At 36.2% G+C, this 121,896-nt stretch overlaps 1 protein-coding gene across 6 annotated transcripts; it reads right to left on the bottom strand.

Moving 5' to 3' along the window:
- Window positions 1-246: 246 nt before the first annotated feature.
- EFR3A (EFR3 homolog A) lies at window positions 247-98,686 on the bottom strand. Of its 6 annotated transcripts, none has more exons than XM_012462030.3 (24): window positions 98,457-98,686; window positions 62,616-62,692; window positions 58,341-58,468; window positions 56,623-56,773; window positions 53,119-53,240; window positions 49,031-49,180; window positions 47,087-47,224; window positions 43,103-43,181; window positions 40,029-40,164; window positions 37,810-37,977; window positions 35,130-35,244; window positions 34,194-34,245; window positions 32,289-32,461; window positions 31,884-31,959; window positions 27,111-27,272; window positions 26,343-26,474; window positions 25,148-25,215; window positions 23,729-23,856; window positions 22,687-22,737; window positions 14,934-15,025; window positions 9,935-9,983; window positions 9,061-9,164; window positions 8,485-8,534; window positions 247-3,038 (listed from the first exon to the last, which is right to left on the bottom strand). In XM_012462030.3, exons 1-24 carry the CDS (start codon window positions 98,464-98,466, stop codon window positions 2,933-2,935), a joined length of 2,517 nt encoding a protein of 838 aa, XP_012317453.2. In that variant the 5' UTR covers window positions 98,467-98,686; the 3' UTR covers window positions 247-2,932. The 6 variants fall into 6 exon arrangements, with proteins under 6 accessions (XP_012317453.2, XP_021522557.2, XP_012317455.2 ...); XM_012462034.3 differs by lacking the exon at window positions 98,457-98,686 and adding an exon at window positions 63,019-63,283 and having other exon boundaries at window positions 2,331-3,038; window positions 62,547-62,692; XM_021666882.2 differs by lacking the exon at window positions 22,687-22,737 and having other exon boundaries at window positions 62,547-62,692.
- Window positions 98,687-121,896: the final 23,210 nt, after the last annotated feature.

Below are 121,896 nucleotides of genomic sequence, written 5' to 3'. Positions count from 1 at the left end.
TCCACTGTGTAGGGGAATGAATCCACTTGGCAAATTAATTTTTACTAAAGCTCTTCATTTTTTGTTTTTGAGATGGGGTTGTGCTTTGTCATCTAGACTGGAGTCTAGTGGCATGATCCTAGCTCACTGTAGCCTTGAACTACTGGGCTCAAAAGAAGCTCTTCATTTTTAATTTAAGCAAATATTGAATAAATTTAACTAAATGTAATAATAGCTATTATAAAAAATGAACTTATATACAAGTAATCTGATTTATGTTTTATTGCTTACATATGAATTGGACAGTGAATGTTTACATTTTAAAAAACTAACTTCATTACATTTAATACAGATATGAGCATTGAATAAGACAAAGTAGTTCCATTTTCAGACATTTTGGGTAGAGAGAAGTTAATTGCTGGTAAAGTGCAGTATTACTATTCTAAAAGATAATGAGTTCAGAAGTATTAAGGAAGTATGTGTGTGTGTGTGCGCATATGTATTCAGGTAAACTCCAATAACAACAAAACTGCATATAAGTGGTCACAGACAACACAAGTACGGGAAGAACATTTAAATGTTAACTGTTCAATGTCATGAAAAAAAGTGATATAAACAACTCTATACAGCAAAAAGAGAATGATTACCAATTTATTAAGAGTTTTATATATCTACAAAAATATAGCAATACAGTGAACTTCAACAAATCCTAAATGTTCAGTACCTGAACTGGCTACAACACCGTGTGCATACTCAGTTGCTGCAGAATCTCCTGCAGACATGGGAGAGTCAGCCAGTGAGAAGATCCATTTCTTGGGAATCCTTGTCAACAAGACCAGTTCAGAAATCCATATAGAAGCCTACTGTGATTTCAAAACAGTAACACAAACCCCAACAAAACCCAAATCAACAAAGACCAAGGTAAAGGTGTGATAAACATTAATTGTAACAGTTTTTCTTTACATGCAATACATGCATTTTAAAATCACTAAGAAACATGAAATTTTGTAGAGCAAAGTTTGTGTTTCACATGAGTGCAAATGAATATATATTTTATTTTTTATACTATTAAATTATATATATTTTCCATACAAAAGCACACAGTGTTAATCTATAAAATGACATCCAAGTGGATGATGATTGTTTTTGCATGTCCCCCTGCTTAGATTTTTTAAAATATATATTCAAAAATTAACATTCTTCTTTAAAAATATAGAAGGAAAAGGGAAATTAAAAAAAAACAACAACTTGGCTTTATGGATCGGTGAAGCGTTTTACCTGATCAAGAGGCAAAGTTCCAGTGACAACTGGGACAGGGCCCTTCAGTCCTCCAGTGGCAATGACGCCACCGTCATTCTGAAACAAGTCTTGTTGATCCACATTTAACAAGCAGCCCAGGATGCTTCAGTGTCATTTCAAAGGTCTCAATGACTAGACTGTTTTTCAAGATGTTCCACTTTTGTTTAAGTATTCAAAAATTTCCAAGTATGCTTGTCCTATTATCATTTCCCTACTTTTTCCTGTTCCTACTAAAGGTGCCCAAATAACCATAAACACAAACATCCCATTCTTCACTGCAATTTTTTAAACAAAAACAAAAGTCAAACTGTTTTCTAGGCTACAGTTTTTGGTATGTAGGCTGTTTTATGTAAAAAAAAAACAAAAAACAAAAAACAAAAAAAAAAGGAATCTGAAAAGATAGAACTATAAACAGGTGACTTTATAAAAATGTCCTAAGAGAATTTTATGAGTTACAAAGAAAGCTGTTCATTTTACCATGTGATAAAATTCACTAAGATGTACCTAATGTTATGGGGCTGTCAGTGTATGTGTAGAGTGCGCACCTGTGATCTTGGTAGCTGAAATCAAAAGTAGCTTAAATTGACGAACTTTAGCACACTTGATTGTTAAAACACAGGCAGCTTTTCAAATATAACTAACTAATTCTAAACAGATGCATACAAGTCAGTTCAAATCTTACAAATTAAAATTCCACCTGGAGAGCTTTTTGACTATGAGGATTTAAAACAATGCACAATATACAAATGTAAATAAATGTGCTCTTAATGGAAATCAAAATGTACAGACTCTTCACAGGTGAACCAGTAGCTGTTTTAAATGTCTTTTTTTCTGTACTAAATATATATCTCATTTAATTCATGGAGCCACAGCAAAATACTACAATTTCAAAGCATAGCCTGTAAACTAATACATCTTATGATGTAAAAATATTGCACAGTTTGGTACTCCAAGAGTAAGCTCTACAGTTCTCAAGCAGAATGGTCAAACTCTTGGCAGGAAACACAGTATTACAAGAACCAGACAATTTAAAGTATGGCGTTTTTAGGGTCATGTTCAAGGAATGCTATACAACAGATGTCCTATTACTGTGAACAAGATGAGGAATGCCTATCACATATTATTATAGTACATGAATAGCAGGTTGCCTATCCCAGCTTATCTAAATGCATGGGGACAAAAAGCCACCGAACAAAACGCAACCCCAGGACTAGGAATATATTTGAATGTATCTGCCTTTGCAGAAAACAACAAAATTTCTACACCTAAACAGTTGTGTAGACGTTTAAGAAATAAACAATTTATACAGTCTCAATCCTCTGAAGGCTTACTTTTTTAAAAAAACATTACCTTTGTGAAAAGTTTAAAATATACTACTTAACAGTGGAATACAGTGAAATCAAAGCATGTTCAACTTTAGAAGGCAACAGGAACCTCAAAGCAAATTAACATGGCATAAATCTATCTTCGAAAGTACTCAAAATTATATATAGCTCCAAAACTTCTAATACAGTATGCCAAGCATTTGGTTAAAGATAAGTGCCATCATTATTTTCATGAAGTATGTTAATACACATTAAGTAAACCCTGAAAGCTCAGCTTGGCCTTAATTTTTAGGCTTTACAAATCATATGTTGAGGTCTTCATGAGCCAATCAGTACACACACAGATCTGGAAACTTCATCTCATAGACTGGGACAGATTGGTATTGGGCATGCCCAGAAGTGATGGTCAGTGTTCCTGATGGACTGGGAGGAGGACTGTAAAAGAACAAAAAAACACCATCAGCAGATGTACTTACAAGCTGTTCATTTCACTGAGTATTCTATCTACTACCTGCAAATATCAAAGTCAGACTCCTTAATTGCAGAGATCAATGCCATTGTAGTTGCTGGCCAGCTACAAGGCTGTATGGGAAATAGACCACAGTAGTGTCAAACTGTTTTTAAGTCTAAGCATGCATTTTCCTTGGAAAACATGTATTTACAATTTTAAATGTGATTATACTCTATCTGTTCTTGTGAACTGCTTTGTTTCATTAGTAAAAAGTTATTTCGCGTATACAGATATTATCTTTTTAGATGATATTATGGTATTGCATTATATAGATATATCATACTTGATTTAATCCAGTGGACAAAGGCAGGTTCATTTCCATTTTTCATTATGATAATGTTCACAAGTCTATTCTTATACATACATAATTTTATTCTGACTGGTACCTTCTTGGTTTATAGTCTTACAAATAGAAATTCTGCATCAAAGTGTATTCAAAATTTTGACTTTGATACATATATATTGTCAGGATACCAGCAATTTACACTTCAGCACTTCATTGTACCTTTTACATAGTAATAATTATTAGATATAGTAAATATTTTTAAAAAATCTTTGCCAATCTGAGAGGCAGAAGGGAATTCATTCTTATTTTAATTTTTATGTTACTATTAATGGTAAGTATTTCATCCTGAAATCATCCCTCCAACCCCCACCCATGGAAAATGTAAACTGCCTATTTAAGCCCACTGCCTCTAATTCTACTCAGGTATTTTTTTCTTATCAGTTTGGGAAACTAACCTTTTGTCATATAATACAAATGCTTCCTCCAATTGATCATTTAATTCTCAACTTTTTTTTTTGCTGCCAAATGCTTAAAAACCTTACCCAAACAAGCAATTATTTTTTTATAACTTGGGAGTTTTTGAGTTATGCTAAGAAAAACTTTTCTCCCAAATCAAGATTAAAAAAAAAAAAAAACTCCTGTATTAATTCTAGTGTTTTTATGTATTCTTCTAAATAATGAGTTGTCTATCTTCGTAAAGGAAGCGAAGTGGAAATCTTCCCTGGACTCTCCTTCACTGGTCAATAGTATTTAGCAGTTGTCCAAACCAGATTAACTGAACAGTTAACTCTTTTCCTTGAAAATCTGAAACCTTACCTTTACCACAGGTACCTTCTATACTTGAATTTTCCTCTCTTCTACTTACCCATATACAGGTCCAATTTGATGTAAGTACCAAAGATCTGTCATATGTTTTCCTACTAAGCAAGGCAAATGCTCCCTTTTTTTTTCTACAGCATTTTCCTGATTGCTCTTGTATGTGGTTTCTTTCACATTGCCCTTAGCATCATTTGTTCAAACACAAAAAAAGTTGATCTTACTAAAATGATAGCTCAATCTACAGAAAACTGATACCTATATTAACTTCCTATTCAAGAATAAGATTAGGTTCCATTTATATAAATACTCTTAAGCATATTTCAGAAATGTATAGTTTCTTCATGTAAGTCTTACATAGTTCTTTGAATTTATTACTTCATGGTTAAGAAAGTTTTCATTTTAATTAATAAATGCACAGATACTAATTTCATACAATTATTTTTTAAACTGTGAGAGTAGGAATCCTTGACTTGTCCCCAGTTTTAGGTAAAAAGCATCAGACTTTAACCATTATATATAACATCAGCAATAGATTTTTTGTAATTACGCTTTATCAAGTTAGGTTCCTTTCTATTTCTAATTTTCTGATAATTTTTGTCTTAAATGAACATTGAGCTTTTTCAAATTCTTTTTTTTTTCCTGCAACTACCAGTGTGATCATGCAACTTTGCTCTCTTATTATGTTAATGTGGTGAATTTTGCTGACTGATCAATTTTCTCATGTAAAACTGATCTTGCTTTCCTCATAGTGACCTCATTTATTTAGGCCAGCCATATCATCAGTTTTATACATTTGCTAATATTTCGATAAAGATTTCTGTGACTATATTTATGAGGGGTATTTGTCTATAATTTTGGTTTTCTTAAAATATCATTGTCTTATTTTAGTACTGAGGCTATGCTGGCCTCATGAGTTAGAAAATGTTTCAACCTCCTTTGTTTCCTGAATATGTATGAAATCGGTATTATTTCTTACCTAAACATTTGATAAAAGCAAGCAATAAATTTAAATGCATTTTCTTGCAGGATGCTTTTAAATTGCAAATTTATTTCAACAGTTGTAGGGTTATTTGGATGTTTTACTACTTCTTGTGTCAATTTTAGTAAGTTGTGACTTTCAATGATTTTTGCCCATTTCATCTAAATTGTTAAATTTAGTTTTATAAAATTGTTTATAATATTCCTTTGTTATCTATAGAGATGATCCTTTTTTCATTTGTAATATTGGTAATCTGTGTTTTCTCTCTTTTTCTTCCTTAAGACTGTTACTAGAGGTTTACCAATTTTATCAACCATTTCAAAGAACAAACTTTTAGTTTTGTTAATATTTTCTACTGTTTGCCTCTTTTCTGTTTCACTGACTTCTGATATACTTAGTTTAGCTTCTGTTGCTCTTCTTTTTCTAATGTCTTACCGGAAGTTGTTAATTCACTGCTTTTAGATCTTACTTCTTTGCAAGCAAAAGCATCTAAAGATATAAAATTCCTTTTGAGCACTATTTCAGCTTAATCTTACAAAATTTGGTATGTGTTTTCAGTTTAAAATATTTTCTAATTCCTCCTGTCATTTCTTCTTTGACCTATGGGTATCTTTTAATTTCCAAATATTTGAAATTTTTCTAGATGTGTTAATGAATTATAATTTCTTTTGTGGCGAGAGAACATAGTCAACTTGGTGACTTAACATGTCAGTTTCCTGACATTTACTTGCACTTGTTATATAGTCCCACATTAGTCTATTTTGTGAATATTGTATATGCACTTCAAAAGAATCTACATTCTGTAGTTGCCTAGTATTGTGTTTTTGAAAGGTCACGTAAATTGATTGAGATGGTTCAAATCTTATATCCTTTCTGTATTTTTGTTTTCTTATGTTTTAGTACTCTTATGAGAGGAACATTAAAATTTGCAATTATAATGCAAAGAAACAGGAAACTAGGGTGAGAATAAGCAGCTGCCACACACATTTCTCTCCAAACTATATGTATCTTGTCCTTTAAACTCTTTGATGTTTGTGTGTGGGGCCGAGGAGGGGGTGAGGGAGTGTGGTGTTTTAAGGGCTTTTTCTGCTAATTCGAATAACTCGGTTATCTGTGAGGCTGCTTATTCTCACTGTATATTACTGCTTCCTTGCCTTTCTTGTGTTTTTAACCATACTCAGGTCAGAGTAAAAGGAAAGAACAGTGGGAGTGAAGCGTAATATTGTGTGTTTTGTTTCTCTTATGGGGAATACAAACTCTTTCCTCTGTCTGACGGTTAGGGTGAGACAAATTAACAAGAGGAAATGTATCAGACAGGACCTGAAAATTGTGAAGGCACATTTCTATAACGTCTGTTTACTTTCTCTATAAGCTATTCCAGGGCTACTATGTACTAAATAGGTGACCCAGTATAAGTTACCTAACTTCTATGTATCTCTGTTTATAAACATGTAAAATGAGAATCATCACTATCTGTTTGTTAGGATCTGTTGCAGATATTAAATAAAAAAATACATTTAGCACAGTGCTTGGAACAACATAGGTGTTTAATAAATGTTAATTAGTAGTAGTAACTGTTCAATGAATGCTATTAGTAGTAGTTGTGGTATCAATGAAAAAAATGAGTTATAATACTTATTCTAAAATAGTAATTCATATAGTTATGTTAGTTTGACTAAAAGTAACATGGTGATCACTAGCAACATTCCTTTTAAGAACATCAAGTTATGGGTTTGGATTTTGACTTTGCCACTCACTAGCTGTATGACCTTCAGCAAGTTATTTTACTTTTCTCTAAGCCTTGGTGTCTTCACCTGAAAAATGAAAAAAACAGTGTCTACCTACCTTTCAGGACTATCGTGAGGATTAGCAGAAATAACAGATATAAACCATGATCATAAGATCAAGTACACAGCAGATATTTAGTATCAAATGTTTGACATTTAGACATCAAAGAAGTAAATGCCCATACCCAGCAATTTTAACTGAATCCTAAGTCTAGCACAACAGTCCCTGACCTTTTTGGCACTGGGGACCAGTTTTGTGGAAGACAGTTTTTCCATGGGTGGGGGTCAGAGGGATGATTTCAGGATGAAACTTCCACCTCAGATCATCAGGCATTAGATTCCCATAAAGAGCATGCAACCTAGATCCCTTGCCTGAGCAGTTCACAACAGGGTTCCTGCTCCAATGAGAATCTAATGCCTGCTGATCCGACAAGAGGTGGAGCTCAGTGATGTTCGCCTGCCCACAGCTCAACTCCTGCTGTCAGGCCTGGCTCCTAACAGGCCATGGACCAGCACAGGTCTGTGGACTGAGGGTTGGGGACCTCTTGTCTAGCACATATTGAAAATTTTTGTCTGATTTTCTGTTCTTAAATTTTGTAAATGAGTGATTCTCAACTTAGAGAGGGTAGCAGGAATGGGGGGAAAGTGTCTAGAGTAAGACATATAATGACAAAAATGTGCCTTGCTTATGAAAGCAGAAAAAAGACTGAAATAAAAAAGCAAGTGGACTAGAGCATTTATCTTTCTCTAATATTAATATAATACAGGGTTGAAGCAAAACAGAATTAGTCAAGTTAAAAATATAGAAGATACAGCTAATACAGAAAAAATTTCCAGAAGCAATAGCTATCTCTACTGGCCACCTGTCACAAAGGTGGGTTTCCACACTGAAGTCAGTATAAGACTATGTGAAAATTCCTTCTTTAGATGGAACCTAGAGTTTGCCTCTCTTCCTTCAGGTGCTACATTTCTTATTAATGTACAGACAAAGAATAATCAAAGAGCATAATAATTCACAACAGAACTCAAATGAATATTATATAAAAAAGTTAAAGGAAAGTTCAATAATTGAAATGAGCCATGTGTATAGCTAGACTTATTACTGCCCTGAAAAGAACCATGAGGCTGACATATTAAAATGCATTGTTTTGCAGATCAAAATGATTCAATATAAGCATTTTCTTAATTAAACATAAGATTAGAATATGGGTCTTTCAAATTACCCAGATGTCCTTATAAGATCATCAGGAAGAAATGAATAATCTAAAAAAGAAGCTAGAAAAGCTAGAAGACAACTAGTCAAGAAAGGGTATCAGACTCTGCCTAATAAACAGAATGACTATTAAGCAAAGGATTACCTATATGATCTTATGTTAATCCTAAATAATAAGCATTACTTAAACATATTACCTTAAAATAATGAACCACAAATTCATAGGGGTCTGACAGGTTCTATTTGTGTGTGTGAGTTATTGCTATTGTGGTAACAAAACCCTTACCGTATGGTGAGTTCCAATATTTGAGCAAGTCTATCATGAAGCAAATTTGCCTGCAAAACAGAAAAAAATGTTAAGGATTATTTTCTAAGTATCTACATGTAATAACACCAATGTAATTTAAGAGACAAAGTGTAACTGTGACTATTAAGCTGATTAATTAAGTATACAATGCTTTAATGTTTTGATCTGTCTTATCTATTAGAATTTAATATAAGGGTTGTCTTTTGTCCCCTTTCGTAGTCTCACTGTTAAAAACAAATCAACAAACACACAAAACAAAATACCTGCAGCAAGATCACGGAAAACCACTGCAAAAAAGACTATCAAAGCAATAACAATCACTAACACTTAATTTGGGGAAATAGTTCTACCATTTACATCAGCTTACATCACACAAAGAAATTATTTAGGCCTCACAGATATGCCTTCAGAGTTTTCAGTCCTTGTCTGATATATTTTCCTGTGTTCTGCTGATTTGACTAAAAGCTTGGAACTTAAGTCAAATCAACAGAACCAAGTAAGAGTTGTGATAAAACCACAGTCCACCCACAATCCCTTCACCATTTGTTCACTTACTTTGGATTCACACTGTGCTGCTATTTCTTCAAAAGGTGCTTTCTGAAATTTCTCTATCACAAGACGCCTCTTTTCCTTTTCCTGTTCTTCCATTCCACTGGTATCTATATAAATGTTTATACTCATTAAAAGGAATACAGAATTTCACAGACCCAGTCAATGACCATTAAGAGCTAATGATATATAATCCAAAAATAAGGGCAATTTACAGGGCTATTTTTACAAGAAAAAAACCAAAAAGGCACAACATCAGTGAAATGTCTTGTTTAAGGCACACACATGAAAGAAACTCTAAGCATTAAAACTCTACAGTATAAGATTCTCTTTCATAGAATACCTTTGTCTCTCTGACCAAAACACAGCAAGGGAATGGGAGCTTCCTACAAGTCGAATTACTTCAAGGTCCTTCCTGAAGGACTCTTTTATATAACTATGCCCTTACACAGGTGACACACTAAATAAAATATGTGCTAAACTGAATCTTGGTATGGAGTGGAATAACTGAAGTACTAATGGGGTCCTTTGGAACTGTGTTGTTGTAGCCTTTTCCATTTATTTACCACAATATGAAAAGGGATTGTTTTGGTCTTATGATGATGTATGGTCTAGCCAAAGTTTGTGAGAAAGTAAATTAATAAATGTCTTTTTTTAATATCACTGCTATAATTGTGTCTATTCAAGAATATGACCGTGATGGGACAAGACAATTTTGAAGCCTAAAGAATGTAGTTTAAATGATACATTTATATAGAAATCAACAAGTTTTTTTGGTTTTGTTTTTGTAATGCCACCTCTGCTTACTCTGTCATTGAAAAAAGTACCAAATAAAGATAAGTTAAATATTGGCAGTACTAACAGGTACAAAATATCTCACCAATTGCTTTCTTCAATGCTTCAAAAGTGATTTCTTCAGTGTTACTAACCTAGAGAAAAGTGATTTTAAGTGAAATCCAGAGTTAAAAAGGGTCAGTATAAATCACACCTTTACCTAGTTACAAGTTATCTAAAAAGTTTTTCAGATTTGTTTTCTTTGTTGGGTTGGTCTGAGTTGTCATTATATGCCATAGTACCAAATAATCTCCACTTTTTCATTGGCTCTAACAATGGCCTAATGCAGTGGTTCTCCAAAATAAGTCTATAGATTAGCATTAGACTGGAATAATTAGCATACCCTAGACAACAAAACCACCCTTGAATTTACAGAACTCAGTCTCCAGTACTGTGATGTACAAGAAGATTTGAGTCCCACTAACTGAACACTGTGCTGTAAGTAAACAATGCTCTGAGATAATGAAGGCTGAGATTACACATAAATACATTTTTAGCCATGTGATAAAAAAAGAACTAAGTACTCTACAGCCTCTATAAATTTGGTACCACACACAGTTTACAAGTCAAAAGTAAAACTAAGATTTTAAATGATTTAAAAGTTAAGAACCACTACTTTGGGAAGTATTTCTCTAACGTCAACTACCAATTTATAATCTTTGAAACTATCCTTCTAACTTGCATCTTCCAAGTCTCTCTTGCTTTGAGATATGTAAAAAGGTATGAAATCAATTGCTTTATGACAAAAAGGTCAATAATACATTTTATGGCATCAGCACATTTTCAGGAGAAATAATATATCCAGTTCCTATAGTATGTCTGAATAAAAATTAAGAAATGATACATGAGTACTTGCCTGGAACTCTCGTTATCCCTAATTTTAGCTCATGAGCTTCTGTTGCTAAGTCTAAGAAGGCAGCAAGACTAACGATAGCAAAAGACTTCATCCTCTGCACCTTAGCTTCTCTTTAAATCAAAAGCTTTAGCTGGCTGGAAATCAAGCAGCAAGAGTTCCACTCCCTCAGTTTTGCTACTGAGGGTTCATATTTCTAGTTGAAGTCAGATTAAACTTGGGAATCTTCAGCTGTTTTGTTCTAGATATTTGGAGCAGACATAAGATTAGGCTCTAGCTGGTTGTACTTATAAGCATTCTAGTACTCAGTGAAAAAAAAAAAGAATTTGCTATTGTTCTTAGAATTGGCTAGGAGCTTCTGACTTTTGAGAAACAACTACAGTATAGGAAGAAGAACATTGGAGAAGTTGGAAGGCCATCATTCTTATTATGTATAATTTTTACTTACCACCTGTCAATCTCAGATAAGGGCTAAAGTACCTTACCCTACTAACTCTTCTCTTTTTCTCCCTTTGCCTTAATTCAGAAAATTATGATGCAGCTTCCTAGCATCAAGAACCCCCAAGTCATGCCATCAGTGTCGACTAATTTTTTTTAACATCTTCTTTCTTTAAATCCCTTTAAGTCATTTGTTGGTCCTATTCATTCTACTTTAGAGTAGAGTACTCTTGCCTTCCTGTCCATGTTTGTTACCTTTGGCCTGGCTACTCTAGATCCTCATTCCATCAAGTATGGACTATTACAAGGATCTTCTGACTGGCCTCTACATCTAGTCTCTTCTTTCCAATTTAATCTTGTCACACTTGAGAGATTCCTTTTATGAAAGCAAAACTCTAATAATGACACTATCTAAATTTCAGTGTTTACCTACTTCCTACCAAATTATATACAAAGCCGTCAGCCTGGTATATAGCTTTCTATAATTTTGCTTCAATTTTATCTCCCACTCTTCCCTTTTGTGAATCTTTTTTTTAACTGCTTTATGCTACCATTTAATGGTTGACATTTTATACATGACAGCTGGCAAATACAAGCTATGCACATTATTTGGTGATCTACCAAACTATAATCTGTTCCAACTCTAGAGGAAAAACCAGTTATGTTGGAGTTATGGAGAAGTGGTGCAAAGGCACCATTCTAAAAGAATTTCAACATTCCCTTTATATTTGTGACTTCTGCTTTATCTACGATCTATTACCTAGACTATATAATGCCTTTGAGCCTACATAAAATCTGCCATTCATCTTTTTCTAATTATAGTAGTTGCTATGTCATTTCCACTAATATCATAGTAATTTGATAGCACCTAGCACCACAGGGTGTGACTAATATTGACTAGATGCTAGCAATCACCCAAGTTTCTCCAGTTATATCTGGAGAAAAAGGCAGGAGTATATGTATATAAAACAAAGATCTGTTATTTGCTCTAGAATAAACAACAATCTTTTGCAGTCAACTGGTGACTTAATTTTGTATTAAAAATTTAACATATATTCAAAATTCAATATATATAACATCCTATTCATGCACTTAAATAACCAAGCACTAATGATAAGCTTACAGCTTTTTAGTGTGGTGATTTCAGGTTTTACTCATGTCCATTATGCATATATAAGGAAGCCAAAAATCATTCCTATAATGCTTTATTCTATTAGTCAAGCTGATAATTTTATCTCAGAGGCAGAGGTGCCTCTATTCTATTTTAGTCATTTATCTTCCTGAATATGTTAATTTAAATTAGGCATCATTATTAAAAATATGTGTATGTACACCTATATATATTTTATATATATATATACACGTGTGCGTGTGTGTAGTATGCAGATATATGCATTGGGAAGTATTCCTCTAAAGTCAACCACCAATTTATAATCTCTAAAAATACGCTTTATCTTGAGTCTCTCAAATCTCCCTCTAGCTTTGAGATATGTAAACGATATGAAATCAACTGCTTTGTGATAAAAACGTTAATAATACATTTTATGGCATCAGCACATTTTTAGAAGAAATAATGTATTATTTAGAAGAAATAATAATACACATCTTTTTATATATGGCAATTTTTAGAAAAAGTTCACCAAATGATTCTCAGTAGGCCGAGGTTGGAATTGTAATGTTAGAACTGGCACATTTCAAGTGGACCAGGTATTTCAATAGACTAGAGTAACAATTTGAGGTTATCTAGGGAAACAAAAGTTTGTTACGGTCTCCATCTAAACAACCTGACTCTCTCTTTTTTAAAAAAATAGTAAGTTTAAAAAGCAAAAGCAAATACATTTGAGGATAAACTAGGATTATACATATAAAACTATAAATAATTTTGATCAAATAAAAAAGTAATTTTTATGAGCAATTCTCTTATCTGATTTATTGTAAGAAAATATTTTGATATTTTGCTGCACCATTAACTGGTGAATATCCATCTGATGTGAATTTTTCCTGTCCATCACATGAAAGTAATTAATTAGTTTTAGCCTAGACGGTGGTATTATTCTGTCTTCTAGTATTTGAACAGACATCTCTAATATACATACAAAAGCAGACTCCACATGGTAAATGAGTCTGAAACCCAAATATGCTCAAGTAAACGTGATACTAAACTGTCTAACTTTTCAGATGCTTGATGTCAGGCATATTTGACTTAGGACTTACTGTAAATGAAAAACAACAGGATCTTTTAAAAGTTAATACAAATATTTACAGACTTTTAATGTAAAACTTATGTCAAGAATCTTTCCCCTGCATTGAGTCTTTATGCAAATGTTTTTTCAGTTGATTTTATCAAAATAGACTGACTCTTTCCAACAGTTTCAAGTGCTCTCTATATAGTTTTAAAAGAAATAAGAATAGTTAACAAAAGGAGAAAGGTGAAAATACCAGTCAATAAAACATATTGTATACTTTTAACAAAATTAAGTTTATAAACTAAGGCTTTGGATGAATTTCTTCCCCAGAAAGGTAATAACAGCAAATTCATAATCATTATAAGACAGAACTAGCAAGATACTCTTCTTACTAGTAAGGAGTGTATAAATTAAACAAATCTGAAGAGGTAAATTTAGGAAAGGTTGTTATCAAGCCTTAAATTGGTAAGGAACTTTAAACCAGCCTTAATGCGTTGAGTTTCTAAATGAACACTAAGTACTCCTTCAACTACTCTTGATGCTGGGCTGATAATTTCTTAATAAAACTGATAAATTCTACATAATGGGAAGCTGAATGGCATAGAAAACATAAGTCAGTTGGGTGTACGCTGGCCACCAAATAGTTTTAATACCTGAAGACAAATAAATCAATAGGAATTGGAAGTGGATAGCAGAGAGGCAGAGAAAGCGTAAATTCAGGCAACTTCGTTTCCCTTTCCCTATATGGATATTCTTTTAATTATTCATATTACATCAGTGAGAAATAATAAAATACCTAGGAAGGCAAACAACGGATAAACCACAAGGTGGAGTATGACTTGACATGCTGGCATTTTGGCATTTTTACTTGACTATGAAAAAATTCTCTGGTGATTTGTATAGAATAAGTCCTAGAGAATAATGGCTGCTTTTTCCCCTATAACTCAGGAAGGTACACTCTTGTGCTTTTTCAAACAGGAGGACAGCATTAAATCTATGATGTTTTAAATAAGCCACAGTCCATACAGAGAACATAGTTCACTGACACAGCTTAAGCTACATCCAATTCATTATATTTACTATCCAAAATGATTAAAACATTTTCCCTCAAAGATGAAGTTTTAAAACCTTTTAAAGTAGTGAGCATTTGGTTTCATGTGAGGATGTATAGTTCTGTTTTTGTAATTTGCATTTCCTAAACTTTTAAAAACAAGCAGGATCTAGAGGGCCCACTAATTTAATGACAGGCCTTCTATAAAGTTTCCTACAGAAAAAAAACCAAAACTTATACTTTACAGTTATTTTAATTACACTAAATTATAATGTGAAATCTGATAATATCATAACATATAATGTTAGGTTTATATATCTTTACAGACAGCTGAAATGAGTTCAGTAAAATAAATTACAAATAAATTCAAAGCTAAATCAGATTAATTTCTACTAATAATTTAGTTGAGGATAATTTAGAGTTGTATTTTCTCCTGTTTGAAAGTGTGGAAGGCAAAACATTCTTTTAAATATTGTTCACCAAGACAGTAATCTACCATAAACTTAAAGTAACTTACCACATCATCAGAAGGAACATTGTTGGATAAAATATCCACTTGAATGGATACGGTGTCCACAATGCTTTTTCTTCTAGAAAGTCGATCTTCATCTAAAATAAAATTGTTTTCCTCCCATTATTTGTTAGAATTGTTATGTTGGTTTTCATTTATAAACTCTACTTACTTCAGATTTCAAACACTGACAAAAATTTAAGACAGTCTGTCTTTTTTTGTTTCTTCTAAATACATAAAGCAGTGAGTTCTCAGACTTTTACATTTTGCGAAGCAGATTAAAAAGTAAAACTGAGGGGGTGAACTGAAATAAGGTTAACTGTTTTTTGTTTTTCAAAAAGGGGCATTTAGGACAGCAATATCAACAACCATTACTGAACAGTTTAATTTAAAACAGTAAGTCAATGTAATACCAAATGAAGGAAGTACCTAATCTAAACTGAAAACATTTAGCCTAACTGAAAACATAGTATTGCCCTTATATCTCTAATATTTTCATGAAACAGTGAAAGCTGTTAACTAACTCTGGTTCTAGGATGATAGTTTGGGAAGCAATGTCTAAAGGTGTTTACAGTGCATTACAATTTGTGGTGTGAAAGAATTTGCTGTTTCAATTAATGTCTCCTTCTCCAGCATTATCCATTCACTCATCTCCATCAGGTGTTGTTCTTTTGCTTTATAATTTGACCACTTCTCCAGAAAGATGCTCTCTTTACCTCAGTGCTCTAGCTAAGCTACTTTTCTGCCCCAACTCATTTGTATAGTCTGAACAAATTGCTTTGATTTTTCACTACTGACTATTCTGAAGTCCTGCAATTATAATCCCAACCCCAACCACTCTTCTGACAGTGCTTTTTAATAAAATTCCATGGTCTCTCAAATCACTAAGTTTAATAACTATTCCTGGCCCATTTCTGCTTAACCACTTCATGAAAATTTGAATTTGTTGATCAGAATGTCCTTCCATACATTCTTTTCTATTTCTGCTTTTCTACTTTAGCATTCAGTACTCAACAAATCTAGGAAGTGGTTAGAGACCACATTAGGTGTTAGGGACAGTTTGCTGAATAGATATTACACATCCCATGAAGCTTATAGTTTAACAGGAAAAATACAAAATTAAATTACACAAATTATAAAAGTGTGATGGAGAGTACAGGATGCTAGGAAGATATCAAATAATCGGGATTACAACTGAAAAAAGGAAGTCACTTTATATACTCCAATATATACAGCTGGAGGCTTATTCAACCCTTGGAAAGTTGAGTGACTAAGGTTAGCAATCAGATATTCTCAGTCTGCAGCATGGCGATGGTAATTCTCAAGAAGCTTCTAGAAGCTTCTAGTCTGATGTCCACCCATTTGAATGCTACACTGTCAATGATAATAGTTTCTCCTCTTCTACTTGCAAAATTTTCTGAGTGCTTTTTATTGTCAGTCTTTGATTCTGAAAAAACATAGCTCCCAATTTTTCCTCTACGATGCAGAAGAGAATTTAGGAAGGGTGACAATGATGCCAAGTTGGCTACTGTTTAACTCCCAGTCCTAAAAGAAATGTATTCACCTAGGTTACATCCCAGGACCTCTACTCTCTCAGAGAGTTCCCAGATACTATTAGGGTTACAGCTGGCAACTAGTAGGTGCTCTATAAATACCTGTGTGACTGAGCAGGATTCTGGCACCTCATTTTCTGAGTTCAACATTTCTAATTTCTTATTAATCAACTCTATTTGACATGTTCTAAATCCAATTCCACATCTCTAAATAAACCATCTTTATCTCCACATCGTCCTATTTATTTTCAAGAGTGCTGTCATTCAAAATCTTCATCTTTTTTAACCTAAACCCTTAGGATAGCTCTCATGTGAGTCTTTCTAGTATGTTTCTACCTTCTATACTACGAGTAGAGTTGTTTCTAAAATAGATAATTTTCAGTCCTAACTATAATTGTTAAACAAATGCAGCCCACCGCTTAATGCGGAGTTCCCAAGGTTTTCTACCTCACTGACATACTAAATTATAATGCATGCATGGTACACAGAGATAAACGGAAGCACCTGCTCATATTGCAGGTTCAGAGTGCCCCAGGGCCTGGCCAGCTACCTGAACAGCTAAGGAGAACAATATCCAGATGAACCTATAATGTTCCCCCAAAACATTAGGGAAGCTCAGGTCTAGAATTGGCCTAACAGCACAGAATTACTGCATCATCTGGCAACATTTCATCTTCTCTCTCTCCTTTTTTTATATTCCTGAGACAGTATTTCCTCTCTGTCATCCTGACTGGAGTACAGTGGTGTGATCACAGCTCACTGCAGCCTCAAGCTCCTGGGCTCAGGTGATTCTCCCACTTTAGCTTCCTGAGTACCAGGACTACAGGCAGGTGTGTCCACCATGCCTGGTTAACTTTTTTTTTAACTTTTAAGTTCAGAGGTACATGTGCAGGTTATATAGGTAAATTTGTGTCATGGGGGTTTGTCGTACAGATTATTTCATGACCCACATATTAAGTCTAGTATTCTTTAGTTGTTCTTCTGGATGCTCTCCTCTCTCCACCCGCTACCCTCCAACAGACCCCAGTGTCTTGCTCCCCTCTATGTGTCTGTGTGTTCTCATCATTTAGCTCCCACCTGCAAGTGAGAAAATGTGGTATTTGGTTTTCTGTTCCCGTGTTAGTGCAAATATACGCTCATCATTGCAGCACTACTCACAACAGCAAAGACATGGAATCTACCAGCTAGTTTTTTTGTTTTAATTTTTTGTAGAGACAGAGTATTTTCTTTTTTTCTTTTTCCCAAGCTGGTCTCGAACTCTTGGCTTCAAGCAATCCTCCTACCTCAGTCTCCCAAAGTGCTAGGATTACAGGTGTGAGCCACTGTGCCCAGCCTGTGCTCCATCTTTCTAATCCCATTCTGTATATACTGTGATTTTACTTTACTGAAGGGACAAAAATTGAAGAATTAAAAGCAATCAGTGAGAATCTGGTTTCTCTCTTACTTACTACTCCTCTACTCCAAGGTAGCCTTCCATAGTTGTAACTAATGCTGTTAGTCAGTATTATAGTTTGCCCCTTTCTGGAGATGTGAGAGGATTGCAATTACTGTCCTCTCTGTGGTTAGGAGGGGTTCTGTCACAAGTCTTGGCCAACAAAGTATGAGTAATGTGCCAGACAGTGGTAGCTCCATCAGCTTGCATTCCAGAATGTGGATGATAAACAGTTACGTACAGCAAGTCCAAGCTATAAATAAATCTTTACTGTTTCAAACCATTAAGAACTTGGGGTTGTTTGTTACTATAGCATAACCCAGTAGGGTTTCTTAACCTTGACACTATGGACATTTTTGGCCAGATAACTCTTGCTGTGAAGCTATCCCTTGTATTATAAGATGTTCAGCAGCATCCTTAGCTTCTATGCACTAGATGCCAATAGGCCTATCCCATCTCTCTCTACCCCAGTTGTGACAACTAAAAATGTCTCCAAGATTGCAAAATTCACCTTTAGTTGAGAACCAGTAACTCACTCCATCCTAATGACAGACCTTTCTACAATTTTACCTGTATGGCACCACCATGTTAACTAAGCTTTTTAAAAAAACACTAACTCCCCAAGCTATGCTCCCCAACAGCTTGTGAATTAAAAGCACATTCTAGGCTCTCTAATTAGATCTTACCAACAGTAACTTCAACCTTCCCTAATTAATCTAGTGTTCAGCTCAAAGATGCCTGTTTTCTAATCTCTGAGCATGCTGTGGGACATCTGCTTTCCAGAAACACATCATTACCTGTCCTTCTTTGCCATCTTCCTCTCTATAAAGTTTCTTATCTTTTAAGGCCTATTTGAACATCACATTGCTCCCTTAAAGTGTTAAATATCACTCCAATTATTTCTGCTTGTCCCTCTTTCTTCTGAGCTAAAAAATTACTACCAGTTATTAATGAACTTTCCTTCTATTACCCTCAGCCTTGTACTACTACAATTATGTACACTGATGTCTGACCTATATATCCATGCACAAAATTCAGTGAGACTCTGGGTTTTGCATCTACCAAACAAAACTCACTCAGGTTCTACTGCATGAAGGGTGAAGGTCAGAATCAATACATACTAAACTGCAACAAAACAGGACACGTTGCTTTGCAAGAATTTTCAGGATGAGAATACTTTATATCCTGCATGTGGCTACTGCTGAGTTAACCTAGACCCTGTATTTTTTGTTTTTCCTTCATAATCACATGCTCTGATATAAATAACTGAACATAAAGACATCAATGGAATTGCTACAAGGCAGTATGTGGTCATCCCTGCTGATCTGCTATCTAGGCAGATTAACTTTCAAGGTCTCACTGTAAGTAAAAATAAGGAATGAATTATAGCCTGCCTCTCAGGAGGCTATACTAGAATTTCTGGGTTAATTTATAAAACCTGAGGGGTTGTAGAAAGTCATGTTGAAGCCAATAATAAAAAAGAAAAGGGAGGTATGAGGCAGGAAAGGGGTCAATGAGTGGCAAAATCATTGAGAACAAAAAGGAAATACAGTGTTGTCTCAAAGGCCATCAATAATCGCCTTCCAGGAAAATCCAAAAAAAGGCCTTAATCAATTCTCAACTTCTCTGGAGCTTCAGGAATTGGTGCCAAGTGACCTTTCCCTTTTCGGAAGCTCCTCTACCTGCCTTCTCACTCCTGAGCCTACTACCACTCACATTCCAACATTACTTTACTCTCCTTTCACATTCTTGAGACTTTCAGCTTTGGGGCTTTACGTTCCTTCCCAACATGGCCTCTCCTCAGGAAAACAGAACTCTCTAAATAAAGCCACTCCATCCTCTTTCTCTCCATGCCTTCACTGTGAGAAGTCATCCTCCCTGAAGACTTTAGCAAAATCCCCTATGTTGCTGCTTTCAAAATTTTCATTATAACTTCCTAACCCTCACACATAACCCAGTCCTAACGCCTAACTGCCTACAGGATACTTTACTTGCATGCTCCACATTCAAAGATATGCAACAAGAGGCTTATCTCCAAAACCAGCTACTTTTTCCTATTCATTTCTGTTAATAAAAACTCTATCCTTTTACCACCCCAGATTCAAAACTACTTATAGAGAGTTTCGGCTGAAATAGGTACTTCTTTCCTTCTTCACTTGAACTCAGCTGATGTGGCTGGCTGTGTCCCCACCAAAATCTCAACTTGAATTGCATCTCTCAGAATTCCCATGTGTTGTATGAGGGACCCAGTGGGAGGTAACTGAACCATGAGGGCCAGTCTTTCCCACATTATTCTCATGATAGTGAATACACAGTCTCAAGAGATCTGATGGATTTATCGAGGCTTTCCACTTTTGCTTCTTCCTTATTCTCTCTTGCTACTGCCATGTAGGAAGGGTCTTTCCCCCTCTGCCATGATTGTGAGACCTTTCCCAGCCACGTGTAACTGTAAGTCTAATTAAACCTCTTTCTTTTGTAAATTGCCAAGTCTCGGGTATATCTCTATGAGCAGCATGAAAAAAGACTAATACACCAGCTATATTACTTATCTCCCTCCTAGAAAAACAAAACACAAACAAAAAAATCAAGCAAATGAAGTGGTAAGTAAATCCTATGTGTCCCCTCAGTTTTGCACCATCCACTCAAGTGCCCAAGCCAGAAACCTGGACAAAATCCCTGGCTTTCTCCTTGTCTCTCCATATCAACCAAAAGCCTATAAATTCTCTCTCATAAATATTTCTAGAATCTACCTACTCTGTATTCTCCGTGATGCCTCTTTATTATGGGCCACTATCATTTCTCCTAAGAATGACTAACAAGTCATCAAAATAAATAGTCACCCCATCTCTAGTTTGCAAAACTACAAGCAAAGTAATATTTCTAAAATGTAACTCTGATCATGTTATCCTCTGATTAAAATCACTCATGCTTCCCCATTGCCTTTAGAACAGAGTTCAAACAAGTTTACCTTGCTTTATAATTCCTACCTCTAATCCCTGAAGTCTATCTTCACTCTGTATTAATTACCAGAACAAATCCTGTTCTTGCCTGCCTCGTTCCTTCACACGTGTTGTTTCTACCATATGAAGCACTTGCCTAACACCTGTTTCAATCTCAGCTTAGAGACTTTTTCCTCTGGAAGATATCACTGGCCTGCCAAACCTGGATTAAATAATTTTATGTGCTATCAGAGGTTCCTAAACATCCCTAATTATAGCCGTACAGTCATACTACAATTGCCTGGTTATTTATCTTCTTAGAGAAAAATTATATAATGAAATTAACTTATTTCCTATGCACCTAGAATAATACCAAATCATCTGCTGTGTTTTGCGGTTCAAGTGAACAATATATTTGAGAGAGACTAGGAGCTCTGTGAAAGTAGAGACCTACCCATCTTGTTCATTCTGGCTTTTGCTTGCACAGCAGCTGGCACAGTGAGGTGCTCGTTTAACACTTAAATAACTGCTGTATGCGTTGACTGAAGCCACTGGTACCTCCGAATGGTTCAGACAGGGGGATACTACTGTTTCTATCTCATAAAGCAGTACTTATCACAGGCCTAAACATATATTATTCATTTGAATTCTAGGTTGATTAGAGATAAGTAAAATATAATAATAGGCTAACATTTATCAATCACATTATTATGATGCCAGGCATCAATAGTTCAATAAACTTTAGTTATATCATCGTTCTTTCTCTAGATCTGGTTATCATTGTGTTTTAATCATTCATCTCCTTTTCCCACTAGATTGTATTCTTTGAGGATAGAAGAAATTGCATCTTAACATCTTTCTGCCCTATGAAAGTCCTAACAGTGTCTGATATATATTAAGTAGTAGGCAATCAGTAGAAGTTTGAGAAATAAATGATAAAAATCAATCTGAATTTTTCTGGAGCCTGAACAATCTTTGAGCTCCTGAAAAATACCAAAATCAAATAATTTATTAAGCAACTAACTGGAGTAGCTGTTAGTGGTGTCATCTAATCATTTAATTCCATTTTAGCCTCACTATCCTCATTTGTTAACAAAGATAATGCTACCTTCCTCACCGAACCATTATAAGAATTACATAAAGAAATGAATACAAAGCACTTATCATAGTGCCTGGCACACAGTACGTAATAAATGGTAGCTACTATTGTGATGATGATGGGCATTGCATGATACACAACAAACTAAATATGTTCTGCTTTTCTTTTAATATATTGTTCTTAAATCCCTTGAATTTTTTAAATGAATATCTGATGGACAGACAGCAAAAGGAATTTAATTACAGATTCAGTATCCCATAAAATATCACTGTTTATTCTGTTTCTGCATTAAGGTAGGATACACATGCCACAGACAGGCACTAAACTATCAGACTTTACAAATCAGAAAAATCTAGTAAGTTTTCTATGCAGTTATACAATTAAGTAGTCACTAAAACATTCAGAATTATTCCAGTCAATGGTAAAGATGCATTATGAGAGAATACATCTTTTTAAGGGGTGGGAGGAATCAGGGAAGTGCAGACCATTTGTTAAAAATTTAAAAAGTGCCAAAGCTTTCATCAAAAATTGTTAAGAGTTAAAGGAACAGGATAAAAAGAAATAAGAGGGGTAAAAATAAACTATGGCTACAAGGAAGAGAAAGGAAAATAATAACTAATAATTATAGAAAATATGCAGGCCACTGGCTCCATTTTCTAAAAGGCACATTTTATTAAGCTATTTTCTTAGAGGACAGGCGAGGGAAAGGGCAGGTCAAACTGACAACTGGATTTACCTTTGTACTTGTGCTTGGGTTTATGAGGTTTTTTGCTTGAAGGAAAGAGAGCTAAATCCAAATTATAAGAGTAAAATATTTTAAACGTTTTTTAAAAATCTTTTAAATTATAAATATCTAATAATGTTTTATTCTTAGCTCTTGTATTTCCTCAAATAATTCCTGAGGAGCACGATCTTTTATAGTATAAAATTTAAAAGAAAATGGAAAAGCACTCATTAACATCTCAGACTGTTATGAACAACTATTACTGTCCTAAATTCATATATTTTGGATCCATGTTATTTTTTTTTTAAAAAAAAGCCATTTACAAAGACTGTGCTACTTGTAGTGACTTATCCAGAAATCTTTCCAAGTGAAATCAAATGGTTCTCTTGTAGAACAGAGATTTCCCCAAAAAAAGAACTAATTCACTTACCAAATTTAATATGTATATAGTCATCACATGAAAATGAGAGCAGAAGATATAAATTCTTTGATTTTAGTTTTTAAAGTAAAAATTGAATACAAGACACTATGCCATTTTGCCTTCAAACAGAATTATTTCAGGCAATGAAAAAATAGAAGGAAATATACAGTTCACAGAGAAAAAGAAATCCCTAACTTAAAAAGTTTGCAGTTTTCTTTGTATAACAATAGTCTGTACTCAAATATCAAAAGTTGCCTATTTCATTAAGCTCAATAATCACTTATCATTAAACAATTTTCACCAATTCCTATGACTTAAGAGTATCATTTAATGAGAAATGATCTCACTTTAAAATATAATACTAAATAAAATAATATATTAAGTATTATAACAATAAATATTCAAAAACTTGATTTGCTTAAGGTAAAATCCTATCTATGTCCTTAGATATTTTCTAAAGTTTTCAGTAGCAAAATTTAAAATCAGAAGTAAATACTCTTAAGCATTTGAAAATTGCTGGGCTGTAGTAAGTACACACATCAGAATTAATTTTTATTGCTAATTGCGTAACAAAAAAAATTACTATAACATAAGCAATCACCAGAGTGAGAGTTCTAATTATCCTCCTCTTACCTGTTACTTGCGGTACATATGGTACTGACAATCTCTCAACACTATATCCACTTCCACCTAGTGACTCTGCAATCTTGTTGGTCAGAAAGTACAAATCTTTCTCATGCTTCTCTAAAGATTTTGGAAGCCTGCCAAGTTCATCAAAACAACAATCATTCAGCATTTTATTGAGCAAAAATAAGTTACTATGCAAAACATTGCAGAGCAAAAGCCTCAATATTCTAAATATAAACACAACATAAATTGTAGTTAGTAACAGAAAAATCAGTATATTTTAGGCAACGAATGAATTTGACTAAAAACACATAGTATGTGGTCCCATATATTAACCATTCTGCAGTGCTTCTTCTCCCAGTAACATTCCAATAGCGAATTCAGCCTTATATTACTCTGTTGATCTCCACTCCTTAAGTCACAAAGAACACTAAATGTAGCTTTTATTGTCATGTTAATTAAAAAGTGTACCGAAAAATGTAGGCCACTGATTGTTAATGAAAACCACATTAGCCAGCCAGCTAAGTGTTAGGAAGTACTTGGCCACTCACACTAAGTTTCACTTTCCTTTCAAACTGCTTGATATTATCTTACGATGATGCTTTCAATACAAACTGCTTTTACAGCACTAAAGTTCAAATAAAGTATTATTCATATATATACTTTCCTTTAGAGAATAAGGAATAATGCAGCAAATATCACTGATTTTTCCCTAATACATTCTTTCTTCTACCATATTATGAGTATTGTTACCTATTACTGAAAGTCTTCAACAGAATACTGTACTCTCTTAAAAGTTTGATCATTTACATATGAGAACATAAAATATGCTATATTTAAGAGACATAGCCCACATTTTTTAAAAAGTGGGTAAGTTTTCTTATTCCTTTTTTTTTTTTTTTTGAGATGTCTTGTTCTGTCACCCAGGCTGGAGTGCAGTGGCGTGATCTTGGCTCACTGCAACCTCGACCTTTCATGGTCAAGTGATTCTCCAGTCTCAGCCTCCCGAGTAGCTGGAATTATAGGTGTGTGCCACCACGTCCAGTTAATTTTTGTATTTTTTTAGTAGAGATGAGGTGTCGCCATGTTGGCCAGGCTGGTCTCAAACTCCTGATCTCAGGTGATCCACCCGTCTCAGCCTCCCAAAGCACTAGGATGACAGGCGTGAGCAACTGCGCCCTGCCAAGTCTTCTTATTCTTATAAAATTTTCTCAGGATTTACTCCATGTTGTGCATGAGTCTACATCCATAATGTGCAAGCCTTTTTATAACAAAGGAAATAATTAAATGAAGTAAATGACAGACACAAAATGAAGATTAGCGTAAAGCACCAGTAATTATTACAGTAGTTTACTCCTTTATAATTATTATTGATTGGTTTATGATATCAGTACTGCAACCTTAAAGTGTAAAGAATTAACATACATGCACTTATCTCTGAAGATATGCTCTGGTAGAAAATAAGGAGCTTCCATAGTTCGAATTTCAATAACCTGAAAAAATATTCAAAAATAAAAATCAAAAACTCCACCCCTCAGGACCCTGATATAAAACTTTGTAAAACAGTTTAAAAACAAAAAACTTTGAACATTTATAAGAAATATTATCACGTTGCTTTTGAATTTAAGCTAAGTTTACAGTCTAAATGTAAAGTTTATTTTGTTTTCACATCTATTAATTTTAAAATTAGCAGATAAAACTGTGACAATAAAATAATATATAAAGCAAAAAATGATGACACATTACATTCGATTAAGCCTAGTATGATAAAGCAAGAATATCTATTTTCTCAAATGCACTATTTTGGGAATCGCTTTACAAATCACCATCCTCCACCTGCTGCATTACCTTTGCAACCTGTGCAGAAGGTGTCAAGGCACTTGTGTGGTCTGGCTCCTCCAATGAACTGTGAGCAGAGAGGTAGTCTGCTTTTGTAATATTTATTTCTTTAGTGATGGGCATCAAATATTCACTCAGATGTCTGATTAATGAATGGATGAGTTTGTTTCTTAGACTACACTAAAAGCCTACATTTTAGTAAGGACTAAACCATGTGCTTTCAATTTAAGAAAAATAAAGTTCTCTCTTACAAATGTCTTTAAAAGTGGTCTTTTTCTGCTAGGTAAGTTAGGGGCTTTGAAATGTTCATTAAGTCAGGCAAATCACGATTTAAGAGTTGCTGCTGAAGAAAACCAAATATATTTGAAAGACATAGGACAATTATTTGAGAGGAACATTCGATATTCAACTTTTGAGATCTGCCGCAAGTAGTTTAGAATAAATGACAACAAAAGAGTATAATTTAAGAAACTTTAGATACTAAGATTCATAATGGCTCAAAGGAAAAAAACGTCATAGAAGAATTCACATGAGGTATTCTAGAAGAAAACCATATATTCCATTCAACCACTACATTAAAAAATTCTAATAAAACAACAGGCATCTAAGAAAATATAAAAACAGTAGCTACAGTTTTAGCTGTAGTTTCAATTTACTGGCTCAATATTTTTATAGAATTATCTTAATGTGATAATCACCAAAGTTAAAAATAATCATCATTGGAATAAAATTAGCCATGTTGTACAAAATTCAAGTTTAAGGACTTTTCTAAATACATTACCTTGCTAACATGCTGGCAAAATGCAGGGACAGCTATCATCTGACTGACAAAGTTGAGATACGCTGCAACCAGTGCCATGATCCCACAACGATGGAACATTGGCAAATTATCCTCATTGATAATTGCACTGTCCTTTAATAAGAAACAAACACATCAGAGAGATCAAGTTCTTATGCTCTACCAGCATTTTCTCTGATTATACTGGAAAACTGCAGGTAGTCTGGAATGCTAACAAAAATGCCACTTTATCAGAAATTATTTTCTAAAAGAATTCGGAAAGGAAAATAAATGTTTATTTACAAGAGTGTTAAATTTTTCAACTTAAACTCTCTTCCTTAGGAAACCTTTCCTGTTATTATATATACACACACACATGCATATATAGCCACTGCATACCGCCCTTCTATTACATAACACTTACGCAACTCTAATTAAACAACTGCTTGTATGTAATTCTTATTTAATGACTATCTTCCCCACTAGACTATGACTATCTTCCACACTAGGAAGTGAGGGTACAGAAACTGGTTTTTCTTCTTCATCACAGTATCCCTATGGCCTTGAAGGATATTTAGCATACAATTTGATGCTCATTCAACATATGTAAAAAGAATCAATGAAGAATGTGATCATAGTGTTGTATATTTTAGATTAAGAAGTAGATACCTCCCTTTTAAAATTCAAGTTCTTAGATAAAGACAATACTTCAAAGATGGTGTCTGCTTTATAAAAAAATGTTTTCTGCAGTGAATGGTTATGAAAGCATACCTGTAAAGCAATGGCCAATCGAATGAGATCAATAACTACTTCTTCATTAGCAAGTTCAATAGTTATAAGAGCAAGAGAAGTATAAAGTAGTTCATAGTTTTTCTGAACGTTGTCTTCCTCTTTACAACCCAAATATATGTGACGATATAGCTGTTGCCCATTCTGAGGAGAAAAGACAGAGGAAAAAGGTAATTTTGCTTAAAATATAGAAAAGCCAGAGTTCACATGCATATACTTTTACAATGTACTATATTATTATATAGTTAACATGGAAATGAAATTTAAGTTGATGATCGGATGGTCAAATTCCAATGACTAACATCAATCAATATGCTAATATACAACTATAAACTAATGTTAGAATTGAAGACAAACCTTAAATAAAAATAACAAGTAAAAAATAGTTCCTGTGCTAACAATGAAATGTTTTTTAACAGTAATTTGAAAAAACAAAATCAAATTATGGATTGACTTGAGAAAAAAAGTGAAATGGATGGCAGAATCCTGGGAGATACTTTAGCAATACAGCCTCAGCAATGACAAAGAATATTGTGCTGAGAGGAAATGTACCCAGGCTCTCTTGACTGGGGAACAATCCTTGTGCTGTGGGTTAGCTGTTCAGAGAACAGCACCTGCAGGTTCTGTTATATTTTGGCATGGAGTCTCTGAAGGTGAGTCTAAAGCCTATTAACAGAAATTCCCCTGGTATTGCATAGAGGTTTCCCCCTAAACTAGGCTAATCTAAGTATGTTAATAAAGATTATTAAAGCCTTTCCTAGAGTAAAGCAATCCTTGGTATAGGTGCAATGCCATTTCCAGTCACAATGGTGACATTAACTCAATTAGCTCTCAACTGTAACTGTCCGCTGGAATCACTGGACAGCTGGAATGACCACCATGCTCTCGCCCTCCCCACTTTTCACACTGTCCACCCTCCTCTAATATGATGTAACTGGTCAGTGGCAAAGCACAAGCATCAGTATTGTTTAAGCATAAAGCTCCCCATGTGGTTATAATATGCAGCCAGGGTTAAGAACACTCATTTTTCCCATGTGGAGAGACTTTAGGCTTAATATTCCAAGCCTATTTCTCAGAAGGTTCTTCTGATCATTTTACGAGAAGAAACTGGGCAAGAAGAGCCCAGACTCTTCTGAAGCCAGTCTGTCTGTTAACAAGTATGCATTCTGCTCTGTTCTCTATCTGATGTGTAGTTCTCCAGCTGTGACAGTGACTGTGTAAGTCTGCTTAAATCTGTTGTATAGTGTTAGTAAGCTTTTTTTTGGCTACAGATATAAAGCTACCCACCAGATTCCTTTATTTCTGAAGTTGTTATTTTGGCTTCCACCTTTCTGAATGTAGAGTTTGTCTCTCCCACTCTCTCTCACACACATACACATATGGTTTCTATACTTGGGTGGGAAAAAAAACTTCATGTATTCGGTCCTCTCAAAACCTAAGAATATTCTTGAATTCTATGGTTCTTAAACATCATTAACAAACATTAAAGTGGTGCATCCATATGTGAGAATTTAGACTTCAGGTTGAGTAATTCAAGCTTGTTTTTAAAAATTACCTACTACATACCCACCATATTAGATAAAATAATCTGTAATATGTAATGTAAAAATACAAATGACTTTACAAATTGGTATGGCATTATCTAGTGAATCTGAAGAATATATAACCTATTACTCAGCAATTCCTCTCTTACAGGCCTTGGAGAAATGGGAGTTGTATACAGCATAACACATGTAAAAACATGTTTATAGTAGCACTATTCATAACACTCACTAACTGGAAATGATTCAAATGTCTGCCAACAAAAGAAAACCTGTGGTATATTCAGATAATGGAATACTAATAAAGCCACACACGGATGAATTTTACCAAAATAGAGCTGAATTTAAAAAAAGTAAACATCAAAGAATAAACAATGTATGGTTCCTTTCACCCAAATTACAAAAACTGGCAAAACTAAACAATAAAGTATAGTTTACGGATTTAAGGTATATTTAGGTTATAAAACTGTTAAAAAAAAAAAAAGTCCGTAAGAGTCAATTTCCATCAAAGTCAGACCAGTGATAGTGACTACTTGTAAGGGAGAGGATGGAGTTACGAATAAGACAGAACAGGTGGGACGCTTTTGGTTAAACTGTTGTTCACCTTAAAATAATTAAAGTAATAATTCTCATATATTTCATAATAAAAACTACTTTTTTCTACATAATTCCTTGATTTGGTGAAACATTAACAAGAGCTCTTTCACATGGAGAGAAACTATAAACTGAATTGTAGACTCAGTGGTGGCAGCTGTTATCTCTGGAAGAATACGCTTCACGAGGAAATTACAGATGAAGTGATACCTCCCAAAAGTCTAGCACTTGGAACTGTTTTTCAAACAGACTGCATATATAAGATGTCCCTACAAAATTCAGATGGAGCAGTTTTAGGCTGGGTAGTAATCTAAGACACAGTTGCCTGAACATACAATGTTAACATTGAATATATATTGTCTATGCTAAATTAGGATTCTCTTAACTAAAGAGCAATCCATCATCCTATGGCTACAGAACCCAATTTTTTTTTCTTTAGGACTTTGCAGAAACCTCCCTGAGTTGCTAGTTAAGGTTTCATATGAAAAATCAAACATTTTTACTGATAAAACAAATTGGAAAGTAAATGAAAAATAGGGTCAAGTTATAAAAATAAAATTCTGACAAAGGAAAAAAATGTGAACACGTTGCTTCTAAAGAGAAAGACCCAAATAGGAATGGTTTACATTAATGATAACAAATGCTTAGCTAGGAAAGTTATTTTAAATTATAAAACAGGGATAACTAATTCAGAGAACAGTTTAAGGATTCAAAATGTAACATGAAATAACAGTCTAATCTTGCCACTAAATTAATAGCCTTTCAAACTGGTTGACTAGCAAAATTAACCACAGAAGTATTATTTCTATAACACATAACAGATAAAATGAAATCCAGTCTGAATGTTCATGACTGTTTAATTGCATACAGTCAAAAACTCAAAAATCAGTAATCAGTTGAGTTTTCAAAATTCATTATATTAGTAATGATTAAAAATTCCTCAGTATGGAATCAACCTAAGTGTCCATCAACAGATGAATGGATAAAGAAAATGTGGCATATATATACAATGGAATACTATTCAGCCTTTCACTAGAAGAAAATTCTTTCATTTGTGACAATATGGATGAACCTGGAGGATGTTACGCTAAGTCAAACGAGTCAGTCACAGAAAGAAATACTGCATAATTTCACTTACAGGTGGAATCTAAAAAAGTCGAACTCATAGAAGTAGAGAATGGTGCTTAACAAGAGGTGGGGGACTGAGGGCAAGGAGGAAGGAATGAAGAGATTGTTGATCAAAGTTTACAAGGTTTCGGACAGACGGGAGGAGTTGTTAAGTTTTGAGATCTATTTATTGCACAGCAGGGTGACTATAGTCAATATTAGAGTACTGTATATTTCAAAATAACTGAGAGTACATTTCAAATATGTCACCATAAAAAAAGATAGGTAAGCAAGAAGATGGATATGTTAATTAGCTCAATTTAAACTTTCTACATTGTACACATATAATCAAAAGATCATATTGTATCCCATAAATGTAATCATAATTTGTCAATTAAAAATATTTAAAAAATTGTTTAAAGTTCCTCAGTTATGTAGAATAACTTCTTTAATTAATAAGGTGATATAAAGAAATAAAAAAATTGAGAAGAAGTAATGTATCTGTCCTATTTATTAACCAGTTTTTTGATATACAGTGTAGTCTAACTTAAATAATTATTTTATTCAAGGAATCACATTAATTTAGGAAGTGATATTTTGTAAATTATTTTTCAAATGAAGTTTTAAAATGGAGTTAACTTGAATCACAGCAATCGATAGTAATGGTAGAGACAGCAACATTAAAGACGGTGTCAGGGAGAAAACCTGGTCTAGTAAAGAGGCAAAAAAGAACACAGATTACAGGTCTCTGCACCTAGTTTCCTACGGGGCTCTGTCTCCTGTTCCTTGCACCTCTAAAAACAGACTCCCTTAGCCCGCATTACTGTATTCCCTATCAGGGCAGTTGGTAGTGTCATGGTTATTGTATCTTCCAATATTAACTCAGTGTCTGGCAAATACTACGTTCCCAAGCTTTGGACTAATAATAACTGCACAGAAAAGTTTACTCAATATGCAAATAACCATAAATATTATTTTCTGAATTCAGCCATTTTCCAGTAGACCTACAGAATTTAAATTATCATCATGAAAATCCAGCTAGAACCACTATCGGGGGCAGAGATCCTACCCAACTCATCTTTATATCCCAAACAGTACAGAAAACAATGCCTAATACACAGTAAATATTCAGCATAGTTAATTTATTTGATAGTGATAGCTATTTTCAGAAACTTGAAGCTGTCTATAAAAGAGCCACTAAAAGAGGAATCATCAGTATGTGTTTTGGTGGGAGAGGATGGCCAGGGCAAGAATTATAGGAAGACATTTTACTCAGAAAAGAAATTTAGAACCACTACAGTAGCCCAACAATACAATGTTTAAACACATGCTGCAGGAGACAGTGCCAGGAATGTTATACTTGAGAGAAGCTGAGGATGGCATCTTGAGGTCTTTCATATTCAAAATTCTATGTCTTCATTTCAAGGTCACAGATCAATATAAAACCACCTAACAATTCAAATGGCTATAATTTACACTAGGCATTTATTTTTTTTTTTAGAAGATGTCTTACCTTTTTCATGAAACTTGTGTCTTGTCTACAGATTTTTTCTCTTTTTATCTTTAGGTCAGCTACATCTGGTATTATTCTAAAGACAACCAATATATCATTTTTAATGAATAGCACATTTATTTACAATATTACATCTTACATGGAAAATTATATTTATACTTAGGAGTTTGATAAGCCTGTAAGTAATGATACTATTGAATTGCTTCTGAAGAGTACATAAATGACCTCCAAACATTTGCTATCTTAATATATATTAATGATTAAATTATCTCAATACCAATTAAATAAAACTCTGGGTTAATAAAACCTAAACATGCTAGATTTGTTAAAATCACAATACTTAAATATAGAAATTTACCAATATAAAAACACTATTATTAGAGCCATTTCAAAATGGCATATTACCTGATACCTCGAAGCTTTGCCCTATTGTCATGGCGATCCATGAGATTATGCATTACTTCCAAGACCAACTGTCTCAGTTCATAGTCTTCCATGAGAGATGGTGATAACAAAGGATCCAGGAAAGACCCTGGCAGTGCAGTAACAATCGTCTTTGCTTTGTATCCAGAGGTTACCTGATTATCGGAAAGAAAATAACCTTTTGTCCTAAGTCCTTTTTTTTTTTTTTTGTAAAATTCACATATTGTTTTATAAGAACCATAAACTTAGGAAAGAAAGTATGGACAGAAGCCTGAAGAAAGGACATAAAGGAAATGTGCAAAGTAATGAAGGATTATACTGAATTTACAAACACATCATTCATAAGGAGAATAAAGTTAATAGTAGCACACATTTACCATGTGCTACGCATGATTCTAAGCACTGCATATGTATTAACTTTGTCCTCACCATACCTCTGTAAGGTAGACACTAGTGAATCTCCATTTATAAGGAGAAACTGAAGCTCAGAGAGGTTAAGGTTAGTACAAAACAGATATAAGGAACTTAAGTGGCAAACTAAAAGTAAGTCCTGCAAATTTTAAATTTAAGTTTGTAAATTATTCTCTCGTTAAATTAAGCAGTTAGTTAATAGGAACACATTTTCATTTTGGAAAGCTGTACTTTCTTATTTACTTGATTTGACATTTACAAGCATATCGATATCTTCTAAATATAAAACTTTTAAAGAGAATATACTTAAATGCTATTAAACATTTTAAGCATACCATATAGATATTCATTCAGTTGACTATGTGGTATAATCAGGATGGTGAGACAAAATAATTTATTTAGGGAATTTGTTTAATATAAATAAAGGCTTAGGATAAAATTAAATTACAGGTGGAAGATTTCAACATATTTCTAGGATTATAAATATATATGAAATATTTAACATTTATATTTGGGCATTTATTATAGGATGGAGGTAGTTTTATAAGTCAGCTGGGAAGCTGGTGGAACAACTGTCTACTCATCCAGGAAAATCTATGCCTCACACCACATATAAACATAAACTTCAGTTTAAAATTCTAAATGTAGAGGGCTAAAATTTTAAAACTGCCGTAAGAAAGTATAAACAAATGTGTTTATATCATCAGAGGAGGCACAGAGTTCTTATATGAGATACAAATGAAAAAGTACAAAACATATAGAAAAAAGCTCATAAATTTGGCTATATTAGAATTCAAAACTTCTATATGACAAGCACCATAAACAGAATTAAAAATAAAACCATACAAGGTATTTCTGCACTTAGGTCTGAGATAGTCCATTTAAAAAAATGAGATCACATAAACATTTCTAGGATAAATCTGAAAGATACTGATTTGAAAAGGACACATATATGCTAGGAGCACTTGAATCAAATATGAGTACAATTACTAGAAAATACCAGAGAACCTTTCATTCTGGGTATACTGTTTCTTTTCAGCTATTTATAGCCATTTCAAATTTTAAATGGCAATTATTAATTTTAATAAATTATTTTTCCAATCAGAAGTGATTATTTGGTAAGTATGAGAAAGAAATAGCATATGTCGAAAGAACTTTGGATTTCAAGTCTGAGTTCTATTTTTTCACCCAGCGACCTTGGTGAACCTCATCAACTCCTTCCACTCATAGTCTCTGAGCCCAGTTATTTTCATCTATAAGACAGCAATAGTTTCTGCTCTCTGTATGTTTCATCATTATGAAGATCAAACAAAATGACAGGAAAAATGAGGAATAATCAGTAAAAAATATAGGCTAATTTTTAAAATGAAGAACATAATAAATTAAGAAAAGAAAGCTTGAAACATGAAGCTATTCAATTAATCTTTTCAGTAATTTAAGGTTAAGTATTTCCTTTATTTGTCTTAAATGCCTTACCATAAGCAAAGATCTCAGCAACATTATCTGAATCCTCCTGGTTCCCAAATCCCTAAAATATACAAAAGGCTGGAATTATTATACTAATTAGCATTTATATTACTTCATTTACTTCAATTATTGGATATTAAAATTCTATTCTTACTGGCTAAGTAGACTTCATTTTTTATAACAATTTAAGTCATGGCTCACTTTACATGTCAAAATAAATTTCATGTGAATTAAAACAAAAATATCAACAAAAAAATGTGTTATTGGCTGTCAAATAGTCCTATGTGTGTGATGACAAGAAAATTAAATCATATACACAGACAACTAAACAACCCAAATTAAGACACCTTAAATGAGAGAAAATAATTACTATAAACATAGTTGATGAGTATCTCTCTTTAACAAATATGAATAAACAGGAAAGAACAATTTTAGAAAAATAAATGGTCAAAGAAATGTAAGTTGAATAAGATACTATTACTTCCTTATTAAATTAACAAAACAAAAACATTCACAAACAAAAACTTTAGCATGTTATAAAATCAAATTAAATGTATAAAATAAGGTAGTCAGAGCACATAATCATTATCACTTTCAGTTCTAAAATTCTAGGAATAAGCCAATATTTCTAACATACTAATTTTTAAAATTTATACAGAAAACTTGAAGCTTCACCCTAAATATGTATGCACATACGCAATGTCCAAGCCAAACAAATACAATTTTTAAAGATGGAAAATCTGAGAATTTATAAGGTGAAAATAATTCTAAAGGCATAAAAATGCTGATTCAATTGCTTAGCAATCTACTGTCATAATAACACTAACTGCTTTCCATAGGAATTTTATTACTGATTTAAAAAAACAAAACTTTAACATTTTCTGGATCTCTTTAGGATAAAATGTAACCCAAGATTAAGTTCAAATTTACAGTCTGAGAACATACCCTAGTTGACTGATATCCAAAGTATGGGTAGATGTTCCAAAAACAGGTACTTTCCCCATAATGAACATCATGATTTCTGACCTCTGATAATCTGGCAGGTTACTTCCAAAAAATCCTATGAGAGTATTAGGATAAATTTTAGAAGCTGAAAAAGTCTACTTTTCAATATAATACAAAATTATTATTAGCCAAAGTTTTCAAGATGTGGTAAAACAATCACTGACAAGTCTTTAAGCTACATGTAACATTAAAGGATGTTACAGTTTCATTTGTCCAAAATCATTTAGTTATGTACCATATAAGCTGTGTAGTATAATGGACTGATAGATAAAATAATAAATATATCAAAGTCTTTTTTATATATTTATAACAGTGACAAATCAGCACTGACTTGACTGAAGTTTTAAAAAAGGAAAAATACTTTGGTAGTATTTCTGATGAAACTCTAGTTCATACATTATGCCTACTTATTGTTCCGGTACTTTAGCTACACATTGTCTGGTAAAGAAGTCAATAATTAGGTCACTACTCTGGTTTTCCAGGATTGCTCAAATATTTGAGTGTCATTATAGTAAGCCAAGTTTATAGAATACCCCTGTGAATTCAACATACATAATTCAACTGATGTAAAAATAAGCAAATAACTTGTCATTTTTCTTATCCAGTTTAGTTTGAGAATATTTTAAATTTATCTGCTGTAGCTTTTGACTTTTGTTGTTGTTGTTGTTGTTGTTTTTTTTTTTTTTTTTTTTGAGACGGAGTTTTGCTCTTGTTACCCAGGCTGGAGTGCAATGGCGCAACCTCGGCTCACCACAACCTCCACCTCCTGGGTTCAGGCAATTCTCCTGCCTCAGTCTCCTGAGTAGCTGGGATTACAGGCATGCGCCATCATGCCCAGCTAATTTTTTTTTGTATTAGTAGAGACGGGGTTTCACCATGTTGACCAGGATGGTCTCGATCTCTTGACCTCGTGATCCACCCGCCTCGGCCTCCCAAAGTGCTGGGATTACAGGCTTGAGCCACCGCGCCCGGCCCTTATCTGCTGTAGCTTTTGATACTTACTTCCTGGTCACAAAAGATTTATAAAATTTAATTATCATTTACTCATGCTTTAAAAGTTGCTTATTTCTGAGAATGATTGGAACATACTATCAAATCATGGCTGTTACGTTCGTTTCTTAAAATTCAGTACAGTCATTACAGAAACTTTCTGCATTTTTAGCATTTTTTTAAGAATAAGCTGACTTTTCAATGTAACTGTTCAGCTTCTATTACTGGAGCTAATGATCTGGTTATACAAACTCAAACTGTTCTAGTCATTATTTCGATTGGACCTAGGGGTAAAAAGTCATTTCCCACAATCACGTACTTTAGCAGTCAAAAATCTCCTAACTTTAACATGACTCCATCTCCATAAAGTACATTATTCTAGTTAACACTTGCCGAATACATATTTATGGAATAAGAAACTATTTTGTATTTGGATCCTCAAAACAACCTTATGAGTCTAGCTTCTATTATTTGTCTCAGTTTCCTCTTGTGGAAATGACATTAAGAGAATAACTCTTACCAAAAAACTAGAGAGCTAACGTTAGGGCCTGAGGTAAGGGTTATTTATTTCCAAAGTCTATGCTATTATTATTCCATACTTCTTCCATACAAGCTACTTTAGCTTTTCAAGCACCCAACTAGATACATTCCTAGTCTTGTACAAAATTGGACATTGACTTTCTGTCCCAAACAAATTAATTATTACCACAAGGACATAAAGTAGTCTGCACTTCTCTTTACCACAGTATCTAACTACAGTCACTAAGCAAGTATAATGTTGCTTATACTTGAAGGAGTAAGTTACAGTGTGTACCTCTGAATGTGTTAATCTGAGAAGAACATATCACATATGTAGTATTCTAGCCAGGAATATTTAACTTGAATTTAATCACAAGGAAACACCAAACAAAACCAAATAAGGAACTTTCTATTTTAAAAAAAGTGGGAAGGGGACTTTATTCATAAGAAATGTCCATGTCCTAATGGAAATATTCCTCACTAATGAACCTAAAGAAATATGACAACTAAATGCAATATATGATCCTAGACTGAATCTTGGACACAAGGAAAAAAGTCAGTATAGGACATTACTGGGTCAGCTGATAAAACCGAACTATGAAAGGGTGATTCAACTACTGGATCAATATTAAATTTAGTGATGTTGACAATTTTACTTGGGTTATATTAAAAAATACATTTATTCTTTGGAAAAATACATTGAAGTATTTAGTAGTAAAAGGCCATGATGTGTGCAACTTTCTGTATCTTGTGGTTTGTATAAAAACATGTGTATGTGTGTATTCTTACATATACATACACACACAAAGACACGCACACATAGAGAAAGAAATAGATAGGAAGAGAAAGAAGTGAGAAAGAGATGCAGGAAAGAGAGTAAAAGCAAATGAAAAAGTAAATGGCATAAAATGTTAACAATAGATGAATTTGTGTCCTGCAGATTTAATGGGACAACAAAGTGTTCTTACATTCTCATGCTTGCTTATTTTCAGAAAACAAAGTTTTCAGAAGTTTAGGCTATGATTCATCTTTGACAAATGTAATAGTCCAGGACCTTATGTGAGAGCTTTTTAAATCACTGCTTTACATGATAGTTTTGAAATGCACTCACCTATTGTTTGGATGATAGCATTCTGCACAATCTTCTCATCATTGTCTTTGAAACTTGTGCTTAAGTTGGCACTGCCTACAGATCCCCCCTGTAAATCATCTGCTTCAAATTCAACACTAAGACGCAGATGCTTCAAAAGGGTATTGAAGACTTCCAGCACTGTTGGACCTAAAAAGGATCACTTATGTGAGAAGATACATGTTTCTAGTATTGCATATTCAAAGTCAATTATCTTATTTCTCCACAGATTTTTTTTTGTAATTTTCTAAGTAGTCAAAAGTCCATAATTTATAAACTATTTCATTTTTTAAAAAAAGAGTAAATGAGAAATAATTAAGAAAGCCCCTTCATTATACCAACAAATTTTACTGGGCATTTATGAGCAACTTGCTGTTTGAATCTCTGATTCCACTCTTACAAAATGTGTACATGCATATAAGAATTACCAAAAACTTTCTGCCTATTTAATCTTATCCGTTCACAATAATGTGTACTAGGGCGATATTTAACTTAATTGCTGGGTACGAATCCACAAAATCATATAATATAGCTCACAGAAGCATTAAATATTTATTTTGCATCTTTTGAGACTGAAGAAGGAAGAATATGCTTCAATTATGCGACAAACTACGAATTTATTAGACTCAGGTTAACTGTGCATTTGTTTTCTGCATTCTGTTCTATAAATTTTCTGCATGTGTTTCTCTCACTGCTTCTGTCTACCTTATTTTAATTAGTGGGTTTCATTTCTGCCTTTTACTCTTGATTCAAGCTTCTTTAGGAAAGGTAGCCATGTTTAAATTCCTCTTCAAATATATAAAGCCTAGCACATAGTACCTAACACACTTAGTAGTGTTAGTAGACATTAATCAATGTGACAATTCAATGTATCATACTGTTTCATGTCATGTTTCCAATTAAGTAACTTTCCAATTAAATAACCTGTTTTATCTCCTTGAGATAAGTTACAACATAAAATCGAAAATTCATATCCAAAATGCCCACCTTTATTTGACAATAAAAGAATAAAAGAATACAGTTGGTCCTCCACATCTGCAGTTCTGGATTCACAGGTTCAACTAACTATGGGTTAAAAATAGTCGGCGGGAGTGAGGAAACCCAGGATAAAAAAAATAACACAAATAAAAAAGCAAAACAGTGTAACAACTATTCACATAGCATTTACACTGCATTAGGTATTTTAAGTAATCTAAAAATGATGTGAAGTATATGGGAGGGTGTGCATTGGTTATATGCAAACACTACACCATTTTATATATGGGACTTGAGCACCCACAGAGTTAGGTATTCTCAGGGGTCCTCAAACCAATCCCCTGCAGATACTGAGGGATGACTATTTTATTAGATAATATATTTCTACTTTGATTTTCAAGCAAAGAAACCATAACCAGATTTTCCTTCAAACTTCTGTACTTCTAATATGGACTATTCCATTTTTGTAGTTACATGTAGGTAAAATATTGTAATTTTTGAACTATCCCCTCTTATCATTACCCCATGATCAAATCCTGTCAGCTTGACAATGTCATTCCTACTGCTCCCACGCAAGGGCAAGTTCTTTCCTTCATGCACACAACAACGGCAGGAACTTGTTATTTCTAATGTGCCCTATTTTGCTGCCAGAAAAATTATCCTATAGCATATTTCTCATGAAGATTAGAGTAAATCTTTAAGGACTATTAATCAGCTAAAGAACTATGTCCACAATTTGATTATGACTTAATTTTAAAGCCACCTCTCTGACTTCTAAACTAGCACCATACATTCTACCCAAAATGGGCCACATAAATTTTGCTCGTGCTAATCCATTTTCCCTCCCTTCTCTACACCCTGGCTTTTTTATGCTATGTGATCAAAGCCGGTCACATATTACAGTTATTAGGTGGAGCTGTCTAACCATAAGTACACTATGAGTTTCTTGTATCTGCATTCTCCCAATGTTCAGTATGTAATCCATACTCAAAAACCTTTATTAGAAGAAGAAAAGGGAGGAGGAATTGATATGGCGTAAAATACTTAACTGCACACTAAAGAAGCCTGAAAATAATTGCATGAACCCGAATTTCAAGAAAAACTTATAGTACATCTAAAAATGTGTAGAAATATTCTTAAAGAGTTTTTCATACACTGTTATAACTACTGAAAGAACACTTTGAACTAGATTAATGTACTATTTTATTTTATTTATTGGCACTCACCTATGGAACCTTTAGCAGCAATGGCGACAGCCTCTAACAGAACCTGAATAATACCTGCCCGAACCCGGGGAGCATCTTTTTTACGAGCATCAAGGTGTCCTAGAATCTCCTGAATCACATGGTGAGAATATTGAGCCTAAAGGAGACAAAACAGTACAAAGATGTATGAACAAGTACATGCACCTTGGCAGAATTCATAAGAATAAAAAAAAAAACACCTGACACATAAATGTCCAATTAGGGAATGGTGGTCATGTTATGAGACAATATATAACCACAATACAAAGTCATTCTTTTGAAGAATAAACAGAGATGCTGGAAAATATTTATGATACTCTGAGTGAAAGGAAGCATATTGTAAAATACTTTGTTTAATAAAATTCAAATTAGCTTTTAAAAAGTAAATTAGAATTACATATACAAAGATTAACACTAGCCACCTCTGAGAAAGCAATTTATGAGAAATTTTTATTACCTTTACATTTTTCTGTAATTTCACAAAGGTCATTTATATACTTATAATTTGATAACAGATCAAAATTTTGTAAAAAACATAAATTATGACATTCACAGTACTTTTCCCTCACCCAAGCTAAATACTATTTAATATGGACACCTAACAATGCTAAACAGTCAAAACACTCATCTAATCAAGAGCTACTGTCAAATGAAAATATTATCAATGTACACCTCACAAAATTTAAATCAAGGAGATATCAAAAGATGTGCAAGTAACAAAGGCAATTTTATCACATATAAACAAATTTGATCAACTATAGTGAATGTTAGGGCCTAAAACAAAAAAAAGCATAGCCAGAAAAATGTTTATTTTTGACTCCAGTGAATACCTTTTTTTTTTTTTTTGAAGAGTAGCAAGGTTTGCTTGTTTTTGTTTTTTTTTTTTTTTAAACCTACACTTAAATGCCCAATAGTCACGATTGGTCTACTATCCTGCACCAAGTTGTCAAAAGCATCTGTGGCTGTGAATCTCACTGTCTGTACTTGTCTTCAGACAGGCCTCCTCTGCCCTGTTTTCAGGCAGGTTACCTTTCTTTCCTTTGGAATGTGTGGTCTGATAAGAAAGGAGTGCCCTACGCATAATGGCTACTCTGCTGAAAAGCAAAAATTCCCCTCCTTCTCTATCAAGTAACAGATTTCATCTCTAGGTATTTCTCAAATTTTTGTCATAACACACATCTACTTTTAAAACCACCCAAAGTAAAAACTAAGTTTGTGTTTTCATCTTTACATTGTTTCATTCAAAGCTGTTAAAATAGATGAATGTTAGTCAGGAAGACACATACACACAACCTGAAATTGAACTTCTTGCTCAGGAAGCTGCATGCTTCTGATATGTGAACTTGTGCAATTATTAGTCTGCCTTTATAGGTAAGGTAGTCATTTGATTTACTGTCCAAATGAGGACACTGCAGAGAGTGAAGGAAGTATTGTTAATAATTACACATAAAGTATGACTATACTACGCAAACCAGGGCATGTGTTCATTCTACTTATGAAGAACAACTCAATAACGATATCATGTGTTACAAGAATATGGAGTGAAAGGAAGGAAAGTGAGAAGATGTTATACAGTATGTTGAAGTCACGTGTACTAAGGTTTCATCTACTTATGGCAAAATTTGCCCTTACACTGATATTTAAGGCAATGTTAACAGATGAATCACTTTAAGAAGCAACATAATACAGTGGTGGTTAAATACATAAGCCCTGTAGTCAAACTAGCCTAAGTTCGAATTCTGGCCCTACGATTTAATAGCTAAATAGCTCTCAGGTTAAGAAAGAAATTACTTAATCTCCCTGTAACTCAGTTTCCCTCATCTATAATATTTAAATAATAAAAATTATTCATAGGATTCTTGGGGCAATTAAAGGAGTTAATTTGTATAAAGCACCCAAATTGTGTCTATTGTATGAAAAATGCTCAATACGCATTAGTTATTATTACTACTTTTCAATTGGTGACTCCTGAGCTAATATATGACTATAACATTGAACATAACAATAATGACAAAAGAGCATTTCATTCAGGAGTGACCAGAAGCAGGCACTCTTCTAAGTACTTTATACTAATTTTATGCAAATGGCAATTAAAACAATCAAAGCTATCCAAAGTTTTAATAGTACAATTCTAGTATTAAACAGAAATTCCTATTCTGGTATATACTACCATTTCCAGAAATATTATACATGTTTTCCCAAATTGCCAAGCCCTGTCATAAAATAGTAAAATACTAGACTAAAGCTTCCCCTTGATATACTTGGGGATGGGCTTCAGTTCCACTCCATACCAAAATCGCACATACTCAAGTCAATGGTACCAAAAACAAGACCCGAAATCCATCTCTGCAGTTGGCCCTGCATGGAAAAAATCAGCTCCCCATATACTTGGGCATTTGAATTCAACAAATAATAGATTTTTTTATCTCCATTTTGTTGAAAAAAAAATCTACACTGTAAGTGAACCTGCACAGTTGAAACTCGTGTTATTCAAAGGTCAGCTATATGTAAGAGTTTCTGATATCCAGATAAAGTGGCAGGAAAGGAAAGTCCCTTAGTCCAAACTCCACAAGAAGGCAAGCATCTGGAAAGGTGAGTGCACACTGAGGCCAGCAGCAGTTCCAGGCAAATCTTCACCTCTCCAGTGCCCAGAGCTACTCATTTAGACAGTTGTATACATGGAGACTAGATACAAAGCTTAGGGCCCATACAGGAAAGGTAGGCTATCAGATCAGAAATCCCTGTGTCAATTCGGAACCTCTAAAAGACCACACCCTCAATGAATTCAGGGGTAGCAGGAGACTGTCAAGAAGCTTGTCTGTGTTTGTCTTGGTGCTGAAGGGAATCATGATAGAATTATTTAGTTCTTTCGATTAGATCTATTTTTTCATCTTGGCAAATAAGAAAATAAATAGCAAAAGAAAATTAATAAGGCAAAAGAGCTAAATTAAGAGCAATGATTTACATCTTATAGCTCTTCACATCTGTTAGATAATGTGCTTATCTATAAAGAACCAAAATTACTTATATAAATATAGTAAATAATCAAACCTTACCTGAATGGAATACATTATAATTTTAAAGCAGTGAACTGCAAATTCATTGGGATCCCACAGTTTGTGATGATCTAAATGCCTGCAAATAACAACAAAAAATTACCTTAAAATTCCCTATTTTATTATACTTTCTTCCTCTATAAACCTCAACAATAGGAAAAGCTTGAAGTGAGAATACTACCTAAAAGAAAAGCAAGATTTCAATTTAATTCTTAATTAATGAACTTCATGAAACATATGTTGCAATTAAAGCTATTTCTAAAGCAATGCTGTGGACCAGTAGTAGTTTCGTGAACATTTAATCAATAAATATTTACTGATTCCCAAGTTTTTTCAATGTTGTAATTTATTAATTTACTTCTTGCAATGAGTAATTTTATCTAACAAGTACATATGAATGAAAGAGGGTAAATGATGGACAAATACAAGGCTGGAAAACACCAGGAAAACGTTAGATTATATCCACAGATTGCCAGATCTACTTCTCACCCACTGTATCAAAATTAAAGTTTAAAAATTGTCCTTCCATATCAAAACCAGCTTTATTATAACTATCATTTGTTGAAAATATATTTTATGCTAGGCATATGTTATCAACCTTTAACAGTTAATTTAGACCATGAGTTCAGGAATAAAATGATCGGAATTTGAATTCTGACTTCACTTTCTACCCATATGTCCTTGTTCATGAGTGAGTTACTTGACTTCTCTAAGGGTCAGAAATCTGACCTGGAAAATGGGGACAGTAATGACATCCACTTCATAGAGTAAAAGGATTAAGTAAGATAAAGCATATAAGGTTATTAGCATAGTCACAGGGTGCAGGCAACACTTGATAAGTAGTAGCTTCTATTTTAAGATATAAATAAACCATTTAATGCATGCATTAAAATCTTTTCAAAGGTGAAAAAATTGGAGCTCAGAGAGGTTGAGTTTTTCAAGTTCATACAACTAATAAACAGCACATCCTGATATGACCTATATTAACATCTGTGCTTGCTGCTTCTTATAACTTTCATCTCCCAGAAAGTAATAATTACTTTTTGGGGCATTAAAAATGGAAATGGTACCAAAAAAAAGACCTGAAATCCATCTTGAATCATCATAGTTTTTAAGGTCTACTATGTGTTACGTACTACGCGCTAGCCTCTGTAGATTTGAAGAAGCATTTGAACATGGCTACTTGTTTGGAAGAAGCCTGAAGAGTAGAAGGCATAAATGAAATCCACTAATTAAAATTAAGTGGACAGAAGCAGTGATAAAAAAAACATACAGAGAATTTATAGAACAAAATGCAGAAAACAAATGTACAGTTAACCTGAATCTGATAAACTGGGTAGTTTCTGCCTCATAATTGAGGCAAATTCTTCCATCTTCACTCTCAGAAGACATAAATCTTTAATGCTACTATGAGCTGTATTATCATAATTTTATGAATTCTTATTATCATGATTTTATGAATTATTTGTTAAGAATGCATATTGTCCATTATATTAAATATTGTCCATTATAATATTCATCTGCTAACCGGCAGAAAAATAAACTTTATTTACTTCATCAAGCATGCTACCAGTTACTTATAGTTCACATATGTACTTGTCAAGAATTTTATTACAGTAACCTGCTGACATATTGGCCCTGGCTCAAATTTGTCCTATATAGCCCTATCTGATTAACTTTCTCAAAGGGCAGTTCTAGCCACTTTATACTTTCAAGCTAAGATCTCCACTAATTATCTATAAACTTAAATATAAAATTTTAAAATCTCTACAGTACAGGCTAAACTTTTTCCCTCTTATCTCACACTAAGCCCTAAACCCTATCCAACACTCCAGCCAAAATTATCAGTGTCTTGTGCTCAATGTTGATTAAAAATATTCAAAATTTCTTTTAAATCATTTTTCTTTACGCAAATAATAACTGAAATTAAAAACCGACTTTAATGTCAAACTAAAGCATTATTTACAAATAAAATACAATTTCCAGAGCAGTTTTTGATAACTACCTTCATCTACCTTAAAAGATACTGGCCCTGGCTGGGCGCGTTGGGAGGCCCAGGTGGGCAGATCACCTAGAAACCCCGTCTCTACTAAAATTACGAAATTAGCCAGTCATGGTGGCACATGCCTGTAATCCCAGCTACTTGGGAGGCTGAGGCAGGAGAATTGCTTGAACTTAGGAGGTGGAGGTTGTGGTGAGCAGAGATCATGCTATTGTACTTTAGTCTGGGCAACAAGAGAGAAACTCCATCTCAAAAAAAAAAAAATGTTGATCCTAAATTCTCAATTTAGACATGAATTATTTGTTTTGAACTGCTAGAGCATTTTTTGTCTTTTTCTCATAATCCATATATTGTTTTATAAATATTGTATATGTCAATCACCCAACACATTTGTTATTAATGCATATATTCCAAAAATACATGGCACCTCACTTACATAGGGCATTTAATATTTAATTAACTAAATGGCTAGTATGTAATCACATATTTACTTAAGATTAATTTAATTAACTAATACATGATCAGAATTTTTAAGTTCTATATAGAAAAGAATATAACTCAGTTTGAGTTATTCAATTCAAGTACAGCTTATTTGGTAATTTTTTTCTCTAAGCTAGCTCTCTAGATTTTTAAGGCCTTATAGATTAGTTCTCAATAAGAGTGTTAAGATAAAAAATGGTATTCTGATGTTAAGTCAGGATGTGTAGATATTAAAAAAATAAATCTGCCCTTAGTATATTTAATGTAATCCTGATTAATTTTTAGTAGCATTTCCATAAGCCTTTAAACAGTAGATCTCAATATTTTGGAGGTGGGAGGAAACATAGATTGAAAATCTAATGATTCTTTAATTTTTAATACAATTTTGTGATTTATAGATTCTTGTAACTAAGGCTCAACTTGGAACCCTAGGCTACGAACATCCATCTGTATAAATAAAGAAATCTGGGCTGGGTGTGGTGGCTCACGCCTGTAATCCCGAAGGCCAAGGCGGGTGGATCACAAGGTCAGGAAATCAAGACCATCCTGGCCAACATGGTGAAACCCCATTGCTTCTGAAAATATAAAAATTAGCTGGGTGTGGTGGTGCATGCCTGTAATCTCAGCAACTTGGGAGGCTGAGGCAGGAGAATAGCTTGAACCAGGAAATCGAAGGTTGCAGTGACTGAGATGCCACTGTACTCCAACCTGGCAGCAGAGCGAGACTCTGTTTCAAAAAACAAAAGAATTCTGGATGTTACATTTAGAATATCGTACATATTCTATAAAGCCACTATTACAGTCAGAAGGAGAAAAGGACAAGGTGAATTTTAACAAAAGAAAGACTAGCAAAAATGTCTAGAAATTACACAGAATATTATGTGGTAGATCTGTCATCTAGTGATTGAGTTAGAAACACAAAGGCTTAACAAGGCTTGAGAGAGAATGTGTAGGTGGAGATACTCAAAGCTCATTAACGTATTTTGCCTGGAGGAGAGCATGTAAGTACCAATGAGATATTTAACATTCTTGCTCTGATTAATCACCATGTAAAAGATTATTTACTCAGATATGTGAATGTGATCTAAGGCAGCCCAGCCATGGCAAAAAGCCAAGAAACAGAAGCCAAGAACAGGAAAAACTGACCATGAAAGTTAGTAAAACAAGATACATCATACTTGGACACTGTTTGTTTAAATATTTCACTGCACATATGCATTTCAAGGTCTCTAAGTAGATATTCAAGTTAAACAATGCACATGATATTAAGCAGATTATTACACTTCATACTTAAAGGGGAAAAGCTACTTAAGTATTGACCACTGTTCAAACATATCATTTGTGACTCAGTCCTGTACTACTTCCACAATGTTACACTGGTTCCATTAATAACTTCCTCATACAAGTTAAAAAGTAGTTGTCTTCTATAAATAAGTTAACATAGAATTAAATAAATTAATACAGCAAAGTCACAAATAACCAGGAAAACACCAACAACTTACGCAAAAACTGGTCTAACAGCATTATTCATATTCCCAAAAGTTGCTCGTCCCAGCAGTTCTCTGAAACAGTTTTCAGCCAGCACAGCAGGATTCTCTTCTTTGTCAGTTGCAGAAGGAGAAGAAGGAGGCCCTATGCGACTAAAAAAGAAAGCAAAATAAAGAAAAACGAACATAAGAATTTTAATATTAGTTCTAATAAACCGAATATACTTTACTTTTTAGAAATTTTAAAATGGCATTTGCTTTTTATCATCCAGTAAATATAAAGCTTAATTATAATTTCATGAATTTAACACCACCAAAATGAATCATACCCTCTTTCAAACAGAAGAAATAAACTTGGCCGTGCAACTTGTTTCTAACTCTTTTATATAAGTAAAATACTCAGCAGCTTGCTATTCATTTTCATTCAACTTTCTGTATTTATAGCAAAATCTTAGTAAGAACACAGTGCCCAGAGACCATCTTTAGGTATCCTTAATTTAACTGTAAATGGGCAAAAACAGAATAAAGTGAAAAACTATGACCTAGCCTATAAATAAAAAATAGAATTTTAAAGCTAATTAGAATATCTGTATATGTAGCTGTCTTCAGCAGACAATATTCTGTTCACATCTTGAAACATTATTTTAGGCTAATGAATTTATGAATAATAATTTAAAAAATATGTATGTGGCACTGGGATTATATTATGAAAAAATATAATGTCTTAAGAAATGACAATCAATGAGCTCTGTTTCCTATATTTTACTTAGGCTAACCCTGGACCTCAAGAGCCATAGTTATGGGAAATGGGTTCCCATCTAGCTAGTGATCCTTGAAATAGTAAACATTTTAGATAAGGAAACTTTCATCTCAGCTACAGTGCCAAGAATAGGAAAAATACAGATAATGATAAAATATATCAAGTTTCACACTTTAGGAAAGGTTCCCAAAGCTGGAGACAATCACATCCAAGGAATTAAGCATGAAGCCTTTCTGTAATTCGTGTAAATTAACATGAATGTGCAAGTGCTACCATAGAGTTATCAATTACATCTCATTTCTAGACTACTTTTATATTGCTATTACACATATAATCACAAAAATTATACATAAAATTTAAATCTAGGACTGTAGAATTGAATCACTTTTAAATTTGATTCAAATTTTCCTCTTCAAACTGCAAGAATCAGGAAAGTAAGGATAATAAGCCATTGGAGAATACTGCTTCTGAAATCTTCATTAATTTATATTAAATATATTAAATATTATTTATATATAATAAATATTTTATTATTCATTAATTTATTATTATTAACTTGTTATCTCTGTGTATGGCAACAGAAATGTGGGGGATAAGCATGCTTCTAGTATTTGAAAAAGTGGAATAAAGTACAGAATTCCAAGGGCAAGTGAATGTGATGGAGGAAAAAGAAAAAAATGAGCATATATCCCAAAACAATATTCAATTCCAAAATATCTTAGGACAAATCAAATATGAACAGTGTCTAACCGTTTTGTTGAAAAAATAAAATACAGTGTGGGTAGCTATTATTATTATCATTATTATTTTGGTTAGTTCTAACTCCCTGTGCAAAAGTATACTAGATCTTTTATATTAACAGAAGCAGAGCTATAATTTCTGTTTCTTACATTTGCAAATTTAAGTAGTATTCATTAAAACAGCAATTTGGATATTCAATAATAAGAGGCAAATAAACTGTAAATTTATTCTAAAAGAAAAAGAAGGCTTAGGTGTATGAATAATAATCTGTAGTCTACTAACCCTAATGTGATCACTATGGACTAAAATTTTTTCAGAAAGGTACGTATTTTTAAATTCACTTAACTTTATGAGACTACTGTTTACAGAGTATTAAAGACAAAACGTTCTTATCCTAGGCAAGCACACATACATATATATAAAAGTAACAGTTTCAACACTGACATCTTTTTAAATACCTGTCAACTTCTTCTATCTTTTGCATGTTAAACAGGAGGGATGGAACAATCTTATCCATATGCTGAGGTTCCCAAATGGTGGCCCGAAGTTCATCGTTAACTGTTTTGCGAACCACACCTTGAATACCCCTAATTCCAGCAATTCGTATCCTATTAAAAAAAATAAAAGAGGAAGAAAATGAGTCATAAAAAAAGTAATTTAAACAAGTCTGTTTGCCTAGCTAAGAAAATGAATATCAAGTAAATACTGTTATATTAACAATAAAATATCTTAAAATAACACACAAGTCTAAGAAAGTAAAACCTCAAAAATTTAAGAGACACAGAGATATGCTCCAAAAAGGCTTACTTTAAATATTACGTTTTTAAAATCAGCATTTTAAAAGTTAAAGGGACTTTAAAATACAAAACTACCTATTTTTCAATTTTAAATAATCAACAGCATAGATTTTCTTAAAATGATAACAATACTCCATTTCTTACCTAGAAGTCTTAAGAGCTGAGTAAAAACAGGATTTCACTGTTCTGAACACCCTTCATGCTTCATCAGACTTCTTTCACTGTTCTTCCCTAACAGCCCTTCAACTCCCTTAGTCTACCTAGATAGTAGACTAAGCTGGTTCTTTTAAAAGGTATTACAAACAAGAACTATTGAAATGGAGCACAGATAATCTCAGCCATATATATACATATATACATTATCATGTAATAATCTGATAATGTGACTTAAAATGTATCAATATAGTAGTGAGAGAATGCTGCCTTATCCTCCCATCCCAGATCATAGCACCAAACTTCCTCAAGCTCTTCCTCACTCTTCTTTAAAAAAGCAATAGAAAATAAAAATATGTAGGTTCAAGAAAGAGAAGAAAAGTGACCAGAAAACAGTTTCTAAAAACTGCAAAAGAACAAAGTCTCAAGCAGTTAACTTGGTGGCTCAATGAGTCTCAAAACAGTCAAATATGATTGTTATTTACTTCCTTTCTTTCTACTATCTGAAATACTCACCAATTAGAGGTTTATTCAGTTTACCTAGCATTGTCTTCCAAAAACTGTAAATAGGTTTAAAGAATAGAAGATATGGGGAGGGAGGTGACATTGCTTTACATACCCATGGCAAAATAATGCAAGCATCCAGGAGTAGCAGATGGAGAATGGAAGGTGGCAATAATATGATACTGAACAGGTGAGAAAAATGAATTGGAAGACATAAAGGTAAATTTTGCCTATTTCAAAGCTGTATCTATACATGCTGCTCTTTAAAACATAAATGAGTCTTGAGAGACTCTCGTGCAGCTATCACAGTGGGCAAGCCTAACATTCTTTTTTTTAATTTTAATTTTTATTTTTTTTGAGATGGAGTTTCGCTCTTCTTACCCAGGCTGGAGTGCAATGGCGCGATCTCGGCTCACCGCAACCTCCGCCTCCTGGGTTCAGGCAATTCTCCTGCCTCAGCCTCCTGCTAACATTCTTACAAAAGGTTCCTGCTTTACATACCTGCTGCTACACCTTGGGTGATGAGAAGGCCAAGCACAAGGTGGCACGAAGCACATGAACAAACAAGATGAAACCTGTATCATGCCTTGTGAGTCAGCAGCCTAAATGGAGCAGCAGCAGATAGTGGTGTCCTTGTTTAAGGTTAAAGGGCAGTGTTGATGGTAACTATCAACAGCTACTATAGCTACACAGCTCCATCCAATCCAGATCTAACATCTAGCCTAATCTGCACATTCTAGCCACGACTCCCTCAAAAGGAATTTTACATTTTCCCCATCAGTGAAATAGAACAACTGTCACATCTACAGCATAGAAATGTTGAACAGTTTAAACGAGTTAACTCATGTAAAGTGGTTAACAATAACTGGCACACAGTAAGCACTCAGTGTTAGCAGTTCCTGTTTGTTGCTAACCATGATGAGGATGATGATGAGGAGGACGATGTTGACGATGATGATGGTGGTGGTGGTAATTTCTACCATAGCTGAAGTTTCGTCAGAAAATTAGAGTTAGAGATTAAAACTGTGATGTATGACTCTACAAGCAAGAACCAGTTCTTCTTTCACTTTAAGAAAGTCCAAATGTTTATCAGCCCCATCTCCTACTGTCCATGTCCCCTGGAGTTCTATTTGATAAGAATTTGGTAAAAACTAAAGGGATTGATGATGTATCTAAGTTAGAACATAAAAGAGAATATAAATACACTTAAAGAAAATCAAAAGAGCTTATATTTAAGGTAAACCAAAAATAATCAAACTAAGTATTTTATATTAAATAGCATTTTAGTTTACTCATTTGTTGTACAGGAATTCAAATGAAATGTTGGCATTATGGACCTTCAAATATGATATAATATTGGAAAGACCTAGAATTAGCAAAATGTACTATAAGTCCTTTCATTTGTATATAGAACATTTCAACATTTCTATTTGAAAGCAGTAATAAAAAACAGGTAAAAATATATTCAAAAGACAAGATTTTTCACTAGGGGATGATAAATACTTAGAAAAACATACTACATTTTTCTATATTTTGAAAGAAAGCAAAAATGTTAAAATTTTGAAAAAATTGCCATTTTCTTTAGCTAATCTTTATATCTTTTTGCCCCATTAAAAACTTATTATCAGCCTTTGAAGAGAGAGAACAGTCTCATAAAAATTTTTAAAATGTCCTTTAGAGAAAGAAAAGAGAATTTTCCTGGTGATGGAGACAAACAGAACATTAATCACTGTAAAGTAATTACAGTATTTTTTTTCTTTTTTACCTCTGAGAGGCTTTATATTTCATAATAAAGGAATAACAGCAGGACTTTAAATGGCCGATACTCTACTGAGCAAAAATTATACTAACAGCATCACAGACAAAAACAAATCTTATACCTAAAATTAACTATTAAGTCACCTTTAAGCTTTCTTTCTCCAAGTTAAAATGACATTTATACTTGTTTTTATTTCATGTAAACCAGCACTGTAGCTTGCATACTTCAACTAAAAGCTAGTTATATTTCTGTACATTTCTTTATTTATTTTAAAAGAAAAGTAAAAATTATAAAGCATGCTGTATCTTGATTATCAACTGCCCACAGTAACTCTAAATTCTGATTGATTTCTCGTTTTTTTTAGGTGTAAGATAATAATGCTCAAATTACTTTCTATATTTACCAAAGTCATTTTGACTTTAATTCTTAACTTTAAAGTTTCTCATTTCTGTATTTCTCATTCTATCAACCTATAGACTGAGTTTATGAAGTATTTGATTCCAGATTTTTAGTAGGATACATCTAGAAGAAATGTTTAAAAATGTCCAAGACAGTTGTCATGACAACCTCAGATAAACAATGATTCAGTAGTACATATTCATTCAATTTATCTACTTTTCACACACAAAAAAAATTATCTAATTTTTCACTCAACTAAGTGACAGCCTACTATGTACCAGGCATGATTCAAAGTATTACCAATACAGCAAGTAGTCCTCAAAACCAAGTCCACACCCTCCTGGAATTTATATTCCATAGAGGAGCGAGAAACAGACAAAAATATATACGATAAGAAGATAAAGATAACTGGGGGTGGAATGGGAGGGCTGACATTTAATAAAGGGTGGCTGGGGAGGGCTTTGTGATAAGGTGAGATTTGAGCAGAAATATGAACAAAGTGAGGTAACAAGCCATGTGGGCACCTAGGGAATTGTTCTGTGCAGAAAGACCAATGTGTCCAAAGGGCCTGAAGAGAAGTGTGACTAAAGTGTTCAAGAAATGGCAAGGAGATCCACGTGGCTGGACTAGAGTGAAAGCAGGAAGAAATGATAGAAGTACAGGATATGACACAATAAGCGGAGCATGAACGGACATTCTAGGCTATAGTAAAGACGGACATTCTAGGCTACGATAAAGACTGTATTTTAGTGAGCTGGAAAACCATTCTCCTTTTGCTATTTCAGTCAGTAATTATAACTTCTAACAGCAATGGGAAGCCATATTTCAGCCATATTCTGGTTTCCTCTGGTAATCATTATGTAACATATAAACACAGTATTCATCTCTAAATTACTTACTATAGATGTGGATTATAAAGTAAAATAATACATACTCCGTTCGTATTTCTGGATCACTATGACAGGAATGACACATGGCACTGAATCGAGACACAAAAAAGTCATAACGTCTGTGATAGGATGGTGTGTCTTCTTCAATATTTGCAAATTTGACAAACTAAAAAACAAAAACAATATAAACAATATATATCATCTTCTTGAAAGTGTAGACCAAATACATTTACTTTCATACATTGTTATATTAAAAAGCAACATGAAAATTAGAAACAAACAAAATATCAAATATGACATTTATACAAAAGCTTTCATTTCATGAGATAGGGTCTTGCTCTGTCACCCAGGCTGGAGTGCAGTGGTGCAACCATAGCTTACTAAGCCTCGAATTCCTGGGCTCAAGTGATCCTCACACCTCAGCCTCCTAAGTAGCCGGGACTACAGGCATGCACCACCAAACCTAGCTAATTTTTTGATTTAATTTTATTTTTGTAACAATAGGAGACTCGCTGTGTTGCCCAGGCTGCTCTTGAACTCCTGGCTTCAAATGATCCTCCTGCCTTGGCCTCCCAAAGCACTCAGATTACAGGCATGAACCAAGGCACCTAACCCAAAAGAAACATTTTAATAATAAACTTTTAGAAATCAAGAGGAGGAAAACAGAAGAAATGTAATCTGTGCTTTCCCTAAGTCTTAATCCAGAGTAATGACAGTATATTTATCATTGTACAAAGAACACAAGCTTTGAAGTAAGTAAGGCCTAAGACTGAATCCCCGTTATATACAGCATTACTTCACTGTGTCTTTGGACAAGTTATTTAGCTGCAATTCCTAATCTATAAAATGAAAGTAATATTTCTAAGCTTGAAGGGTTTTTGTGAGAATCATGACATAATATATGTAAAATATCTAGCAAATACTGTATTATGTCTTTAAAAAGACATGAACCAATGTTGCATAGTATTAACATTTATTACCATTATGTATTATTTTCATAACAAAGTTATATGTTATCATTTATTGATATTAATCAACATTTTTCTTTCTTGAATCAGTGGGTATACAGCTATATTATGCTCCATACTTTTCTGTATTTGAAACAGTTGACAATAAAAAAGAGGTAAAAATAAAAAATACCTAGCACAATTTCTGAAACAAAGGAAAACCAAAATACATTGCCTCTAATACTGTCATATTGAGTTGACATTAGCATGAAGAGGAAAATGTCAACAAATTAAACCATAGGAAGACCATTTATAAATCTTAAATCAGTAGTGGTCATGTTTGACAACATGGGGCACTCAGCACCACTAAGAAAATTAGACCACAAGGAAATACGAGATAATTAATATTGGTCAAGATAATATAGATAATATGGCATTTCATTTAATAAAGTTCACTCAAATTAAGGTAGATAACCGGGGAATTTGGTCTTTTGCCCAAATAACTTATTAAAGCAATCTAAAGGCATTGCTGGCTGCAAGTAAAGAAACTTTTGGAATGCATACTAAAATTCTCCCTCTAGCTATAAAGCTATTTCCCCTAAACTTTCCTCACCTAATGTAAACAAAACAGGAGAAGCCTCAGTAGCTACCTTGCCTGAAACTAAGCTTGTCACATCATCTAAATGCATTTGGAAATACCCAATATTTTCCTGCTGAAATAAGTGATAAAAATAATATTAAGAGTTTGAATGAGGGTTTTATTTAACACTCTTGCTACCAGTAATAACTAACAGTGCCATGCACTGTTCCAAGAGCTTCATATATATCAACTCATGTCACAGAACAATCCTGTGAGACTGGTATTCTCATTATCCTCTTCTCACAGATGAAAAACTGAGGCAAGGAGAGAATAAATAACTTGCTCAAGATATATAGCTAGAAAGCAGTACAGGCGTAATTCAAACTGGGGCGGTTGGACTCTGGAATCTATACTGTCAGCACCTCGGCTTCCTCTTCCTATACCAGAAAATAATTATCCATAAACAATAGCAGGTAATATATGATTATTTTATTTTTTGATTAAAAATCTGAATGGAAACATACAGTATTCATGTAGGTTGAATGCCTTAAAGCTTCTCAGAGAAGAAGTTGGAACTGAAAGACTGAAGGTGATACAATGAAACTAGACAAGGGAAGAAATAATATCACCGTATTTTCTTTTTTAATTAGGTATGCTTTCCCCAACCTTATTTTAATGAACTATGGTTCAAGATAGAAGAAAATGAATGTGGTGAGCAGAAATAGTTCAGAAGCAGTCTAAGAAAGAATAAAGATACAAACCCTTAACGTTAATGGTAAATTTATTTTTAAAAGGGTGCCAAGACCACTCAAGGGGAAAGATTAGGCTTTTCAATGAATAGTATGGCACAGTTAAATATACACATGCAAAATGTGGATAAAGCTGAATGTTGAATTCACATCACATACAAAAGCTAACTCAAAATGGCTTATTAAATACAAACCTAAACTGTAAAACTCTTAGAATAAACTATTAGAGTATACCTTTGTGATCTTAGATTAGGCAATAGTTTCTTAGATATGAAACTAAAATCACACCCATCCACCACCCCCCACCCCCCACACACATATACACCCCCACACACCAACAATAAAAGGAAAAAAAAGCAAGTGGACTTCATCAAAATCAACACTTTAGTGACTCAAAGCATACCAGGAAGAAAGTGAAAAGACAAAACCATAGAATTGGAGAAGATATCTGCAAATCATATATCTGATAAAGGATTCTTATCAAGAATATGTAAAGAACTTTTACAACTCAACAATAAAAAGACAATTGAAAAACAGGGGAAAGGATTTGAACAGACACTTCTCCAAAGAAAATATACACAACAGTCAGTGAGCACATGCAAAGTTTTACCATTAGTCATTAGGGAAATGAAAATCAAAACCACAATGAGATACCACTTCAGACCCTCTAGGATGGTTAAAATAAAAAAAGAAAGTACTGATGTGGATGTGGAGAAACAACACTCATGTTGGTGGTGGGAATGTAAAATGATGCAACCACTTTGGAAAACAGTTAAACACAGTAATGTGTTACACTACTAAGTATATACACTATTAAGTGTATATATTTAGTGGTGTATATACTACACTACTAAGTATATACCCAAGAGAATGAAAAACATACATCCACACAAAAACCTATACACAAATCTTCATAGCAGCATTATTCACACTAGCCATAAAAATGGAAACAACCTTAATTAACAAAAGGGCATGAAACTCAAAGGAAGTGTAGGACACAAAGTTAATGTTGCAATAAATGAATGACCAAGAGAAAATAAAAATGACAGGTGTGCATTCATTTACAGGCAAATATTCTATTACGATCAGTTAATACCACAGATTTCACAAGAAACAACAGAAAAAGTGAGAGACAAATAATTCTAATTATCTTAATTTGTGTTGACTGTTGAATTCAGGAAATTTGCCTTTACCAGGTAAAGACATTCTAAGAATCAATTAATTCTAGATATTCTAGTTAAACAAAATTAGTAACATTACAGTTTTACTCACAGAATTTGTTCCAAGAACTTGAAGTTTTGGTTCCCCTGATTCCAGCAGCTTTGCCACCATATGAAGAAAGCTTTCTACAAATGGCTTAATGCTTTGAGAATGGCAAGCCATGAGAAGTTGGTCCAGTGCCTCCATAGCAATCAAAACGTACCTACATGTAGGAGAAAGAAAACGTCAAAGCATTTCTACCTCTCTTAATTCTCCTAAGTGCTTTCCATTGGAAGAATTGACGTAAGTCTATTAAAATACACCAAAGAAAGAAACGCAAATTTAGTAACTTCTAAGTAATGTCTTAATTCTCACATAGCACTAATGATCTTGTAGGTTATAAAATAATCCCTATGTTGAAGTATACAGAAAATATACTCTGTATTCCTCCATTTTCTCCTTAACTATCTGAGCTTCTTTAACATTAACTTTGTGTATTTTTCTTTGTAAATACGGACATTTTATATTTTCCAGACTTTTAACCATATTTACTTGTATCTAACCCAAAATAATTAGTCATGTGACAATTTCCAATATAATCTACTTATATGTGTAAATATGAGTAGATAAAACACTATCAGCAACAGAATATTATTTTCAAAGTCTCATAAATATTACTATACAATTCATCAGATTTTACATTTTGTAGTTAAAATTCAGACAGATACCAGAGGCTAGGAAGGGCATATAAGTGGGGCTGGGTAGGGGCTGGTAGGGTAGGGTATGGAGGGATGAAGAGAGGTTGGTTAGTGAATACAAACTTACAAAATTAGATAATAGAAATAAGTTCTAATGTTCAACAGCACAGTAGAGTGACTAAAGTTAGCAACAATGTACTACATATCTCAAAGTAGCTAGAAAAGGACTTGAAATGTTCCCAACACAAGAAATGACAAATAACTTGGGGTGATGGATAGCCCAACTTGATATTTACACATTCCGTACATGTAACAAATCCTCACATTTTTAAGGGCAAATCTAAAAAAAAATTAAAATTCTGTCTTTAGATAACTTTCATTCAACAATCAACCATAAAGCTATCTGTGCCATAACTTACTAAGATGTTCTAAGTAATAACAATGCAGAAGTACAGAAAACTAATATATCACTTGGAGAACACTCTAATAAACTTGGATCATAAAATGACAGAATAAGAAAGTATTTATAATCCAAATTGCTAAGTTATTATTGTTCGAGCACAGAGAATATAGTAGGATGGTAGACTTCTACTTATCAGTAGGAGTACAGCTAGTAACAGTTTCAAGTTAGCATGCTGGGATTTTCTGAGTCTTGATATCTAAGTCTAACATGGTTCTCTCTTACTACTCCTCTGAGAGGTAAAACTAAAGTTGTGTGAAAAAAAATCATCTGCTTTACAGGATCTTTGTTTGTTTTCAATTTAGAGACTGATTTTTAAGTTACAGTATTGCACTGAAAGACTAAGCAAGTCAATTTCTACTATTTCCCATTAGAAAAGTCTCAAAAATCAATAGAAGCAAGCTAAAGGTAACTCAGTTAACTAAGGTTAGTCTATTCACAAAATCTGACCACAAGGAAAGTAATAAAAGCCACAACATCTATAGGAGTATTATGCATTTCTTTGTATATTACAATGCTTTATCTGCTATATATTATCTTTGTCTCTGTAAATGGCAAAATAATCTATAGAATGATTTAGTGTAGAAAGAATTTTCCAAAGACACTATTTTAGCAGCCATTAGTTTCCTTACCCAGAACGATGTCTGACAACATCCCTGCTCAACCTTTCTGCCAGGTAAGAACCAATTCGATCCAGTTTCTCTGGAGCAGATACTGCATAAAATGTTAATTTCTCCATATCAGCTTTCACAAGGCCATCCTAAAAAATAATAAGAATAACAAGATAAGTAGATTATCTATATTTTCATGCTTATATTTTTAAGTGTTGCCTGCTTTACATTTTCCCTTTTTGGATTGGGGATTAAACCATATTTATGTAGAACCCTTCTGTATATAACCTCCTTAGTGCTAATATTCACCATGATGGATACATAGAACTTTTAAAAAAAGTTGTTCAGAATGCCCCTTTTATGCAAAGCACAAAAATAAATTAGACTCTAACATCTTCTTTTATAGAGACATAGCTCAATTATCTGCAGATGTATGAAATGGGATATAAATGTAAAAAGATTTCAAACAAAATTTGTTTCAGTTTAAAAACTTGAATTATTATTAAGCCTGTTTTACTCATTTACTTATACAATAGTCAACATATTGCTTTTTTTAATGATACAGAACTCAGTGATGTCATTATAAGGTTTTGTTGTAGTTAATAAACGAGAAAGTGTTCAGAACTGTAGAATCTATGCTTACTTGATATATTTTAAAAGCAACAACAGGTCCCTGATGTGGGGTTATAAAACGGTCACTTGTCTCTGCCATCTAAAAGATGATGTGCAACAGGTCCACAAATTCTCCCCAGTTACCACATAAATTTCTTGGCAATGTATAACCCAAGTAAATGTGCTTAGGAATATTGGAATAGGTGAGAAGGGAGAGAGAGAGAGAAACTGTTAGATGGTGAATCTACAACAAAAATTGTGTAAATTTGTGTTTTCATCTTCAACTGGTCCCTCAATGGTCTTTGGCTATTTTGTTGTGTCCCTAGTTGAGTCACCCCCTCATATTTTCCACCTACTCCGTTTTCCTCAAACTTGCTACTTTGGCTGGCGCTTCTCTCCTCTCTCTGACAGCAAATGAGCTCTTCTCTTTCTAAGAAAAGGTGGAAACCATCAGATTAGTATTAACTGGCAAAACATCCCTGCTTTCTCACTGCCTGCTAGGTCAGTAGATCTTAACCAGAGGTAACTGAGCCCCTCCTGGGCAATGTCTAAAGGCATTATGGGTTGTCATAGATGGGGAGAGGTGGGTACTGGGATCTACAAGTAGAGGCCAGGGACGTTTCTAAATATTTCACAATGCACACAACAGTCCCCAAAAGCAAATAATTATCTGAACCAAAATGTCAACTGAACCTAAGTTGAGAAACCCTGCCCTAGGCAAAGTGAAGAAATCCAGTTTTCCTGTCCAGGAGGAACTGGTTTGCCTCTGCTCTGTCTTCTGCATACAGTCCCAGGATCTGGCTTCATCAGTTAACCTGTTATTCCTAGTTCCTTGACCTCTACCTCTCTATCAGTTCCTCCACATCATCATTTAAATACAATTGTGTCTCATCTATATTTTTAATCCCTTACTCATTTTATTAAGGAATAATCTATATATAAGTAACTGCAATGATATACAGTATATAATTGGAAATATGACAGTTGTGTACATCTGTGAAGACACTACTACAAGTAAGATACAGATTGAGGATACCTCACCCAAAATGCTTGGGATCAAAAGTGTTTCAACTGTGGATATTTTTTCAGATTTTGGAATATTTGCAGGTATTAACCAGTTCGATATCCCTAATCCAAAAATTCAAAACCCAAAATGCTCCAGTGAGCATTTCCTTTGAGTGTCATGTCAGTGCTCAAAAAGTTTTCAATTTTGGAGCATTTCAGATTTCAGATTTTTGGATTAGGGATGTTCAATGTGTACAGAACATTTTCATCATTTACAAAAGATTTCCCATGTCCTTTGCAGTCTCTCTCTCCCTCTTCAGGCAACTACTGCTCTGCTTTTTATCACTATGAATCAGCACGCATCTGACATAATAGAATCATACAGTTCACAAATTGTATCTTTTGTGCAAGACTTCTTTCGCTCAACTCACCTCTTTGCCCAGGAACCCTTCTCAGTTCACCTGGATAATTCCTACTCATCCCTTAGGTCTTAGCTGCCTCCAAAAATGTGTTGTACCCTCCCCAAAGCTCCACCATCAAGATTGGGTGAGATGTTCCAATTATATGTTCTTTAAGCTCACAGTACTTATCTCCACTATTATATTTTATCAGGTTATCTTTTCATTGATTAAACAAATATTGAGTGCCAACTATGTGCCGGGCACTATGATAGACATTAGGAAAGTAACAGTGAGCAAAGAACTGCATTAACTCATTTAGTCCTCATGAGAACCTTATGAGATTGGTACTATTTATTACTCCATTACATAATGAGAAACTAAGGGACTTGCCCAAGATTATCCAGCTACTAATTTTAAGAAATTGTTTATCTGTCCCCCTCACTAGATTTTTCTTTCAAGGCAGGGACTATGACACGTTTGCTTCTGCATTTGGGTACCTACCGTCTAAACCATTATGGACATATCACAAGATTTGTTTGTTTTAATAAATTAAAAATAATAAATATGGCAAATTGAATAATGTTTTACTCAATTTCTTTTCCTTTTTTAAAGATCTTTTCCTTTTTTAAAATCTGATCTTAAAGATCACTATTTAAATAAATCTTATATTAGTTCTTGGCAAAAACAAGGATTCTTTCTTTAATTTACCTGTGGTCATTCCAAGTGTCCAAAGCTCCCTCACTGCCTGCAAGTTAAAGTGGCTAAAGTAGAGGCCTTGCCTGTCATTCACAATTCTCTAAAATTTGGCCTCCACCTTACCTTCAGTAACCACATGTCCCAGACTTCTCAGGAAAATAATTATTTGAATATTCAGCCTATTAACTAGTAACATCTAAAATTTCAAATGAGAAATCATGTCAACATGATTACCACACTCACACTCTACAATTAGGTTAGAAAAACCTTCGCCTGAAGTCAATGGATAACTTGCTCTAGACTTCAAATATATGTCTTGCTTTCCAAGTCTTTTCTCTTTCCCCTCATTTGCAATAAAGAGACTAATCTTCTCTGCCTCTCCAGATGATAAATAACCTTCAAAGCTCAGCAAATCTCATTTTCTCTGTGAATGCTTCCCAGAGATTGCCAACCCACAGTGATACCTCCCTGCTTTAGAGACAAAAACTTTCTACCTGATTTACTTCACATTTTACTTACTAATGTATGCATTGTAATTTCATATTTAGTATGTTTCTGCTTTATGTCAGTTACTGGATGGAAAGGTCCTTAAAGGCAAGTACCATATCTTAGGGTTTTTTTATATGCCATAAATTATCCAGGATATCTGGCAGCCAATAACATTTAATTGATTAATTTCCTCTACATAACTGAATGTTTAAATAGATTTGGTTAAAAATGAGATATATTAACATTAAGTTAATGTTAAGATAACCAAAAGCTTTATGTAGTCTGTTACATTTTAAAAGAAAGCAAATTTTGGAAGTCAAAAGCCATATAACTTTCTTTTATGTTTATATTCAGTTAACACGAGACTACAGAAGTCTTAGAAAGGTTGAGGCAATGTGAAACAAAATCACCCCAACCAGTTGCTTTGAAACACTAGTCTTCACAAATAAAATAATTGTTATAAAAATTAAATAGTATTTAAGTAAAAAGAAAAACTCTGCCTGAAACAGTCTTTCTTTACCTCTCAGTTCTCTTCTAAAACCTGTGTGGTCAATGCCTATTTATTCTTTGGCTCTTAGCTTAGATTTTTCCTCCAGGCTTTCTTCTCCTCAGCCCGAACTGGGTATCACTCCTACCTACTTCAGTAGCAACTCATACTTCATTTGTCTATTACAACATTTTTTTCACAACAGATTGTAATTACCAATTGACTTATACATGTGCATAGTGAGAGTAGAAAACCTTATCTCTGTTCACAGTGGTATCATAAGCACTTAGTTTAAATAATCTGGTACTGGTTCATAAATTTTTAATGAGACAGTGTTACTTAAATTAGATACTATATAAACTATAAAAGAACATCAACTGTCCATTTTTCCAGATTTGTGCCTAATCTACTAAAAGAATCTGAAAACTTGACAAGCAAGCATGGGTCATTTAAGAATTAAAAAAAAGAAAAGTATAAAAAAAGTAGTATAAATGATGAGATATAGAGGTAAAAGTAGAGAAATGAAATTAGGGAAACCTTAGGGAGGTCAGCGGGGGGCAGAATGGGTCAGCAAAGAGAAGGATCAGTAGATGTAGATCAAATTACTTTTGGATCTTCAGGGAATATGTTGTCCACCAGGCGTTTGTAGCGAGGACGCAAAGCAGAACAGCAGCAGCATACTCCTGTTAAAAAAAAGAAATCAAGAAGTATAGAGATTATCAATATTGTAAACTGACCTGGAAATTCGAATTTCTGAATATTAATGGGCTATATAAAATACAAAGTTCAAACTGCCACAAACAAAGACATACAAATGTAATCTATGGTTAAGAAAAGAAAAAGTTAAATTTCTGATCCTTACTCCAAAAACACACAGCTTCTAAGAATTTTTGTGTAACATGCATACACATCCTACCAAATTCATCTGACAAAGCAAAAACATCACCCATGTCCCCTTTACCTCATTTCTGATCTCATCTCCCCATAATTCCGGCATACCCCCACCCACCTGTCGCAATCCACTCTACTCCAGCCACAGTGGTCTCCCTGCTGATTTTAACTAGCTAGGCCCCCTCCTTTGGATCTTAGCTCTCACTGTTTCCTCTGCCTGGGAATCTCCAAATGTCTACTAACAGCTATACTAACTATGTCACCTTCTTCAGTGCTTCATCTAAGCCTCTCTGACCACCTTTACCCTGCTCTACCTTCCTTTTCCCATAGCACTTATCACCTAACACATTAAATAAACTTTCTATTGTTTTTACTGTTCCTCAACTCTGCCCCCTCACCAGGACATAAACTCAGATGAAGGCAGGGATCACTGTTTTGCTCACTGATAAATCCCAAGCAACTGAAATAATCTGAAAATACTTCAGATCAACATTAATACTGACACTGCAATAAATTAAAATCAAATATGTATTAAGCACACAAGCACTGAGCCAGGTCCTGTATTGCAATGATGAAAGAAGCTTATAACCTGAAAAGAAGATTAAGTGAGTACTTAGTGTACACTAATGCAAAGCCAAATATAGTAAATTCAAATTGTTACCATGGCAGAGACTGGCAATACGTCTGAAAAACAAGTCCTAATGCTTCAAATTTTCTGTTAGAATGGGAAATTTTGTTATTTTCAATAAGAAAGATTCTTAATAAGCTATTAAGTTTCACTTACATTAACAATTTCTGATGTTATACACTATACACTACTTTTAGTTTAAAAGAGCTTGAAAAATAAATGTAACCTTGGAATGCAAACAATGTCCAGTTCCCCCTTTAGGAAACTTAGGTTTCCCAGGAAAGACAGAAAAGCAAATGGCAAAGTGTCTAGTGAGCAGCCATGGGGTTAAAGAACATGGGCTTTGGACTTAGATCTAAAGGGAATCAGTCTTCCCACTGTCCAGCTGGGCTGGGTGGGCTACTTTGTCTCACTACACTTAAGTTTCCCAATCAGTAAAAATAGATGTAATAATACCTGCTTCATAATAATTGTGGGAATTAAATAAAATTGTATATAAAGCTCTTAGTAAGTAAGCACTCAATAAAATGGTAGCTATTATTAGTAATGCAGTAAGAGGAGTATTACAACAATCAGCATAAGCAGATGATGATCAAGTGCCCTTAAGATAGTATTCCCAATAGTGTAAAAACCTTTTCTGTAAACCAATCATTTAAAAATCACAATAAATTTTACCTATGGTTCACAACCATAACTATATCAGTAGCAGGTGTAACAATTACCATTTTCTGAAGATGAGTGTGCAGCACTGTACTAAGGATGTTACAGCATTATTCACTCACTCACTCTTATGGCATCTCTCTGAGGTTACTATCATCCTCATTGAATAAATGAGGAGACCAGCTTAGAGAGGACAATTTTGTCCAGCAACACCCAGCTAGGGAGGATCTGAGGAACTGCAATTCCAACCCAGACCTGAGGACTTCAGAGAGTAAGTGCCACACTAAACTCAAGTACCAGCAAATTTCTAAATTACTTTAAATATTTTAGCTTTCTATAAATCACGACCAATGAACATAATTGCAGAAATGTGTATGCCTAACAGATGAGGGATGCACTGCCATATAGGAAAATAAATGATCACAGTGAGTTTCTCAGGAAGGGCCAGCGCAAAACAAAAACACCTTCTTGACCACTTACTATAAATAAAAAACTACCCACAATAAAGAAGATATATAGCTTAAAATTTCTCGTTTTTCCTTTTAGGTTTCTATAAAATTATATCAAAGACAATATAAGGTCAAAATTAATCACAAAAGAAATTACTATATAGGCTTTCAAATAAATAAGGATACTGTACTTATAAATATCACAAGAACTAGTAAAATAAAATCATTGGACCTACTCAAGTATAGAAATGTAGTTGACTCCCTTGTTGAAGTAAATTCATAAGGCTTTTCAAGTTCAGCTGCAGGCACCTGAACATAGTCCTTCATGTTGTATCAGACTATTTTCTAGTCATTCTTTCTCACTCTAGATCCTTTTACCTACTGCTCAGGAAGTGCCCAGTTGACTTTACTTCTAATTAATTAGCAGAGGGCACTAAAGTACTGTAACTTACCTAACTCATCATTGACATCAAATATAAAGCTATCAAGAACTTGATAATATCCATATCAAGTTCTGCTATCAAAGCCAACCAGCTTAAATATGATACCATTAAAGTACTTATATTGCTGGCTTAATAAAAGTAGGTTTTCACACAGGTTAAACAAGAAAGCAAGCCTATTTATACCCTCTTTACTTAAGGCATTCCTTTAGTTCCTCTCATCCTAGCTTCTGATGCCTTCCAATAAACTCACTTGGGTCCTAAAACTATTCTGTTTTTGACCTCTTCCCATCTTCCTCTTTCCCAAAAGAAATAAGAGGGATGAGCATATCACAGAAAATCTCCAACAATTGGCAAGTCTAAGCAATATAAATTCTTCCTTTAAATTTAATTCTATATTGCAGGTCTTTTTCCCAATTGTATGTATAGTGCCTTCACAGTGTTTATCACCTAGGAAATATTCAATAAATACTATTATCAGTAAAAATAAATTAATTCCAGCACATAAAGGAGAAAGTTATCCACTATTCTGCTACAGCATGTGGAATTCAGAACTCTGATTATGATACACTAGAAGAATATGAAATAGGAAGGTTCAAGTGGGATAACTTCAGGAAAACGGAATTCAGACACAGTGGACAAATTATGACCAAAAAAGTGCCAGGCTAAATATTACAGTAGTGTTCATATAGGCTCAGGAATAGTCTATTCAATTGAGTCTTAGTCAGTGAACAGGAAAATCCTACTACCTACCTCTCACAGTTAAGGGTATTACATTAATAATACATAAAAAGTGCCTGGAGTGCAGAAGCCACCTAAACACACTTAATATGCTCTTTTTTTTAAATGAGTAAATGTTACATACTCCTGAAGTAACATTTCTTCAAAGACATCTGTGATATTGTAAAATATATATTTGGTTTTCCCATTTCCTAACAAATAGCTTCTGATAGCCTTATGATCTCCAAAGTGCTAAGTGTCTTTGTGTATACTAATGAGTTGACTGATGGCTGGGGGCTAAAGGATAGCTTCTGGTGTGGACTAGTCGCAGTAAAGACAAAGGCATGATGAGAAGGTGGAAACTTGCAGCCACAACCCCTAACCTCTAAGGATACCGGAGGGGCTGATAGTTACGTTGGTTATGGGCAGCCAATGATTTAATCAATTGTGCCTTTATAGTGAAGGCTCTATAAAAATCCCAAAAGGACTGGGTGTGGATGGGCTTCCAGGTAGCTGGACACATGGAAGTTACTGGAGGGTGACTCACCTGGTAAGAATATATATGGAAGCTCCTCACCCCTTCTCCCATACTTGGACCTATACATCTTTTCCATCTGGCTGTTCATCTGTCTCCTTCCTAATAGCCTTTGTAATAAACTGGTAAATGTAAGTAAAGTATTTCCCTAAGTTCTGCAAGCCACTCTAGCAAATCAGCTGGGCCCAAAGGAGGGAGTTCGTGGGAATCCTGATTTATAGCTGGTCTGTCAGAAGCACAGGTAAAACAACCTGGGGCTTCCAACTGGCATCTTAAAAGAGTGTGTATGTATGTATGTGTGTATTTTGTGTGTGTGTGTGTGCACACGCACGTGCATGGAGAGGTGGCAGGGGGAGGCAGTCTTGTGGGACTGAGGCCTCAACCTATGGGCTGTGACACTACCTCTAGGTAAATACTGCCAAGAACTGAATTACATTAGAGGACACCCAGCTGGGGAATTGCTGGCTTGGTGTGTGGAGAAAATCTCCCATACATCTGATCACAGAAGCGTTGTGTGTTGTTGTGAGAGTATAGCAGAAGAAGTAAGCAGTTTGTTTTTTCTACTCAACACCCCAAGAAAATTCTTCTCCTTAGCCCCCCAATATCATTCTCATATAGATTCAGCAATGCCTCTTGGTCCCTACACAGTAGTGATGCCAATTAACCTCTAGAAGAGGTCAATATTGACCTCCTTCAACAGCTAATTTCCAATCCATCCTGGCTCAAAGAGGCATTCATAGAAGGACCTGAGCAGCTGCATAGAGAACCTCAAAGCAAAACTGATAGCGTGGATTAGGTAGGTGGGCACACAAAGGTACTGGGAATCAGTATTATAAGTGGTTGGTTGACCAGTGAGTACTTCTGGTTTGTGATAACATTTGCTTTCCTATGCAACTCTATAAATGTGGGGACTTGGATCATTTAAAAAAAAAAAAGACCCCTTTAAAAATAAGCAACTTCCATTTTTGAGAAACTATATTATTCTACGATAATTTAACTGGAAATACTGATGTCTCCATCACCAAACGCTACCATGCCACTGGCTACTTAGGATAAAGCTATCCTCCAAAACAAAAATGCTAAGTTAGTAACACTGTCACTGGGGTTGAAGAATGCTTAGATTCTATTAACATTATGAAAACTGACTGTATGACTTTGAATTTTGTTTCATAATCTATAAAAGCATACAACAATGGTATCTACACCTTCTATGTAGCAATTCTCTCATTTAATTCTTACATGTAACATATTAGAAATTCACTGACATAGTAGGGCTTACTAGATTTCATACTTTTAAATGACAGTGTCTATGATTACTGGATTTTGGTCCTTTATGCCCTCATTATAAATTTCTATCATAGCACCTGCAACAATCTACTGCACTTATTTACATATATCTCTGTCTTCACCACCAGAATATGAATTCCTCAAATGCAAAGCCCATTTATCTTACTCATTGTTTTGCATGTCAGGCATAAAGCAGACATTTATAAAAATGCTTTTTGCTAAATGAGGAAACAAAATATAAAGTGAGTTTAACACCTGCTCCTATATGCTATAAAAATCAATAAAGAAAGTACACTGTCCACCCTAAAACACTAAATAAGTGCCAGATGATATGATTTTTCCAACAAACAGAAGACAATGTCAAATGAATCACGTTGAACAATTCATGTTTTATTTTTAGGTCTAGCAGAGGCCATCAGTAATCAAGGTGAAAAGACTTTCTATTGGAAGATTTTTAAAATTAACCACTTCAAGAACTGTAGCTCTGTGGTATCCAAAACCCTTTAAAAGAGTCTGCCTCAGATATATTCCTTCCAAGGTTAAAATTAAAGCCAAGTTACTCATTCAGTTGATGTCAGAACAAGACATTTACTTCATACACTCAGAAAGATTTAGCAATATTACAGTTCCACTCACACACATCCTTTCCAGGTACCAAAACAACTTACATATAATGCATGTGTGTACATGTGTGTATACATACATATGTGTAATATGCAGTAAAGTTAAATATGTATGTATACTGCATATTATCAAACTTATTGAAAAAATTAAATGTTACTCAGCAGAGCTACCCAAAGACAAGGGCAATACACATACACACACATGCACACACACATACTCACACGCACGCACGGGCATATTACATATAATTCTGTATTTATATACCTATATACACACATGTATTATAGATAAAGCCTATAATATGGGTGTTATTTTAGCACACTATGCTACAAATGACAACTACAAGGAATTAAAAAGGTAACTATATACTTGAAAAGATAAAGGTTTAAAAATAAAATTTAAAACAAAATTTGGACATTTTAGGACAAAGGCTATCCAACGTCAAATGGACTGCACAGCCATAAGCACCAGAGGTTCAGAGGAGAGAGAAAACAACTTCCAGCTAAAGTAAAAAGAGGTTTCACCAAGGACATGAAACTTGAACTGGATACTGAGAACTCCCCAGAAGAATGAGTAGGACTGAACTACAGGAATAAACTAGATACAGTGAAGGACAACTGTAATCAAATGCAACAAGACAAGTAACAGTATGCGGGGTGGCATATGGGAAAAACAAAACGCATATTCTAGTGACCCAGAGCTTTGAAAGAAAAGTGGAAAAACATGAAAAGAGTTTGGTGACTAATTAGATGGGGTCAAAAGAAAGGGAACAAAATAATCTTATCCTCAGAAAAGTGTTCCTTTTAAAAGGATTTTAATCCATTAGAGGAGTATTTTATTACACAATTGTTTCCACGTATAATCGTATACCTTCTCTCCTTTCATTCTCAATTTCACTACTTGTTTGTAATTCCTAGGCACATAAACCTTATGGAAAAGAGGACAACAAAGCAATAAATAGAATTAGAGCTCCAATTCTGTTTCAAAGGATAGTCTTCCTCTTACACTGCAATATTTTGCTCTATGATAGACATAATACAGACAAAACTCTGGTACACTACTCTAAACAATTCTGGGAAACTGCAGAAAAACAAACAAACAAAAAGCATCTTTTTGTCCTGAGGCAACTAACTAGCATATAATCTACAGATGATTTTTTCCCACTATTACAATTTTTAATGAAAAACATTTTTAATTTTAGACATTATCCTACTTATTAGTAGTCATGTTATAGACTTACACTTATATTTAACTTTACTGCATATTATCATGTTTATTAGAAAAAATTTAAATATTACTCATCAGAGTTACCCAAAGACAAGAGCAATGAAATGCAGAATAATCTTGGCTTTTGGAAAATATCATTCTGAGAGATTTCACTGGAAAAGCTTCTAGAATCATCATTTGAAAAAAAAATTAACACAAATATTAAAATTAGATAACATAATTCCCTTTTCATTTCATCTGATCCTGGCTTAGTTTGTAAAACAAGAAACAACCCAATGGATGGAAGAGAAACCAGAGCTGCAACCAGGAGAGAAAAGTATTCACACCTCTACCCCACCACTGTAGAACAGTGCATGGCTCATCCCTATTTCCAAGACCATATCCCCAGACCCTGCGTGTCACAGACCATCTTCAATATGCTCAGCTGGCAGTCTTGGCAAGGAGACTATATCACCCCTGTGTCCCAATCTACAGAGGTAAGTCATCAGATGATGCAGAAATAAAAACTGAAACAGTATGTGATTCCCTTTTTTAATATATAAAGGATTGACTAATGTCTTCTACAATGTCAGTAATACCCTTAGAATTAAAAAAGAACATTTTCATTGTTGTACGTTCTTTTTAAAGATGTAAACAGTAACTTTCTTCTTTAATGCAAACCATGGTACTATTACATTGAAATTTACTGTGCATAATTAATATGTTTTAGAGGAGAGAAGTAATTATGTAGTGGTCTAAGATAAACGTTAGGGATCATGATTAAGAGGGAGAAAAACAAAGGAAAGGTAAAAGGTAAATCAAACTATGCACAATTTGTAATAGAACTGAGGGTGAATTTATAATAGTACTAAGCACTAACGTGTTCTAAAAGCCCTACTAAAATGCAGTCTAACAAAAGCACGTGTTGGCAAAAAAAAAGTGTTTCCCTATATTTGTAGGGAAACAGTTGGCAAAGTCATTATGGAGACAGTTTCCATTTCTAGAGTATATTTCAACCAATCAATATCTTTGGAGATTTCTATAGGAACTTACTTCCATTTCTCAGAGTAAATCTTGGTAAATATACAAAATAACAAAGATAGACAATATGTATAGCAGTATTTTATCTTAAAAACTGAGATCTGTGTTTCTGGTAATAGCTTCCTTTAACATTAAGAGGACAAAAGAAACTGAACTTAAAACTTTCCTTTTATTAGCCAATTCTAAGCTAAATATTTCCTATAAAGGACTTTAAGCAACCTGAACAAATATTCATGGAACACCAAGGAACATTGTTAAATGTCTTTTTGAGAACTGCTTTTGTTATGTCAATGCTTGAACATAAGCTAATGACCCAGGAACTGTCATTCATTTCAAAACCAATTTAAAAAAAAAATTGCTTCGAGAAAACTAAAACCTTCTATAGTTCAAAAATACTATTAAGGTAAATTTAAAATTCCACATACAAAACAGAAAAAATTCTCATCAAAAATAAAGACACCTCAGATTAGGAGGGTCTCTGAAATGCTCATAATTAGAAATCAAAATACAGAAAGAACCAATATTAGTACAACATAAACTGGGATTGTGGCAAGAATATGTGAAAGCAAGAACTCAATTTGCAAATCACTTACTAACATGGTTTCAAGCTTCAAAAGAATGTATATAATTTAGCATTTTGAGAGTGGCTGGCGGATGCTATTATTATGCCAGGACCAGTAGCATAAACTTTGAGCATCCCCAGCAAACCAGGAGCCAGGATAATCCTACTTATTCTCCTGCGTATTGGAACATGTGTAAAGGGATCAAATATTCAAATTTTCTGTTACAGCTGAAAATGAAGAAAAGCAGCAACAATCCAGCCAGGGCAGATAAGGATAAAGAAAAAAAGAAATATGGAAGACCGATTAAACAAACAAACAAAAAACCCTAAGATGTTACCTGGTTTTTTTTCATATACAGTAACTATAACCATAATCCATAATACTATGTATCATATAATACAACGATTTTTATAGAAAGCTCATTTACTCAACATTTGTAATTAAAATGCTTTATAAAATGTCTACTACATATAAGGCACCAAGATAGGCATTGTGAAATTTGCAAATATTCATAAAACTGGTTCCTGATAGAAAGAAGTTTAATATATATCAAGATTGTAAGACATCAACATTACAGAAAAACAAAATAAGTAGTTCCTTTACTAAAAACAAAGCTAGATGCACATAAAATAATAATAGCAAATGACTGGATTTACCCACAGTTTTTGGGTATAATTATATATACCTAACTATACTAATTTGTCTGTCAAACTCTTAACATTAACACATCTCTAAGGAACAATTACCACTACTTCTAACTCCCTAACAAAATCAACATTCATAAAAATCTCCTCCTTCTACTGTTTGTGTTTATTCTTTAATGGTACAAGGTTACCTCGGAATATATCCAATCTAAGCAAACTATGTTTCCATAGTACAGTGCTTCTCTAAGGGTGGCCTATGAGGCCTCTGAAGAAGAATCTCCTAGAGTACTTTTAAGAGTGAGACTTTAAAGACTCCCTGGCCCCTACCCAGGACCTTCTGCATCAATCCCTGGGATGGGATACCAGAATTTCTCTTTCTAAAAATAAGCCTCCCCTCCCACCATGGCCCACATGCACACCCACATTCATTTGGGAACCACTGCTCTAGAGAACCACTCCCTTTGTATAATGATGTAGAGAATTTAGTATATGATGTTTTCTTATTGTGTAGTTAAGGTATTTGGGACACTGTCCTTATCTAAGTTATGCAATAGATAAGTTATAATACAGGCTGCACCTCATAAGATCATCTTACATATTACAACAACTGAATCACAAATAGCACTACAAAGATTCAGGAGATCAAATGAGTGAGAGAAGTAACAAATGCTATGACATTTAGAAAAGACTTCACAGGAGATGCTGATGTGATAAAGACCTATCACTGGCAACAGGGAGCTGGTATTGTAGCAGGAAAAGCCGCGGGAAATGGATCTCCAGAACACCGAATACAGAAAGCAAGGGTTTATTACAGCTGGGAGCTGAGGCAATGATTTGTCCAAATTCAGCTCATCTAATAAAGGAAGGTTCTGCCTTTATATAGGCTTATACTTTAGATGTTACACGTGGAAGAATCTTAGGTTTATAGCTTTAGAAATCACATATGAAAAGGGTCTCGGTTTACAGCTTCAGGAATCACATATGAAAGGGTTCTGGTTTACAGTTTTAGGACTCACATGTGAAAAGGTCTCTGTTTACAGTTTCAGGAATCACATATGAAAGGGTTCTAGTTTACAGTTTTAGGACTCATATGTGAAAAGGTTTCTGGTTTGATCTTGTTATAAGTAAAAATAGTGTCTTCCAGAGAGTTTCCCCAAGACCAAGCGTGTTATTTTCAGGAAGGAGATTCAGCAGGCGCCAGCTGGCCTGTTCTCTCTTCTATTGAGATGCACAGTGGATGACAGAGGGGGAGGGAACCCCAGATGCCTGGGTCTCCTTCCTCAGTATTTGTGGCTAAGACCACTAGAAATTCCCCATTACTTTCAAATGTTGCCACCAAACTTATTGGGGAGTAGATTTTCTAAGTAACTTGTATAAATAAATACTTGGCAGATTCATGTCAGAAATAAATCAGGACTAAAGAGTCTTTAAAATCCTAAGCCAAGTATTTCAAGTATAGTAAAAGCAAAGAGAAATTATAATGATCAAATTTTCCACATTTTTTTCTAAAACATGACCAGACCTTTGAATTTTTCTCTTTTCTTAATATTGTGCTAATATGTTTCTCTGTATTTCATTCCATCGTGTTCTTAAAATTATCAGTCCTTGGGATTTATTTTACACGCAATGGCTAGAGAACAGGTTATACATTTGGATAAACTATTCCATTCACCAGTTCCTATCTTTCCTAGAGAAGATTTCTGCTATAAGACAGGAAAAGCAACTTAATTTACTCATGAGTCTGGAAAAAGGAACCTAGTAGGCTCTAAAACATAAGCACCAAATCTGTATCTGCACCATCTGCACAATGTCCAGGACAGGGTAAGAGCTCAATATTTATCTGTTAAATGAATGAATAAACAAACTCAAGAGTTTCTCCTTCAGATTTGCATTCTGCAATCCACTCTTTCTGCTTATAAGCATACCTGGTTCTGGAAGTGTGTATCTTTACAAGGCCTCTTTGGGGTTATAGAGAAGACTGAATCAATGTGTCTTCCTTGCAAATGGCTTGGTCAATGTGTTTGCTCTGCTAACTTGGGGTGTCCCTCAGATACACCATTGGAAAGTTTAGATTTGAAGGGAAGGTAATAGAAAGACTGATAATGGACAAATGCATTCTCAAACCCAGCTTTACCAGTAGTAAAACTTGTATCAGATTGACTTTTATATTTCTCTATTTCAGTTGGTTCCAAACTCAGAGAGGGACAAAGCTCGTGAGACTGCTACCCTCTGTAAACCAAAAAACAGATGTGCCTCAGAAATATATCTGATTGGGAAAACAATACTCGATCTCATGTATTCTTTTAACCAGCATTTAGTGAAGCCTACCATGCCGTAGGCAGTAAACTAAATGTAGGGAATACAAATACAGTTGACAATCCCTGGACAATCCCTGGACAATCCCTGGCCTTTTAGAAGCTCCTAATCTTGTGGGAAAAGATAATCACATACAGAGAGAATTATCTCTGTGATAACAACTATCACAGGTTACTATGAGATGATAGCTAATGGGGTAACTGACCTTTCTGCAAGAAGTAATGACTAAATTAAGTCTTGAAGGAAAAGCAGGAATCAGGCAAAAAGGAGAGGATTATCATTCCCAGGCAAAAGAGCCACATCTATTAAGGCTCTTTAGAGATTTAATCAATGTGGTTTTAATTTGCAAGTATGCATAAAGTTCTGCAACATGAGAAAAATGCCTAGGCAAACTTGCAGGAGGCTGACTTGGATCCAACTAAGTAAAGAAGGTAGAGGAGATGGGAAGGTTTGGACAATCGGTTGGATGGTGGTGCCACTGACCAACAAGGAAGACAAGAGGATACACTTTGGAGTAAAAGAAGGATATGAAGAAGAGATAATGAATTGTGTTTTGCACATATTAAATTTGAGGTAAACTTGAAGGTGGGATATCCTGCAGCAGACAATTGATCTAAACTAGAAACAAATTTAAAAACCAAAAGCATTTAAGTGATAGCAAAAGCAACCAGATTAGCTGAGATCATCAAAGGTGAATAAGGGAGATAGATAATCCTGAGGAAAGAAAACATTTAAGGGATGATTAGCAGAATAAGAGGAGAAAGAGAAGACCTCTGAATACATAGAAACTACAAAAGGATAGTTAGAGAACACAAAGAATAATTTTTCAAATGCTGTACTTTTTACAAAGGCACCAGTTATACAGATAAAAGATACAGGTACTTTTTCAAATGCTTTAGTAATAAGGAAACATCAGAAAAAGAAATTAAGATCATTTTAAAATGCAAGTAAACAGGAAAATATGATTTTACAATAATATAATTTAAAATTTCAAGATGGACTAAATATTGTGACCACGATAAATCACAACAATGGCAGTGTCAAAACACTCAGACTGAAAATCATTGTTCTATAGATGACATCTAACATGGAAAAAAAAGAGACTGGTAACATAGTTTACAACAAGATTATAACTGATTATGTAGGTAATATTAAATTTCCTTAAAAGGATTTACTAATTTATTGCTACTTTAATCAGCTTTTGGCAAGATAAAAGTCTTTTATCTAAAATATAAAATTTAAGATTTCATTGTATAATTTCTAGTAAATGCTGAAGAATGAAATAATAGATTTTAATAAAAACAAAAGGAAAGTTTGAAGATAAAGATATGAAGAAAAAAAATTTGTATAATGTCTGAAGAAACCCCACCCTTCATTTAGCCTTTAATGTTGAACATATGAGAAAAGCAAAGATTACTTCTAACTGGATCAAGAATTGGGCAATGGTCTTATTCTAACAACACATACAGTAACAGAAGTTCCACATTTAAGGCATTCTTCCAAGAGAGACATTCAAAAGACATTTTAAGTATTTCATGACTAGTCAATCAATCAATTAGGTTTATAAGATACTCACTACATGCAAAGTGCCAGGAATGTAACACGTATGTCTTCAAGAAGTTCCCAAACTAGAAAGACTAAACTTCAAAAAATTCTAGTTGTCAGATTTTATTTTTCATTGTCAGAAGACAATTTTAATATTACAGCTGCAGAATTCCCATCAATGCCTGCAAAATCATGATGAACAGGAAGTTCTAAAAGGATGGGAATTTACAAGGCTTTCATGGTTTATCATATCTGTATCTGTTTTTCGTTTCCGTGTAGTTTCATAAGGGAAGGGCTCTTCTCACTCCTCTTTTTATACTCACTAATTTTTTTTTTTTCTAAAATAACACATAGACCATAATTCAATTTCCAATAAGAGATAAAAGAAGTTGTAAATTGTAAATGAATAAACTCAACACCAACGAATTAACTGATAGCTGGTAACTGACTGGCAAACACAATCTGGTTCCTAAAAGAAATACCCTGTTAAAAATCACTTCATTTTGTATATGAGTATATGTATGACCACCTTATAACCAACTAATGCTATAACAATTCTGCTGCTATGCTCACTTCTGTGTCTAAAACCATATTAGCACCAAGTAATCACCTAAAATAACAATATTTAACTTTTCATGCAGCAATTTTTGTATGTAGGGTGTGACAACTCTTTAATGGTCAGAGTTTTCAAGTTTGGGGAACAATAACCTAGAGGAAGATTTCTCGTCACTGCCACAAAGCTCTGTATTTAGCACTTTTGCTTAATAATTTTATAGCTTGGATACCAAGCAAACAGGCAATGTTCTGAGTGTCATGTTACAAAAAAAGGCAGTGGCAAACCAACATGTATGAAGAATAGGCCAGGCTTCTGCTCATGTTGTCCCTGTCTTCAGCTAACTTGCCTCACAGCCTCAGCCCAGCATTATTCTTCAAGTTTTCCTTAACCATCACCTGAAGTTGGGCAGGTGCTACCCTCTCTCTGCTACCATGACCATTGCCATTTGGGTTATCGATTGATTTTTCTCAGAGGTCTATAAGCTCCTCAAGGGCAGAGCTGTGGTTTATTCATTTCTGAAAGACTCAGACAGTGAAATGTTACGTAGAGAAAGAATCCAGAAATGACTGATAAGAAGGTCCACATTATAACAATGTATATCTTTCCCTTCTGTGAAAGAAAAATGCAACCTTGAAAATGTGAAGTCCTCTCTAATATATTAGATTAAAATATTAATCATTTTTAAATTTCAATCAGTTATAGTCAAAATGCTATAATAAAAAAAGAAAACAGCATTTGACTCCACACTTAAAATAAATAGAACGTTTAAACTGATTATCATAAAAACTAGCTGGACATGGTGGTATACACTCATAGTCCCAGTTACTTGGAAGGCTGAGGAGGGAGGATCACCAGGGCCCAGAGGCTTCAGTGAGCTATGGTAATACCATTGCACTGCAGCCTGAGCAACAGAGTAAGATCCTGTCTCAAGAAAACCCTCTAATGTTTTTTTCTTTTAAAAAACAACCTACGGTTGTGTTTCTTGAGCTATAAAGTAAATAAATTTTGGCAGTCAGTGGACATATACCTTAAAGTATAATTTAGTATTTGGCACCACATATATGCCATTACAGGTCATTTTGCCTGACTGTGCTGCAATAAAGCTTTGACCACACACAAAAATAAGATAATTTTTTTTTATTTCTTCAATTTTATCATTTTTGATGTGGTTCTTGTGTTTAAAATGTGCTACTTTCACACACACACGAAGTAATATTTCAGTCGGTTGATCTTAACTATATAGTACATCATAAACACTTACAAATAAGTTAAATTTGAAATCATAGACAATACAAATCGTTTTTTAAAGTCACCACAATACATTCTGAAACTCTGTGACCAATATACTGCATTTCTTCATCAATTAATTAGCCTTTGAGAAAGCCATTCATACTACTATTTGAACTACATCGTTCATAATTTTTAAAACATAAAGCTAATAGTATACTTTTTTCCTAGTCTTGTAACACACAAAAAAGCTAATAATAAACTATAACCCTATAATAGATTTTAACTATTTTATTTGTTGACTGATCTGGCTTTCGCCTTAAGAGTGTGATTACCGACCTTTTTGTATTTATTTTAAAAATCAAAAAAATAAAATAAAATCATCTAACCACAATGAATACCAACATTTCCCTGGCATATTCATTATTGTATATACTAATGTTCTGTTTTAGGCCTTAGCAAAATTTGCGAGGGGGATAATTATTTTAACAACTGTGAAAGAAAACACAGGATCAAGAACAAAGTACAGGAAGGAGATCTTTCTACTAAAACCCAATTTAAGGTAACTTTATCTCAAAGCACTCATTATACTTAATATAGCATAAAGAGTAAACTTTAAAAAATCATAATCAGGTCTTTAGGGAGAGAAGACTTTATTTAAAAAAAATTACTTCCCTCTGCCACAGGAAACAAATTACTTATTAAGAACTTCCTCATTCAGATTTTTAGAGAAGCCAGTATATTTGTATCATTTTTATGCTTTTGTGTTTTCATATTTAATGTCCTCAAGTCAAATCAAGATAATTTCTTCATAATCATTTTTATATAATTCTCTGGATGCTCTTCATTACATATTATTGATCAGAAATGGAATGCAATGTATTATTTGCCTGCAGGAGCTAAGTAGGTATCTTACTGTTAATTAAAGGAAGTTTGGCCCCACTTCATAGATTCTGCAAAAATGAACTGCTGTTGAATTTGACTAACTGCACAGATTGTGGTGTATTTGAAGGCTACTAAGTACAATTTATAATACATAAAAATCTTCATTATTTTAGTTACAAAATGCTCAGCACAGGATATATCACATAGTAAATTTTAAAATATCAGGTATTACTCAAATATTAAAGGATATCATGTGAAAAAGGGACTATTCTGTGATACCCTCAAAGGACATCCTGGATGTAAATATATTTACATCCTGGATGTAAGTATATTCTTGAACCTCAAACCAGAGGTTAGACTAAGGAATCTCTCTGAGGTTCCTTCTATCTCTAAATGCACATGACATTCCAACTCAAATTCAAACAAGCATTAACACATACCAATTCTTGTGGAAAGTAGAGGCACTGTGGAAGATGAAGGAAAGAACCATAATGGAAAATATTATTTAACAAGAACTTATGTGCTTGAGAGGGTAGAAGGATCTACCTATAAACAATACAAATATAAGAGAAATGAGAAAAATAGAAGTCTAGAAAAGCTCCTCAGAGGATGTAAAAGATGAACTCAGCCAAGCATGAACACAAAATGAGTAGAATAGATTATTTCTTAGAGACCAGAAGATGAAAAGACTTTTCTGAGGTGGATTGATTAGGAAAAGTTTCTTCTTTCAAGAAATCTGATCTTTGAGCTAGCCTTTGAAGAAAAGGAAGAAAATGAATAGAAGGAACAGAGTATTCCAGAAAGGCTGAGGGAAACAGGATGTTCTAGAGTAATAAAATGACTAGCCCAGCTGAACGGTAGGTTTAGCTCTGGGGCCTAGAGAAAAACAATCAGAGAGATAAATCAGCAGTAGCTGTACAAACATATATAATAATACATATGTCTCTCTCCTCAAAATTTTAGATGACCTTATATACATATATAGATGGATGGTAAGCTTGGACTTTGCAGGCACTGTAAACAACTCAAAATGTTTGAGTAGGGCAATACTATGATGAAAACATTGTAATTATGTGATTAGTCTTTTTACTGTGTCAAAGGATAAAAAATTACTTGGTGAAAAAATTAAAGATAATTATATTAACAACTATGAGGAAAATGCACAGCCAAGGACAAAGTATGGCAGAGAGATCTTTCTATTAAAAATCTCTTTTAAGACAATTTTCCCTAAAAGGATTTACTATATTTCATACAGCATAAATACAACTTTACAAAATATAACCAGATTTTCAGATTTCTATTGAGAATGCTTTCATTCATTTAATTAGATATTTATTAACGTTATTTCTGATTATATACAATACTGAAGTGGGTATGCAGAAATAATTCCTTTGGCATAAAATACTAACAAGCATACTTTGGTCCTTAGTTCTCTACACTGGTCCTTAGTTCTCATGAGAAACAATCTAAGAAGCATTCATTTCATGACCTAAGAAATATCTGAACAGCAAGTCTTAGCAAGATACAGCAATTACAATAAAGTATCAGGGACTCAGAACACAAGCTAAACGTCAAAAACGCCAACCACAGTGCTGCGGACTTTGACATTTTAATTGCTTCAAAAAAGAAGAAACTAAGTCTACCAATGCCAATTTCAAATTGTTTCATTCATCCTCACTTAGTTCTGTTACCACTTCTTTGTAAGCCAAAGGACACTGCTTCCCACTGAAAGCTGAAGGGACCGATGTTCTGGTAAGAAGCAGTTCTTGTCAGTGTACACTGGCAAATAAGGTTAAGCAGGGGATTGTGACTTAGCTAATGCTGGTTCCCAACTTTTCTCATTTTAATATTTTGATACGTTCCTTCTGAATTAACTTGCTATTCAGGTGACAAGAAAGCCCACTGAAGTTCTTGGTAAATAAAACACTTTATGCTAGAGTGAGATGAATGCTTAAAGTTCAAACCTAGACTCAGAATAACAATGTTTTATTCTTCCTAAGAAGTCATCTGAATGTGGCATTTCCAATTTGTCAAAAAAAGAAAGAAAGAAAGAATGCTGATATTTTCCCAGATGCCTTTAAAAAGGCCGTGACATTTATACAGAGCAAAATGAACATATTAGAAAGAATGAGTATAAAACATTTTATTATATATCACACAAATATTGAGAAATAGAAAAGATAATTAATAGACTATTTAAAAGATAGTTCCCTCAATGCATAACCACGAAAATTCAAATCACTTATTTTAGACTGGTCTTGGAGGTGAACCTATGCACAATCTCTACCTTTTCAGCCTTACTTCCCAATAAAGCATAACATTTTTCACAGCAAAACCTGTGAATGCTCACAGCTTTCAATCAAGTCTCAGATTTTCATTCCAATGTATTTGCTCATACCATTCATTCTGTGGAGAATACTGTTGTCTCAATAGAAAGCGGTATTGGTAATAAGCTTTCAGTAGTAACTTAATATGCATTCCAATTACAAAAAAAGCTCCTGGAGATACAATCTATTATCAACAATTTTAAATACAACTTATGATACTGAGTTGGTAAAGAAAGCAAGAAATCAAAAAACAACCTAAGAATTCCCAACAAATTGTTGAAACAGAAGGACAATGAGTGAAAACATGAAGCATGATTATGGACCTAGAAAACCATGGCAACAGGTTAACAAGCAGGAAAGTGGGAGAGTTCTCAGTTGTCACACTAAAGTACATTAATTTGTGGAAACAAGGCTGTCCATTTACTGGTCAGAATAACTGGACGATTTAAGAGAGAAATTAAGAGTAAATGTGATTTTAAGAAGCAATAGACAAGTGTTGTAGGTTGAACTGTGTTCCCCAAAAAGGTATGTTTTAGTCCTAACCCCAGCAAAGGCTGAATTTACCTTATCAAAAATGCTTGAGACTGAAAGTGCTTCCAATTTTTTATTTTTTCAATTTAAGGGTATTTGCAGAATACATACTAATTGAGCATCCCTAATCAAAAAAATCTGATATTCAAACTACTCCAAAGAGCATTTCTTTTGAGTGCTCAGAAGTTTCAAATGTTGGGGCATTTTAGATGTTCAGGTTATGGATATTCAACCTATACCTGCCATTGTGATTTTATTTGGAAATGGGAACTTTGCAGATATATTCAAGATGAGGTCATACTGGATTAGGGTAGGCCCTAAATCCAGTGACTGGTATCCTGATAAGGCAAAAGAAAGATTTGGAGACACACAAGAAGGCTGCATGAAGACAGAAGAAAGAGATTGGAATTATTTTGCCACAAACCAAGGAACTCCAAGGATTACAGTAAATACCAGAAGCTGGAAGAGGCAAAAAAGTATTCTTCCCTAGAACCTTCAGAAGCATGGTCCTGCCCAAACCTTGATTTTGGATTTCTGGACTCCAGAACTGAGAGAAAAATATTCTGTTGTCTTAAGCCACCCAGTTTGTGCTACCTTATTATGGAAGCCCTGAAAAACTAATACATGTAAGATTTCATACAACATGTACACCAGTAACTCCATATTTAGTAGATATACACCATTCCTGAAACCAGTTCAAATACCAAAATGACTTGAAGTCAGCCTCCAGAGAATTTACTCTTTCCTTGATATTTCAGTCACTTAAACTCAAACATTCCTCCCTTATCTCAATAGCAACATACACAGTAACTAAGACAAAGAAATAAGAAATTTTTGTTCAATTCTACCAATTTTTTTCAAGTGCTACATACCCTTCACTTAAGTTTAGGTAAATGAATGTTTGGTCTTAGCAAAAGGAAAAAAGACTAGACCATTAATTTACATCAAAGCTTAATAAGTAAGCACAACTTAAAAACTGAAAATGTTGTAAGTAAAAGTCTGTTTCATTTTAATGTCTGATATATATCTATTACAGGTTATATTGCATCATCTCCCCCCAATTCACATGTTAAAGTCATAATTTCTAGTGCTTCAGCAAGTGACCATATCTAGAGAGAGGGGGTCTTTGCAGCAGTAATCAAGTTAGGATAGGGCCATTAGGGTAGGTCCTAATCCAGTATGACTAGCATTCTTATTAAAAAAAAGAAACGTAGAGACACACACACATACAGTCAGAACTCCAGGTAGATGGCTATCTACAAGCCAGGGAGATGCCTGGAACAGATCCTTCCTTCATAGCCCTCACAAAGAACCCACCTTGCCAACACCTTGATTTCAGAGGTCTACCCTCCAGAATAGTAAGACAATAAATATCTGTTGTTTAAACCATCCATTTGTTGTGCTTTGTTGCAGCAGCCCAGCAAACTAATACATCAGATTCTAAATCCAAGTGTTTTTCAAAGGCACAAAATCTGGTTTCATGGATATTGTGCAAATACAGTAGAAAACCAGAAGACTTAACCAAATGGCAACAGGGTCCAATCTACTCCAGGAATTCCTTGCTCCTACCTATCCCTCATCTGTTCGGCAAATATTTGAGTGTCCACTAAATTCTAGGTTTGATCTTATTTAATCCTCAGAATGACCTTAAGAGGTAGATATTGATATTTACATTTTACAAATAGAGAATCAGAAAGACAATAATTTGCCCAAGACCATACAACCAAAGACATGGAACACGGATCTGTTTAGGAGCCTGTAAGCCTGTACGCTTAACACTTTATATACTGTACTACTTTCCTGAGATAGCTCTTTTTGAAAAACATAAAATAAAAAATCTGAACTGTCTAGTTTGGAGACTAAAGCAACGTAGTCAAAACCTTGTGAAGCTGCCAAAAAACTATACAATTACTGCCACTGCTCTCTAGAGATACAAAACTCAAGTCAGATGGTAGAGAATGGGGAAGTGATACCCTGCTTGAGAATCTGTCATATTATAAAACTTACCACTTCTAGAAATTATCTTCTTTTCCTATCATAGGGTTACTCTGAGCTAAAAAAAAAAAAAGTCCCTAAGAATACAAGAACATGTAAGACAGGAAAAAAGAAGCCTTTTATGCTGTTAGAGTGTCTGCATAAGAAGTTATTGGTAAACTCTCAGCATACCAGACCACAAGCAAGAGCTATAGGGAGGACTTTGCCATCCTTGCTACATGCACATCTTAGGAAAAGGGCACTTTTACTTTACAAACTCACAGCCAAATAGCCATTGCTGTTCAGGGTCTAGAATGTCATAAAGCTTTTCTACCCACAGTGAACCATGCACTGAAGTTTCGGCTTACGATAACAAAGCACTCTGGCACAAGTGTCCTTAAACTGACCAAAAAAATAATGGAAGTATTTTTACATAACCTTTCACAAAATTCTAGCAGCAAATCCATCCCTAAGCAAAATCCAGTATTGAAGCTAAGGTCCAATTTTATTTTGCAAAACTAAGGTGAGAATCCTCTGCTGTACTGCAACTTCAGCATGCAGAAAAGTCCATTTACGCTTTCCTGAACATATTAAAATGCTTGTCATTATAGTAATCTGATACTGAAAGCTTTCAGGCTTTTTAACTTACATATAGTATATAATATATATAAAATCCAGAAGTAAAAATATCTTTCTTACAATTAAAAGGTTAAAAAGAACTGAGATTTCAGTCTTTCACTTTCGTAAGTCTCCTAATAATTACCAGTGTGTGTCCTAATGAGCCAAAATCTAGCAGGAAGAGAAAAGGTGGAAGCATCTGAAAAAGTAACCGTCCAGGTGATTTCCCAGGGATTTTGTTTAATATAAAAATAAAGTCTCTCCATACCATTAAAACATGTAAATTTTATGGCATGCATATATCTCAATAAAGCTGTTTTAAAAAGCAATTAATTATTTCCTTCTGTATACTTATTGTGACTTTAATAAGCATTAGTAATACTAAGGTTACAGTTTAAAATTCCACTACCCTATTGTCCAAAATGAAAAGCTGAATATGGGGGGAAAACAGATAGCTTTGAGGTTTTCTGCAGATTTTTAGGTAAGGTTTAATCACTGACAAAGGACAGTATCTGCTTAAATAAACTAAGGCACCATAGTTTAGGAAAATAAACCCATAAATCAAAAAATATTAGTTTGTTGCCATTATGAGCATAAAGAATCTATCACAGGCAATGACTAAGACCTTTCTTAGCTAACTAAGTTGCTTTGAGTTATTTTAATTAAAAGTCCTCTAAATAATTCACAAGTAGGATATGAGTTATCTCATGCAAAACTTAAAACAGCTTTAAAACCCCAATTACTTAAATTTTAAAAAAAGAATTTATTTCCTATTAGTCACGGAGCAACAAAAGTGTTAAGTCTGTAGGAGTGTTTGTAACTTCCAAAATTATTTTTAGAAGAAATACATTTACTATACCAACATCATTGATTCTGCATATAGATTTCATAACACCCACAGCATCTATGCCATATGTTAAAGATTTTCATTTGAATTGAGATTACATTTTCTGATTAAACAGTAACTGAAAAGGTAAGTAGCACTCTAACTGCTTATCTAAAGAGAATATATAGTTTAAGTGATTTCTCTATCCAACATTTGAAGATAGCAACATATAGCACAGGATTTGCTGAGCAGAACTAGTTAAGTAAAATATTCAATTAAAAAATTATTCTACTAATTTAAACATTCAAGATTCAATGCCTGATACACTCTCTCCAACCTTCCAACTAAAACCAAGAAACCCTAAACATTTTATACTCACTCCATACATGAAATTATAGTAACACAAAGTCAAAAGCCCAAGACTGCTTTAAATTTTAACCTATTCTTTTAATTTATCACAAACACACACTGGAGTAACAACATGTACAAGATATTTTTACATTAATCATATGCCTGTAAGAAGAAAATAAAATCTTTTCTAGTCAATATTTTTAAATGGCTCATAAACCAAAATCTGACTCTAAGAATTCAATGTATTACCAACTGACTAAATTACTTCATGTTCAAAGATAAGCGTTACTACTACTGATGTAGGGAGAAAAAAAAACAACAACAAACCAATTTTTTGTAGCACTGTACATAAAGAACCTGGAAATCTGTATACATTTGGAGAATTCATTTTATTACTGCAACTATAAAAATAAACTTAACTTACTCTTACAGATTAAAAGAATCAAAAGAAAATTATCTCACCTCTATGCAAATACTTAGTCTTTAGCAGGGCTGAATTACTGTTCAATTTTAGATGAAAATATTAAGAATGGTTGAAACAACTGCCAATTTTGGCAAAAGCAAAGCATCCAAACCACACTTAATTATACTCAGCCCTCTCTAATCTTCTCTGAACTGCTGTACAAAACGCTTTTAAAATTGTACATCCCTTAATCAGCAGGTTGCTGTGCTCTGTCAGGACAGGATGAACATTATTTCTATGCTGCTGAAAAGAGAGAAAAGAGCCTGTTTACTGTGTCAGACCAAGTAAATGCTCAGAAACCAACAGATGGGGAGGAAAGGAGAACAGTATTCACTGTGGAAAAGGAAAAAATATTACTGAAAACTCCAAGAGCTAACTGATACTCTCAGGTGACAGCTCAAGTCTAATGCCCCTCAGTTCCTTGTGTGAAATAAAGCAGTTTCCCAGCATTACATCTGCTCTCTGCAAACCATTTAGTTGTTTTACAAATACACATCATTATGATTCTCAAGATGGCAAGGGGTTGATAAATTACTAATAGTTTAGTTCTCTATTATTTATTTTAGCTTACATTTCTGGAGCCACCCTAATTTCTACTTGCAAACTGCACAATTTACAGTTTACATCCTCTCACCCAATTATAGTTTGACAATCACCTCCCCCAGCTAGAAAGCTGTGAAAAGACAGTTAAGGCCAGATGTATAGGACAGAACTGCCATGGCTAAGACTCAACAATCGTTCTTAAGTCCCAAAGCTTAAAACAAATTGTTTCATAAATTACCTTTATTGTCATAGTATCAGATCAAACTGTAAGAGACTGTCCAGTGTTTCTGTTCTTGCTATATTGGAATATTCAAATGCTACTAAAAATAAGTGTGAGTCATTTGAGTCTTGCATAACTCTTTTCCTGCAAACATTTGTTGCAATGGTATTTGTTCAAAAAAATGACCCGCCTTCTCCCTCTTTGGTTCCTTTGCCTCACTCCATCTTTAAATGAACATGTTCCTCAAGAATTTACCCTCAGCTTCTTTAGCCTCTATTCAGCCTATTCTTTTGTAATTTTATGCACTATTATTCCTACAAACATAACCTGAATGTCCTTAAGGCACTGTACTCATCATATCCTAAAATGGACTCATCTTCCATCTCAATTTCCCCAAACTGCTCCTCCTCCAAAAAGTCCCTGTAGCAAACCAGAACCATTCACACATATGATAAAGCCAGAAACCTGAGTAAATACTTACTCCTCTTTCTCCCTCAATCCTTTAATCCAATTAAGGCTATCAATTATATTTCCTCAAGTGTTCAGATTCATTCACTGCAGTCCTTCCTAAAACCACCATCCAAGTCCAAAGCCCATCATTTAGACTACTGTATTTTAATAATCTCTAACTGCTTTCCCTCCAGACTCATTCACATGTTTATATAGCAACTTGTGTTTCTTTTCTTAGTGACATCTATTACATTTCTTTGATTCACTTTACAAACATACATTGAATGTGTGCCATGGTCCAAAACTACACACACAGTAATGAAGGAAAGAAAGCAGAGGCCCTCTAAAGCTCCCTGTCTCATCACTGTAACTACATGCTGAGCCCTTTTCTTCCCCATCAGACCAAACTCCATGAAGGCAAGGACGATGTCCCTACTGGTGTCCATATGTCCTGTATGAGGATACTAATGTATCCCCTCAGTGTCTAGCATAATAATGACATAGTAGGTATTCAATAAATATATCAATACAAGACAAAATTACCATGCGCGTGTGTGCACATATACACAGCCTTACATTCTTCACCTTCCACAGCACTACTGTCTCACTTCAACTGCTTAATGGTTATTTCCTCCTGCATGACTCGTCTCAAACATTTTCCTCAAACCGGCATTTCTCCTTTGACCACTATCTCTGTAGTATATTTTAAGGCACTCAAGTTTAGCTGTCTTCCATGCATCTTCCCCTTGTTCCCTTCTTCCAATCAGATATGCAGTCTCTCCCCTGGGCCCCCAACGGCACCATTCTTGTGGCGCTTGCCATTTCTTTCTCCGTGATAGCTATTTATACCCATAAATAAGGTAAACTTTTGAAGCTAGGGACTGCTTTATTCACCTTTGTATTCTCCAGCCAGCAGTGCCTTACAAATGTAAGCCCAAATATATTTTCTAAGAGAAATCCAACAGGAAAATAAGAAAAATTAAAAGAACATTTGTGATTCTAGGAACATACTGACAGTACCTATGACTGAAATGACTATAAGAAGAGATTATAAAATCTCCAATCTTGGAGATCATGAGAGGAAAACAGGTAAGATGCTATTAGCTAAATAGCTTTTATTTCTGCCTCTAGGTTCCCAAGCTATTGACTGTAAAACAGCTTAAATTCTTGTCAGAGGGCATATTCTAATGTCTAATACTATAACCTCAAACCTTTTAAAAGAAGCCAACATTATTTCCCTACTGAAACAAAATGCAGACTGTCGCACACACAAAAAAAGAGATAAAAATAGAGCTGCTTCACTATTCACAATAGTAAAGACATGGAATCGACCTAAATACCTATCAATGACAGACTGGCTAAAGAAAATGTGGTCTATATATACCACAGAATACTATGCAGCCATAAGAAAGAACAAGATCATATCTTTTGTGGGAACAAATGGAGCTGGAGGCTATTATCCTTAACAAACTAACACAGGAACAGAAAACCAAACACCATGTTCTTATTTATAAGTGGGGGCCAAATGATGAGAGCTCATGGACACAAAAAAGGGAATGATGGACACTGGGGCCTACTTGAGGGTTGAGGGTGGAAAAAGGGAGAAGAGCAGAAAAAGTATTGGGTGCTAGGTTTAGTACCTGGGTGCAATAATATTACAACGATCCCCTGTGACACAAGTTTACCTATTAACTAACCTATAAATGTATCCATGAACCTAAAATATAAGAAAAAAAAATAGAGCTGCTCCAGCTGAAACTGGTCAGGTAGAGAGGGCCACCTGCAGTCTTGTCAGCATCCTTCCCACACAAGTCCTTATTATACTTCATTGAAGAAATGTTGAAAACTTGGCTCTAAATGCAGCTCAAGCTTCCCTTGTGCCACCCTCACTGACTGTATTGATCAATGTGGGTCAAGAGCAACATGGAATCCTCAGGAACCAACAATGAGGATGCTGTGCCAGGGGAAGGAGCTTCTGTACAGATATTAGAAACAGAACTGTCCTGGAGCAGACACCCCCATCACTGGAAGACCACACAAAGAAGCAAGACGGAACCAAGGGAAAAGGGGTCATGACAAGTCACTTAAGTCTGCTTCCAATTTGAGTTGTGAAAAGTAATTGGACCTCTGAAATTCACATACTCCAGCCCAGCTAAGAAAATAGGAGAAGCCATAGAAACTGAGCACCAGAATCTTAGGTGTTATGCATTTGCCTCGAATGTCCTCCCCACTGTAGATGTCCTTCTAGAGCCAGCTGCAGCAGATGGTGGGATGATAATGCAAGAACTGATAACCTGCTGATTCTAACGACATGTTCATAAAGCATTTCCACCTCTAAAGCACAATTACATAAATTCTATTGCATCTAAATGTCCCCAGAAGATATTATCTTCAACCATTTAGAGGGTTAAAAAGCTCATACAATTATTTTTAACTAAATTAAAAAAACAATCTAAGATGTTATAAATGGGCCGTTGCTTTAGCTTGGCACAGTACCTTTGCAAAGTTTATGAGATTCCAGGAATTGACAATGCCAACCTTGGAAACCTTACATTTCACTCTGCTCAGCAGGAGTGAAATTCATTCAAAGTTAACTGCAACAACAGCACAAGGAACTTGGTAGCTAATTGCCAAGACAGCTGTTCAGAAACACCAATTAAGTGGCAGGGATGTGAAGAACCGTTAGCATTATCCAGAAAACTACTGCAGCAGAAATACTCTGGAGTTCAGGTAATAACAATAAAAAAGTAGAGCTGAATAACTCACCAACTAAGAATAAAAACAAAAATAGCATTTAGGAGGACAGAATTCCTCTTAAAGACCATAGAGCAAATGGCTTAATGCCAATTTAAGAATACAGAAAACTCTTGATTCAGAAGTAAAACAAAATAAAAAAACCTGACTAGTGTTTTCTTCTTCCATAAAAATCAGAATCACACTATCTAATAACACTTAAGGTCAGACAGCAATAAATACATAGGCAAAAAAGAGAATATGATACCCTACATGGAAGAAGAAAATATTAGTTCATGTTTGCTTTAGAATATACTTGAGAGCTGCCTCATTTCAAGAACTGAATAGATCTGGCAAATACACATGATGAGAGAATTTTGACAAGTCTGACATATTAATCACAGGAGAAATTGCCAACATTCATTTTGTGATCATATTTCCCTAGAACTGTATTCAACTCAACACAGGATTATTCAAAAAAGAAAAAATAAGAATCTGTCAGTTCCCAATAAACTGATCCCCCACATCATGACTCATCTTAACCTTTCAGGTTTTCATGATTTAAACCACCATTTAATAAGGCAGAAATTACTTCCTCCTCCTCCTTTCAAAAACAATATATAAGTCATAAGAAAAAAGCCCGAGTCCTATTTTTGAACAACATAATCCACCAACGATTGCTCAAAGTCTTTCACAGATTTTTACATGATAGCAATCAGACAGCTAATGCACTGTTTTCCTAAGCCAGTATGGTCAAAACTATTTGATCGGTAGGTAACTCAAAGTTCTTTTCCACAGGCTAAAGAAAAACCAGTTCAATGCAGTATTTTAATGTGTCATTTCAAGTTTTGAAAAAAATTACAAAAATGTTGAAAAAATTATATTAAGCTGTAAAAACATCTTAAGCATCTTCTTCCCTGACTGTAGAATGCTAACTGTAGAAAATATGGAAAACACAAATTACAAAGAAAAAGGATAGATCCCCAAAAGTGAACTTACGGTGTCAATGGTATAAGAATTGTTAGTATATTTGATAATATATTGCCAAGTCTTTCCAAAAATATTGTGCCAATTTAAACTTTTGCCTTTTCTACTGTATTTCACTGCTTCTGCATGTTATTAAGTCTTTTGGTAATCTGAAAGACCAAAAATGTGTTCTAACCACATAGGATTCATAGTATTTTGCTTTCAGATTTGTACAAATGCTGTAAATTATAATTTTTTCCTATTTGATATTAATTTTGAATCCTTCTTCATATAGTTAGCCATGGGTTCTATCTTGCTTATCTCTCATCCCTTCCATGTGCCATGCAGGTTGTAGGATGTATGTAGCTGTGAGCACACCCACCCAGGGTTCAGATGAGCTGGGTTCTAGTGCCACACCACTACCTAGCTGAATGGCACAGTTAACCTACTGTTGGGCCTCAGAAAACATACTCTAAAATGAAGGTCTCAAAAACAGAAGTTTTTCTCTGACCTTCTCCTGCCTTCCTGTCTCTCAGTCCCATTCTCCCTCAAGACTAGCTATAGAAACCGGAATTGTTTTTCCCCCAAGGTGGGTTATAGAAACCAAAACTCTTTTCCCCCAAAGCCAGTCATAAAACCAAAAAATATTACTCTAACTTTCCCTCAGCCCTTCTGTGTAAAAACTGATCATAAAGAAATCACCTGACCTACCTTGTTTGACTGTGGGTCACAAGACCCCAACCCAGACAGGGTCCTGCCCTATACCCAGAAGAAGGGAATACATGCTCAGAGAATCCAAGAAAATTCTAGATGGGCCTTGCTGAGTTTCCCCACTCAGTCTGTTAACATTAGATCATATGTATTTTGGCTAATATTTCTATATACTGTCCATAGTTTGTTGAACCTAAGCATAAAAATGAGCATTTTCCCCTGTATCTTTGGGTTTTCATTCTGAAGGCTCTCGTGTGTATATACGTTATATAAATTTGTATGCCTTTTCTCCAATTAATCTGCCTTTTGTGAGTTGACTTTTCAGGGAATCTTCAGAGGGCAAAGGGTAACTTTTCCCTTGTCCCCAAAACTACTTTGGTTTCACTTTCCCCTTAATGATTAGATAAAACATCCTTTTAAGTTCCAAATCCTATTCAATTTCATTTTTTCCTCTCTTAAAGTTCCTCTTCTGGTGATCTTGCAATTCTTAAATTAACTCTCTTCATAGATACCAATTTTAGAAAAGCCTTACTGAATATCCATCTATATATTAAATAATACTTTAAAGATTTCAGTTAGGCTAACAGAGAAGGTAAGAAAAAAGAAAAACAAGAAAAATAATGTTAAAAGATTAGGGAGAAAACAGACAAAAAAGTAGAAAAAAGGTATACTTATATTGACATCATATATTTGGCAAATAATGATATTCTTCTACAACCTCAGTTAGGATGCTTTACTCAGAGAACTGCCACTGTGGTGATTCACTTCATTTTTCCATCTTCGTATGCCTTTGAATTGCTTCAAATTACATGCAACTTTGGGTGATAACCTGCATTTTTCTGGGGAAGAATAATCATGGCTTTCATCAGATTCTCAACAGGGTTCAATTCATTTAGCAAAAAGACTGAAGACCCCTTAACCTAGACAAACAGCTCATGTCCTACCTTCTGGTCCACACTCTCTTCCCTGAAGCAGCTGGGGAACACACTGGCATTTTCTGTGCCCTCCTCTTTATTTCTGAGAATATCTGTGACCTGTTTCCCTCAGTGGTACCAATAAAAACCTCTCTACTCCCGCTATAGGATGAAGGGGTGCTCACTTCCTACAGGGACTCCTCCAGAAGAGATGGTCCCTGACATATAAAAGGGAGCCTGTAATGGAACTGGTATCCATACAGAAACACTGTATGATTCAGAGGTACAGAGAAAATATCTTAGTGATTCTTTCTTTAATAAAGATTAGAATCATGCTAATATCTAAAGAACAAAAAATAAATATGCAAATAGGCGAATCTGTTTGCTTACAAAGAATCAGATTCATTCACTGAAATCCATCCCACCACTACAGAAACACTGCAAATGATAACTGGATCATTCCATGCCAGAGCTGAGCCATGTAATGAGTAAAATGTGGTTTTATCCTAAAAATCAGTATCTTCATTTGACCCATGGAAAAATAGGGCCTCTGCCTTGCCTTGCAAAACACAGAGAACTATCTCTCCTTTTACAGGGGTATGTGTGGGTGGGACAGTGCACGGCGTAGTGATAACTGAAAATCACTGCCCTAGAAAACCAGAGTAAGGCTGGGCACAGTGGCTCATGCCTGTAATTCCAGTACTTTAAGAGGTTGAGGCAGGCAGATCGCCTGAGCTCAGGAGTTCGAGACCATTCTGGGCAACATGGTGAAACCCTGTCTCTACTAAAATACAAAAAAAACTGGCCAGGCATGGTGGCACAGGCCTGTAGTCCCAGCTACTTGGGAGGCTGAGGCAGGAGAATAGCTTGAGCCCGGGAGGCAGAGGTTGTAGTGAGCCGAGATTGCACTGCACTCCAGCTTGGGCTACAGAGTGAGACTCCATCTTGAAAAACCAGAGAAAGATTGCTGCAGCTGTTTTTGCTTCAAGTTGCCCATTCCATGTTCAGAAATCCTGAGATGGAAAAGTACAGTATTGAAGGAGGGGAACCTGCCCACCTTGGCTGCCTGAAGGAAACTGACAGTCAATCCCAGGCCAGGGTCCGGCAAGACCCTGGTGTACCCCAATAGACTGCTACTGACTGGATCAAGCCTGCAGGCTACTTGAACCTCTGGATTGAGAAGGCAATCTCTGGGGAGCGGGCTGGGGACCCTGCATGGGAAAGCAGGCCAGGCTAAGGGCATAGTATGGTCTATAACATTTAAATATTTAGAGCAGTGGTTCTCAACCAGGGACAATTTTGTCCCCCAGAGGACATTTGGCAATGTCTAGAGACACTTTTAGTTGTCACAAGCTTGGGGCAAGAGGGTTACTCCTGGCTTCCAGTTGGGAGAAGCCAAGGATGCTGTTAATGTCCTAAAATGCATAAAACAGCCCCTGTCACCCCTACACCTGTCCCAGACATCAATAGTGTAAAGACTGAAAACCCCTGATTTAGACTACGATTTGAAGACTTCCATTTGTATTCTTGTCTCAGACCTCAAATATGGTACAGACAGGCCCGCAAAGAACCCAATCATAAACTATATATATGTGTGTGTGTGTATGTGTGTATATATCTGTATATACATATATGTATATACAGACATATATATATATATATATTCTTCCTTTTTAGACACAGGGTCTTACTCTGTTGCTCAGGCTGGAATGTAGTGGTGAAATCACAGCTCACTGCAGGCTCAGCCTCCTGGGCTCAAACCATCCACCTGCCTCAGCCTTCAAATAGACAGGACTACGGGCATGTACCACCATACCTGGCTAATTTTTAATTTTTTTGTAGAGAGTCTACATTGCCCAGGCTGGTCTAGAACTTTTGGCCACAAGTGATCCTGTCACTTTGGCCTCCCAAAGTGCTTAGATCACAGGTGTGAGCTACCATGCCTGGCCAAATTATAAAACTTTAATGACACTATCTTTATGAAAAAAATAGTTCCAGTTATGGTATCCAAAGAATGACTTATCTGACTCCAGTTACGATTCAATCCATTCTACATATAAGCCAGAAGGGTGGGGGCGTGGCAGGGAGGAGCATGGAACATGAAGAGAGGCTGGCTAATAGATAAAAACATAGAGTTAGAAGGAATAAGTTCTAGTGACTGATAACAGAGTAGGATGATTATACTTAACAACAATGTACTATATATTTCAAAGTAGCTAGAGGAGAGGACTTGAAATGTCCCCAACACAAAGAAATGATAAACTCTGAAAGTGATGGATACCCTAAACAGCCTGACCTATTATACGTTGTATGAATTTAACAAACTATCACATGTACCCTACTCTATAAATATGTGAAAATATTATGTATCAATTTAAAAATTTTTTAAACATTCAATTATCCATTTATTCAACATTTACCAAGCACCTACTATGTACCCAGGCACGGTGTTAATCAAAAGTGACAGTGTTAAACTGATGGGATCCCATTCAACTCCTGCCTAGCTCAGAGCACTAGAGTATGAAAAAAGAGCTGGGACTTAGAGGTCAGGCCTATCTAGTTCCAATCCCAGCTCTACCACTTACTCTCATTAGGAATGTAACTTTTCTGAACTTCAATCTCTCTATCTTCTAAAACAGGTCAAATAGGGCCTCCCTCAAAGTGGAAAAGTTAAATAAAATAGCTCAGGTAAAGCACAAAGTATACTGCCTAGTACACAATCAGTATTCAATAATTAATTCCTATTACTAATAGAAAACTGTAAGTCTTCATAAAGTAATCAATAAGTTGGAAACTGCTACTAAGCCTATAAAATAGCCACTGTAACTGTGATTTTAAGAGCATATAAAACCCCTCAAATTCTGGCTTTCTCTTTCTCCAGCATTATCTCCTACCACCCACATAATCTTTAATGCAGCCCCATGTCCCCCCCTCCCCAAGTAGGGACAGACTGAAAGATGAGATCTGGGCAGCAAAGAGCAGTGTCAAGCCAAAGGTCACTGAAAAAAAGAAAATTCATCAGCTACAACTCTGACAGGACACCTAGATGGTAGGTAGAAGAAAGGAGGAAGGCAGGGAAGGAAGGAGATTGGGGGGTGGGAAGGAAGCAAGGGGACAATGAGGAAAGCGGGAAAGAAGGGAAAAAGGAAGAGAAAGAATGCGAATATGAACACAAAAGGCTAATAATCCAGTAATATGAAAGTAGGTAGGTCAAGTTTGCATGTAATGTGTCTCTAAAAGGAAAACGCTTCAGTCAGCATCCCTCTTTTACAATTCATTCTGCACTTCTTTCATAAGAATGAATTAAAAAATAAGTTAAATGTAATTAGCCTCATCAAGAAAAACAAACATGGAGTAACCATATTATTACTAGGGCCTCAGAAATCTGCCTAGACATCAATGTCAGTGACTAAATGAGAAAAGAAAGCATTAACTACACATAATTAACCCAAGTATAGTTTAATAGCAAACAATGTTTGAGAATTTTGGTTTTCCCTAGCAAATATAACTGCTCATATAAAATAAAAGAGCACATTTTATTGGACCTGCTTTGAGGCAAGTTACCTGTGAACTCAGGAGCCACTTTCACTAACAAGTTTACTAAAAGTTTAAGTTTGTGGCTATATAAACAAGAATCTACTTAGCACACCAGTGTAATCCACAGTTCTTCCAAAGATTTCTGTGACAAGATGGAAGCAAAGGCATTCTTGTAAGTTCACAGAACGATTTAAATTTTGACCAAGCTTACATTTGTCTTAATGTAACTGAAGGGGAAAAAAAAGTAACTAAATTATTTTTGATCTAGTGCTAGAGAAAAATGAATGTCACTCTGCTCACTGTGGTTACTGATTATAAGGGCCAGTTCTGTGTTCAAGTCATGGTTTTATTCCATGGAAACTCACAGAAGGCTCAGCTTCCCAGTACACAAAATAAAATGATTAAGAAGCTTTAACAGTCCTTCCAACTCAAATTCTGATTCAGAGTCTGAAAATATTTTAAAATGAAATGCTTCTTAACAGTCCTTTGAATGGAGAATGAAATAAAGGCCTCTAGAAAAATGATGTGTCAAATTATAGGTTCACTCATTTGGTGACATAGTCTTGAAATCTGTGCCTAAGGACTGACTGTTTCAGACTACAGGCTTGTAACAGGACCACAAAATTGTTCCTGTGCCCTCGCAGTTTCCTGTCAGGCAGCCTTCCAGGTGATTGCTTTCTCAAAGAGTCTATGGATCTCCAAAATAATTCCAGTGAAGTGGCTATCAATATTCATGAGCTATATCATTGCTTAGCCAGTGGGGTTATTGCATGTTCCACTGGATTCTACTTATTAACAACAGTTTCAATGACTGAGTACCAATATTCCAAATAAGCAACAAAATAGCAAGAGTAGAATAATTCTGTGACTTACGGCCAAGGGTTGCTCTCAGAATTGCAGTCTGAGAGACCATAGTGATCACCTCCAAACCTCTGATTTTAATTAAAACTCAGATGGATTAACTGGCTTGGGCTTATCACTGAGCCTCTCAACCACTTAACATTAAAACAACCAACCAACCAAACAGAAACACTTAGCTTATTTGAGCAGTTTTCTTCCTAAAAAGCCGTGAATTTCCTCCTACACTCCTAAGGAGAGTGACAATTTTGCCATTTCTGTGTTGGATACATATTTGACAAACAGAATTTCAAAGAAATATTATTGTCCACTGCACTATCCCAGCAATTTTGGCAGCTGTGACAGCCAAAGGAGAGAAAAGGGAAATATGAACACTACTCACCTCACACTGGTACCCCCAATCAATCCACGGCACATTTTTATTCAGTCATAAAAAAATGACAAATATTACCATGACAAATATTAACAATGAAAGATAAAACAAACATTTCATTTGTCTTCCAGTCAGGGTGTGAAATATGCATTTTCACTATGCAAACTCCACCATGGCCCATCCTAAAATCATTTTGCAGAGTAAACTAAACATCTGAAAAGAAGAAGGTTTACTATATCCACTCTGTGAAGCTAGATAACCCTAGAACAGAATTAAACATTTTATTTCATAGGATTGTAATTTGGGCATGCTACCAATAAATTCCACTTGAAGCCTCAACTTTCAAGAAAAGGTGCTTACTTCCTCCTCTTTGCTTTCTCAAAAAATAAAAGATTAACATAGTGCCAATCCGAAATATTCACTGAATAACGTGAACATGAATTTAGAAGTAACAAATTGGCAATAATAACAATGAAGATGATTGTAAATGATATTCCTTCAGCCAAAAGGAATAAAACAGAAATATAAACTGGACATATTTACTGGATATGAAGTTCCAGAGCATGAGTTAAGGACATACAGTAGTGTGTAAAGAAAACAAAATCCATAGTACCCACACATGTATGAGGAGTTAAAAGTAATCTCTACATCAGGACTATTTAAAGATTTGCCACAGGAAATCATTAAATCTTAAGAAGATATTTAAATATCTTTAATATCGATTTAAATTTAATATCCTTAAATATCAAGAAAATATCAATCTTTCTAATACTGAGAAATAACTCTTTTTCCCATCACTAGCAAAACGTGCGTTTCGGGCTGACCTGAAAATGCAGTGTCCCATATGGCTACAAAAATAAGGACAACTAGAAGTAGTTATGAATTCTAGGAAATACATTCACGAGTGTGTAAAAATTCTATGGCATTGAATACTTACTCAAAAGAGTCCTACTTGAAAAGAATTCTCAAATCAATGCCACGTTGCTTCCTCTCTACCCAGGATCAGGAGCTTCCCTAGTTTGCATATATCCATATCGAATAGTGGGTATAAAGTCACATTGCAATTATCTGGGTCACTTTAAAATAGGTCATTAGTAGTATTTGTACCTCATCTGTCTAAAAATCCTCCAACACCGAGTGACTTAAACTTTGAGGTCCCTTGGTAACCCCAGGGATGCTAATCAGACATGCAGACTCCGGGGCCCAACCTCCAGACTCTAATCCCATGGGGCTAGAGAGGGACCTCCAAGCCCGCATTTTTAACCATCTGCCCGGGTGAATCCAAAGTGTGGTCCAAAAGCCACTATCGAGGCGCCTCTGCCTAACAAGCTCCCAACTTCAGCCGCCCGGGCCGCGAAACGGACACCGAGTTAGGCTGTCGTGGGTCTGGAGGCCGCGGGAAGGGGCTCGGGGCCGGCACGTCCACCAGCGACGTCCGGCCCCTGAGGTGAGAAGGGGACAAGCGCACCGCAGTTATTTTCAGTATTTCCATAAAGTCCCACGAAGCCGTGTGGCGGGCTGGGAAAAGGGCTTTCACTTTGAAATCCCACGGGTCTGGGTTACCACCAGCTCTGCCGCCTCCTTACAGCGCGGCCCAGCAGTTCCCTTAACGTTCGGGCCTCAGTTTCCCCATCCGTGCAACGGGCTCACGCCATCCCCGGAAGACTAAGCCGAAACGAAACTAACTCTGCCGCTAGCAGGCACTTCCTGGCTCTGCTAAGCGCAGCCCGGCCTCCCCAGCCGCCCCGGGAGGACGACCCGGCCCCCAAGCGAGCAGAGCCGGCAGCCGCCTCCCAACGCCCCCGGCCCGGCCCGGCCCTCGGCCAGCCACTCACGGGTAGGCATGGCGACCTCGACCGCGCTCGCCGCCGCACCGAGGCTCAGCGGGGCCGCGCAATGTGTGCCGACGGCACCATAACGGCCGTTGCCAGGCTGCGGAGGCCCGGACGAGGCGAAGGGCGAAGGGCGAAGGGCGGAGGGAGCGGACGCAGACCCCGCGGTCACGCAACCCACGAGGAGACAGCTACCATCGCCAGCCCGCTCCCCGCCGGGCGACGCGACGGACGACCCACGCCCGTGACGTCAGCACGCCGCCGCCGTCCCGGCCCCACCCCCGCGGACGGCCGGGCTTGGCCCGGGATCGCTTGCGGCGCGGGTGGAGTGGGTGGCTGGGGACAGCCACGTAGAGAACAACTTCGGGCGCCTTGTGTTTTCAAAGCCTAGTGACCTGCGTGTCATTCGTTTTCCTTGATGTCTGTTTGGGGTGCATCACTTTGCGTTTGTGAGGATGATGGCTTTGAACGCACGGAATATCTGTGGGCTTTTTCTTTTGCAGTCGGTTTAACTTGCAGTGCGTTTTGCCTAATCTTAAAGCGTGTTTATTTGAGACGCTCTAAGGTCATTTGGGGTGATGACTGCTCATTTTTTGAGAGGACAGAAAATGTAATTTCCTTCTGGTGACTTTCAGAGCGACCTTACCCTTCAGGAGTTAGTCTCCTCTGGAGAGGGCAGCTCTGTGCACTTGGCTGAGCTACTCTTCTTAACTCTGGGTGTCATCAAATATTGAAGTGTCTAATAGTCACCAAGCTGAGCAGACACCGGGAGCCAGAACGCTGAGCAACGCACGTACACTTTGCTAGGCGCGGTGGGCTGCGGATAGCCCAGATGGAGAAATAAAAGCCAACCGCAGAGATCTGACACAGGGTTCCTCAAAGTGGGTCAAAGTGCTCCAGGATCATTTGTGCCTGGATCCCCTGGGGACCTGTTGAAAAGCAGATTCCTAGGTGCTCAGCCAAACCTACGAACACATAAGCAGATGACTTAAATACAATTTTAATTTTGAGAACCTTTGTCCTAAAAGGTAGTGCTAACTTTCTGATTAAGAAATGATATTGTGCAGTACTGGGAGGAGAAGATGACGATCAGAGCCAGGAAGCTCTGAGGAGCAATTAGTCTGGACTCGAGGTGGACTTGGAAGAAAGCAGAATTTGAATTAGCAAAGACCTAGGGAGACTGAAAGAGGCTGGAGAGAGGGTGGAGAGTAATTTAGAGTGAGTCATAGCCTCTGGGAAGAGGAGAATGTGTACTGTACCTATAAAAGAGACTGTCCAGCCGGGCACAGTGGCTAACACCTGTAATCCTAATACTTTGGGAGGCCAAGGTGGGCGGAGGGTGGATCACCTGAGGTCAGGAGTTCGAGACCAGACTGGCCAATACGGTGAAACCCGTCTCTACTAACAATACAAATATTAGCCGGGCATGGGGGCGCATGCCTGTAATCTCACTCAGCTACGTGGGAGGCTGAGGCAGGAGAATCTCTTGAACCCGGGAGATCGAGGTTGCAGTGAGCCGAGATCGCACCACTGCACTCCAGCCTGGGCGACGGAGCAAGACTCTGTCTCCAAAAAAAAAAAAGAGAGAGAGAGAGAGAGAAACTGTCCCTTGCTAACAGTAAAGACCAAACTACCAAGTGCTTGGCCAACACTCACTCATGTTTCAATGCACTGTTGCATATTTTATCATCTATAAAATCTTTCCTGCTCCTAGTTTTCTCCCCAAGACTTTGGCATTATCTTGATTCCTCTCTGCTACAGCACTTTCCCCACTGCATCCTAAATAAACTGTCATGAGTGCTTGTGTTTTACCATGGGCCTATATGCTTTTCAGAAATTGGCAAAAGCCATATTCTGTTCATATTTATGTATCCTTGCCTCGCACACAGTTGGGGGCCAGAGTATATTAAGTCATAACTATATAAATAAAATATTTTATTCAACAGTATGAAAACAAAAACAGGTAAATAAAACTAGTTAATAAACAACTTTACATTCAACCTTGGAATGTCTTTTAAGAAACTGTTCTGTGATTTTTTTTAAAAAAGCATAGCAGTAGTATTAAATTATCAGAAGCACGGCTCTGCAGGGGGAATGGTGTGGTAGAGAAACCGTGGAGGTAGGCAGCCAAATTGGAAGGCTTCAATACAGAAGAGAATGTTAGGTGGTTAGTCTTGCTGGTGGCAGTGGAAAAAGAAAGAGCCAAATCTTACTGTAGAAAAAGAGTCCCTGGGATTTGTTGGCTGCTGACTTGAGAGCAATCGAGAGGCATCTGTTAGTTATGTAACTCCAAGGTTGGAACAAGGAAAGTGGTGGTGCTGGAGAGCAGTAGACGAGTCAGGAAGAAATGCTGTTTTAGGGAAGGGATGTGAAGAAAGTATGAGTTTCTCCTTGACATATTGAGCTTGAGGTGATATCAGAGGGAGACATCTAAAATCTGAAGGCAGCTGGGCAAGCCAGGATGAAGGTGGGCTGAGGGATCTCAGGGTGGGAGATTCGGAAATCTTTGGCCCTGGGACAGGAGCTGAAGCTGGGTGTCAGAGAGAGCCCTTTGAGGGAGGATGTGGAGCCAGTGAAGGCACAGAGAGAGACGAGATCTAGAGGGTACAGTGCCCCAGGAGCCAAGGGAAGACATGACTCCAAAAGGACAGACATCCCTGCTTACATTACCTTGAGAAAGATGCAGATCCCAAAGGCCCTGGAATTGTCCTGCACATACTGTTTGTTTTTTTTTCTTTTTTAATCCTCTTGGTCGTTTGGTTTTGTATTGTTGCCAGAAGTAAAATCAGCAGCCAAAGATTCTGAGGAAGGACAACTGAATGTCAGAAATAATGGTGTCATCATGTTTCAATTATGCATACAGTACCGGCATTTTTTTTCCTAGTTTGTGCACATAGGATTTAGGTAGCAATGTTATCATACCCCTACCCTTCTCTATCCTATCGTCTGGATCAGAGTTCTGCCTGTGTATCCCCCCAGTCAGCCCCCACTTCTTTTTTGTTTTTTTGAGACACAGTCTCACTCTGTCGCCCAGGCTGGAGTGCAGTGATGCAATCTCAGCTCACTGCAGCCTGTGCTTCCTAGGTTCAAACAATTCTCCCACCTCAGCGTCCCAAGCAACTGGAACGACAGGTGCATGCCACCACGCCTGGCTAATTTTTGTATTTTTAGTAAATAGAGATGGGGTTTTGCCATGTTGGCCAGGCTAGTCTCAAACTCCTGGCCTCAAGTGATCTGCCTGCCTTGGCCTCCCAAAGTGCTGGGATTACAGGTGTGAGCCACCATGCCCGGCCCCCCACCTCCTACTTCTGAGAGCAGTGAATCTGCCATCATCTTTGGTACTTGGTCTAGGAGGGTTAGCCCCTCCTGGCCCACTCCTTCTGTCCCCTTTTGCAAACACCTTTTCCCTGTCTATCCCCTCTGTGTCAGTGCTCCTCTCTTAGAGCCCAGTCTGGGCTGGCAGGAACTGGGATTTAGCCATCTCCCTTGATGCCCACACTGCCCAGCTCTTGTCCTGCACACTGTGTGTGGTAGACATGGAGACCAGCCACCAGATCCCTTTAAGAGAGGACGCACTGCCTTGGTGTTTGAGCCACTTTCGTGTTTGAGTTCGGTGTTGGGGGTGATGCTTTTGCCAGGGTGCAGGGCAGGCAGAGTGCCCTTTGTAACATGCAAATCTAATGATACCTCTGATATGGTTTAGATGTTTGTTCCCTCCAAATCTCATATCGAAATCTGATCCCCCAAATTGGAGATGGGACCTAGGTGGAACATGTGTGGGAGATGGGGGATGGATCCCTTACAGACAATTTGGTGCCTTCCTTAAGGTAATGAATAAGTTCTCTGTTAGTTCCTGCACTATCTGTTTGCTAAAAAACTTCTGGCACCTCCTTCCCCTCTCTCACACCATGATGCCTACTTTCCACCCACTTCCACCATGAGTAGAAACTCCCTGAAGCCCTCACTAGAAGGAGACACTGGCACCATGCTTCTTATACAGTCTGCCGAACTGTGGCCCAAATAAAGACCTTTTCTTTACAAATTTCCCAGCCTCGGATATTTCTTTATAGAAATGCAAATGACTATGACCTCTCACCTGCTAACACTTGTCTATGGCTCAGTAGAGTGTTCAATCTACAATTCAAACCCCTTAGCTTAGCACAGGAAGCCTTTCAAGGCCTGACATTGAGAGCTCTTCAGTGCCCCCACATGACAACTTACGATCTGCTTTCCCTGGCCCTGATGAGTGTACAATTCTCAGAAACCACTCTGCTGTAGCACTCTTCCATTCTTTTGCCCACGCTCTTTGCCCTGCTAGAGTGGGCTTTCCTCTCCCCTCTTCTAGCTAACTTCCAAACTCCCTGTGAGTGTTTAGTGTAAGTAAGTATGCCCTATGACCTGGAGATCATCTTCTGGGTATATATCCTGGAAAATTTCTCACCAGGGTCCATAAGGAACATGCATAAAAAGAATCATTGAAGTGCTTTTCATGGTAATGGGAAGTTGGAGGCCACCTAGGTGTTTGTCACTTGCAGAACGTGGTGGATTCATATGTACTGTGGGTGCACATCAGCAACATGGCTTGAGCTTAAAAATGCAGAACTGGCTGGGTGTGGTGGCCCATGCCAGTAATCCCAGCACTTTGGGAGGCTGAGGCAGGCAGATTACTTGAGCTCAGGAGTTCAAAACCAGCCTGGCCAACATGGTGAAGCCCTGTCTTTACTAAAATTACAAAAATTAGCCAGGTGTGGTGGTGGGTGCCTGTTATCCCAGCTACTTGGGAGGCTGAGGCAGGAGAATCACTTGAACCCAGGAGGCAGAAGTTGCAGTGAGTCAAGACCACGCCACTGCACTCCAGCCTGGGTGACAAGAGTGAAATTCCATCTCAAAAAAAAAAAAATGCAGAATTCAGAAGCATCAGTATTTATATCACAGTACTATTTGTGTCATTTTTTTTTTAAACATGTACATAGAAAACATGTTTTTTTTTGAGATGGAGTCTTGCTCTTGTCACCTAGGCTGTAGTGCAATGGCACAATCTTGGCTCACTGCAACCTCTCCCTCCCAGGTTCAAGCGAATCTCCTGCCTCAAACTTCCAAGTAGCTGAGATTACAGGCTCCTGCCACCACACCCAGCTAATTTTTGTATTTTTTTTAGTAGAGATGGGGTTTCACCATGTTGGCCAGGCTAGTCTTGAACTCCTGACCTCATGATCTGCCTGCCTAGGCCTCCCAAAGTGCTGGTATTACAGGCATTAGCCACTGTGCTCAGCCAGAAAACATGGATTTTAACAATTATACATAAGCAGATGAGGGGAAAGGGAGTGAGAATAGGGAAATATGGGAAAAAAATTAAAAAAAGGACTTTGAACAGAAAGTGTACAATGAATAAGGTGTGTGATTGCTGCAGTCTTTGCAACTGACTTTAAAAAAAAAAAAAGAAACAAATTATTTTCAAATATCACTAAGTCCAAAAAGACCTTCCAAGATGTCTAAGTTGGCTTTTAGGTGCCTCTTTCAAGATCCCAGAGCTAATTTGCGTACCTCCATCCTGTCTCTGAAGGGCCATAGTGCTTTTTGTGGTACCTAGCAGGTAGCAGGGATTCTCAATAACCGGGGTGGATTCTAAGAAGGGCTTCTGAGGCCTGCATGTCCAGGTGGGGTAAAGAACCAAGGTAATGTGGACATTAACTTGTCCTTATTTATAAGGACAAGAGTCAGGACTGGAATATTTGTTACCTCATGACCTATATATTAATCATCACTAATAGTACCTGTTTATTTTGTTTAAACTCTTCAAAAGCCAATGTTGAGTTCAAATCAAGAAAGTTGTTCACTAGCACTTAAATAGGAGAGTACTTTCTTTTTTTATGTTTTCTGGCACATTTTCAGAATACATGCCATTAAAATAGAAGTTCTTTGTCCCTTCTTTTATTCCTTCTCAGAAAGTAAGAGGTCAAAGTAATATTAGAAAGGTCATTGTTGACATCCTATTAGAACATCAGCTTTTAGCTCAAATTGTCCAAAATAGCTCTGTTTCCAGTTTAGTCCAGTATTTGTTCCAATTTCTAAATCCTGCACTGAGATAATTCATTTTTAATTAGCGTGCATTTTAGTGCTTCAAAGGTAATTGCCAGCCAATTTACAGTTTATAGGAAATAACTAATCAGGCTATACATTTACTCCTCCTAAAAGCTTATTCCAAGAAAGTCATAATGATGCAATTGGATGGTCTCATTGCTTAGTTTTTCTTTCTCACTATAGATCAATAACATGCCCTTTTTGTTTCATTTCATTCCATTTCATTTTGCCATCGATTAATTGTAACTGAGGGCTTTCCAGTTCTTACGAGGCATAAAAAAACACAGACTTTAGACTTAGAAAACCTCAGTTTGAATTCTGCTTTCCCCCCTCAAAGGAATTGGAAACACTTATGAAAACATATGAAAAGGATAAGTCTTGCTAAAGTAAATTAAGATGCAGACCAGGTCTAAAGAATCCCTCAGCAGATAAAACCAGTTAGGCCTAGTAAGTGAACTAAGCCTTGCTTGATTTGCAAACATAAGCAATACTTAACTTGAGCTATTTATTGAAAATGTTGAAATTCAAGAAAAACAGAACTTAAACTCAACCATTCAGAAGTTACCAACAAATGTATATAAATAGGGACTTTCTAACAGAATAAACCAAGTATGGCGACGATATAATTATAACCAATCAAATATTTGCTTTGCTTTACTTCTCTGTCCATTCTATAGAAGCCTTCCCCTGGCGTTTCCTCAGAAGTGATTCCCGACCTGCCCTATTCATGCATTGCTGTTTGTGCAAATAAAGTCTTTAAAATTTTTATTACGCCTCAGTTTACTTTTTTTTTTTTTTTGAGATGAAGTTTCGCTCTTATTGCCCAGACTGGAGTACAATGGTGCAGTCTTGGCTTGCTGCAACCTCCTTCTTCCAGGTTCAAGCAATTATCCTGCCTCAACCTCCCAGTTAGCTGGGGTTATAGGCATTCACCACCATGCCTAGCTAATTTTGTATTTTTAGTAGAGATAGGGTTTCACCATGTTGGTCAGGCTGGTCTTGAGCTCCTGACCTCAGGTGATCTGTGCACCTCGGCCTCCCAAAGTACTGGGATTACAGACATGAGCTACCAGGCCTAGCCAGTTTATCTTTTAACAACCTCTAATCCAAAAGGTCATTACCAAACCTTTTCTGTGCCAGGTAGAACACTGTGCAAGACAGACACTCAGATCATGCCATGAGCCAAATGTCTCAGTCATCTCTGCTTTATAAAGAGAATTGCAAATAGATAGCGAGCAAAATCTTGAGATAATCAGGTTAAGAGCTCTTGATTAAATCAGACAAAGCAGCTGGAAACCCTTCCTTAGAAACACTATCATTTGAAACAATTAGAGGAAAGCATTAGCTCTCATTGTTATTTACTAAAATGTTAGCTAGCTTTAGCATTTAACACAGAGTGTAGGGGAGCTGCAAAAAGGAAAGAAAAAATAACTCTTAAATATGGTCGCATTCCAGGCAGTGAGATCTTTTACAAGACTTTTATGACAATGGGAATCAAATCTTATTTACTGCTGTATCTCCTGTACATGGAATATTTTATTTAATAAATATTTGAGAAAGAGTGGGAAATATAAACAGAAGAGAGGGAGGGAGGAAGGGGAAAACATAGAAAGGCCATCAGGACAAGAAGCACAGATAGGTCAGCTGAAGTATGGAAAGATCTTCATTGGAAAATGGCTTTCATTTTTCTACCTCTGGCTCCAACACTCTTGCAGTTGATTTTGAGGAATCTCAAAAAAACAAAAACAAAAAACAAAAAACTCCTCCCCCGAAGAGACAAATCTTTCCTCATCCCTGAGTCTGCATTGTTCTTGTAACTTGCTTTGACCAAAAAGACAGTGACAAACATTATGTGAGCAAAGACTTAAAAAGGGTAAAGAAGCCTGGTCTTTCTATTCAAAGAGAGAGGCCCCAATTCTCCTAACCATTCCAGATGAGGCCACCGTATATCAGCCAACCCCTGCTGGTCTCCCAGCTAAACAAAGATTCAAAACTCAGCCTAGCCAAAACCCACATAAGCACTACCCACCTGAGACCAGCCCAAATTGTCAACACACAGGAGCATGAGCTGAAGAAATTGCTGTTACTTTAAGCCAGTAAGTTTGGGAGTGGTTAGTTATGTATCCCCTAATTACTATTACTAGTTTTTACTATAACTATCACTAATAATTACTAGTGGATAAAAGTAATCATGGGTGGTGTAATTTATCAAGCTGTTTGTATGTGCCAACTGTCACGCTAAGTACCTAAAGTACATTTTCTGACATAATCCTCACAAAACTCTGAATGGATAAGCATAAGTATGCACATTGTTTTAGCATGAGGAAATTGAAGCATGGAGAGATTAGTTTCCCCAAAGTCACATGAGTCAGTCACGACCCAGGAATTTGAACTCAGGCCTGTCTGTTCACAAACCCAAGATCTTCACCACAGACAGTATGCAAAGTCATCTGAAGAGCAAATTAGAAGGCCCAACAGGAGATGTATACTTGACACTGGGTGGATTTAGAGGCAATTATTGTCTCTTTTCCAATCTGTTTTGCAGAAAGAATGTCAAACCCTCCAGAGGAAGAATCATGCTTTCCATCTGTTTCTAATTTCTTAAAAAATGCCAGTAGGCTTTGTATTGAGTCTCCTTTTAAAGGCTTGAAGCTGAATTACAATCACCATGTAATCGTTTGTTTTTCTCTCATTTGGGAAAAAGACAGAAGTAAATTGTGACTGTTGACTATTGGTTTCAAACTATAACTATTGTTTCAAACATGTTCTGATTATATCAACCTTTGTCTTTCTCAGAAAATAAACTTTAAAATATTATAATACTTGTACATGCAATATGTGTGCTTTCCTATGAGAAATCTTTGTCCATACATTGTTCCATCTTGATCTTTAATGTAGCTAGTCATTTATTAAAGATAAATGCATGGTCATTTATTCTAAACGATGAGTAGGGGGAGGATAGTTATTAAATTTGACTCAAATTTAGCTATTATCACTACTAACTATGTCTACCTTGAATTGACAAGGGTAGAGGGGCAGGAGGTGGTGGGATAGGGAGTAATTAGAAATAAAGCCGGAACAATGTATACCTTTAAAGCAGAAACCCAGCTGCAACTAAATCCTATTTATATCTAATGAAATAAGGGAGAGAGGTAGTAGACCTGCTTGGAAATATGAGAAAATCTATCTTGCAAGCAGATGGCTGAAACTAGTATGGATAATTCTGGTTGTCGTATCATATTGTTTTGATTGGAGAACCATGGTCATTGTTATGGGTGGCACTTTACATGGCCTCTAAGTCTCTTTGTGTCCTAGATTTTCAACAAAGTATTTGTTTTAGAAGAGTAAGAATTAGGCCTAGCCCAGCAAAAGAAATTCTCAATGTTTTTGACAAGTGCATGAATCAAACTGCCTTGCTAGATCCAGAAACAAGCACTGAGGTCACAGGGAAGTGATGGGAGCATCTGAGAGCCCGTGTGTTACTATGGGGGTTTCTAATGTGAGAACAAGAGATGCTCAGAGCTCAAAGAGTTAAGTTATAAAATCAAAATATCACATTAGTTCAATTCTAAAATGTATTTTTTTTTCTCATTTAAATGTTTCTGGTATAAGAATACACCTGACATTTGCTGTCAGCTGAAACTCGCCAGCTACGGAAAGGAAGGTATAAATTTCTGCACCCTGGCACTGTAGCTGTCACTGTCTGACTCAACCATCCCTAGATCCAGGCAATTGTCCCAACAGTCATTTTCACTGGTGTCGTCACATGTGATTGAATTTTGATGTAAATTTGAATTCAATCAAATCTAATTGTTGCTTAAATTGGTTCAAAAATACCACACTAGAATGCAGCATTTAAACAAAAAGTTATTGTGTGTGCAGGCAATGAACCTAAAGTCAGTAAAAAACATCTCTCTCTAAATCACAGATCTGTTTAGATTACAGATAATAGAGCATAATAATAGATAATTTTCAAAGCTAGGAGAGTTGGTGTGACTGAATCATGCAGCAAGCAATCATTCATCACACAGAGTTCTATGGCTAAATACTTTCAATTAATATTGATAGGCCAGGTGTGGTGGCTCATGCCTGTGATCCCAGCACTTTGGGAGGCCAAGTAGGGCAGATCACTTGAGGTCCAGGAGTGTGAGAACAGCCTGGCTAACATGGTGAAACCCCCGGTCTTTGTTTCTAAATGAAACAGAAACAGAAGGCTATTTCTATAGCCTTCTTGGAAATGGATGGAAAGGAATCTTTACCATTCTAAAATGGAAAGGAATCTAATTTTCCAACAAAGGGATTAGTTGATCCAAGGAAACCCTATGGACTCATAATATATGGCAAGTGGAATTTCCCATTATTCTCTCAAACTTGGTTTTGAACTAATTGTCCAAAACCGCAGTGAAGTTTTTAGACTTTTAAATGGCACCACTACAGGCAAGCTTGGTAGGATGTGGAAGTCTGAGCATAAGGGACCATTAGATGACTCAGATAAACAAGCGCAGCATGAAGAATGAGCTGTGGAGGGAGAGAAGTGAGAAAAATGTCATTGCTGTTGTTGATATGACTGTTCTCCCACCGTGGAGGTAAAGTAATACAATTTTACATAACTAGGCAGGTGACAGAGCTTAGACATTTAATAAGTCAGTTCCAAAATTGTCTAATTTAATTGCAAATCTTTTAAGACTAGTTTTTCTCCATGGTCATTTATTCTAATATTCAATAAAATTGTTCTTAATATAGTCTGGCCTGCTTTACTTGTTTTATTATAGTGCTGAGAAGAAAATAAAGCATATCTTCTAAATCATGTTAAGACATATTATGTTAATAAATTTAGTATAATCTCACATAGACCAACTACAGTTTCCAACTGCTGTTACAATGACACAGGCTAGTGAAAAGCAGATTTTGATAGCATTAACTAAAAGTCTTTGCAGGTTTCAGTGATTCCAGCTGGAGAGTAAAGTCCAATCTCTGAAAATTATGCTTTAAGAAGACATGCATGCTAATTAAAAAGAAACTGTAAAATGCAGAAAAGTATTTTAAAAAATACTAGTTATGTCTAATTCACCTCTCACCTACTCATGGATAACATTTTGCCTCATTTCTTCCGATCTAAATACTCTTACTTTAGTGCCAGGAGAAAGTAATGTCATGAACTTCAAGGAACTGTAAATGTGGAAAAGACAACAGAATTAATATCAAATGTATTTTCATTATTATTCTATTAATATCTCCATCTCTAGCTTATAAGTTTCATGTAGGCAGCAATCATATTTTCTTTTTCTTTTTTTCTTTTTTTTTTTTTTTGAGATGGAGTTTCGCTCTTGTTACCCAGGCTGGAGTGGAATGGCGCGATCTCGGCTCACCGCAACCTCCGCCTCCTGGGTTCAGGCAATTCTCCTGCCTCAGCCTCCTGAGTAGCTAGGATTATAGGCACATGCCACCATGCCCAGCTAATTTTTTGTATTTTTAGTAGAGACGGGTTTTCACCATGTTGACCAGGATGGTCTCAATCTCTTGACTTCTTGATCCACGCGCCTCGGCCTCCCAAAGTGCTGGGATTACAGGTGTGAGCCACTGCGCCCGGCAGCAATCATATTTTCATTTGTTCACTATCGTATCTGGGGCATCTAATAGCCCCTAGTGCCTGCCACATGATAAAAGTTCAATTAATCGTCATTAGATACATGATATGAATTACTCAGAGTTCTAAATTTCATCCAATAGAAAGCAAGTCTGACTGATTCAAGCCAAAAAGGAATTCAGGACATGATAACTGGGTAGCTCATAGAGCAGTCAGGAAAGCCTCAGGTTTTGGCTCAGTAGCTATAGACAAATTACATGAGACCAGGCTGCTGCTTGTAACACGGATGCACGATTGTCACTAGCACTGTTCACTGACACTGGACCTTGCTCCCATTGCCTCTGGTTACTCGGGGTGCCTGCTGCTTCTGCTGCTGCCTCCCACCACAAGCAGAGATTCAGAGCAGCCTGCCCTTTATTTTTCTTTTGCATCACTACTTTCTAATTCAAAGTTTGGTGTGGTTAAACCTGGTAGGTAATGTTGAGGTCAAGTACTAGCTGTAAGAATGGTGGGAAAGCACAGAGATGGCATATCAAGATTCGAGCAGGAGAGGGGTTCTGCCTTACCAGGTAGGTTTTCTATACACAGGAGGCTTTACATGCTAGACAGCAGAAAATCATGACAAATGCCCACCTATTTTACTGTGCAACATCAGCACATCCACTTTGTTTCCCCCACATTTTCACTGTCAACAGAAGAAAACCACAAAATAAAGCATTCAACAAAAATATCACCTAATATAATGCAAATATGCCTCATAAACTTGAAAATGTTCTCATCTCCTCCCATGAAGAAGCCAACACAATGCCATTTAAGCTGCTGAATTCCACTCCACTATAAGTCTGAAGCTTCCTTATTCTTATTCCAGTCCAGTCACAATCCTGTCTCAAAATTCTGCTTTCCATGGAAGTAAATGCTGAAATTAACTAGCACTCATCCACCTTATAAAACATAGCAGGATGGAGAAGAAAGAAGAACATTAGTCAGTATAGTTGTGCGCATGCAAGACAGTGAGGAAAAAGTGTCAGATGCTGAGAACTGTTTACTGTAACTGTTTATAAGGTCGTGCTTGGTGTTTATGCATTTGTGAGTTCTCTGCTACCTGTTTCCTGTTGCCTTTGACCTCCCATTACCCATTGTGGGGTAATCAATGCCGCCTCTCTTAGCTTGACAGAAATAATCACCCCAACCAACACCTTAACTCTTATTTCTCCCTGCTCCTCCAGTGAAAGAACCTGCATAGGGAGGTTGCAGCTCAGCTTCCCATTTAAAGAAAATAGTGTTATGAGTCCTAGAGGGAGCATTCTTCTCTTAGACACTAAATTTCCTAAACCATTGAAGTCCAGAGTTGTGGTAATGGAATGCAATGTACTCTGACTATAGAAGAAACAGCCTATATATTACCATCTGGCTCATAGTCATATACCATATTTTATATGCATAACTGCAACTGCATCTTTTAAGATAGTACAAGAAGACCAGGAGTGCTTGGGAAATAGGGTATATGACAAGATTAGCGCATCCCATGGACTTCAATGTCTGTTGTTTTTTCACTGTAGAATAAGATTCTTGTTCTGAAGCAATGTGGAGTGTAATGCTTTGATGATAAATAAGGCATTTAGAAATTCTGTGGACCTTCTGGCAGAACCTTTCTGGGCAGGGAAGAGTTTTGTTTCAGGTTCTGGAATGCGGAGGGCCAGCTTGCTCCAGGGAAGGATGGAAAAGCAAATTTTTGGCATTTCAGATTCCAGAGTGGAAGGTGGATTGTTCTTCATCTGTGGAGAGCTCAAATGTTGGATGGGTAAAGACAATAGCTTGTCCTCTTCAGAATGGAGAATCTAATCACTGCAAGCAGAAATAAAGTTAGAAATGAAAGGTAATATCCAGAAACCTCATGATCTCTTCCTCACTCCCACAACTCTGCCCCCAGTTCTCTGCCCCAAGGTCTACTCTGCCCCCAGGTCTCTGCCCCAAGAAGGTGTATGGAGCATTTAACAGGGCAACGAGTAATTGTGGCCATTTAGCAAATAATCTACCACACAGCCTTGCCCTCCTAGACGTAGTTGGGGCTGAGAACCTGCAGTTTTTTTTTCTTTTTCTTTTTTCTTTTTTTTTTTTTACTGAGATAAGTTCCTTTTACCACATAACAGAGACAAAACAAAACATATGCCTTCTGTAGGCAAATTAGCCCATTGCAAAAAAGGGGAGACAAAGGGGCTGAGCTGTGAATTTCCAAGTCTTTCTTTTAAACTTATCCAAATGCAATCTTCCCTGAGAGTTAAGGGAAAGTTGGGAGAACCCAGGTGTGTTACTGTGATGACGCTCCTTCTGATTTGAGGGAAACAACAGATATAGAGCAGAAATGTTCTCGTTTTAACAACAACAGTAAACTCCACCACCCCATTGTTTTCTTTTGAATAAATAGGCTGAAACTATCCAGAGGATGATGTTACATTGATCCTATGGCTTTATCCAGCCAAATCCTTCCACACTTGAAAATGTGATTTCAGTCTACTTCCGCAAGAGTTAATTTATTCTTCCTCTATCAGGCAAAGAGAACAGTGGGAAAAAGCATAGAAGCTCTCAGAGACCATGGGGGAAATATCTTAGTATTGCTAAAATGAAGAGGGAGAAGGCAAGAAAAAGAGTAGTCAATTCAAAAGCCTGCAGGGTGGCCAGGCGCGGTGGCTCACACCTACAATCCCAGCACTTTGGGATGCCAAGATGAGCGGATCACTTGGGGCCAGGAGTTCGAGACCAGCCTGGCCAACATGGTGAAACCCTGTCTCTACTGAAAATACAAAAATTAGCTGGGCGTGATGATGCACACCTGTAATCCCAGCTCCTCGAGAGGCTGAGACAGGAGAATCATTTGAACCTGGGAGACAGAGGTTGCAGTGAGCTGACATTGAGCCAATACACTCCAGCCTGGGCAACAGTGAGAGTCTGTCTCAAAACAAACACACAAACAAAAAGTCTGCAGGGCCAGACAGTTACAGATGAGAGAGAAATTAGAACCCATGGAACAAACTGAGGATCCAAAACTGTGCCCAGACAGTCAGCTGTTACTCGTGTGTAACCCACTGTTGTCATGCGGAGACTGTGAGAAGAATTGCCAGATTTTTCTATTTTCCGGGAGAAGTTGGGAATACAAATTTCCTGTGAAATTTCTCAGTTTTTAAACATTATTACCTCATTTCCTTTTGAGTCACTGATTGCACATGTCAGTGTATGTCAGGTAATCTGCCCGACAGACCAGGTGGAGCTCCTTGCTGGGCTATGGGAAGTCATTAAGCACTTCGACTTAGGATATTCAGTGGTAGTTTGTCCCAGGAATATGTCTGCAAGACCTTGGACAAGTACCTGACTGATTTCTTCCACAGTAAAATGTGGTTGGGGCTAACTTCTCCAAGCTATTATGGGTATGAAATCTGTGGAACAGTTCCTGCACCAAGTGGGTTGTCGTCATCTCAATAAGTGGCTGGCTGCGATTTATTGTGCCCACAGTAGCGGCTGCTGTTGTCATTGGCGGTCCTTGTAGCTCCCTATGTGGCCTCACAGAGTCACCCTCATCAGCCACCCCTATTCCTGTGGAGAATAGGTCACAGAAGCCACGGAAGTCAGATCAGATTCCATGCTTGCTATGTTAGCTTTCTCCAGAGAACAGAATCGCTAGGATTCATTCATTCATTCGTAAGAACTGGCTCACACGTGGCTGAGAACCTCCACAATCTGCAACAAGCCAGCATGCTAGAGACCCAGGAGAGTCAATGATGTAAATTCCGGTCCAAAGGCAGGAGAAGACCAATGTCCCAGCTTACGCAGCCACACAGGACATATTCTTTCTTAGCCTTTTTGCTCTCTTCAGATCTTCAATCGATTGGTGAGGCCCACACACACAGGGAAGGGCAATCTGCTTTACTTGTCTACTGATTTAAACGTTAATCTCATCCAAAAACATCTTCACAGGCATATCCAGAATGGTATTTGTCCAGACATCTAGGCACCCTGTGGCCCAGTCAAGTTGACACATAAAATTGACCATCATACTCAATTTACCGGAATGTATCAGAGACTCCTATGATAGGAAGCTAACACAGGGTCCTGGGATGCTAGAAATCTAATTACTAAACTACGTAAATGACTGCTCCCAACACATGGCTATCCCTGGACCAATTTCAAGACAGAAAATGTTCCGCAAGAAGGTTGGTTAAGGCATCACTGTCTAATTCTTAGCGCTCAGTATTCCTCCTTCCTATGTGTTTCCAGCTGGGCAGATGTGGGTGCTTGTCAGACATCTTTGGGAAGTGTGAGAATTGCTTATTTTTTTGCACCTTTTTGCTTCTCTTTCCCTTTTTATTCTAAGATATGTGCTGGCCTTCATGGCTATGCAGCTAGCTCAACATGAAGTGTTCAGCAAATGTTGTCTGTTACTGGAACTTAGTCATTATTTTTATTTATTGATTGATTTTTTAAGATGGAGTTTCATTCTTGTCACCCACGCTGGAGTGCAGTGGCATGATCTAGGTTCACTGTAACCTCTGCCTCCTGGGTTCAAGTGAGCCTCCCACCTCAGCCTCCCCAGTAACTGGGATTATAGCTGTGCACCACCATGCCCAGTTAATTTTTGTATTTTTAACAGAGATGGGTTTTCACCATGTTGGCCAGGCTGGTCTTGAACTCCTGACCTCAAGTGATCCACCTGCCTCAGCCTCCCAAAGTGCTGGGATTACAAGAGTGAGCCACCAGGTGCCCGGCTGGACTTATTCATTGTAGTATTATATATATCATTATACCACTCTAACACAATGTTTGCAGCTGCCTGTAAGATCCTCTGGGCAGGGCTGGGGTTATGCCTCATGTATCTGTGGATTTTCTGCTCCTTGGTCTCAGCCTGATTAAGAATAGAAATTCAGGAAGTATTTTTGGAGAGATGGGTGGTTTTCTAGTTAAACAGAGTAGCCCGACTTCTCTCAGGGAAGGTGACATTTAAGCTGAGAACCAAATGAAGTGAAGAATGAATTCAGTGGTGATTTGGGGCAAGAGTGCTGGATACACAGGGAAACATAAGTTTGAAGACTTTGTAGCGGGAACCTTCTTGTGAATTTGAGTAACAGCCAAGGCCCAGGGCAATCAGAGAAGACAGGGCAGAGTAGAAAGTGGGAGGTAGGGCTGAGAGGTAGGCAGGGGCGGTGTTTGGGGACCTGCGATTCTTGCTCTGGTTGTAAGGCCTTCACCCCATATGAATAATATTAAAATGAGAAAACTCCTTAATAATAAAGGAAGTAATAATTTAGGAAGGAGCAACTGTAACCTAACAACCTCTACCTTGGAAGAAAGTCAGGCAGGAATTTGGGATAGATGCTGGCAGTGGACAAAGGATAAATCCATGAGGGGAAAGACTTGGAGTGCAGAAAAAAGGGATTATTCTGAGCCTAAGAAAGCTAGAGGTTCCTGGGTATGGTATCCCTCTAGCCACCCTTCTGGTGTGATTGTCAGTGTGAATAGAGTGAAGTTCAGGATCCACGCTTTTGGGAAAGATTTTGGTAAGCAGCTGTTATGGGATGAATTGTTTTCTCATTTTGTTTAACAAAATTCACATGGTAAAGCTCTAACCCTCAGTACCTCAAAATGCAACAGTATTTTGGGAAGGGAAGAAGTAATTAAATTAAAATGAGGTCATTGGGGTGGCCCTAATTCAATATGACTGATGTTCTTATCAGAAGAGGATGTCATGACACAGGTATATGCAGAGGGAGGATGATGTGAAGACACAGTAAGAAGGTGGCTGTCTCGGGCCAGGAGAGAGGTCGTAAAAGACACCAACCCTGTTGACACCTTGATCTTGGACTTCTGGCTTCCAGAACTGTGAGATAATATATGTCTGTTAAGTCATCCTTTCCACGGTACTTTGTTATTGCAAACACATACACCAGGAATTGTGGCAGTATATAGTCCTTAAGGCATTTTCTGCCCTTTCTCGCTTGCACTGGGGTCATTTTAACAAGGTTTAGAATCAGTACAAGGGGAGACTCTACAGTGGCCCATCAGCTGAAGTGGGCTTGTGCTTGGTCCCTGAATCCTGGCTCCTGGTTTTCATTCATATTAGAAATGGCACACTGGCATTGCTTTCTCGAAAAGGTTAATAAATCTAAACCTCCTGCCTTGGTGGCCCGATGCTGTCCCACTCCTGTAATGCTGTTTGCAGGGGTGTGATGTGCTAGATACTAGGTAGGTAATCTCATTAAATCCCCACAATAGGCTTATAATAAAGGCATCTAATTTATCAACCTCATTTTATGTCTCAAAAAACTGAGGCTTAGAAATGTTAAGTAACCTGCACCAGGCCATTTAGCTATTAAATGTGGACTTGGAATTTGAACTCAGATCTGTCTGACTCTAGTGATAGACCTGTTAGTCACTGTTTGGATATGATTTACACTCGACTCATGCTAGAGTTAATTGTGCCACATTGGCATTGGTGACTGGGGCCAGTTCTTTTTTTGTTCTAGTTGGTTTTCCCGTCTTATGCCTGGACACACAATGCTGCATATGGACACTCCAGAATCATCCAATGGGGCAGCCTAGAGTCCTGTATGCTCTCCAAGGCTGTCTACATTTGTTCAGCGACAGAAATACATTCAGTTCTCTCTTAAAGATCTTTGTAGTTCAAATCAATCAGGCATCTTTAAAAACTTACTGAGCACCTACTATGGGTGTTATAGATTAAATATTTCTGCCCCCGTTTCCCAAATTCATTTGTTGAAACCCTAACCCCCAAGGTTATGATATTGGGAAGTGAGACCGTTGAGAAGCGATTAGGTCATGAGGGTGGCGCCCTCATGAATAGAATTTGTGTCCTCGTAAAATACACCCCAGAGAGATTCCTCATCCCTTCTGCCATGTGAGGACACAGTGAGAAGAGGGCTATTCATGAACCAGGGAGTGGGCACTCACCACAGTCTGAATCTTCCAGTATCTTGATCTTGGACCTCCCAGCCTCCAGAACTGTGAGAGAGAAATTTTGGTTGTTTGTAAGCCATCTAATTGGTGGTATTTTGTGAGGCAGCCCAGATACACTAAGACAATGGGCTAGGCACAGTTCAACACAGTGGAATGAATACAGCAGAGGTGAGCAGAGGGGCTCCTGGACACAGTGGAGTGAGACTTCCCCCTCATCTCTGGCTTGTGTAGGAGGCCTGCCGGTCAGGAAGAGAGTTCTTGAGAAGTTTTAAAGGGTACAAAGTAGTTGTCCAGTGACAACTATGAAAAAGACATTCCAGGTAGAGAGAGGAGTATGTGGGAGGAAGCTGAGCTGGGCCAGAGCTCATGGCAGGGGTGAGAGAATGGCAAAGATGAAGCTGCAGGCTGGGCCTTGCCCAGGCCACGGCGTGCTGTGTATGTTGTCCCAGGAGCCTGGATTTTACTCTGAAAACCACCAGGAGCCAAGAAAGCATTTTTACCAGCGAGGCAGCCATGTTCAGATGTGCATTTGGGCAGTGTGGCTGATGGGAGACCAGTTAGAAGGCAGTTGGGGAAACGTGGTGTCATGACCACCTTCAAAGGGGCAGAGGGGATGGAGAAGACTGGTTGTGGGGAGAGGCTGCTGGGGGCCATGGACTTGCCCAGCTGATGGACTAGGTGTGGAAAAGGTGTGTGTGGTGGACTGCGGCCCCGTTCACTGAGATGGGGAGATGATAAAGACAGAGGGTGGAATTGCCTATATCTCCCTGTGTGGACCATCACGCAGTGAGGCACGTGTGTCTGGAGCTGAAGGAAAGATTTCTAAAGCTGCAGGGGGCTGAGAACACGCAGTAGGTAACAGGAGGAAAGAGGAAAACGCGGGCGACTCTGAAGGATGCTGACATTTGAAAGGCAGGCAGTGATTCTAAACAAATTGTTCTTAACCCTGCATGCACATTGCACTCACCTGGATAGCCTTTCCTTTTCAGAAAGTGGGAGTAGCTTTTAAATCATACCATGGTCCAATATTTGGATTCGATTGGTCTGAGCTAAGGATTGAGTATTTACATTTTAAAAAGCTCCCCACGAAAACCTAAGGCACAGCCTGTATAATAAATATAGTGTGAATTATATTTCATTTAGGGGCCAGTCTACTTACATGATTGAGCAGAAATCTGACTCTCTGACTTATGATAGTGATATGTATTCATATATTCTCATAATAATCACATATCTCTCAGAATGACAATGTTCACTTTTTTGTTTCCTCTGCTACAATGTTAACTTTCCAGGGCTGTAGGAGCTGGACAAATGCTTGCTAAACAAACGGATGAAGAAATGAACGTTCCTATTATCCATGTTCTAGAAAACAGGTGACCATTTAGGAAAGGAGGGCTCTAGAGGAACCCGGAGTACTGTTTCTTCTCCCTCCCAAATGAAAATAACAGATTTACAATATGGGGCTCTGATATGTGGCAGGCACAGGAAAAAACACTCCAGGCAGGTTGCTGTATTGATTCTTCACAACACCCCTATGAGGCAGCAGGAACTGGTATTATTCCCATTTGGCAAATGCACACCTGAGACTGAACATGGTTAAGTAATTTCTTAGGTATCCTAATCCTCGTGAGTGCCAGGTGGAAGCGTTTCTGGAAAATCCACACCTTCCCCTTTCCCCCCAAAAATTACTTACACGCTCTGCTCCAGGACAGCCACCTGTACTTCTGCTGTCCCAGATAGCCTAGTGCCCAAAGCAGAATGTATTTCTCCCATAACACATGGTATAGTAGTGACCTATTAAATTACTGTCTCCTCTGCTGTACTCTCAGTTCCATGAAGGCAGGGACCACATTTGTATCCCCAGTGCTTCATAGCACACTGGGCATGAAGTAAGTGTTACATTTGTAATTGTGAAATGAACAAAGTCTGTTCCCTTAACCATGAGACATTTCAAATCTTCTGATCTCTGTGTTTTATATGCTCCAGGCATGATATCTGGAGCATACGATACTGGCTTTATGGAAAGGTCCTTCATCCTGCTGGTTATCTTCTCTCCTTTCTTTCCCTCTCTCTTTTCTGTCTCCTCCTTATCCTTCTTCTGCACCTTTTTCACCTTTTTCTTCCTCTGTCCTCCCTTTTTCCTCCTTCTTTTGTAGTACTCTACTTTCCAGCGTCCCCCTTAAAGCATATTGCCCAAAGCAGAATGCATTGCTCCCATTTGTTACCTTGAACATGGCAATACTTAAAGGCGACATTGATTCAGTGCTTTACAAGGAGCCAGACACAATGCTAGGGCTATTACCCACATGCTTATTATTTTTAGGCTTTCTGCCAACTCTGAGAGATACATATTAACATTTTGTCTTTTGTTTCAGATAAGGTTGCTGAGACGTGAATGAATTCTCCCTGACCTCACTGGCTCACCATACTTTTCTAAATTGCTCAAGTACTTTTTACTCCCGGTCATGAGGTCATTTTCCCAGACTCTGTGGATAACAGAAGTAAGTCAGAGATTTCAGCAAGCCAGACATGAGGTAGTTGCCTGGAATAGACTTTGCAGTCTGGTTTTCATTCAATACATCTCCTTTACAACAATCTTTTCTGAGCAAATGTCCTGTCCTGTGCAGCTTTTAAAAATGGTCATGAGGAAGGATGGGAAATTGATGTTTCCAGCCCATGCTTCCAGAGCACCTCAGCTGAGGACTAATCACATCAGGAAAGATCCAGATCAGCTAAGGAAAGCAGCTTTCAGTCCCCAAAGCTCAACTTAAATCTCAACTAAAAGGCATCTGCCAATCCTGAAAAAGGCATGAAGACCGTGTCTGGATTGCTTTCATTTTCAGACCTTAGGAGTAGGTAATCTGCCAGGGGATGTGAAAGTCCAAGCGCAGGAGACGGTGTGCATCTGCAGAAACACAATCTGGTAATTGTTACATGCACAGGCTGATGCTCCAGAGAAAGGGAACAATGAATCCCTCCAGATAGCATTTTTTGCACCTAATCATTTCTTTTCAGTCTTTACAGTGTTCAGTGGATGTTTATGAAAAAGGTCCCTATGGTGAACAAATAGGGAGCTTTTAATTACACCATTAAAATGGAAGAAAAGTGGGCACAGAAGCCCAAAATGGTGTCACCCGGAATGAGCTTAAGTGTGAAATGCCCAGTGAACAAGGGCAGAGCTCAAAAATGGTTTTGAAAGTCTCTTGGCACTTTCTAAACATAATTTCCTGTGTATTGGCTTTAAACTGTAGGAAAATTATGTGTAGAGTGTGTAAACAAACAGAAGCAAATGCTTTTTAGAAGCAGTTGTTAGATAAAAATATCCTGTTCAATTGACAAGCATTGCATCCAACTTGTTTTTATTTTGTTGAAATCCCAATCTGTCCAAAAAGAGATTTAAGAAAAAAAAAAAAAAATCATTAGCAACTACTCTGTGAAGAAAATAACACCAGTTTCAATGGGGAATTCAGAGGTGGAAAGCACTCTAATTTCTCAGGATACTCTTCACAAAGGAGAGGAAACGTTATATGTATCAGCCAGAGTTCTTAATTGCAAGAACAAGTCATTTATTTTGGTTATCTCTTTCTGTGTGATAAGTGACCTCAAAACTTAGTGACCTAAAACAATAATTGGTGGTTATCTTTCATGGTTCTATGATTGACTGGGTTCAACTGGGCATTTCTGGTTTGCAGGGTCTCACATAGCTGCGGTCAGATGTGGGCTGGGGCTGCAGTCATCTGAGGGCTCACGGGGCTGGATGTCAGGACTGCTCACTCCATGGCTGACAGTTTGTGCTGGCAGTTAGTCATCTGGGACCTCCACGGGGGCTGACACAAGGCATCTACTGTTGGGGAAACATAATTTAAAACAAATTTATTTCCCTAACCCAGAAAATCTGTCCAGAAAGGTTGTGGATAAGTAAAAGTTTTATCATTTAATAAACATTAAACCAGAATGCAATGCACATCAGAGACAATCCGCTAATGCACATCACAGGCAACCCGCCAAGGCACCGAAAAGACTGAAAAACATTTCACCCTTTTGTATAGACAAACACATACTACCCATTGCATACTTGTTTTGAAGATACAGTAACTAGCCACCAAGTAAGATGGCTTGTCAGTACCACTCGACATATTTAGTTCATCCTGACTTTACCCGGTAATTGGGTGACGTTTGTGGTAACTAACTTCTTATAGCTCTGTAATAGGAAGTGTTTTGCAACTTGGATCAAGATATCCACCAAAGTTAGATTACAGTTCTCTCACAGAAATTGGGAGTTAGGGGTGCTGTCTCCCTTGATGTTCAATTTCAAAGAAATGGCTCCCAGGCCTTAGAGAATCCCAGGCATTACTGGATCATACTGCTGAGAAAAGGCCTGCCTAGTCTTTAAAAGGATTTATCTAGAAAAAAGGGCATATTGCCTCAAAGAAGGAGAAAGTATTTAAAATGACAAGCTTTCTAAAGTAAATGCTATGAAAAGAAAGGAGGGAAATATCTTCCCTTATTTTCAATAGGGAGAATTAAGCCTCTTATTTTTAATTTCATTTGTCCTGACACTATACATAGCTTTTCCATGTGGCCTGTTTCTCTTTTTTGTTAGTTTTATTATTTTAATTGACAAATAATGACTTGATGTATTTATAGAGTACAATGTACTGTTTTGAAACATGTATCAGTTGTGGAATGATTACATCAGGTAAATTAGCATACCCATCACCTCAAATATTTATCATTTCTTTGTGGTGAGAACATTTAAATCCTCTCTTGTAGCTATTTTGAATTATACGATACATTATTACTACAGTCACC

This window comes from Aotus nancymaae, unplaced genomic scaffold (assembly GCF_030222135.1).
Source record: "Aotus nancymaae isolate 86718 unplaced genomic scaffold, 86718_ANA_hifiasm-v0.15.2.pri h1tg000036l, whole genome shotgun sequence".
Taxonomy (NCBI): Eukaryota; Metazoa; Chordata; class Mammalia; order Primates; family Aotidae; genus Aotus; species Aotus nancymaae.
The sequence above is the reverse complement of the archived record's forward strand: the minus strand, read 5'-3'. Positions and strand labels throughout refer to the sequence as shown.

Bases quoted from the DNA above. Each gene is read 5' to 3' on its own strand.
- EFR3A (XM_012462030.3), bottom strand. The intron at 49,181-53,118 runs GTATGTATTATT...TTTTTTTAATAG, and splicing joins GATCCAGAAATACGAACGGA to GATACGAATTGCTGGAATTA. The intron at 26,475-27,110 runs GTATGCTTTCAT...TTCTTATTAAAG, and splicing joins GATTGGCCATTGCTTTACAG to GACAGTGCAATTATCAATGA.